At 41.5% G+C, this 133,307-nt stretch overlaps 3 protein-coding genes across 12 annotated transcripts; 1 reads left to right on the top strand and 2 right to left on the bottom strand.

Annotated features, from left to right (window-relative positions):
• Positions 1 to 268: 268 nt before the first annotated feature.
• CCT2 (chaperonin containing TCP1 subunit 2) lies at positions 269 to 16,040 on the top strand. The gene is made up of 16 exons (XM_086400017.1): positions 269 to 325; positions 1,062 to 1,136; positions 1,241 to 1,306; positions 2,038 to 2,149; positions 2,968 to 3,044; positions 3,174 to 3,286; positions 4,090 to 4,292; positions 5,899 to 5,999; positions 6,236 to 6,363; positions 6,699 to 6,802; positions 9,351 to 9,470; positions 9,909 to 10,037; positions 10,221 to 10,324; positions 10,589 to 10,688; positions 11,530 to 11,671; positions 15,761 to 16,040. Exons 1-16 carry the CDS (start codon positions 323 to 325, stop codon positions 15,789 to 15,791), a joined length of 1,608 nt encoding a protein of 535 aa, XP_086256143.1. The 5' UTR covers positions 269 to 322; the 3' UTR covers positions 15,792 to 16,040.
• Positions 16,041 to 18,734: 2,694 nt separating this feature from the next.
• LRRC10 (leucine rich repeat containing 10) lies at positions 18,735 to 21,834 on the bottom strand. The gene has a single exon (XM_086400022.1). The coding sequence runs from the start codon at positions 21,793 to 21,795 to the stop codon at positions 20,959 to 20,961; it is 837 nt and encodes a 278-aa protein (XP_086256148.1). The 5' UTR covers positions 21,796 to 21,834; the 3' UTR covers positions 18,735 to 20,958.
• A 44,681-nt stretch (positions 21,835 to 66,515) lies between these two features.
• On the bottom strand, positions 66,516 to 122,513 carry BEST3 (bestrophin 3). 10 transcript variants are annotated; one of them, XM_086400013.1, is made up of 10 exons: positions 122,308 to 122,513; positions 120,242 to 120,337; positions 116,925 to 117,019; positions 116,230 to 116,463; positions 103,591 to 103,745; positions 101,596 to 101,673; positions 101,334 to 101,486; positions 97,524 to 97,604; positions 95,684 to 95,835; positions 66,516 to 69,039 (listed from the first exon to the last, which is right to left on the bottom strand). In XM_086400013.1, the coding sequence occupies exons 2-10, from the start codon at positions 120,247 to 120,249 to the stop codon at positions 68,115 to 68,117; spliced, it is 1,881 nt and encodes a 626-aa protein (XP_086256139.1). In that variant the 5' UTR covers positions 120,250 to 120,337; positions 122,308 to 122,513; the 3' UTR covers positions 66,516 to 68,114. The 10 variants fall into 10 exon arrangements, with proteins under 10 accessions (XP_086256139.1, XP_086256132.1, XP_086256137.1 ...); XM_086400006.1 differs by having other exon boundaries at positions 120,242 to 120,423; positions 122,308 to 122,449; XM_086400011.1 differs by lacking the exon at positions 116,925 to 117,019 and having other exon boundaries at positions 122,308 to 122,493.
• Positions 122,514 to 133,307: the final 10,794 nt, after the last annotated feature.

Below are 133,307 nucleotides of genomic sequence, written 5' to 3'. Positions count from 1 at the left end.
TTCCTCTTTGCGGGTTCTACTCTCAAACCTCTGGGCCGCAGGCAAGATGTCCAGCCCTCCCCTTCCTGTTTTTCAGTAGGTGCCAAAGCAGAAAGCAAGGCCCTAGTCAAGGCCCCGCCTCTCCAGTGTGACGGGCAGGCTTTCCGACCCTCAAAATGCTGCCCCCTCCCATCCCCCTGAGGGCGGTGCCGGGACGTGAAGCGCGTCTGTCGAGGCTCCGCCCCTTGCGGCAGAGCGTGTGGCGTCACTTCCGCCCTCTCGTCCCTCCGGTCGCGGGCGCGAGCTGTGAGGGGATAACGTGTGTGCCTAACTCCTCGGAACCATGGTGAGTCTCGCCCCATAGTCCCTGCCCGAGACCTCCCGTCCCCCGCCGCCCTCTGCTGTCCCCCGCCGCCCTCTGCTGTCCTCCGCCGTCTGCTGCCCCATCTGTATCCCAGCATCGCTGTGCCTGTACCCCGGGTCCGCTGCACATGGCGCAGGCCGCGGCGTGTGGTCTGCGCCGGGCCCGCGGGTGAGGCCCTCCCTGTGAGCCAGAAGGAAGGGTGGGCCTGAAGGCTGGCATTTGTTCTGACTCGGTCTCTGGATAGGCCCAGAACCTCGAAACCTAGGACTAACCCTAAGCTAAGAAATTTCTAGTGCACCGGGCTGGTCATCGCGCTGGGCCCCTCCCTCCCTCTCAGGGCGGAGCCTGGAGCGGCCCGAAGGTGGTGATGGAAGCCAGGCTGTCGCGTTCCCTCCCCCTCCTGGCGGCATCCTTATTTTTAGTTTAAAATCATTTTTGCGGTCTTTGGTCCTGCCATACTTAGAGTCCGTGTCTTCGGTGTAGAATTTTTTTCGCGGAGCGCTTAAGATATCCAAAAAAGGAATGTCACCTAAGTCGCTCCCTTCGCTTTAAATAAATGACTGCCTAATCATGGAGTGCTTCATTTGTTTAAAAAGGAACATTTCTTCTTTAAATTCATGTTCTTTTAGGTATCTACTTCTAAGTCTAGTGAAACTCATCTAAGTATGTATGTTAAAGAATACTGGTATTCAGACTGATTCTTGGTTTTCAATTTTAGGCGTCCCTTTCCCTTGCACCTGTTAATATCTTCAAGGCTGGAGCTGATGAAGAGAGAGCAGAGACAGCTCGCCTGGTAAGCCTTTTCCTCGTTCTTACAAAGATAGAAGAGTGCTTGTTTGTTTGTTTTACGATTTTAAGACTGAAGTTTATTTTGGTCATCTCTGATTTTTATTCCAGTCTTCTTTTATTGGTGCCATTGCTATTGGAGACTTGGTAAAGAGCACGTTGGGACCCAAGGGCATGGTAAGAAAAACAGGGAATTTTAGTATTTTACTGTCGTTATAGAGCCCTTGGGAATACAAAAACTTGTGGGTGCTTTTTCATATTTAAAACTTAACTGTTAATTATAAAAATTCAGACATAGGTACATTCTCCTTACTGAAAATCAAGACCGTACCCCTAGGACTAAGGTCTCCTTCTGATCACTATCCCCAATACCACTCCCTTCCCCAGTGATAACCACTTATATCCTTTGGATATAAATCTAACGGCTGTCTTTATGTGGATGTACAGGTATCTTATGAATTATAAGACATTTGTTTATATATTCTTTTCATGACAATGTTTTGTCTCGTCAAAGATAGGATTGATGTGTACTTTTTCTGTAGCTTCTGTTTTTTTAGTTTTTTTTTCAGTATAACTAGATATACTCCCTCTGCTCTGTCAAATACTCTTCTGCATCTTGCTTATTTTATCATTTGTATTTATTATTGTATTGTGAGGTACACTTAGTTTTTCTCTTACAGTATTCAAACAGCCTTGTTAATGTCTCGCTCTTCTAGTGTCTCTAGGACTGGAGAAGGGTAGGACATCAAGGTTGGCTTTGGGAGTGGGTATATACAGTGAAACAGTTTGGAGTCTGCCATATAACCCTTCAGAGTATTTACACATTAGCAATCTGAGATTACTGATTAATCCATGCATCATTCCAGATGTACTTCTGTCTTAACCTGAAGCAAATATGTTCCTTTCAGGACAAAATATTGTTAAGCAGTGGACGAGATGCATCTCTTATGGTAACCAATGATGGTGCAACTATTTTAAAAAACATTGGTGTGGACAACCCAGCTGCTAAAGTTCTAGTTGGTGAGTCTTAGGACGGCATTTGTTAGCATTTGGAAACAGTTTTTAAACAGACTGTGTTGACTGACTGTCCTTTTGATTAATCGATGTCTACTTTTTTTACTGATAATTATCATTATTAAAATACAAACTCCTAGATGTGGTACATATACATGATGGAATATTACTCAACCATAAAAAAGAATGAAATAATGCCATTTGCAGCAACATGGATGAACCTAGAGCTTATCAAACTATGTGAAGTAGGTTAGAGAAGGACAAATACCATATGATATCATTTATTTGTGGATTATGACAGAAATGAACATATTTATGAAATAAGAACAGACTTAGATACACAGACAAACTTGTGGTTGCCAGGAGAGAAGGGAGAGGTGAAAGAAGGAAGGATTGGGAGTTTGAGATTAGCAGATGCAAACTATATTGTATATAGAATGGATAAACAACAAAGCCCTAATATATAGCCCAGGGAACTGTATTCAGTATCCTGTGATAAGCTGTAACTGAAAATAATATGAAAAAGAATATGTGTACAACTGAATCACTTTGTTGTATAATAAAAATTAACATTTTAAGTCAACTATACTTGAGCAAAATTTTTTAAATAGAGTCTTGGAGTGTGATGTACTTACTGATGGTGAAACTACTGTATTTCAGACTGAAGAGTTCCAAAGAATTTGTTAGGTGAGGACACCTAGATAAGTAAGATTTAGACTGGTAGTGAGTATGTTTGGAGAATTAGATGAGGTACCAAGAAGTATTAATAATTTCAAAAGCAGAATCACATATAAGTGAGTTATTAACTAGCTTTTTCCTGGTAGATATGTCAAGGGTTCAAGATGATGAAGTTGGTGATGGCACTACATCTGTTACTGTTCTCGCAGCAGAATTGCTAAGGGTAAGAATATCTGAGTAACTTCATCTCGCTGGATATTTTTTCCTACTCTGGTATTGAGTGTCATAAGTAATCAGATTCTTTCTTATTACAAATTTGCTATTGATGTGTGTTTCCACTATTTATTAATAGGAAGCAGAATCCTTAATTGCAAAAAAGATTCATCCACAGACCATTATTGCGGGTTGGAGAGAAGCCACAAAGGCAGCAAGACAGGCTCTATTGAATTCTGCAGTCGACCATGGGTTGGTATACCACAGTACTACTGTATTAAACATCTAATATTCTTTTCAAAATATACTTAGTTCAGGAAGTCTAGAGAGCAGTGGAAAGCACACATGGACATGGTTCTGTTACCTCATCCTGCCTCAACAGCAACCAGAAAAGCCCCACATTACCTGCTAGAGGTAGTCCCTAAGTTAAAATTTGGGGTTCTGGCTTTTTGCATATATAATCACAATAAAGTAGTATTATATAGAAGATTTTTTAGCCTCTTTAACCTAGTTGAATAGCAAGCACAATTTTTAGGTGTTGGTGTACTTTATTAATTTTAGTAGAGGTATATGCATTTGATTATGTTACTGCTGTAATTTACTTATCTGTAATTGGAGATTTTGAGTTTTGACAATTTTTTATTTTATAATGTTGTGACAAAGTCGTTACTTAAAAAAGTAGTATAATTTCTGGGTCCTTTGTTTACCTTACAAGTAGTTCTCTAGAAAAAGATCGTTAATTTACAGATCCACTGGCTGTGTAACTGTCTCTTTCCCCGTGTTCCTGAAATTTTTGTTTGCTTGTGTCTCTGCTTTGGTAGCTTGCCAGCTTGGTGGGGAAAATAGTATTAGTTTGTTTGTATTTCTTGATTACTGATAAGGTTTAATTTTTTTCTATGACTAAAGAACCCTGACTGGTTGAGGTAACAGTATCTATTGGCAAACACTATTTGGATAAGTTTTGGAAACGTAAAGCAAAGTTGATAACTTTGGAGAAGCATTTTAAGACCTGGCGTGAATTTTTTTGCTTGGTTTTTTTTTGGTTTGTATTTTAGTTCCGATGAAGTTAAGTTCCGTCAAGATTTAATGAACATTGCAGGAACAACACTATCCTCAAAACTTCTTACTCATCATAAAGACCACTTTACTAAGTTAGCTGTGGAAGCTGTTCTCAGACTAAAAGGCTCTGGTAACCTGGAGGCAATTCATGTCATCAAAAAGCTAGGAGGAAGTCTGGCAGATTCCTATTTAGATGAAGGTATGTATATATTGTATATGGGAAAAGACGTGTTGACTAGATGTTGAAAGCTAAATACTGAGTGAATCCTTATTTATTTAGTCAGGACTAGTGGCACTTTACAAAGCGAGAAAACTTGACTTTAAGGGAACAAATCATGTTGCAATGATTTTTGTCATCTTAATCCACTTGTTATATTGACAGTGTACTTGACCTACTCATACTATCCCAGCATTTCTTTGATAACCTCTAGGTTTTAGTTTATACTATGAAGTAAGTTACAGTTTCTAATAAAGAGACTTAGTTTTCTTCTACTTAAAGTCAGCTATTGTCAAATGGTATTTTTTCTGGGATTGAAAGTGTTCTCTAGGAAGGGTCTGGGTAGGTCATGTTGGTTGACACATGTTGAAGACACAGTTTCTGGTGTTCTTGAGGAGTGATAAATGTCTTAGTATTTTTATGCTATGTCCTTAATAATAGTATGTTTTGTTCTTACAGTATGTTCACAGTACATTTACTTCACAAAGGGACCTGTAGACAGTGTAGGCATTCTATAGAGAAGGGGGGAAAAAAGGAATAAATTATGTTTTATAGTTTCTGCTTTACTAGTCAGTGATTTGGAGTCGGGGTTAGTTGCAGAAATTCATGTTGTCTCTCTTTCACAGGTGTAACAATTCTGAAAATACTCTAGGTTGAATTTATAGGCAAGGACTGTATAGCATTTCTAATAGAGTTTGGTGGTAGAGAAAGAATTAAGGCAAGAATAGTGACCATTGAATGTCTGCTCTGTGCCAGGCATTCTACTGGAATTGTACTCAAAATCTCATTTCTTTATCATGATGTTGATCCATTGAATGAGAATTAAGTTCAGCTGAATAGAGCAGAAAACCCAAGGTGTGATAAATGAGTTAAAAGATAAAACATGTATCTAAAGGAAGCAGTTAAACACAAGTATTTTCAATTCGTATGAATACAGTTAACACAGTATTCAATTCGTATGATCATTTTGGGCCCCTTGGCTACTAATGACATCTCTGCTACTGTTGATATTCCTGTTTATAGATGAGTAGTTAGGGTTGGAAATTTGGTCCAAGCTTGTATACATAGCCCATAAGCAGCATGAGCATGAGGGGGACAGGTTTGTCTGACTGCTCTCCATGGTGTTTCATGTTAATCACAGCCTCAGTTTTTTAAAAAGTTCAGTAGTCTCTATCTGAATCTTAAGAGCTTGTTTTGTGTTGGTTTTAAGCTAATGAAAGTGGATTAATAAGTTTGCATTGCAACTCACACACCTGCAAACATAATATGTATCTGAGATAAAAGATTCAAAAATAACTTTTTTTTAATTAGCTCATTTTTATTGAAGTATATAAGTTGTACAAAAAAATGTCTGTTTACTTTTCATATTTCTACTGTGCCTCATATTTTCTTTTTTGCATGTTATTTTTTAAATAATCTGCTAAGTTAATTTTTATGGTCACTGGTGTGGAATGCAATTTAGGTTCTAGGAGCTTGATGAATTAGACTAGAAATGGCATTCTTTGAAAGAGTAATTTGATAAAGCATATTACTTTAAAAGATTCATTGATACAGCCTTGAAGTATTTAATAAAATTCTGTTTTAACAGGCTTTCTGTTGGATAAAAAAATTGGTGTAAATCAACCAAAACGAATTGAAAATGCTAAAATTCTTATTGCAAATACTGGTATGGATACAGACAAAATTAAGGTATATTAACTACATTTCCTGGATTTCTGATTGTTAGCTGCTGTAAACTTGGGTTGGGAATCAGTTGTACTTGATATATATATATATATGTGTGTGAATATATATGAGTGTGTATTTATGTTGTATGTGTGCGTTCACAGTGCACACAGTTTTGTTGTATTTACATTAAAAAGTTTTAAGTATGCTGTGAAACTTAAGGAAAGTGATGCTATTTTTTATGCTTTCCTTTGTTTTAGATATTTGGTTCCCGGGTGAGAGTTGATTCTACAGCAAAGGTTGCTGAAATAGAACACGCAGAAAAGGAAAAAATGAAGGAGAAAGTTGAACGTATTCTTAAGCATGGGATAAATTGCTTTATTAACAGGTCTGTTTGTATTTGCTAACAATATAATGATCCAAGAAAGGGCCTTGTGTTTCTGGAATGATTTAGAAAAATTCTTATAGAATTTAGTTGTTTATTATTTAGGAAGTGGTTTTTTCCCCAAAATATAAGTAAGATTGTACAGCAAGGCAGTTGCCTTACTAAATCATTTAATATGCTTTATGAAACCTTTTCTCTATCAATGATAGCAGTTTTCTGATTTGCATTTCTTTGATTGCTGGCAAGGTAAAAATGTTTTCATGTTTTTCTTAATCTGATGTATTTTATCTTGTGAAGTAACAATTTTGAACAATGTTTTTTCATATTTTTATTTATAGGCAACTAATTTATAATTATCCTGAACAACTCTTTGGTGCTGCTGGTGTTATGGCTATTGAGCATGCAGATTTTGTAGGCGTGGAACGCCTCGCTCTTGTCACAGGTATGGAAAAAAGACATTAACTTCTAACAAATAATCACTCTTGGATTTATTGAGAATTAGTGTATGTAACTCATTTCTAAAAGTAAAAAGAAAGTACTTCGTACCTGAAAAGGGTACCTTAAAGTGCCCTTATGGTCCCTAGAATCTAAACAGCTATTCACAATCTTTGATATCTTTAGTCACATTCATTTTTAACATATCAAATGCCAGCTTCACTGTAGGTTTAGATTTATTTTTGCTGTGTTGTTTTAAAGGTACTATATCTTTTTCTCACAAACACTCAGGACCGCTATTCTAAACATAGTCTAGATAAACTGAAGCTTAAAAAAAGGAGTCTTGAGTTTTAGTTTATTCATTTAATTCTAGTGCTAAGTGAGTAGTATTCACTTTGTGCCTGGTGTGGTACTCCCTGTTCACTGTATGTGCCTGGTGAATAGTACTCTATTGAACATTTAACTATATGCCAGACAGTGGGTCAAATACTTAAACATTGTTTTTGTTAACTTTTTTAAATTTATGAAAGTAATAAATGTTGAATAAGTGTGAAACAGTCCAGGAGTGTATGATGAAAAGTTGGTTTACTCCAGTATCGTTCAATACAGGTATGGGTTTTATAGTCACAGTGTAGACTAAAAAGTGCATTTACAGATATATCTACATCAAAATGACATACAGTGCAGTTACTCACTTTTTTAGTGGTGGTAACTGCTAAGTAGCCCTTGAAAACTAAGTATAACAACATTTATCCTGTTTCAAGAGCTTGACAATGTATAGGTTGGAAAGTTGGTTTGTGATCTGGCAGTGAGAATTCCACGAATGGGGTTTAGATGTAAAGCCACAAGGAACACCACATTCAGTTTGGAACTGCTATTTGTATTAGACGAAATTATACTAAGTAGATGGTAGGATTGGACTTACTTCAAAATAACGTCTTAAGCCATTTTCAATAATTTGAGAAGCATAGTCTTCTGACCTAAAAAGAGACGTTTTACTTGGAGGTGGGTTTACTTCCTTTAGAAGTTATTGCATATTTGATACTTAGGTGATAAATCTTATGATGTTCATTTTATTTAATTACTTCCTTAATGCAGCAAAATTAAAGATATAAGAAATGTGAATGATAGCACATTCATGGTATAAGTTATTATCACAAGGACTTGATAATGTGAAATTGCCACATACATTCAGAAGATTTACTGCTTCAAGCACACCAGCTGTTTGGCTGTGAATTAGACTCCATGGTGGCTCCCATCCTTAGTAAACTCATCTGTTGTCAAGATGTGTGAAATTGGGTCTTGCAAATGGACTTTAAATATTTTGTAAGCAGGTGTACATGAGTGAGTGAGTGTAGGATCAGTGAAAATTCTCATAAGCCAAATTGGTCTCAGTTGGGGCATATGATATCCCAAACATCTATTGTGTCTCACGTTCCAGAACTGTCTCTGGAATTTGCCAACCAAAAATAAGAGCTTCAGCTATACAAGTGAGTATAAATTAGTAGAGTTGGGAAGACCAGAGTCCTTTTTATAAAGTTAATTGTACAGTAGAAATAAAGCATGAATTATTTAGCCAATTTATCGGTAAGGTGTAGGAAAAGGGGTTGGGTTGATGATTGAGGGTATCTTATTAAGAGAGAGAGTAAAGAGCTAGAGAAAAGGGTTTTGTTTGATTTATTTATTTTATTGGCTACCTCACACAGCAAGTGAAATCTTAGTTCCCAGACCGTGAATCGAACCCATGCCCCCTCAAGTGGAAGCAGAGTCTTCATTACTGGATCACCAGGGAAGTCTGAGAAAAGGATTTTAAAATGGAAGCCTAACTTTGTCTTAATTAAGAACCAGGAAAGGAAATGTTTATAGCATGGAAGGTGGAGGGAAGATAGGAATAAAGGGAAGACCTAAGGAAGAAAATGAATTTGCTTTTTTGCCTTCTCATTAAGTTTGCTCTGGGAAATCCTCAGTATACATTTCCCCCTTCTCTAGGCCTTATATTACAGGAGCTTTCTGACACTTCAGTTATTGTAATAATTCACAGATACCAAGTGCTCACTATTTGAAGCAGTTCCTAATGTCAGTGCACCTGTTGATATAATAAGATTAGCCAAATATTTTCATGTTTGGTGATACTAGATCATAGAATACTAGTCTTCTAGACTGAATTCAGAAGAAAGTCTGAATTTGTTGATAAATTCAGCCTTAAAGGTAAATGTCAAAATCTCAGTTAAGGTGGAATTATATAACATGCATAGAGGAAGCCAGATTGCTTGTATTTGAATTTCAGTTTCATATTTGTTTGAACTATGTAACCTTAGATGAAAACAAAACATTTCCTTGCCTCAGTTTTACCATTTCTAAATGGAGTGATAAATGAAACCTGTCTTCTTATGGTTGTTGTGAAGATTAAATAATTTAGTTTGTATAAAGTGCTTCAGAGTGCTTGGCATATAGTAAGCAGTCAACTTAATATGTTTTCTGTTCATTTTTGCTTGTAAGAAAGCGTAAATTTCAAACCTATTGTGCATTTAATTAATGAATATTTTTGTTCATAGGTGGTGAAATTGCCTCTACCTTTGACCATCCAGAACTAGTGAAGCTTGGAAGTTGCAAACTTATTGAGGAGGTCATGATTGGAGAAGACAAACTCATTCACTTTTCTGGGGTAGCCCTTGGTGAGTGCTTATGTAGATTCTGGTTTAGGTTCCTAAACCTTTTGTTTAGGCTCTGTTGTTTAGGTTCCTAAACCTTTTAGGCTCTGTTGGTTTAGGTTCCTAAACCTTTTGTTTAGGCTCTGTTGAAGTGAAAGAAAGTTACTACAGTTACTAGAATATATGTCTTAATTCTTAAAAAACATGGTGTATGCTAATTTCAGTCTCTTGAGGGCAGCCTGTTAACCTTGTCTTTGTGAGCAATGCATATTCAATGTAATTGTTTCAGATAATTTAGAACTGCTAGGAATGTGGATTGTTAGCAAAGAGAATGTGCAGCAATAAAAGACATACCAGCTTTCAAAACCACATAATATAACCTAAATAATAGAAGGCAAATTTTTATGTTTTACAGCTTGAGTTCGTTGTGACATGAGAACATTATTTTCTTTTTAATTTTAGGTGAGGCTTGCACCATTGTTCTGCGTGGTGCCACTCAGCAAATTTTAGATGAAGCAGAAAGATCTTTGCATGATGCTCTTTGTGTTCTTGCCCAGACTGTGAAAGATTCTAGAACAGTTTATGGAGGAGGTAAGCATTTGAAAAATATTGAACATATTTTATTTATTGAAGTGTAGTAGTGGCTTTTGACTTTTAATGCTTCTTACTTCGTACTGCCTGTGCACTTAATTTTTAATAGATCTTGAAGTCTTATTTAGTGTCTTGGAGGCAACTGAGTGTAATGATTTATGTTCTTGGAATTTTAATCTGTAGGCTGTTCTGAGATGCTGATGGCTCATGCCGTGACACAGCTTGCCAGTAGAACACCAGGCAAAGAAGCTGTTGCAATGGAGTCTTACGCTAAAGCACTGAGAATGGTAAGTTAATGAAAAAGGGAGCCCTGAATTTATACATTCTTTTATCTTGGACAGAAAATGTTTCCTTTTTTGGCTTTAAGAAAAGAATGGTTTACACTGCTTAAATTCGATTTTGGAGTTTATAAACCTCTTCATGAGCAGTAATTAAGAGGAAACAGATTTTACATTATTTCTAAATGCACAGTTTTAGAAAGCTTTTCTTCTAGTTGGTAAATGAACTCTGTTGGTAGAGTAGATAGTTACCATGTCCTCTTCACTTTGTAGTTGCCAACCATCATAGCTGACAATGCGGGCTATGACAGTGCAGACCTGGTGGCACAGCTCCGAGCTGCCCATAGTGAAGGCAAAACAACTGCTGGACTGGGTAAGAAAGTGATTGGCATCTTGTGGGAGTTCTTAAGAGTAGCTTTTTACCAAGTTCTTTTTTTTTAATGTGAATTTTCATAACAACCATGTAAAAGATTCCTATGACCCTTGCCTTCATAACCATTATGTTGTTATTTAGTTGCTATGTTGTATCTGACTCATTTTGACCCTATAGACTGTAGCTCATTAGGCTCCTCTGTCCATGGGATTTCCTAAGCAAGAAGACTGGAGTGGGTTGCCATTCTCTTCTTCAGGGGATCTTCCAACCCATGGATCAAACCCATGTCTCCTGCATTGGCAGGCAAATTCTTTAGTACTGAGCCACCAGGGGGAAAGTGGCCTAAAAAAGACTTACTTCAGATTGAAAATTTTCCCAATAAAATGGTCTAGGACGTAAAAGGAATATTTTTAAGGGTAGGTAATCCTGGCACTGGACAAAAGAGAGTTAATGAATAACGATCTTACAGAAGATGAAGGGGGAGTCTAATAAGAAAAATAGATGATTTAAATTCTCCTTCAGTTCTTTAGATTCCATGGTGTAGTCAGTGATGAACAAATTTTCTTCAGTTTTATAGGTGATGTGTTGCATATAAATTTTCTATTATTTGACATAGTTACCCTTCATTAATACAGATAATCAGTAGTTGATCTTTTAATTTTCTAAAAGGTTTTCCTTGAGTGATAATCTGATGAGAATACTCTTAATTAAATTGAATAGTTGGCTTTGTAATTATATATATTTTTATAAGTCAGGTTTAATTTTATTAATGTGTTCTGTTATTAGATATGTTTTGATACTTTAGTTAAGACTAGTTGTTTATCTAGTGAATATTTCTCAGATATGAAGGAAGGTACCATTGGAGATATGTCGGTACTGGGTATAACAGAAAGTTTCCAGGTGAAGCGACAAGTTCTTTTAAGTGCAGCTGAAGCAGCAGAGGTGATTCTGCGTGTGGACAACATCATCAAGGCAGCACCAAGGTATTGTAACACTTTAAAAACCATCTCTTAGGAAAAATTAACATGGAAACAACAGCTGTATTTTTGTTAATTGTAGTTGATGGGAAGTGGAGCCATTTTGTCTAGATAGCAGTATTTTGCCAGTTACTTAAAATACGTGGTCACAACTCTTAGATTTAAACCAGAAAAGCTTAGTGGGGAGAAGGATATGGGTAACACAGGGTAGCCCTCAAGATTGAAAGGGCACAAAAGAGTAGGCTTCGGAAAGTCTAAAACCAGAGAGCATATAGGTAGGGAGGTAGTAGTAAGAAATGATGTCTGTTTACCAGGATGAGTTGGCTCCAGTCATTTTATGTCTGGGTATACTTTTCTATATATATAGAAAAGTATTTCTATATATTTCATATATTTCTATATATATGTATATATTCTTCGGCACATAATGTGCAGAGTTCCTTACATGTTCCTATTCCAATTCAGTCTGACTGGAATGTGTCCTATTCCAGTTCATGTCTGACTCTTTGCGACCCCATGGACTGCAGCATGCCAGGCTTCCCTGTCCCGGAGCTTGCTCAAACTTACGTCTATCGAGTTGGTGATGCTGTCCAACCATCTTTTCCTCTGTCGTCCCCTTCTCCTGGCTTCAGTCTTTCCCAGCATCAGGGTCTTTTTCAATGAGTCAGTTCTTCACGTCACGTGGCCAAAGTATTGGAGTTTTCAGCTTCAGCATCAGTCCTTCTGATGAATATTCAGGATTGATTTCCTTTAGGATTGACTGGTTTGATCTTGCAGTCCAAAGGACTCTGAAAAGTCATCTCCAATACCACAGTTCTATCATCAATTCTTCCGCACTCAGATTTCTTTAAAGTCCAACTCTCACATACATACATGACTACTGGAAAAACCGTAGCTTTGACTAGATGGACCTTTGTCAGCCAAGTAATGTCTCTTTTTTTAAGATGCTGTCTAGATTGGTCATAGCTTTTCTTCCAAGGAGCAAGCATCTTAGCAAGCATCTTTTAATTTCATGGCTGCAGTCACCATCTGCAGTGATTTTGGAACCCAAGAAAATAAGTCTGTCACTGTTTCCATTATTTCCCCGTCCTATTCCAGTACCATTTCTTTGGCCGTTACTTACGAGATTGTAGTTCCCCAGTCGGGGATTGAACCCGAGCCTCCTGCAGTGGAAATGCAGAGTCTTAACCACTGGACTGCCAGGGAAATCCCTCCAGCAGCTTTTCTCAGATGAAACTCATTCACGCAAAAATGACTAGGTGGCCAGAAAAATCTTAGCATTTGAAGATTCAGTTAATAATTTTAATTAAATTAACTGCTTGTAGCTAGTTAGTTACCAAAACCATTAATTTTTATTAGTGGGAAGTTCAGGGATATGGGAGGGGATGGTGGCTTGGACCGGCAGATAGAGGTGAAGGTGGTAAGGAGAGATTGATAATAAATCTATTTTAGGTGGTAGAGTCAGCAGGATTTGATGATGGGTTGGATATAAGGTCTGTGAGAAAAGGGAATTGATAATTCAAGGGTTATCAATCAAGGGTTTTTGAGGGGGCAGTCTTAAAGATTTTTATTCAAAGCTCCTTAATAATTGCCACATTTCTCCAATACATTAAGCATATTCCCACTTCATGGGAAGTGGGGGGAAATTCTAAATTTTGTCAGAAATATCTCAGTTATGTTTTAACATGACAGTATTAAACATTTTTAGTTCAGAAATAAAACATGTAAATTCCCAGCAACTAAAATAACAGTAACAAAACAATACTGGGCCACGTCATTCAAGGTTTTTGTTGTGGAAAATAGAAGTTTCTCTTAACTGAGGTGGAGGAAGGCTTTGGGAGGAAAGATGGGGGTTGTCAGCTTTGGACATTTGAGATAGTAATCTTTGAGAAAGCGATTAGTTGGATCATTGAGCCTGTAATTTAGGGAAGAAATTCAACTATCGTTAAAGTTTTAGGAGTTGTCAGCCTGTATGTGGTAGTATAGAAGGTCACACTACTAATTGAGTTCCCAAAAGCGTGAATGTATCTAGAGAAGGGAAAGGGTTTTTTGTGTTTTTTTTAAAGGACTGAATGCTTGAAATTCCAGTAATAAGTTTGAATTAGAACAGCCGTCAAGAGTCAGTAAGAAGGATTTTATTAAACTGGATAATGGATACATGAGGATTCATTGTACAGTCTCTACTTTTATATACTTTTGAAGTTTCCCATAATTCAAAAGTCTAAGGTTGGGTTGGGGGAGTGCCCCTGAGGTAGGAGGAATGTGTGTAGCAGCCAGGTAACGTATTTGGGGAGGAGGAGTGATCAGCTCCCAAGATGATGCAAATAGGTCAAGTAAGGACTGAAAATTGATCTTAAAAATTGGATTTAGCAACGAGGTTGTTGGTGTTCTTAATGGGCAGTTTCAGTGGAATAGAGAGGGCAAAAGCTTGAAGTAAATTCGATAGAGTCTGGGGAAAGAGGAATTGTATGTAGTCTGCTTTTTCAGGGAATGTTACTGTGAATGAGAGCAGAGAAGTGGGATGGTAGCTAGAGGAGGTGTGGTCATTTCTGTGAAAATTGAGTGTGTTCATCTGGGAGCAGTTTCATCAAGAGGAAGTGATGGATGCAGAAGAGGGGCGCAGTCCGCCAGCAGCTGCTGTTGGACCTAGGGAACAAGAGGAGGAACGGGAGGAAGTAGGAATGTTACTAGGAAATGATGTCCCACGTGGACGAAGTTCTTTGTGCCCCTGCAGCACTCCTTCCATTGGATTTCTCCTATGAATGGCAGCTGTCCTCTTTCTGTTAGAGGAAGGAAAGAGTAGAAAATAGTGATTTGGATGTGGACAGAAAAGCTAAAATGATACTCAGATCTCCCACTGTGGTGAGTGGAAAGGACTGGGCTACAAAATCTAGATTCTCTCTTCTTCTAGCATTGGGAGAATAGGGTAATGAGGAGCACTCATATTTTGAAATGGAAAGTTAACGAGGGAAGGAAAAGTTGACAAAATTTTCTTGGAAGCAGTGCCAACAAAGATGGGTAAATACTGCTACATTTTTTGTTGTCTTCAAGTAGAATGATAGCAAGGCAAAACAGTTATATAGGTAAAATTTTCTGACTTGGGGGCAAGGTTGCATAGCTGCCTCAGAAGTTTTTGTAATAACTTGGCTCCCTTAACCACATTTGAAATACAAACTATAGTACCTTGTTTGAGCTGGTATCACTGTTTTTGAAGTTCAAGTGTCTTAAAAATATTAGACAGTCTGAGTAATTTGCAGTAAAGAAATATGAATTTTTTAAAACTTGGTTGTGCTTCCCAAACATACTGGACTGTGGACTTCTCTTCATACTCATTATTAATCTCCAGGGAGTGTTTAGTGACAGATGCTTGACAACTTTTTCTTTATTGACATCCTTTGGTCATACTCCCATAAATTGGAAGGTTTATCTCTATATGATCCTAATATGTTTTAGTCTGGATCTGTTTCTATGCTTTTTCGCTTCTCTTAACTGTTGTGCTTGCCTCATGAAGTAGTGTTTCCACAGTCAGGAAGTAAGAAAATTTCACTAGTACCCCTACCATGCCCCCTTCCTGATTCACTGTATGGTTACCAGAGAATAAAAATTTAACATTAAAGATGTGGGAGGTACTGTTGACATACTTGAGTGAATTACCCAAGTCCATCACCAACTTTTTGTTTTCATTCATTTAGAATAGTGACCCAGAAGTTTTAATTTAGAAACCCCAAAGACTTGTCATTTTACAACTTCTGACTGAGAGAACCATCTTTGACTCATTTCGTAAAATTAACTAGCATAAGCTAAAAACATGAACTAACCATTTTCTGGAAAGTATATATTTGGTAAGTAGGTTGTTTGGGTGAGAAGCTGAGAACTGCTGAGTACCAACCTGCAACCCGCACACTGCAGATTTTTCCTGTTCTCTTAACAATACAATAATTAAGGGATGTTAACTGTGAGATAGAAACATCCTTTTTACACATTTAAAATTGGTTTTAATAAAAGTAGTACTCTAGCTGCGTTTGTATTTAATATAGACCTTCGGTTATAGTCATGCTTTTCATTTTCACTATTGCCCTATTTTAATTCTTACAGGAAGCGTGTCCCTGATCACCACCCCTGTTAAGCATTCCCGTATGCTGTTGAGCTCTGGACCAGTTCATAGTAAAGTTGTGTTTGAAAGACTTTGACTTCCTGAAAGAAGAATATAGAATTGAAGTTTATCTGTGGCTGTTATGTCCTTAAATTTGGACATTTAACTGACCTTCTATTTTAACATGGGTCTAATTTATTTGCTGTTTCATTTCTATAAAATTCAGTTGATTTAAGAGTTCATTCCTCATACTGTGCATCAAAATAAAAATTTGAACAATTACTTAGTTCTTAACTGACTTAGTGATTTGTACCTGGTTTACTCTAAATGGGAGTGAATTATTATATTTGGAGTGTAGAGTTGTTCTAGTTTAATTAATGATTGATATTACATATTTATGAAAAAATTATTTTGATTAATGTAAGGCCAAGTGAGACATTATAAACTTTATCATTTGATTCTTAATCATACATTTTCCAGTTGACCATTTTGTTTTGTGAAAGAAACATATAGTACTCTTAATTTTGTGTAGTCTACATACTCTCTCAAACACAGGAAAAAATTTATGGTGGTTTCTGTTACTTCAAGTGTGAAAGAGTTACATTTTAAATGTTGGCTGCTGCAAGCTTCTTCAAATTACATCTGGTAATTTTATAGGGCGTGGATATGGTTAGCATATCCATGTGTCCTCATTGTTGATTGTTTTGCTAGGGTTTCTTGGGTGGTTTTTTTTTTGGTAAATGCATTCTAGATAGATTGTAAGTATGTGCTGAATTTGATGGTTTAAAGGTGAATTTAGATTTGGAGGTTAATTCAGCAAAGTGTGCAAGAAATTAAATAAGAGCCCAGTAGTAGTCTTACATTGGGTACCTGTGCTAGAATTCTGGAGAGATGTTTTGCTCACATAGAGCATCAAAGGGTTTTCAGAGAAATACTGATAAACCAGCCTGTTTTGTTCTTGTCCAAAAGTTTATCTCAGCATTTTAGCACTACTTTGTAGAAGCTATTACAACTGGAAAATTTTGGTTTTTATTGTGATACTAGCTTATATCCTCCAAAATTCACATAAAGGAGACACTTCTGAGATCATCAAAGAGATTTATACAGGTTTTTACTTTTTTCATTTTTAGAAACAATAGTACATTTGCTGTGTCATTTTTAAAATACATTGTCACACATCATAACATCATTTTTCATCCCACAACTCAGATAGGTGGAGCAGTTGAACATATCATGGCCTAGAAAATGTGCAGAGGTTTCCATGCGAGAGGTAGGTGGATAAACATTTATCCTGAGGGACCAGGTAGCTTGGAGTAGGATTTTAATCTACACTGTATTTTGGCTCATTTTTTCCAAAGGTCCTAAAAAGACAGTAAGTGTTAAGAGGTAGAAATATAAGAGCTTAATTGTATATTCAAGAATACACCCATGTTTCTTTCCCTCTTTGATTCATATCCTTTGAAGACCTTACAGATTTTTTCATCATTGGCCTAGAACATCCCAAGTTCATGAATTACGAAGTTTTTAAGTTTCAGAGGTAAAGTACCAATTTAGGCCCCTCTAATTCCTGTAAGAGTTTTAGGATAGAGTTTCTTTTAACTCAGAAACAGTTATGGAAACAGTTTTTCAGTTTTCACAAGACTTTTGTGACATGGAGATTTTTGGAATGTATGTTAATACTAACTGCATAGAAATTAAGTGCTTAGGATTTTAAAGTCCATTTTAGTAGCCTTCTGTTTTTCTTTGAAGAAGAATACTATTTGTGCTGGGTATTTTACTCTTCTCAAGTCAGAATCCATTCTTTGCCTGCTTGGAGGCCATGGGGCTTATTACCCTTGCAGACTGCCTTACAACTCCCTGTAGTCTGGTCTTATATGGCTTAATTCAGGAGGCACTGGTGGGGAATGGGAGTTGGTATTTTCTTCCTGTTTTTGCTCTTTTTCTCTGGAATTGGTTGCAACCCTGGAGACCTGCCACTATATAGCTTACTGGGCAGCTCCTCTTTTCGTGGCTCTCAGCTCTTCCTGCATTTTGGTAACATATCTGTTCCCTGTTCATTGGGCCATATGGGTGGGGACAGCTGCTGCTGTTACTTAATGCTGAATACAATTACTTGTGTTACCCTAACATGCATTTTCTTGTCAGGACTCTGAGGCGTAAAAGTCAATAGAATACTTTGTATAAAATCCTTTACTGAAGTCTGCCTTGTTTTGTGCCTACTCTAGTGTTTTAGAACACCATTAAAACAGAAATGTAAAGAGCACTTCACCTTTTAATCATAGTATTATTATAGAACATTTTTTGATTATCAGTATGAATAAAGATTTCACATTTTAAAAATTTGAGCAGTACATATAACACCTTTCAAAGAAGTATTGACAAAACTAAGTGAATTAACTTACACAGGACCCTGAGGATAGTGCTTTGTAAGTGTCCGTGTGTTTCCCTGTCCTGTGGCCTAGGTGCGTGGTAAAATCTCCAAAATTCAGTGATAGAACTACTAAGCAGTGGGTTCAAAGACAAGTATCACCTGCTTCGTGTTCTCAGAAGTGGATGGACCAGAAGGGAGGGGAAAGCACCCTTTAAAATAGCATTTTAAAATAGCATTAGTATTCTTTCTAAGGTAGTGAGATTACAAGGGGTGTGTGTGTGTATTTTTTTTTTTTTTACAGTGATAAAAGACAGTAAATTGTCTAGCAGACACATACCCATGTCTTCAGTCTCATGTCTTTTGCTCTCATGATAGGAATGGGATTAGTGCCAAGGGAAAGTCTCACATTTTCATGTATTTTAATGATTTTGCAAATTATAGAATAACAGCAGGGTATATTCATTTAGAATCTTAAAAAAATGAATCCTTGGTAATTATACCTGTGTTTTCCTATGTAGGTAAGGCAGAAGTGTTTGATCACATTGCAGTAGTATTTCGTATATTCAAGACCAGAGATACTGTTTGTTGAAAATTTACTGAGAAAGTTTTTTGTTGTTGTTTTGCTATTTATGGTTTATTCCTTTAAACACGGAGTTACACTGGTTGTAGGGTAAAAGTGTCGTGCGGCCACGATATGACAGTAAAACAGCATATTAAGTAAACATTAGCCATAACCTGCCACACACTGTTCAGTGTACTTCGCACACAGTAATTTGTTTAAACTTGACAGTGCCCCAAGAGGCAGAAACTTACCATTTTACTGACTAGAAAACAGGCCCACAGAGAAGTAAGTGACCAGTAAATGACCAAAGTAGGATTTGATCTCAGGTAGTTTGAAGGGACATGCTCTTAACCATATTACAACTTGTGGCTTCCTTATTAGGAGAGGGAGTGAGTGAGTGAGTGAAAGTCTCTCAGTCATGTCTGACTCTTTGCAACCCTATAGGCCATACAGTCCATGGAATTCTCCAGGTCAGAATACTGGAGTGGGTAGCCTTTCCCTTCTCCATGGGATCTTCCAACCCAGGGATTGAACCCAGGTCTTGCATTGCAGGCAGATTCTTGATGTCTGAGCCACCAGGGAAGCCCCTAGGAGGGGGTAGAGAAGGTCAAAAGAAAGTCATAGCTATTATTAAGGATGAGCTGTGATGCCGCTCAGAAGGCAGTCTTCCTGGCAGAACGTTTCTAGTATCAGCTGAGTATAGTTTAATTGCAGTCATTAGGAATGAGTAAATAGACTAAATTCTAGCTTTCTAGTAGAAATCTGGACTCATTGCTAAAGGGGTTAAGTATTTGACAGTTTAGTGATTAAAAGGATGCTTTGGCCATCTAATCAATGGGTTGCAGATACTCTACAGACTGGAAGGTGGTGATAGGAAGAGATTATGTGAAAACATGAAACTTCCTCAGGTTTAGCAAGAAAAATTTGTGGAAGGAAAACAGGAAAATAGTCTGTCTAATGTCGTTTTAGAACTGAACTTTGCTGGGTTAAGATGCTTTTATGGAGAGCGTACTTTTTAAAAGCTAACGTTTTCAATGTGTTTTAGTTAAGATGACACTTTCCTGAAAGAGTTCAAGGGCAAAAGGGATTGTGTTATTAAACTACCCATTGACAGCAGTTTCTGTAAAGTTGACATATTCATGGGGAGAAGAAAAGGTCATAATTAACATATTAATACTTCAAAGAAATAGCAGCTTGAATACCTAGGTTTATACATGGACCACCAAAAGATTCTATACAAAAACGAATCAGGGAATGCAGAGATGCTGAGGCTGAAGAGGCAGACATTTCCTATGTATACACTACAACCTGCAATTCCAATTTCCAAATGCTTTTTTCAAGCGAACAGATTTTTCGCAACTTTTTACCTAATATGATTCTGGAAATGCGGTCCCTGCATGCAAAGGGATTTAATTCAACCCTGGTTCTTTACTGTTAAGTAAACAGTAGGATTCTGTTCCACTGGGGCAACCAGTTACACCTTGGCTTGATTTTAATAAGACCACCCTGCCAAAGAGGTTCTATTTTCTAGATGACTTTCAGCATTGCCAATGACAGTAAACAGGTGGGAGTGGACCTTTGGTCAAATCTTTACAAGGAAAATGAGTGAAATCAGCATGAACCACAGTCAAGTTCAAAATGACAGCTGGGAAAAAGAAAAAGTTACAGCTGGACTCTACCAGGAGGCATTCTCCAGCAGGGGTGTCAGCAGCCACTGAATTGCAGGGGAAAAGCTTCATCTCCAGCCTTTGCAACAATAAAGAGTTTCTGTGAATCCCACTAGGTAGGCATGTCATAAGTAACCTGAATATTTTAACATGAATATTTTCATGCCATTTATGGTCATTCATAATATGAAAATACACCCGGCAGAGGACTGGAGACAGGCCACCTGAATTGTTAGATGAGTCCTGTAACTTACACCTGATTTGAGAAGCGCGTGAGCCTCATGACCAGCCAGTTCTAGAGACTCGGGGAGGCCATAGTGTCCCAGCCTTTCTTTCCGGTGTTTGAAAATACCTGTTTGGAGAGGCTGATTTTCTTGCAAAGAAGTTGTCATGCTACCTATAGCACACAGTTCCCTTTGGGAGAGATGTTCTTGGCCAAGAGTATTTTCTACTTATGGGTTAGGCATTCCATCTGATGCTGTTCCGTTTGCCGCTGGCAGAGTTTCCCCACATGGCCCAGAGCAATCCTCTGCACTCTAATGGAGCGATCTCCAGAAGATGCTGGAGTTGTCCTTGGCTTTGACCTGCAACTGAAGCTTCTCAGGAGTTGGTAGGAGGAAGTGGAGGCAAGGCAGGTAGCTGTGCCTCCTGGCTTTCCTCCCTGGCCAACGCATAGCGTCTGGCTTTTCTAGGGTCAGGCTCTGGGGTCTCCTCTGCCCATCTTCCCACTCGACGCACCCCTTTGGCCACCTTGGGTGCATTCCTGCAAGGATTGTGGTCATAGATGACCAGCTTCAGGCTTGACAGGTGGGCCAGGCTGGGGAAGTAGCGGATGCTGTTCCGATCCACATCGATTATCTCCAGGAAAGGCATGTGAAGCAGCACAGGGGGGAAGTCTGTCAGCAGGTTACCTGAGAGCCAGATGGTCCTCAGCTCCCGGAGGCGCTGGAGCTGGCCTGGCAGCAGACGCAGGGCGTTGGAGCCAGCGTGCAACGTCTTAAGGAGACTCAGCTCACAGACCACCTCCGGCAACTTGGTGAGATAATTGGCCTCAACCCACAGGGTCCGGAGGTTCTGGAGCAGGCTCAGCTCCCTGGGGAGGTCACAGAGTTTGTTGTTGCCCAGGTAGAGGATGCAGAGCTGTTTCAAGGTACACACCACCTGTGGCAGAGCCTTGAAGTTGTTGAAATCCAGGGCCAGAATCTGCAGGTTCTGCAGCTGGCCCAGCTCTGGAGGCAGGCTGTTGAGGCGGTTGTCGCTCAGGTAGAGCTTAACCAGCTCCTGGAAGGAGCACACATGCACTGGGAAGCGGCGGAGCTGGCTCCCACTCAGATCCACCATCCTGTCCAGCGGCATCTCCCGGAGGTCTCTGGCCACGTAGTTCTGGCAGCGGTCAGCAGGGATGAAGGCCACAAAGGCTCTGATGGTGTTCCCCATGGCAAGCCGCAGCCCACCAACCACGGGGCTGCTGCTTCTGCTCTGAGGCCTGCCTTCCCCCTCATTATAACCTGGGGATTGCATGACAAAAGCCAGTCACTTCAACAGAGAAAAGTGCTCCTGATAGCAACTTGAGTGTCCGGTGACAGCCAGGGTCCTGGAGGCGGGGTCTCACACACTTGCTTTCTGTTGTCTAAACCCCAATTCTCTTTACGTTTGTTGCTTGTTTCAAACTGAAAATAGCTTCACTGTTTTTTGTAATGATAAAACATTGGGACATTACATAAAGGTGTAAAAGAAGAAAGTAAAAAACACGCAGTCACACCCACCAGAGATAAATACTGTAAACATTTTAGCAGATGTGCTCCAGCCTTCTTGCTATAAGTAATTTGTTTTAAAAAATTTCATATACTATTTAGGAGTCATTTTTTATCATAAAATATGGACATATTTTTATGTTTACAGGTATCCATGCAATTATTTTAAACACCTGTAAATCATTCCATTATGTGGATGCACTGTTATCAAAACAAGTTTCTTGTCGGGCATCTTGGTTGCTTACAACGTGTCGCTATTATATATATATCCTTGTACATACAGTGCGAGCAGTTATCCACTAATTTCTTTAGGAAATGTCCTTAGAAGTGTCACTGGGTCAAAGATATGTATCCTTTAGAGGCTCTTCATTGGTGCATCTGGACTAGTGTATACACTCCACAGGTGTCCATTTTCTTACTCTTCTTTCTTTGTTGTCCAGTTGCTGTGTTGTGTCTGACTCTTCTGTTACTTGATGGACTATAGCACGTCAGGCTCCTCTGTCCATGGGATTTCCCAGGTAAGAATACTGGAGTGGGTTGCCATAGTTTTCCACACTTAAACAATTTATCTTTGACAAAAGACAAATAGAAAAACAGCAGAAAGAGAAGAACCAGGCTTCTAAAGCTTAAATAAATGAGGATGTATTCCAGCAGTGCACCTGTATCTGATGTGGCTCATCAAAGGTTTGAGCTTCCTTCCATCGAATGAAGTTGTGGGAAATAGTTGTCCACTTGGGACATTTCCTAGCACTAGTCTAGGGCAGTTAGGCTAATTTTGGCCAATGGAATGACCAGAAGTGATATATTTCTAGGCCTGGTTCATTTAAAACAAACCTCAACTTTGTCTGTACTCTTTCTGCATCTAACACCCAGGGTGACCCTAGAAGCCACCAAGTATGTGGGGTTCGTACGTTAAAGTTCTGGGTGTCCTGGATCTCTGCCTCCCGCATACACTTCCACCAGTGGATTTAGGTAAATGAGAAACTTTCAATTACGTTAGGGCATCAAGAGCTAGGGGCTTGTCTCTTACATTATCCTAATGAATAGAGCAATCTATAAATCTATATATACTGATGTGCAAAGATATTTAGGATAAAGGCAAAAAAACCTTCAGAAGTTGTTTTTTTACCATCCCATCTTGCCAAAAAATATGCATATATTCTTGTTTATGCACAAAAGTATCTGTAAGACATAACAGTGATTACCTCTAGGGAATCTGAAGCTTTGGGGTGATAGGAATGCTGACTCTTCCATTTACACCCTCTTGTACTGTTTGATTTTTTAAAAACTACATACATCTACTACTACCAAAAACTGTATTATTCCGAAAGAAATGGATTGCTTCCATTTCCAAGAGGAATGAGTTGTTTCCATTTATAAGAGCCTGCTTGCTCTCTATAGAGTGTTAGGGTTTGTGGGAAGACCTGACACACCATTTTACTTCCTCCATGGGCTTCCCAGCTGGCTCAGTGGTAAAGAATCCACCTGCCAATTCAGGAGACGTGGGTTCAGTTCCTGGGTTGGGAAGATCTGCTGGAGAAGGAAATGGCTACCCACTCCAATATACTTGTCTGGGAAATCCCATAGACAGAGGAGCCTGATGAGCTACAGTCCATGGGGTCGCAAAAGAGTTGAACATGACTTCGTGACTAAACAACAGCAACAACAAATGCCTTTCCTGCTAAATTACTTATAACAGACTAAACTGAGCCATAGAGGAGCATCCCGTGGGAATGGCCATTCTACAGAGCTATTTGGTGATGTAGCATCACTACTCACCTTCTTTCTTCTCAGTTGTGACTAAAGCCAGTGTCCTTGGACTCTACACATTGAATGTCAAGAGCGATTATCTTAAGCCCTCTCCTTGCTTTGATGACTTGTCCTGTAATAACTAGACTCTCAACAGGTATTGTGCTTTGGCTCTATATTTAGCATGGTCAGTGGTGACCACAAATGGTCATAAAGCTGTTGCCCTTATATGATAGGGAAAATAATGATTGCTACCCACTATTATTTATAACTAAATGCTAAGCACCATGCTGGTTCTTCACATACATTATCTCTTCTCACAACCTCTGCCAGGTTAAGATTTTTTACCTCAATTTTCAGATGAGAAAACTGAGTCTCAGGTTTAAGAATAACAGTAAATAGTTATTGAGCACCTATTGTGTTTAGATGCAGGAAATCTAGTAGCAAATAGATAGATAAGACCCTGATCTCACAGAGTGTACAGTTCTCTCAGAGTGGAGTTGTCACACCAGCTGACAAACTGCCCTTTCATACACTTCCACTCAGCACTTCAATGCCAGCCCCTAAATATGAGCAGGTAGCTAAGGATAACCACACACGAGATAAGCCTTCTACATGAAAGATGGAGGCTGAAATAAACAGAATAAAAGAAACCAAGAAACAAAAACAATGGCGAGAGCAGAAGAAAATCTTAACTAATTTTCTGCAGTGTTTTCAGAGACTTAGCTGTAACACTTGTGTGCTGGTTACAGTATTATTGGCTCATTTAATTCTTACAGCAACCCTAAAATGTAGGCAGTGGTAAGAGAACAGAAAATATATATATATATATTGGTTTCTACCCCTGCTTTCTGGTACAGAGGTCCTAAAGCCCTTATAAATTCCCTTCCTGTGTGATAAGACCACAAGGAGCATCTTTTATTTATGTATGTCTTTATTTTTGGCCGTGCTAGGTCTTCGTTTCTGCTCAGGGTTTTCTCCGGTTGTGGCAGGGGGTGGTACTCTAGTTGCACACTGCAAGCTGCTCATTGCGGTGGTTTCTCCTGTTGTGGAGCACGGGCTTCAGTAGCAGCAGTATGAGGGCTCAGTAGTTGCAGCTCCTGGGCTCTAGAGCACAGACTCAATAGCTGTGACACACAGGCTTAGTTGCTCTGAGGCACATGGGATCTTCCCAGATCAAGGGTTGATCCTGCATTGGCAGTTGGATTCTTTACACTGAGCCACCAGGGGAGCCCACAAGGAGCACCTGTTGTTCTAATATTTGGTCTTTGAACCCATCCAGACACAGGGTTCCTAAAACTTGTGTGAATTCCTAAGTGATAAGAACACTAGGAACATAGTTGTTCTAACGAGGAACTCTGGGTGGGGTCCTGGGTGGCTGCTGGATAGGGGCTGGTCACTGGAAAAACTCAGTCATGATTGGAAGCTTAGAATGTTCATCCCCACTCCCTGACCCTCCAGAGAGAGCAGAGAAGCTGGAGATGGAGTTAATGATGGGTCATGCCTATGTGAGGAAATTGTCCATAAAATCCAGGTATTAGGGGGCTCAGGGGGCTTCCAGGTGGGTGAAAACGTCCAAACCAGTAGGATGACACACCCCAACTCCATGAGGATAGAAGATCCTGTGTTCAGGACCCTTCCAAACCTTTCCCTATGTCTGTCTTCATCTGATTATTCATTCTTTGTCATATTCTTTAACAAACTGGTAAACCTCAGTGTTTCCCAGAGTTCTGTGAGCTGCTGGCAGAAGGGTGCATTGCTGTGCCAGGGGAATGCAGTGTGGAGCGTCCTCAAAGAACCTCTGGGAAACGGCTAGCATTGAATATCTGCCATAACAGAAGGCAAGTTTCTGCCAAAGGAGAATTATTGGGTTGGCCAAAAACTTCGCTCGGGTCTTTCTGTACCATCTTCCGGAAAACCCCAATGAAATTTTTGGCCAACCCAACAAAACTGTGTATCCAGAGTGAAGGAAATCACCTCTCCCTCCTGCTGGGCCCAACCCCTAGCAGGTCAAGGGGGGAGGAGAGGGGGAGGAAAAGGGGAAGTGGAGTCAAAAGAGAGAAAGAAAAGACATGTACCTTCTACCTCCAATGCCAGCTCCTTTCTCTTTGGTGGTCCCCAAGCCACAGGCCAGGCCACAGATGGGCGGAAATAAGTGTTGAGCTGGATGAGATATTGAAGTGTTGATATAGACTTGGCTAAACATTTCAATATCTCAAAGTGTCAAGAAAGCTGTAGGATCTGCCCAAGATGCCGTCTGGAGGTTGGGATAGGAATACACACGGTGTGTGTGAAAGGAGAGGTAGGAAGAATATGGCTAATCTTCACTACACTCTACTGGATTCAGCCCCCATGATAAACTGGTATGAAATGATCAAAGTGGCCCCTAGAAAAACAGCCTGAATCAAAAAGACAATGCATTCTTGGGCAAAAATATACACATCTTGAAGAAAAGACAATCCATGTTGCCAAAGACATGTAAACAACTCTTGAAAACAGAAAACAGAAATTGCTTTGTGTTCCAGTAACTAGTTTTGAGGTGCAGCTGGTATTTCCTTTGTTAGAACTCATGGGAACCATGGTGCTGGATGCTGAGAAGTCCACACCAGGGTCCTGGGCCTTCACGAAGAGTGGCCCAGAAGCAAGCTCATCCCTTTCAAGCATGAAACCAAGTGCAAACTCCTGTCTAACCATGTGCACCTGTTGGCTTTCACTCCAGACTCCTCCACTGAGGTGTCTGCACAAAGATTTGGTCCAGAACTAACTGATGTTGGACCTTCAGATACTTCAAGTTTCAGTTCTAGTATGGGGGTTCTTAATTTCAATGCAGTAGAAACCGTCTTTGGATGATTCAGTGAACGGGAATTTACGACAAGGTGTTAGGATGTGCTCACAGGCTCCCTGAATATCCTGAGGGGCCTGGCTTGGATGCTGCAGCCGGAATCGTGTCCTAACTCAGTGCAGAACTGGCACTCCTGGGCTCAACTCTGCTTCTCCCTTTGACGCCCTGGTGCTGAATGCTACCCCTAAACATGAATGTTGCCACCTCCCTCTCCCTCCCTACCCTGCCCTGGAAGGAATTTTTCATAGGCCCTGCTGCTTTGCATCACCGGCAGTTGAATCTGATGGAGAGATTTCATTGGCCACATGCCCACACTAACCTAAGGGAACTAACCTGAGGTTTTGGATTCTGTGATGGAGAGTGGCTTTTTTCCACCACCAAGATTCATAAGGTGAGAAATCCCCCAAACACAGGAAGGTGAGTTGTATGCTGTTTGTTGTTGTTCAGTCGCCCAGTTGTGTCCAACTCTGTGACCCCATGGACTGCAGCACGCCAGGCCTCCCTTTCCCTCACCATTCCCTGGAATTTGCCCAAGTTCATGTTCATTGCATCAGTGATGCTGTCCAGCCATCTCATCATCTGACTCCCTCTTCCTCCCTCAATCTTTCCTAGCAACAGGGACTTTTCCAGTGAGTCCTCTGTTCCCATCAGATGACCAAAATATTGGAGCTTCAGCTTCAGCATCAGTCCTTCCAATGAATATTCAGGGTTGATCTCTCTTAAGATTGACTGGTTTGATTTTCTTGCTGTCCAAGAGACTTTCAGGAGTCTTCTCCAGCACCACAGTTTGAAGGCATCAATTCTTTGGCATTTGCCTTCTTTACAGTCCAGCTCTCAAAACCGTATGTGACCACTGGGAAGAGTTGTATACTGACAGCTGAAAGAAATCACAAATACCCATCACAACTAGCCTGTGGTCAGACACCCTTTAATGGCTGTTTGATCGTGTATAATTAATTTTTCTCCCTATATCTACATGACTATTTCTTGCTATATGATTAATTTTTCTTCCTGTATCTACACAAGCAGTTTCTTAAAGCAGACAATTAACATGGAATATATGTGGATTTCCCAGAGCTGGAACATGACTCATTTCCTAAACAATTGTGTAATGTTAGAAGAATTTGAATGGAAGGATTATAATCTTAAACCCTTCAAAAGAATCCAGAAACATTCAATGTGACAGCTGATCAGCAGATAACAATACTACTTACTCAGGAAAATGGATAAACGCTCTTTTCATCAGTTACTAGTGAACATTTATTGAAATGAAAACTATCTACCAAAACAGGACTGCTACTAGGTAGTATTTGGTTAGCCTGGTTCTTTTAGGTACTTAAATAAGAAAATTTTCATAGTACTATAACCTGTAATTTAGATTTATGATTCAGATTTCTGTGGTCTTATTTTAGTGTATGAAATGGCAGTAGAGAGTGGAGTTTAGAATTAAAAGCAAATATTTCATCATTAAAGAGACCTTGTACAGTTTGAAGCTGGATTCTGTTTTTTTTTCATGAGTGTGTGTGCACGTGTGTGTGTGTGCGTGTGCTGTGTTCAGTCGTGTCTGACTCTTTGCAACCCCATGGACTGCAGCCCAGCAGGCTCTTCTGTTCATGAAATTTTCTAGGCAAGAATACTGAAGTGGGTTGCCATTTCCTCCTCCAGGGGATCTTCCCGATCCAGGGATAGAACCTGTGTCTCCTGCATTGGCAGGTGGATTCTTATTTTTTTTTAAAAAATAATTGTATTTGTTTTATTTTTGGCTGGGCTGTGTCTTCCTTGCTGCACAGGCTTTTCTCTAGTTGCAGCAAGTGGGTACTACACTCTAGCTGTGGTGTGCAGGCTTCTCAGTGCTGCGCTTCTCTTGTTGCAGAACACAGGCTCTAGGCGCGAGGGCAACTTCAGTAGTTGTGACACACAGGCTCAGTAGCTGCAGCTCCGGGCTCCGGAGCACAGGCTCAGAAGTTGTTGCCCATGGGCTTAGTTGCTCCCCAGCATGTGGGATCTTCCTGGATCAAGGATTGAACCTACATCTTCTGCACTGGCAGGTAGATTCTTTACCACTGAGCCACCTGGGAAGCCCTCTGGCAATTATTTATTTCCAAAACCTTTCTTTACTTTTATTTGCCCCACAAGTCATGTGGGATCTTGGTTCCGTCACCAGAAATTGAACTGGCACCCCCTGCATTGGAAGCTCAGAGTCTTAATCACTGGACCGCCAGAGAAGTCCTTGGATTCTGTTATTTATTTGTTTGGAAGCTTTGGACAAAGTTTTCTATGCCTTGGGCTCCTCATCTGTAAAACTGAAATCATCTCAGGCTCCACCTCATTGAGTTACTGTGTAATGTACTTGATATTATAGGCATATGCTATTTGCTGTATGCAATCAAGTTCAAGGTAACCTGAGACCCCGTTTTGACTTGGTGTTGTATCAAAAAAAAGTCATAGAACATCCCCAAATAATGAAATCCAATTTAGATCTTTATCACAGGCAATCAGGAAGCTGACAGAGGAGAGATCCCTCTCGTGATGCCCAGTAAATTCTTTCTTCTTAAGACTCCCTCTGCCTATTTTTTCCTCCTACCCAGAACAGGGCCCCAAAAGCCCTCTCCTGAGCACTGCCTCTGTACCATCCCAGGGGACTCCTGGAGAATGGGGAGATGGTACAGCAGCCCTGCCCCAGCTTCCTGCCATTGTTTTCCTAGTCCTACCCCCTCACCAGCTGTCTTGTCTCCCTTTTTCTTGCTCTCTTTGTAGCCATTCTTTTTCTTGCCCCGGTAGGTATCAGCAGCCCTTGCGGGCTCTCTCCAGATTGCATTTTTCTCAACATGCACAATTAAGACCTAAAGCAGACAGGAAACCTCATGTGGGCACTTCCTGGGGGGCAGCCCAGATGGAGAAGACCAGGCAGGTCTGAACACCCCAGTGCTTGTGTGGCTCTTGTTGCTCTACGGATGCCCCATTCACCCTCCCCTCTTCTTCCACTGGATTCCAGCACCAGGGTTCACCACTTTCCAGGGCAGAAAGGATCCCATCCTTCTTACTGGCAGAGCAGACAGGCAGGCCTCTCCTCTTCCCACTGTCCGCCTCTGGGAGTTGAAACCATTTAACCCTTTCTGGTGAATTTCATCTGTCTTCCAGGTTTGTCTTGCACTTGTTATTGAACTGGACTCTGGTTGGCTTGCCCTCCACACAACAAAGCAAGTCTACCTACACTAGGGTGTGGTGAAGGAAAGTAAGTGCTGATCGCAGGGCCGAGCAAGGAGAATGGAGCCCATACTCACAAGACCCCAACTTCCTGATGGCTTTCAGGGAAGGGTTTTTAAAGATGGTGTTTGTGTTGAGGACTGCAGAGGTCATGGCTTTCTTTGGTTGGTTGGTGGTGAGGCAATAGGGTGATGTTTTGAGAATCTTAGTCATCAATCTTCTGGTTCTATGTTTGCACTCACCATGTATTCACTATCCTCCACGTGCATGGGGGGTCTTAGTTCTTGCTGCTGCTGCTGAGTCACTTCAGTCGTGTCCCATAGATGGCAGCCCACCAGGCTGCCCCATCCCTGGGATTCTCCAGGCAAGAACACTGGAGTGGGTTGCCATTTCCTTCTCCAATGCATGAAAGTGAAAAGTGAAAGTGAAGTTGCTCAGTCTTTTCCGACTTAGTGGCCCCATGGACTGCAGCCTACCAGTCTCCTCTGTCCATGGGATTTTCCAGGCAAGAGTACTGGAGTGGGGTGCCATTGCCTTCTCCTTTAGTTCTTGCAGAACAAGTCAAAGTACTCATCACATTGTTACGTATATCGGAGAGAAGGAACTAGGTCTTTGTTTAATCTTGGTTTCCCTTACTTCCCTGACAAGTAACTGTGTCTGCTCTTTGCCGCTGCTACTTCAGTCGTGTCCAACTCTGTGCGACCCTGGAAACGGCAGCCCACCAGGCTCCCGTGCCCCTGGGATTCTCCAGGCAAGAACACTGGAGTGGGTTGCCATCTCCTTCTCCAATGCATGAAAGTGAAAAGTGAAAGTGAAGTCACTCAGTTGTGTCATACTCCTAGTGACCCCATGGACTGCAGCCCACCAGGCTCCTCCATCGATGGGGTTTTCCAGGCAAGAGTACTGGAGTGGGGTGCCATAAGACTAAAACATTTTTCTGTAAACAAGAAATAGGACATGGAAGTTCTGGCTTGATTTCAATCACCCCCTTTTTTTGATACCCCTTAATCCTCACAGAAACAGGTGTGAGACAAGAGAGGGGATAAAATTTTGAATAGAGAGGTTAGTCATAAACTCATTAGGGGAACTCAGTTTTGGGGGGGACTTTATGTCACTCTCATTTTTCATGCATTTGTATCAGGTTTAAAGTGGGTAAAATGTCCCTCAGGAAGCCATGTGGAGTATGGATTAATTATTATTATTAATTATGGATTAATTATTACCATGGTTGGATTATTGACCCACCATATGTTGTTGATATGTTGACAAGCAGAGGGACAGCCTGCCGATTCAATGGCATTTCACAGATCCACAGCACACTTCCCAAAGTCACTGGGAGAACTGCAACCTCTGGCCACAGATGTCTGTGAATATCTAGAACAGGACATGTGACAATCACTGTTCGCCAATCACTCCAGAGGGCTTTGTGCAGGTTTATCTCCAAGAACTTGTGGATGTTCATGGCTCAGTTCAGCCAAGTTGATGATGAAAGTCAGAAAAAGAATGTCTGAAGTGTGGACTGAGTGTCAGAGGGCAAGTGAGAGATAGGGAGAGACATCTGCTCCCAGCTGTGCCCGTCTCCTGGGAGGTTCCCCAAGGCTCCATGCTCACATCTCCTCCATTGCTTCTGGGATTAAGAACTTGAGGCTTCCAGAAAATGGCACAGATCAATTCATCCCTGTTCTTCATCTGCTCCCCTTGTCTATTGGGCCCTCCCTGGTCCCGCCCCACCAATTTCCCACTTGTGTACAGTAGCCCGTCCTTGTGGGGTCATCCAAGTATCGCCACTCCCCACCGTCTTGCCTGGGCGCAGACTCCTCAGCCAGGATCTGGCCCCTGTGCGGTCTCTCCGGCCCCTCTGCGTCTCTCCGGCCCCTCTGTGGGGCGTATCCTCCTGTTCCGACTCCGATGTGCCAGCATCTCCCTTCCCCACCCGCTCCCGCATCCCCTCGTGAGGGCCTCCCATGCCCAGCCCCCTGGGTTAGGAATGCTCTCCCCGACCCCACCCCTACCCCTCTCTTCTCTTGATAATTCATGCTGTCCCATCATATAGGACATTTCCTGACCTTTCAGACTGGGTTGGTGATTTTATAATGTGCTGCCAGCCCTTCAGTGTGTAAATATTTGTTGACTGCCCATTTCCCTGCACACACTGGACTTTAATCACCATGAGGGCAGAGATCTGGGACTCACTGCCTGGTGGATCTGGCTGTCTCTATCTCAGTGCCTGGCAACAGGAACATCCTCAGCTAGCAGAAATCAATGAGCTAATGATAACTGCCTAGTGAAGGAGGCATTGACTTGCACACAGAAAAAAAATTTTTAATGCTAAAGTGAAAGTGAAAGTCACTCAGTTGTGTCTGACTCTTTGCAACCCCATGGACTATACAGTCCATGGAATTCTCCAGGCCAGAATACTGGAGTGGGTACCTGTTCCCTTCTCCAGGAGATCTTCCCAACCCAGGGTCTCCTGCATTGTAGGAAGATTCTTTACCAGTTGAGTTGCCAGGGAAGCCCCTAATGATAAAGATGGCACCAAAGATCAGAAAAGAGCACAGATTTAATTTACCTCATTAGTGCTGCAATAGACAGTACCTTCTGTAAAAACCTGGAGTTTTGTATATATGATTGTACTTATAATGAATTAATAACGTGATATATAGTTTGTAAACATATAATTTCAGTATAAAAGTAACTTTTATTGAGAAAAGGAGAGTAGAGGTGGAGAGTTTCAGATATAGAATAATTAGCAATAATAAAATTACTTTTCTGGTTGGCATTTTAATCACGATTTTCCCTAAAAAATAATATAAATAATAAAAAATAAATAAAAAATACTTCTAAGCCCATAGTTATAAAATCTATATATCTGGGATTACATTCAGGGTTAAACCCAGGAATGAAGATCTTTCTTTTCCTATCTCATCCAGCACCATTACTAGTTCAGTGTCTTCTTATATATGCATCACCCTGTGTTATGATCAATACCATTATTGTGAGTAATAGTATCTTTTTACCTTCTTTTCAATGAGTAATATAGACAACCAAGTCTCAGGGCCTTTGTGCTAGTCTTTTCACTCAGCCCTGAAATATTCCCTTGAACCAAAGGGTGTGTGTATGTGTATGTGTATGTGCATGTCTGCATGTGTGTGTATTTATGTGGATACATATGTGTGTATGAATGTATTGCATATGTATGTGTGTATAGGTTGTGCATATGTGCATCTCTGCATGTGTGCATGTGTATTTGTGTGTGTGTGTGCCTGTGGTTTGCATGTGTGTGCATATGTGTATGTGTGTGTCCCCTGAAAATCTTTTCAGGCCAGCTCCTCTTCTTCAGGTTTCAGCTTAATGGGCATTTCCACAAAGAGGATCTCCCTGACCACCCTATTTGTGCTGGCTGCTCCTGCTCCCGTTTCTGTCCACTTAGCTCTTACCACAATTTGTGATTGTTTTGTTTACTTCTTTGTTCTCTTGCTCTTCTTTGGCAGGAGAACTGCTTGAAGGCAGAGCTTGTACCAATCCTATTCATTGTTGAATTCTTAGCCCTAATGATAGCACCCCAAAGTGGACACTAATTTACTCAACAAATAATCAAAGAACCAACAACAGAATTCCTGGCCCTCCTGGAGCATTTGAATGAATGAATAATGTATTACTCTGTTTGATCATGTAAACTCAAATTGCTGTTAGCCAGTGACTAAATATATATTTATATTTATTTTTTCTACCATCAGTGATCATTGTGGTAAAAGAGAGTAACTCTGAGAAAGACTCAGAATTTATTGAGATAAGTTAACAAGATATACACAGAGTTGGAATAACCTGGACAAGAGCTCATATGTGCTTGGCAACTTTTTGGGTAAACTCCAATTTTGTGCTTTCCTAAAGCGCAATGCCGGGATGGAAGATGAGGGTTTCCCCTGAGATTTCAGCCTAGGATGACAAAACGTGCCCGCTTGGTGGACTTCTCCAAAGCTGGATTCCAGAGATGTCTCCCAGAGTACTCTGTGAAGCTGATTAGATCCTCACTCAATGCTGAACTGCTGGAATCTGTTCAGCAGCACTGCTGAGCTCAGACAACTGTGCTAAGAAAGGAAGCTTCAGAAGTGAGCAGTGAAATGAAACACGAGCCCCGAAGGAGCTCCATCTACGCCACTCTTGACTCCTGGGTGGAGGGCTGGGGTGGGGGGAAATGAACAGAAGTGGGGAAGGCAGCCTTTTTATAGCCCGAGTGTGAGTGAGAGGAACCAGGCCAGGAAGACGGGCCCTGAGGGGCCTCTGTCTCATTCGCCATCCCTGGGAACCAGCACCAGGGGATACGCTCTCTGAAGCTGTATTTCTCTACGGCCTGGGTAATGGACCTTCCTTGTGATTACAGCCAAGTGCTGTTTCAGTGACCCTCTGCTCCCTGCTTTATGGATAGGATTTGCTATCAGAACGCTCTGTCTTCTAGAAGGCTCAGTCCCTCTTACTTCATGGGCGTGTTTCCTGGCTCTATAAGGTTTAGTGTAGCCCTTTGAGTAAATAGAGCCTTCTAGTTTATTAGCCTTTGCTGGTGACTTTAAACTAGCGGTGGGCTTGCCCTTCGGTTGGTGATGTCTGAAGATAGTTCTGCTTGTCATAGCTGAGAGAGAAAGTGTTCCTGGCATCTGTAGGATAGAGGCCAGGGACCCTGCTAAACATTCTCCAGTGCACAGGACAGCCCTGCAACAAAGAATTATCTGGCCCAAAATGGCAACAGTGCCGAGGTTAACAAACCCTGGGCTGCCCTAATGGCGGAAGTCTTGCAGGAAATGAGGCACTGTAATTGGAAAATGCATGCAGTAGCAGTGTTTCATCTTCTTGACTAGAATACATTTCTTTTTCAGTTATAGGGAAGATTGTCTTTCAATTTAATCAAGTGAAGTAAGATTGGATAGAAATACACCATATTTAAGTATGCTTTTTGGAATACCCTTTTGGTATTTTTGGTATTCCTAGATCTTTCTATAAGTGAAGTATTAGTTGCTCAGTCATGTCCAACTCTTTGTGATTCTTTGGACTGTAGCCCACCAGGCTCCTCTGTCCATGGAATTCTCCCAGGCAAGAATGGGTAGCCATTCCCTTCTCTAGGGGACCCTCCTGACCCAGGGATCGAACCCAGGTCTCCTGCATTGCAAGCAGATTCTTTACTGTCTGAGGCACCAGGGAAGCCCAAGAAAGGGCTAGTTAATTAGAAAGTAGCTTTGGGTTTGGACCTGTAAACTCTGAATTAATTTGAACCTTAAAAAGGAATCACAAACTCTCTTTTGTTTTTTGGGTGAGTGGGGGGGTACGGAATAGCAGGTGCATAGATCTTTTAATGCATTTTTACAGAAATTATGCTGAAAATGGTGGTATCCCAGGTTAATCTGTAAGAGTTGGCTTACCCCATAGAACAGACGTGTGCTGAAAATGCAGTGATCTCTGTCTTACTGACTCTTGTGTGTAAGATGGTTTCTGAGGAAGTGAATTCTGAGCTGTCCTTCAAGCATCAGCCCAGTTGCTGGAGGTGATTTCAGAGGGTGGTAGATGCTACTAAACTCTGGGGCCACCTGAAGCTGGGCACACTGCTGCCTCAATGCAACCAGGAGCCTATCAACAAGAAAGAAAGGAGAGGTTAGGCAGGAAACCAGCATTGCCTGTCATGGGAATGTCTGGTGTGTGTGTGGGCTGGCAGTTAGGGGTGGAAGTTTAATTCTACCATTTCCTGCCTTTCTGGCCTTGGGGACCTTGCTGAGCCTCTTTGAAAGTCTTTCTACATTTATCAACTGGAGATGATATTAATCTCATGGTGGGGATTAAATGACAATAACAACCTGAAAGAAGCTTAATTCTTGTCAAATGTTCCCTCTACCACTGCAAACTTGCTTATCAATACTTGGCTGATACCACCTCACATCTTTAAGGAATGTCAGTATTTGCCGAAGTTTGTGGTCAGCTCCAGCCACATTGTTAAAACTACTGGTAACTTAGAACTTCTAGAACTTATGGAATAAACTCACAACTTTGGGAATCAATGAGCTATCAAAAAGTCTGGTGCATTGCAAGTGACCACTGAACAAGGACGATAAAGCTGGTCCTGGTGACTCTGGTGTCTTTTAGATTATCGTGGCATGGAAAGCTAAGGGGAGCTTGGCACAGCCTCTGCTGTGACATCGTCTCTCCTTGACTAACACCTACCATCCTCCACACACTGATGAGTTGAAACTGCAATGAGATGCATTGAAACAGGGTGAGACTGACACCACGAGCTCACTCATCGGTCTCTATTTTTCCAGGATTTCTTTGATCCAGGTGAAGTACAGCAGACATCATCTTGGAGAAGCAGGGACCCTGGAGTTGCTGTAGTTTCTGCTTGTAGATATCTATGATGATTCCTCAGGAAGTCTATTTATAGGAGAGAATGACAAAAGAGCAGTTATGTGATTACGAGACTAGATTATGTGAGCAGATTGGGAATCTGGAGATGTCTGGCTCTCTGAAAGACCACAGACCAACCTGGATTGCCTAGAGGCTGTGTTTTTCTCTTTGGAGAGTTTCTTCTATTCAGTTAAACAAATAAATTTTTAGTATTAAAAACATTTTTTTAATGTTTAAAAAAAATATTTTTTTGGCCTGAACAGGGGTCAAACCCAGGAAACCCAGGAAAAGCACATAGTCTGAACCACTGGACACACAAAGATGTCCCGCTCCCATTTCCTTTTGGAAGGAGCAGTGGTGTGGGTTCAGTATTACTCCATCTCAGGTGTCTGGGACAGACAGGAGGGCTCGTTCTGGATCCTGGTCAGTTAGGGTCATGTTGATGGGGTGGGGCGGATTCTGTGGGAGGGACTCCAGACTTGGACTCTGCAGATCTGTGTTTGCTTTTCTCCTCTTGCTGCGCAAGCTTGGACAAGTTGTTGAACTTCTGTCTCTCTCCTTTCCCTCATCTGGAGACAGGAGGGTTGGACCAGGTGGTCTCTAAGGTCCCCATCAAACTTGACAGCAGGGACTTCTCACTGCATCAGTTTGGGGTCATCAAATCATTCAGCTGCAAATGTAGAGTAGGGTGGGGTAAATGGGATGCAGACTGTGCTTGAGAAAACCCCTGTTGTTTTGCTTTAGTTTCAATTCGGGGACACTAAGTTACAATGGCAAAGAGCTGACCCAATCTCCTTTTGTGTAACTCACTCCAGCACCATTAGGGGGCCCAGTATGACAAATGGGAAGAGGATGCATAGAGTTTGGAGTCAGAAAAATCTGAGTTTGCATGTCAGCTCTGCCATTCACTAGGCATAAGTTAAACAACTTCTCTGAGCCTTAGTTCCCTTACCTGCAAAACTGGAATGATAACATCTACTTCAGGGGATTGCTTCCCAGGTCATGCAGTGGTAAAGAATCCACCTGCCAGTGCAGGAGACACAAGAGATGTGGGTTCGATCCCTGGGTTGGGTAGATCCCCTGGAGAAGGAAATGGAAACCCACTCCAGTATTCTTTCCTGGAAAATTCCATGGACAGAGGAACCTGGTGGGCTACAATCCATAGGGTGGCAAAGAGTCAGACACAACTGAATGATGGAGTACACACACACACACACACACACACACACATGGGTCAGTATGATAAGGTGTTTAAAATATTTTGCACACAGAGGGTGCTTGAGAAGGGTTAATATTGTTATCTTCTTGTTATTAGTGTTAATATTAGCTGTTGGGTTGCGATTATTCCAGGGAATTCTAATGGATGCAGAAGTGAGCTGAACCCTGAGCCAGCTCAGGGACTGTTTCTCTCCATCCCTGGGCCCTTTGTCAGAAGCACAGCCCTGGAAAGAATGCCTTTCTCTAAAAATAGGACAGTTGGAGGCATAGCTGCACCAGCAGATAGTCTTCTCAGAGGCTTTGGGACAGGCCAACTGATAAAGTTTCCTGCTCCTGGTGCCCCAGATTACGCACAGCTGTTTTCCAGACCAAAGGGCCCTGGGGAGGCTGGTCTCGCGCCACATCAGGTGCTCTTCATCACACACTACCCGAGAGGCACAGGCAGCTTCAGCAGCCTTGAAGCCTTGGCTGCCCTCTGGAAAGGACAAGGGAGGGCTGGCACCTGACCTGTAAGCACATTCCAAAACCCAGCAATCTCTTTGTTTTACTTTACGTGTACGTGTTTCTTTTCTTTTCTTTAATTTCTATCAAAAGTTGGTAGAAGCTGGGGAGGACTTCCCTGGCAGGTCGGTGGTTAGGACCCTGTGCTTCCACTACCGTGGGCCCAGGTTCAATCCCTGGTCAGAGAACTAAGATCCCACAAGCCTCCAGAAAAAAAAAAAAATTGTATAGTATGGTGGTTAAAGAGGTGCATTCTGGAGCCAGACTTTCTGGATGTGAAGCCTGTGTTTTGTTTGGCTTTTTTAGACTTCCCTGGTGGCTCAGATGGTAAAGCATCTGCCTACAATGCAGGAGACGTGGGTTCGATCCCTGGGTTGGGAAGATCCGCTGAAGAAGGAAATGGCAACCCACTCCAGTACTCTTGCCTGGAAAATCCCATGGACACAGTCCACAGGGTCACAAAGAGTCGGACACGACCAAGCGGCTTCACTTTCACTTTTTTTTTTTCACCTTACAGGTGAATTTTCTTTTCTTTTCTTTTTATTTTTTTGTGTGTGCATTTTTTTAAATTTTATTTTTAAACTTTACAATATCGTATTGGTTCTGCCATATATCGAAATGAATCCGCCATAGGCATACACGTGTTCCCCATCCTGAACCCTCCTCCCTCCTTCCTCCCCATACCATCCCTCTGGGTCGTCCCAGTGCACCAGCCCCAAGCATCCAGTATCATGCATCGAACCTGGACTGGAAACTCGTTTCATATATGATATTATACATATTTCAATGCCATTCTCCCAAATCATCTCACCCTCTCCCTCTCCCACAGAGTCCAAAAGACTGTTCTATACATCAGTGTCTCTTTTGCTGTCTCGTACACAGGGTTATTGTTACCATCTTTCTAAATTCCACATATATGCGTTAGTATACTGTATTGGTGTTTTTCTTTCTGGCTTACTTCACTCTGTATAATGGGCTCCAGTTTCATCCACCTCATTAGAACTGATTCAAATGTATTCTTTTTAATGGCTGAGTAATACTCCATTGTGTATATGTACCACAGCTTTCTTATCCATTCATCTGCTGAGGGACATCTAGGTTGCTTCCATGTCCTGGCTATTATAAACAGTGCTGCGATGAACATTGGGGTACACGTGTCTCTTTCAATTCTGGTTTCCTCAGTGTGTATGCCCAGCAGTGGGATTGCTGGATCATAAGGCAGTTCTATTTCCAGTTTTTTAAGGAATCTCCACACTGTTCTCCATAGTGGCTGTACTAGTTTGCATTCCCACCAACAGTGTAAGAGGGTTCCCTTTTCTCCACATCCTCTCCAGCATTTATTACTTGTAGACTTTTGGATGGCAGCCATTCTGACTGGCGTGAAATGGTACCTCATTGTGGTTTTGATTTGCATTTCTCTGATAATGAGTGATGTTGAGCATCTTTTCATGTGTTTGTTAGCCATCTGTATGTCTTCTTTGGAGAAATGCCTATTTAGTTCTTTGGTCCATTTTTTTTTTTTTTTTGGTCCATTTTTTGATTGGGTCATTTATTTTTCTGGAGTTGAGCTGTAGGAGTTGCTTGTATATTTTTGAGATTAGTTGCCTGTCAGTTGCTTCATTTGCTATTATTTTCTCCCATTCTGAAGGCTGTCTTTTCACCTTGCTTATAGTTTCCTTTGTTGTGCAGAAGCTTTTAAGTTTAATTAGGTCCCATTTGTTTATTTTTGCTTTTATTTCCAATATGCTGGGAGGTGGGTCCTAGAGGATCCTGCTGTGATGTATGTCGGAGAGTGTTTTGCCTATGTTCTCCTCTAGGAGTTTTATAGTTTCTGGTCTTCCATTGAGATCTTTAATCCATTTTGAGTTTATTTTTGTGTATGGTGTTAGAAAGTGGTCTAGTTTCATTCTTTTACAAGTGGTTGACCAGTTTTCCCAGCACCACTTGTTAAAGAGATTGTCTTTAATCCATTGTATATTCTTGCCTCCTTTGTCAAAGATAAGGTGTCCATATGTGTGTGCATTTATCTCTGGGCTTTCCATTTTGTTCCAAACCCAAGGTGAAACACCCCAAGACACATATTGATCAAATTAACAAAGATCAAACACAAAGAACAAATATTAAAAGCAGCAAGGGAAAAACAACAAATAACACACAAGGGAATTCCCATAAGGATAACAGCTGATCTTTCAATAGAAACTCTCCAAGCCAGGAGGGAATGGCAAGACATACTTAAAGTGATGAAAGAAAATAACCTACAGCCCAGATTATTGTACCCAGCAAGGATCTCATTCAAATATGAAGGAGAAATCAAAAGCTTTACAGACAAGCAAAAGCTGAGAGAATTCAGCACCACCAAACCAGCTCTCCAACAAATACTAAAGGATATTCTCTAGACAGGAAATACAAAAACGGTGTATAAATTCAAACCCAAAACAATAAAGTAAATGGCAATGGGATCATACTTATCAATAATTACCTTAAACGTAAATGGGTTGAATGCTCCAACCAAAAGACAAAGACTGGCTGAATGGATACAAAAACAAGACCCCTACATATGCTATCTACAAGAGCCCCACCTCAAAACAGGGGACACATACAGACTGAAAGTGAAGGGCTGGAAAAAGATTTTCCATGCAAATAGGGACCAAAAGAAAGCAGGAGTAGCAATACTCATATCAGACAAAATAGACTTTAAAACAAAGGCTGTGAGAAGAGACAAAGATGGTCTCTACATAATGATCAAAGGATCAATCCAAGAAGAAGATATAACAATTATAAATATATATGCACCCAACATGGGAGCACCGCAATATGTAAGGCAAATGCTAACAAGTATGAAAGGAGAAATTAACAATAACACAATAATAGTGGGACACTTTAATACCCCACTCACACCTATGGATAGATCAACTAAACAGAAAATTAACAAGGAAACACAAACTTTAAACGATACAATAGACCAGTTAGACCTATATCTATAGGACATTTCATCCCAAAACAATGAATTTCACCTTTTTCTCAAGTGCACATGGAACCTTCTCCAGGATAGATCACATCCTGGGCCATAAGTCTAGCCTTGGTAAATTCAAAAAAATTGAAATCATTCCAAGCATCTTTTCTGACCACAATGCAATAAGATTAGATCTCAATTACAAGAGAAAAACTATTAAAAATTCCAACATACGGAGGCTGAACAACACGCTGCTGAATAACCAACAAATCACAGAAGAAATCAAAATTTTCATAGAAATGAATGAAAATGAAAACACAACAACCCAAAACCTGTGGGACACTGTAAAAGCTGTCCTAAGGGGAAAGTTCATAGCAATACAGGCATACCTCAGGAAACAAGAAAAAAGTCAAATAAATAACCTAACTCTACACCTAAAGCAACTAGAAAAGGAAGAAATGAAGAACCCCAGGGTTAGTAGAAGGAAAGAAATCTTAAAAATTAGGGCAGAAATAAATGCAAAAGAAACAAAAGAGACCATAGCAAAAATCAACAAAGCCAAAAGCTGGTTCTTTGAAAGGATAAATAAAATTGACAAACCATTAGCCAGACTCATCAAGAAACAAAGGGAGAAAAATCAAATCAATAAAATTAGAAATGAAAATGGAGAGATCACAACAGACAACACAGAAATACAAAGGATCATAAGAGACTACTATCAGCAATTATATGCCAATAAAATGGACAACGTGGAAGAAACAGACAAATTCTTAGAAAAGTACAACTTTCCAAAACTGAACCAGGAAGAAATAGAAAATCTTAACAGACCCATCACAAGCACGGAAATTGAAACTGTAATCAAAAATCTTCCAGCAAACAAAAGCCCAGGTCCAGACGGCTTCACAGCTGAATTCTACCAAAAATTTAGAGAAGAGCTAACACCTATCCTACTCAAACTCTTCCAGAAAATTGCAGAGGAAGGTAAACTTCCAAACTCATTCTATGAGGCCACCATCACCCTAATACCAAAACCTGACAAAGATCCCACAAAAAAAGAAAACTACAGGCCAATATCACTGATGAACATAGATGCAAAAATCCTTAACAAAATTCTAGCAATCAGAATCCAACAACACGTTAAAAAGATCATACGCCATGACCAAGTGGGCTTTATCCCAGGGATGCAAGGATTCTTCAATATCTGCAAATCAATCAATGTAATACACCACATTAAAAATAATTGAAAAATTATTGAAAAATAATTGAAAAATTGAAAAACCAATTGAAAAATAAAAACCATATGATTATCTCAATAGATGCAGAGAAAGCCTTTGACAAAATTTAACATCCATTTATGATAAAAACTCTCCAGAAAGCAGGAATAGAAGGAACATAACCTCAACATAATAAAAGCTATATATGACAAACCCACAGCAGACATTATCCTCAATGGTGAAAAATGGAAAGCATTTCCTCTAAAGTCAGGAACAAGACAAGGGTGCCCACTTTCACCATTACTATTCAACATAGTTTTGGAAGTTTTGGCCACAGCAATCAGAGCAGAAAAAGAAATAAAAGGAATCCAAATTGGAAAAGGAGAAGTAAAACTCTCACTGTTTGCAGATGACATGATCCTCTACATAGAAAATCCTAAAGACTCCACCAGAAAATTACTAGAACTAATCAATGATTATAGTAAAGTTGCAGGATATAAAATCAACACACAGAAATCCCTTGCATTCCTATACACTAATAATGAGAAAACAGAAGAGAAATTAAGGAAACAATTCCATTCACCATTGCAATGAAAAGAATAAAATACTTAGGAATATATCTACCTAAAGAAACTAAAGACCTATATATAGAAAACTATAAAACACTGGTGAAAGAAATCAAAGAGGACACTAATAGAAGGAGAAATATACCATGTTCATGGATTGGAAGAATCAATATAGTGAAAATGAGTATACTACCCAAAGCAATTTATAGATTCAATGCAATCCCTATCAAGCTACCAACAGTATTCTTCACAGAGCTAGAACAAATAATTTCACAATTTGTATAAAAATACAAAAAACCTCGAATAGCCAAAGCTATCTTGAGAAAGAAGAATGGAACTGGAGGAATCAACCTACCTGACTTCAGGCTCTACTACAAAACCACAGTCATCAAGACAGTATGGTACTGGCACACTTTCACTTTTTAAGAGGGCTTTAAGAGTAGTTTTACATTAACAGCAAAACTGAGCAATAAGTACAGAGAGTTCCTGTGTAGCCCTGTACTCACCCACTCCTGCCTCCCACACTATGGCTATCTCACACCACAGTGTACATCTGTTACAACCAATGAACCCACATTCACACATCATTCTCTCTTAAAGTCCATTGTCTAACTGGGGTTCACTTTTGGTGCTGGGTTCATTCTTTGGGTTTGGACAAATGTATTCCCTGTGTATTCCCGGTTGTGGTATCCTACAGAATATAGTTTCACTGCCCCCCACAATCCTGCGTTCTGCCTGTTCATCTCTCCCTCTCTTGTAATAGGCAACCACTGACCTGTTTACTGTCTCCATAGTTTTGCTGCTTATGTCATATAATTTATGTCACACAATCATGCAGTGTGTCGTTTTTTCAGATTGTCTTCTTTCACTTAGTAATATGCTTTTAAGTTTCCTCCGTGCCTTTTCATGGCTTGATAACTCATTTCTCTTTAGCACTAACTAATAGTCTATTGTCTGGATATATCACAATTTACAAATTCACCTACTGAGGGATACCCTGGTTATTTCCAAGTTTGGCAATTATGTGTAAATATCTGTGTGCAGGTTTTTGTGTGGATATCGGTTTGAGTAAATGCCAAGGAACATGATTGCTGGACCATATGGGAAGAAAATGCTTAGTTTTGTCAAAAACTACCAAACTGTCTTCTAAAGTGGCAATAACATTTTGCATTCCCACTAGCCATGAGTGAGAGTCCCTGTTTCTCCACATCCTTGCCAGCATTTGGTATTGTCAGTGTTCTGGATTTTTTCATCTTTCAATGATTTGAGGCAAGTTACTAAGCTTCTCTGCTTTGGTTTCCCAGTTTGTGAAACCTGGAAAACAGTAGCACCTCCATTATTGGGTTTTCATGAGGATTAATTAAAGTAACCCATGTAAGGAGTGTAGGTCTGGGCAGGTCTATGTAAATTCTCAATAACTATTAGCTATGATGTTTGGATTAAGTTGGACTTCTAAAAAACACTTGGGATTATTGGGCACAAAATAATGTTTAAGTTAGGAGTGGATTCCACAGAAGTATTTTTAATAATGAGAATCAACTCCATACCATTCATCATGCTGAAAACTTCATATACTATTTCGTTTGAACACTACCTACTACTAGGCTACAGAGTAGATACCAATGTTATTCTGCATTTTTGAATGAGAGAATTACTGCCTAGAGAGGGTGAATTAACTTAGCCAAGGTCAGGAGTAGAGTTAAGACTTGAGCCTGAGTTCATGTGATCCACAGTTCAGGACTTAGCCCCTTGTGACACTACCCCTTAACTTGGTGTCCCTACCAACCTGCACCTTTGACTTGGACATTTTGATTTATAGGCATATAGTCTTTCCAACAGAGAAGGCAATGGCACCCCACTCCAGTACTCTTGCCTGGAAAATCCCATGGGCAGAGGAGCCTGGTGGGCTGCAGTCCATGGGGTCGCTAAGAGTCGGAGACGACTGAGTGACTTCCCTTTCACTTTTCACTTTCATGCATTGGAGAAGGAAATGGCAACCCACTCCAGTGTTCTTGCCTGGAGAATCCCAGGGACAGGGGAGCCTGGTGGGCTGCCATCTATGGGGTCACACAGAGTTGGACACCACTAAAGTGACTTAGCAGTAGCAGCAGTAGTCTTTCCAAGGGCTTCCCTGGTAGCTCAGATGGTAAAAAATCCACCTGCAATGCAGGAAACCAGAGTTTGATCCCTGGGTCGGGAAGAAGAGCTACCCACTCCAGTATTCTTGCCTGGAGAATCCCATGGACAGAGAAACCTGACAGGCTACAGTCCATGAAATTGCAAAGAATCAGACATGACTTAGTGACTAAGCAGAAGTACACACACACAAGTCTTTCCAAGCCATTCTCTGGTTAAGCAAGAAGCTAGGACCACTTGTTAGAATTAATTACATCCCAAACTTGACACAACAACATGATTATATTCAAGTTCAGTTCATCTGTTTTCTTCTACTGATGGTTCAGCCAACCTCTGGTCTTTGCACATGCTCTTCCATGCTTCCCCAACTTCTTCTTCTGGCTAGCTCCCATATCATCCTCAGGTCTTGGCTTAGACATTACTTCCTGAAGCGAGACTTCTGGGTTAGGTGCACTCCTTTGCTCCCTTAGCACCCTCTCTTTTCCCCATTGTATTACCCTGTGTTATAATTTTGTGTCTGGCTCCATGAGTACAGATATGCTGTGGGTCTTGCTCACTGTTGTAGTCCCAGCCCACAGGATAGCATCTGGCACTTAATGTAGACTTAACGAGTATTAGTGGAATGAAAGACTGAATGGGCCTAAGTGGCTGGTGTTGGGCTGCAGTTTTAGGTTTGGTATGTTCTTCCTATAGGCTCAGTCTCTGGGGTTGTCAGCACTGGTAACCCACTGCAGAAATTTGCAATGGTGTTTGACTTAGGATCATCCAACTTCTGGGTCCCTTCTTCCTACTGCATCAGCAAGGCATGACATGGATTGGGGAGTTTTAGCACTTGAGTAGTCTCTTGGGCAATGAGGTTCTTCTCCCCAACTCACTCTGCAACAGGGCATGGGCCCCAGATGGGCTTAACATAGTCTGTGGTCTCTATGTTCTTTAGGGGTTTCACCTGGGGATAAATCAGTTGGTACATGATAGTTTGGCCATATTGGTTGTTAAAATGTAAACTGATTATTTCCATATCAGTTGGTAAGGAACCCTTGCCCAGGGTCTGCTGAGTATTCTCTCCATTGGTCCAGCTTCCCAGGTGCCTCTCCTAGGACCCCTCCCTCACCTCCCCACAATCCAGGAAGCAAGGTGGTAACACCTGGTGCAATAGGAAGCTCCAAAGACTCCGTTTCAGCTCCTTGTGCTCAGTTGCTCATTTGTGTCTGACTCTTTGTGACCCCAAGGACTGTAGCCTGCCAGTTTCCTCTGTCCATGGGATTCTCCAGGCAAGAATACTGGAGTGGGTTTCCATTTCCACCTTCAGGGATCTTCCTGACCCAGGGATCAAACTGGAGTCTCCTTCGTCTCCTGCATTGGCAGGTGAATTTTTTTACCTCTGTGCCACCTGGGAAGCCCTTGGCTGGCACTATATTGCTTCAGTCTAGGTCTTTACATAATCTGAGTATTACCCCTGGTATGGTCCTTCTGTATTCTTGGGAAATGGCCCAGGAAAGAGGTGGGAGGAGAGAGGGATCAGGAGAGGACTCAGGCAGTGTCTCCGCTCCTCTGGCACTTGCATACAACTAACAGAATCAGGAATTTGGACATTCCAGATGAATGACACATACTTACATGTGGTCTCCAGCTACCCACTGCAGACAGCTGCTCTTTGCCCCCCTTCACTAGCTGTCTGCAGAAGGTTTCTAGAACAACAGCCACCATATACTGAGCTCTTTCTGTGTACTCGGTACTCAGCTAAATGTCTATTCACTTCTCTTGGCAACTCTGTGAATATGAACAATTACCCTCTTCATTTTCCACATGAGGAAACTGTTCTGAGAGGTTAAAATAGCACCCAGTTCACACAGCTAGTAAGTGACAGAGTTGGGAGTCTGAGGCAAGGAGGCCCACAGGGACTACATTTGTAGGGAGCATCTCTTTGTTGCCAGATGGAGGCACAGAGGCTTCTGGTGAGGGGAAGGTGCTTTTCAGAAAACAGTGCAGAAAAGTGAAACAAATTCATGGAGAGGGCTGCCACAGAGCCATGTCCCTATGGCGGCCAGAGGAAAACTTCCCAAGAATCCTAGGTCCTCTGGATGGCTGCCCTATTGCTCTCCATGCTCAGAGCCTCTGTGCTGACAGAAGTGAGCCAGCTACAGAAGTGAGTCCCCAGAGTTCCCTTTGGGACACCTGCTCTGAGGGCAGTGCACACAGATGGTTGACATTATGACTTATCCTGAGGTTTCATGCTACACTCAGTCTCCATAGCAACCCTGGCTCTCTGGGTAGCACCCCAGGGCAGGCTGGGATATTACAGAGCTCCTATCTGGGAGCTCTAGGTCAGAATCTTTGCTGGATGTACAAGGAACTTATCCCTATTGCTTTGAATAAAAAATGTGAAAATCACATCTAAGAACCAAAAATTCTTGGAGGAAAAAAAATCTTAAAGAATATCCTTCAGTGAAGAATTTATATTATACCTTGCTTATAATTGAGAAAAAAAAGATGGAAAGGAGAAAAAAGAAAGGAAGCATTTTAAAAGCTGACATGGTTTTTATAATGGGCAATTTATTTTTCTATTTTTTCCAAAATATGTAATATGTTTACTTTTTAAATGAAAAACATATATATTTAAATTCCCCCTTTCTTTCTAGGATGCCTTATGTCTTTCTTTAGGAGTTAGAAGGGGATAGATGACCAAGACGAGACAAGTCAATCTTCTCTGCACTTTATGACTTTGAGTAAATCATCTGATTGCTTTGATCATTTTCTCATTTTTAAAAATGGGGAAAATAGTAAAACAGTAGTACTTTATAAAGCTAGGATGAGCAGTGAATGGGTTAATCTGGATAAAATTTTTATTACAAGTCTCAGTTCAGTTCAGTCGCTCAGTTGTGTCCGACTCTTTGCGACCCCATGAATTGCAGCACACCAGGCCTCCCTGTCCATCACCAACTCCCAGAGTTCACCCAAACTCATGTCTATCGAGTCGGTCATGCCATCCAACCATCTCATCCTCTGTCGTCCCCTCTCCTCCTGCCCCCAATCCTTCCCAGCATCAGAATCTTTTCCAATGAGTCAACTCTTCGCATGAGGTGGCCAAAGTATTGCAGTTTCAGCCTCAGCATCAGTTCTTCCAATGAACACCCAGGACTGATCACCTTTAGGATGGACTGGTTGGACCTCCCTGCAGTCCAAGGGACTCTCAAGAGTGTTCTCCAGCACCACAGTTCAAAAGCATCAATTCTTCGGCGTTCAGCTTTCTTCACAGTCCAACTCTCACATGCATACGTGACCAGCTCAGAGTAAATGCTCCTGATAAGTGTTAGTTATCCTGTGTGTGTGCGTGCTAAGTCACTTTAGTCGTGTCTGACTCTTTTTGGCCCATTGGCTGTAGCCTGCCAGGCTCCTCTGTCCATGTGCTTCTCCAGGCAATGATTGACTAACTAGCTCATTGTGTTATTCTCATGATCGTCGGCCTTATTATGACCACAAGAGGGCACTCCTGGCTCTGGAGTCCTCCATGGGGATCTGGTCTTTCTTGGGACACCAGGATTCCAATGTTGTGTGCCTGTTCTTGGTGGGTAGATGTGAGAGGAAGCACATGGATGCCCCTTGCTCACTTGCTGATCTCTAAGATACCAGCCATGTTCTGGGAGAGAAACTAGCTTTAGGTTGGAAGTGACTGACTCTCTAGCAATAGTGGTAGCTGACCACGTCACTCCCAGGAATGCACTTGCGATTCAGATCTTTCCTCTGGAGTTCCCATGGACAAGCAGGGATGATGTTCCCCGTTCAGTACTGAACAGGGACCTCCCAGGGATGGTGGGGATGGAGGAGGGGCAGGTGAGCAGGCCTGAGGTTTCTACTGCTTGGGTTGAGTGCAGGGCACAGAGGACAGGCCCGTATTCTCTGTTTTAATGGTCACTGGCTCTGGAAAGCCACATAGAAAGAGCATAGAATCCTGGATTAGTCGAATTCCTAGGCAACTTCATGCAGTGATGCAGCTTCATTTTCTGTCCAATCTGTCTCCAGGCCTCACCTCTCCTCTAAGCTCCATACTTGTCTGTGTATCCAGTGTCTCCTTGATATGCCTGCTTGGATGGGGTTTAATAAACCCAAAATAAAACTGTTCCTCCTGACAATTAACAAGAAGCAACAACTATTAATATTACTACAACAAAAACAAAACAGAGAATGAGCCTGTATTCTCAAAGTGTCATTCATTTACTAAACAAGCACATCCTGAGTGTCCACCCAGTGCCGGACAGTGAACTTATCTCTGGGGTGGGAAGCAGGTACCGCAGTGAACAGAAGGGGCACAATCCCCCCATCAGGGGTTTATGTGAAGAGAAACCGAGTGACTCTTAACAAGGAAACTGGCAATGCTGCTCTGCTGTGCACTGGTGAAAAGCAAAGCACACAAAAATGAGGAGTGTTGTGCTAGCTTCTGGGTACATGTTTGAGTAGAGCCAGTGTGAAACTGACACATCTTGAGTAGAGAGAGAGCAGGTTGTAAAGGGGCTCAAGGCCATGAGATGTAAACAACAGTTTGGGTCTTGGTTTGGCAAGACTGGGCTTCCCTGATAGCTCAGTTGGTAAAGAATCTGCCTGCAATGCATGAGACCCCAGTTTGGTTCCTGGGTCAGGAGGATCCGCTGGAGAAGGGATAGGTCCCCTCCCCAGTATTCTTGGACTTCCCTTGTGACTCAGCTGGTAAAGAATCCGCCTGCAGTGTGGGAGACCTAGGTTTGATCTCTGGGTTGGGAATACCCCCTGGCGAAGGGAAAGGCTACCCACTCCATTATTCTGGTCTAGAGAATTCTATGAACTGTATAGTTCATGGGGTCGCAAAGAGTGGGACATGACTGAACAACTTTCACTTTCACTTGGCAAGATTTGGTCTCAAGAAAAGATGTGGGCAAGTGTGCACTGGGACCTTATATTGTGCTTGTGCTTAGTCGCTCAGTTGTGTCTGACTTTGCAACCCCATGGACTATAACCTGCCAGGCTCCTCTGTCCATGAGGATTCTCCAGGCAAGAATACTGCAGTGGGTTGCCATGCCCTCCTCCAGGGGATCTTCCCAACCCAGGGATTGAATCCAGGTTTCCCACATTGCAGGCGGATTCTTCACTGACTGAGCCATCAGGGAAGCCCAAGAATACTGGAGTGAGTGGGTAGCTTATCCCTTCTCCAAGGGATCTTCCCAACTTAGGAATTGAACCTGGGTCCCCTGCATTGCAGTTGGATTCTTTACCAGTTGAGCAACCAGGGAAACCCTGGGACCTTAAATAGATGCAGCATAATGGCGTTCTTCAAATGTCTGACGCTGGTCCTGAGTGTGGAGAAAGATGGACTCATTAGCTGTGGATCCAGGGGTAGACTGAGAACCAGTGGGCTCTGGCTGCCAGAAGGCAGCTTTGCCCCCAGGCTGGAGAAGGCCGTCTCCTGAGTGTGGTGTTTCAGTGCACAGCGGGTCACCAGGTGGAGGTGAATTGTCCTTCACTCGAGGGATTCGGCCAGATGAATCTTGGCAGGAGTGTTATAAGGAGGATTCTATCAAAGGTAAGGCACTGCACGAGGCAACCCCGAAGTTCTCTTTCCACCCTGAGGTTCTGGGATCAGGCAGATTAACAGCACAGAAATGCACTATGAATGCATTTACTCTCACCTGGAGCTGGGGCACCATCAGCAACCTCTGACGACTGTTCCTTGGTGTCCTGCAGGTGAAGAGACTCTCCATCCCATAATGTCCCAGTAATTCCAAAAGGCAGAAGCAGCTGGATCTTGGGGGCCCAGAGGCATGATGAGGCTGAAGCCCCAGCTCTTCTCCAACTGGGGCCCTAGGCTGCTAGTGCTATAGCCTTGCCTCTCTGTCCCCATCCTGACCTGCCTCCTCCCCGTGACTAACACCCCCAGACACCAGCTGCCCGGGAGGGGAAGGGGCTCATTCATTACCTCCTTGATCTCAGATACACAATCATCTTTCTTGCATTTTCCCTGCTCATAAGACTCTTAGATACCAATTTCTTGGTTATTCTCTTTGGTAGACAACCTATTTGGAAGAGATTTTAAATGTTAATAGAAGTTTAAGAAATGAGTATGTATGAGTGGATTACATGTTAGCCCTTGGATTACCGAGGGTGTGATGCCTGGAAAGATTGAAGGCAAAAGGAGAAAGGGGTGGCAGAGGATAAGATGGTTAGATAGAATGGCCGACTCAATGGGCATGAATTTGAGCAAACTCTGGGAGGTAGTGAAGGACAGAGGAGCCTGGCATGCTGCAGTTCATGGGGTTCACAGAGTGGGATAGAACTCAGTGACTGAACACCAACAACAAGCGGGCCTCTGCCCAGAATGGAAGGAGAGCCAGGCCAGCCAGGCACTGGGGGTACTGAGCGGGCCCTGGGAGGCTGTGTGGAGCACCCCTTCACATTTCTGCCTTTCCCCCTTACCTCTCATCCTGCCCTGTGCTTCCTTCTTTTATTTTCCTTCTTATCACATTAGACTCAGGGACCTTTGCCCCTAGCAAACTTTGCTTCCCTGGATTACTGCCTTCTAAGGTTTCTCGTGTTCAAATCCATCCCGGGGGCTGGGACTGACAGGGCCAGCAATGCCCTCCAGGCAGGGCAGCCTAAAGCTTAGAGGGGTGTCCTCAGGTCGTGGTGCCAGGGGATTGTGCTTGGGATAGGTATTGCTGTTGTTGTTGTTTCCCTTATTTTTGCATGAATTGGGCCTTCCAAAAACACACGCTGATTTGAGGTGACTCAAGTAGTTTAAAGGCTTCCCAGGTGGCACTAGTGGTAAAGAATACACCTGCCAACGCAGGGGATACTAGAGACTCGGATTTGATCCCTGGGTGAGGAAAATCCAGTGGAGAAGGAAATGGCTATCTGCTCCAGGATTCTAGCCTGGAGAATTCCATAAACAGAGTAGCCCGGTGGGGGTGAGCTACAGGCCATGGGATCACAAAGAGTCGAAGGGCATGACTGAGCATCCCAACACACACACAGATAGTTTGAAGAGACTGGAGCCCTGAAACCACAGTCCTGATTATGTCCCAAACCTTCTCCGCTGGAGGCAATTTCAAGTGCATCTCGGATCCTCCGGCAGGATTCAACATCACTGTGACCCTCGGCTTTAGAGGGATGAACTGGAGACATGATCAGGGGCTTTCCCAAGCTCAACGTGTCAAATGCTGCCATCTGGAGGCAGGCCGAGGCCTCTCTTTGGTCTTGGACTTTCCAAGTGGAGTTTGCTAAATGCTGTTTTATCAGATGGGCTTAAAGCAGGGAATTTAAGAAATCATGTACCTAGATCTTTGACTCTGCGAAGGAGTCAGTTTTATACTTCAGGGGAGAAACATTAAACATTCTCATATCTTTCATTTATTTAAAATTTTTTTTTAGCCTTGCTTCAAGGTATGTGAAGGATCTTAGTTCCCTGACCAGGGATTGAACCTGTGGCCTCTGCATTGGAAGCATGGAGTCTTAAACACTGAACCACCAAAGAAGTTGAAACACTCTCAAATCTTACTTTTGTTATGAAGTCAAGCCTATTTCATTAAATAATAATAAAAATAGTTCACAAGTACTGGGCCATAACCTTGCACAGACCCTACATTAATTGCTTTAAATCCACTATTTCGTTTAATTGTTAAAATAACCCAGTGAAGAAGGTACTGGCATTAATGTCATTTCACAGTTGATGAAATTGAGGCTAAGACACATCAGGTAACTTGACCAGGTTGTGCAGCTACTAAGTGTCTGAGCCTGAATAGAATTGGGTGCCTTGGCTTTTAATCACAATACTATTTAATAACATGATGATATAATAATGAGAGCAAACATTCATTAAGTGCTTACTATGTGACAGGTAATGTACTATGACTTTTGTAGGTACTAACTCATTTAATACTCACAATAATAGTATTACTATTATCCCTATTTTATCTGTGAGGAAAGCAAGTCACAAAATGGTTAAGTAACTTCACAAGCAGTGATGGATGTGGGACTTGAACCCATGTAAACTGAGTCCAAAAGCTAACCTTTTTGCCCTTAATGTTCTCTTCTTAATGCGGGTTGATTAGACCACGTTTGAAATTTGGTTTTATGGGTAGAACATAAAGTAAAAGCAAGTTCTTGCTCTGTTTTCTGTGTCCTTGGTATCGTGTGGACCACAAAAGACTATGGATTTGCCTTACATAACATTTTACCACTGACCAACAGAAGTGTACCCTGTCTGCTGAAAACTACATCAGAGAAGTGTGAGCCTGGTACTCAGCCAGCACCAGGCCATGGATGCACGGTGGCTGTGATGCCCACATGATCCATGTCAGATCTTTTTTATTCCAGAGGCCCTGCGGCATGGGATTGTGTGTGTCAGCAGCTTTAAAGTTCTAGATGTCACTACCAACTCTGGACAGCTCTGGATCTCAGGAGCTGTGTTTGTGTTAGAACTGTACTACACGTCTGATGGGGTAACGACAGGGTGGAGTTTGCAAAAGCTGTGTGTGGGTGGTGGCCTTGGGTAATGGATGGGGTAGTCCTGGTGGCTGTGGGGAGAGGCCTTCTGGAAGTGATGGGACAGTGGGAGAGTTCATTTCTGTTTTTAACATTGTATTTCTTTATTTGGGCTGTGCCTGGTCTTTGCTGCTGTGCGGGCTTTTCTCTAGCTGTGGGGAGTGAGAGTTACTCTCTAGGAGTGGTGCACGGGCTTCTCCCTGTGGTGGCTTCTTTGCGGCACACGGGCTCCAGGGCACATGGGCTCGGTAACCGCTGCTCCCTGGCTCTAGAGCACAGGCTCAGCCGGTGTAGTGCACGGGCTTCGTTGCTCTGTGGCATGTGGAATCTTCCCAGGCCAGGCATCGAATCCATGTCTCCTGCATTGGCAGGTGGATTCTTTATCACTGAGCCACCAGGGAAGCCCCTAGAAGTCAACTTCTAATCTGATGTTGGGCTTCCTACTCTTTGTTCTCAAACTCCCAGGGCCCTTCTCACAGGCTCTCTGAGTACCCCTGAGAAGGATTTTCTGAGGAAAGTACTCTTCTGGGAAAGCACTACACACAGGAGTGTTCGGCTCTCTTGTGTTCGGTGCTTCTCCTGACTTCCGGTCTTTCACCAGTTTCTTGTCCCTCCAAGCTTTTAGGGGTTTTATTTCCTAGGTAATGAGTGGGTTTGATCTTCTTCCCAGCCATCACTTGCCGCCACTCCAATAGGATTTACCAACTATGGCTTAGCTGTTTCTTCTTCCCCCACTTACTGACTTGCCCTTTCCCTTAAGAGAGTGAAGTCGGCTTTTAAAATTTACACCTCCCTTATCTTCCCTCTGTGTGGAGCTGCCCCTGTTATTCAGTGCTCCAGTGCAAGGTGACAAAGAGCACTGACCTCAGACTGACCGATGGGTCTGGAGGCCAATGGCTGGAAATAGCGGGAGGGCTCTGGGCTGCCTCCCTCCATAGGCAGGCAGGCAGCCTGCCAGGGACTGTGACCAGCAGCTGTCGCGAGGTGAACCCAAGTGGAGAGGCTCGGGTTTCTCTGGTGGGAATGACACAGAAATGACATGCTGTTCTTGTGTCATCTGGGATGTGACAGCCCTGCACGGCCTGCTGCCAGCGGGACCTGTCAAAGTTAATGTCACGAGTCTCCGTGTCTCGAATGATCTGCACTGTTGTTGAGCCCAGGAGAAAATGGAGACTGTACAGTTCAACCAGAGATGCAGGTCAGAAAAGAAATGAATTGGCAACATAGGGCTGCTGGAGTCTCCAGCAGTAAGTAGAAACGTGCTCTGAGATCATTAGCTTTACATCTTCTTATTCTTTCCCTCTTTGCACAGTTTGGGAACTCATAGTGGTTGAGGTCTCCCTGGAGCTGGTGATGCTTAAGTAAAAGAATCTGAACTCCTGATACCCACCGGGGCCAAACAGGCAACACCTGATTGAAGCAGGTCTAGCAGAGGGCACAGTAGGACTGTAAAACTGAATAATCCTGGCTAAGCAAGATATGAGAAAATCAGATTCAGACCACCAACCACCACTTTCCCACTGCAGACTAAAGTTGTGTGTCTAACTTTGTCTTAGACTGCTAAGTAAAGGAACTTATTAGTTAACATTTTTCAATTAAGGGGCTTCCCTGGTGGCTCAGATGGTGAAGAATCTGCCTGTAATGCAGGAGACCAGGGTTCTATCCCTGAGTTGGGAAGAGCCTCTGGAGAAGGGAATGGCTACTCACTTCATTATTCTTGCCTGGTGAATCCTATGGACAGAGGAACCTGTCAGGCTACAGTCCATGCAGGCACAAAGAGTGGACACGACTGAGGGATGAATGCACATGCACACACACACGTTCCACTTAATGTAAAAAAAAGGGACAAAATCAGATTCAATAAAATTGTTTTTAAGTGCTTCTACTGTTGCACTTTCTCTTCATGGAAATGGTTCTGGGATGCTCCAGTATAAACCTTTGGGTGATGAACAAGTCACAATGACCTTATACCGAGTTTAGGCCCTAAAGTCAGCACAGAGTGAGAACACTGGTAGAGTGAAAACTGCTACTGCAAATCTCTTAGGGAGGTTCCCTGTCAGGCATATTATTAATTACCTTTTTCAGGAAGTCCATATGGTCTGGATGTTAAAAATTGTTGGAAGTCTTTCATTTGAACAGCAGATGAAATGGTTGGCTAGTGTTTAGGAACCAAGTTGTTTGGGAAATTCTAGTGCTGTGTCTTTAAGCACCAGAATCACTCTCAGCACATTGGAATTGGGACTAATTGAGTGGGCTTTGCATCTGGCATCTCCTAGTCACGCGGGGGTCTGTGTTCCCTGTAGGGAGGGTGGAAGTGAGGGGGAGGGGACCTTTCTTTTATGTACATACGCAATGCTTCTCTCTCCTTTTTTAAAAAAGCTCTTTTTGTTCTGTATTGGAGTTTAGCTGATTAACAGTGTTGTGATAGTTTAGGGTGAACAGCAAAGGGACTCAGCCATACATGTACATGTATCTCTTCTCCCTCAAACTCCCCTCCCATCCAGGCTGCCACATAACATTGAGCAGAGTTCCATTTTAAATATAGCAGTGTTCACATATCCATCCCCAAACTCCTAACCGAAACTTCCCCCAACCTGTCCTTCCCAGAAACCACAAGATCGTCCTCTAAGTGCACAGGGCTTCTCTTTCCTTTGCCGAGCTCACTTAGATGAATACATTCAATGCGATTCCAGCATTTGGAAAGATACACCTACACACTTCATATGTGTGCAGAGAAGGAATGAGTGGTCTTGTGCTGAATCCATACACTTGTTTCAAGCTTTGACTAGTGGCAAAGTACCATCCTAGGTTACAGCCAAGAGTTGAAGTTTGTTTTAGAGAAGACAGGGATCATGAGCAGAACAGGTTTAACTGCAGGGAAGGTGTTTACAGAGACATAGGCTCTGGGGTTGGGCTGTTCTTCACAGACACAATGCATTTCCTCATAGATTGTGTGCAAAACTGATTTTGCGTCCCTCCTCTGCCCGTTATTAGCTCTATGACATGAGTACACTATCTCACTTCCCTCCATTTCCTTATCTGTAAGATGAATATAGTGATACCTCACAGTTCATTAAAAGAACTACGCATGATAATATGTGTAACAGCATTTCAGCCATAGCATTTGATGCATAATAGGTGTTCTGAAAAGGTGGCTCCCAAGGTTCCCCACCAAATTCTGGAGCTATCGTGGAGCTGCTCCAGTGGTTATGGCAATTGATTGCTCATCTGCATACAGACATTTCTATCCTAACCTATTTCATTGTTTTGTTTTTTTTTTTTTTTGTATGCAGTATAGGGTGGTGGCTCAAATGATAAAGAATCTGCCTGCAATGCAGGAGACCAGGGTTCGATTCCCAGGTTGGGAAGATTCCCTGTAGGAGGGCATGGCAACACACTTCAACATTCTTGCCTGGAGAATCCCCAGAGCAAGGAGGAGGCTGGTGGGCTACAACCCATGGGGTCGCAAAAGAGTGGGACACTACTGAGCAACTAAGCACATACAGCACGTACATAGAGTAGCAGAATCAGCAACGAGCCTAAGAGACCTGGGTTGAAACCCTAGATTGAAATTTTAACTGTTGTGAACCCCTTGACAAGTTATTTAACTTTTCTACTTCTCCCAACATAACAGGTGATAGTACCTGGGGAAGGTTGATTTAAATGACGTATGTGAAACACCAGGCACACCCCAAGCACCCAGTAGATGTTAATCCCCCCACCCCCGCCACTGCCCCCCTTCTCTTTTTGTTTTCTTTCTGCCATTTGGGTCAGTTTTCTCAATATTCATCATCACTGTCTCTTCCTTCGTCCCCGTGTATAGAATCTCCAGAACTGCAATTGAAACAAGCCTTTGAGAGAGACCTTAAATCATTTACTCTAAGCACTTATTTCACAGCTGAGCAAGGTGAAGTTCTGAGGTTCCAGTAACTTGACTGACTTCACACAGCTAAGGTCGTGGTCACCTTTGATTGAGATTTTCAAGTTTCCTAACTTTAGCTCTAGAACTAACTTGGTTTATTCATTCATTCAGTTTTTTCTTTATTTCAATCATTCATTCATCTAACTTTTTTTGAATTGTTGCAGACACTGTTCTAAGCACGGGGGTACACTGATTGAATAAGACAGCGAATGGAGGTTACAGCCCAGTGGAAAAGGCATGGCTGCCTCCGAGGACTGGTCAGCATTCTCCCCATTTCCACTGTACCTGTGAGACTCACTTCTCACAGCTAAACCTGAACATTCTTCCTTGGTAGAGTAGCAGGGGGCACATAGCCTCTAAATGGGAATCAGGAGGAGCAAACTTAGGTTGAAAAGAGGTGAATGGGTCATTCAGGAACTTGCCTGCATCCTCACAATCTTTTGTGGTGAAAGTAATCAAGTTCCAGTTTTACTGGGAAGAGTGTGACTAATCTTTGGTTTGAAGGTGTTTTCTAACCTTGAAAAGTGCTTTCCGCTTTGGAGTTTGTAGGGTCCCTGACCATGTGTATGAATAGCAAGCCTATCATTAGTATCAAGGATGCTGCCCATTGTTTCATGAGGAATGATGAGAAGGTGGGATCAGTTCTATTCTGAAGTCATCTGCAACTGTCTCAAGCACGGCAGCTGATTCCTAAGGCCAGGGCCGGGTGGCAGCGAGCACTGACACCTGCAGTCTCTGAGCACAGCCTGTTACAGAGAGTCGAGACTTGTGGGAGAGAGACTGTGCAGAAGCCTGAAGGCTCAGCACAGATCTCAGGCAGTGAGCAAGTGACACTGGCCTCCTGGCACAGTGCCTCCTCCTCTGCTAATTCTGGGCCCTAAATATAGTTTGATCATGGACTCCACCCCTCTGGCTTCAGTCCTGACTCCTTTTGAGTGTTGAAGGACCCCAGACTCTCCCTGTGACACCATCGTTGCTGCTTCTTTACCAAAGGCTCCGTATGTATCAAGCTATACCTGTGCAGCTTAGTCTCAGTCTGATCAAAGAGATGGCCGATTTTAGTGAGTTTTTGTGCAGAGCTGGGTATAATAGGAAGAGTTTAAACACTCCACACACAAAACAGGGAAGATCACCAGTTGAAAGATAACAGGAGGAGAATGCATTTTGAAGAAAGCTTGTATTTAGTGGGGAGGAGCCTGAGTTCTATGAATTAAGGCTCACCCTTCTTTTTTTCTATTTATAACACCCTATCATTAAGTTCTCTCAGATGCTATTTTGTTCCATGCTAGTGTATCTGATTTATAAGAAATACATGGAGTTTGTAATATGTGGTTATTTAGTAGAGGGTGTTGGGGGAAAAATTGGCTCATCCTGTGAAGAAAAATAAAACCAGGTCGCTACCTAATATTATAAAGAAGACAGAAGAAAATGGTGGGAGAGTATTGTGACACAGATGTGGAAAAACTTTCAAAAATATAAAACAAACAAAAAAATTAATGAACTTGATCATATCAAAGTTAAGGATATCTATTCAACAAACAACACCATGGGCACTTTTACTGGACACACAAGAAACTGGAAGAGATTATTTTAATGTCCCAAACTAACAAGGGTCTGCTATTATTCTAGAATATAAAAGGGACTCTCTGGAGCCAACAAGAAAAATATGGAATCCCCATTAGATGAAAGGGTAAAGCATTTGAAAAGGCAATTTTTCAGAAGAGGAGTTTTCCAAAGAATTAACAAGCATATGATGAGATACTTGATGTCATTAATAAATCAGAAAAATGTCATGTAATAATCAATAATGTTTAATTGGCAGGTAAACCCTGGTTAAACAGCAAGCAGGTGCCATGTTACACTTGTTAGACTGGAAAAATTAGAAATGTAGGTGATGCCAAGCGTGTGGCAGGGAAGGGGTAGTGGAGATACACTGTGTAGCTCGGGGGCGGGGGGGATGCCAACTGGCGCTGCTATTCTGGAGCACTATTTGGCGAGAGTAGTCAGGTTAAATGTATCCTGGCCCTGTGACCCAGAGACTCTGTTCATGGGCTTGCACCTCAAAGAAACTCTTCTACGGGGCCATAAGGGAACACATCTGAGGTCCTTACTGTGGAGAGGAGTGGAGGCAACCTGGGGAGTAGATAAGTAGGTTCCAAGACATCTTAGACCATATGGGAGTTAGAAACAATGAATTAGATGTTACAGGGAATGTGTGTGTGTGTGTGTGTTTGTGGCGTCCGACTCTTTGAAACCCCATGTACTGTAGCCAGCCAGATGTCCATGGGATTTTCCAGGCAAGAATACTGAGTGGGTTGCCATTTCCTGCTCCAGGGGATCTTCCTGATGTAGGGGTTGAACCTGCATCTCTTGCGTCTCCTGCCTTAGCAGGTGGAATCTTTACCACTGTTCCACCTGGGAAGCCTATACAGGGAACCTGGGAGGATCTTAAAGCATTGTGTGGAATAAATGTTTAGTAAGTAAAGGGATAGTTAGGAAGTTTGAGATCAACATGTACACACTGCTGTATTTAAAATGGATAAGCAACAAGGACCAACTGTATAGCACAGGAAACTGCTCAATATTCTTTTGTAGCCTGAATGGAAGGGGAATTTGGGGAAGAATGGATACATGTGTATGTATGGCTGAGTCCCTTTGCCATTCACCTGAAACCATCACAGCATTGTTAATTAGCTGAAGTCCAATACAAAAGAGAAAGTTAAAAAACAAAATCAACAAAGAGATGGATGAGGCCTATAGTATAAGTACGTACAGAGGTTAAGAAACCTTGCACACAAAACAGTAACGTATCTTTTGTAAGAATGTAAAGGGCTTCCCAGATGGCTCAGTGGTAACTAATCTCCCAGGTGGCTCAGGGGTAATGTAGGAGATGCGGGTTCTATTCCTGGCTTTGGGAAGATCCCCTGGAGAAGGAAATGGCAATCCACTCCAGTATTCTGCCTGGGAAATCCCATGGACAGAGGAGTCTGGTGGGCTACAGTCCATAGGGTCGCAAGAGAGTCAGGCATGACTTAGTGACTAAACAAAAACAAATGCAAACAAAGGGCTTTACATAAATAAATTAAAATGGTTGGGAAGGGGATCAAGATTGGGGGAAAGGAAGCAAACCAAGAGACATACAAAGAAGTAAGCTGGCTGAACTTCAGAGACCATTTTGATTTTTACCTAGACCTGCAGAAAAGAGTGACAGATGGGTGGGAGAGGATGGAAAGGCCAGTCTCCTACCTCCCAGCTTTAGCTAAATACCTGACAGTCTGCAGTCACTAATGTTTCATGAATGATTTGAATAAACGTCCAGCTGGTGCCATTATTCAGAACTTCACTAATCCTCTGATGTTATTCTCCTGGAAGTGCTGGAGAACGTATAAGGTAGAGAGACCTGTGAGTTTGCTTGGCCCAATGGCAGGAGGTAGACTGATCCTACCCACTGTAACTATTCTCTACTGAAAAATAAAGTGCCAGATTATCTGTGTGGTTTATTTGTTTGATCCTAAGTAAGACATATATACGGAGAAGGCAATGGCAGCCCACTCCAGTACTCTTGCCTGGAAAATCCCATGGTGGAGGAGCCTGGTAGGCTGCAGTCCATGGGGTTGCTAAGAGTCAGACACGACTGAGCGACTTCACTTTCACTTTTCACTTTCCTGCATTGGAGAAGGAAATGGCAACCCACTCCAGTGTTCTTGCCTGGAGAATCCCAGGGATGGGGGAGCCTGGTGGGCTGCCGTCTATGGGGTCGCACAGAGTTGGACACGACTGAAGTGACTTAGCAGCAGCAGCAAGACATATATAGAGACCAAAGCTGGATCAGGTGTCAATCCATGGTCTAGCAGTTTATTGGCACAAACTCCTGAATAATATTTGGCATAATATACTGTTGTCGCCCTTTATATAATATATATTCTGAGAAAATTATAGTCACACTAGCGATGGTGTTAAATAACTCTTACTGGTAAGAGCCATCCATGGAATTCTTTAAGGGTGAACCTCAGGGTTTCCATCCAGTTTTTCTGGATTTGACATATCATATTGTTTAGCATCCTGGGAGAAATGGTCATTCATTCATAGTTTATACACAGAAAAGTAATTTAGCCTGTTGCTGGGCTCATCTGTTCTCTTGTAGTTCTATTTCTTCCTTTAGCACATCTCTCTTCATGCATCTGCTTGGTGGCTGTCTCATTTTTATCTTTCTGTTGTTGTTTAGTCACTAAGTTGGGTACAACTCTTTTGTGACCCCATGGACTGTCATCCACCAGACTCCTCTGTCTATGGGATTTCTCAGGCAAGAATACTGGAGTGGGTTGCCATTTCCTTCTCCAGAGGATCTTTCCAGTTCCTAGAACAAACCTGTGTCTCCTATTGGTAGGCGGGTTCTTTATCACTGAGCCACCAGGGAAGCCCATCTTTCTATTGGCCTAAATTAACTTTCCTAACCTGAGTGTTTTGGGCTCCATGGTTGTTGTGACCATTTGTCTCGTGTATTGCAGGATGTTTAGCAATATCCCTGGCCTCTACCCACTAGATGCCAGTAACACTCCCCAGTGTGACAACACAACATGTCTCCAAACATTGCCAAATATTTCCTGGGCACAAAATCACCTCAGGTCAATAACCATTAGCTAGACAAAGAACTTGGGACACATCAGTGTTTCTGTTCAGAAGCTATTTTAGAAATGTTCTTATCTGTCTTCAGGATTCAAGATACAACATGCCTTTTGCTGCTTCTGTTAGGTAAATATTTGAACTTGTGTGTCAGTCACTAAGTCGTGTCTGACTCTTTTGTAACCCACCAGGCTCCTCTGTCCATAGGATTTCCCAGGAAAAAATATTGGAGTGGGTTGCCATTTCCTTCTTCAGGGGATATTCCCAATCTGGGGATTGAACCAGTGTCTGCTGTATTGCAGACAGATTCTTTACCATTGAGCCACCAGGGACCACAAGATGTTCCAAAAATGGTTCCAGAGACTTTCCTGGTGGTCCAGCGGTTAGGACTCCATGGTTCCCGTGCTGGGGCACAGGTTTGATCCCTAGTTGGGGAACTAAGATCCTGCATGCCACACAGCCAAAAACAAAGTGAAACAAACAGAAAAGACGGTTCTAGGTAATCATCTGGCCAAATCTACTCGTGGTGAAAGGATAACTGGGGCCCATTTTCTGAACTAATTCAGAAACAAAACAAAACACAAAAACTAAATCTCCACACAGAACTAATAGAGTAATTAAGGCCAATGTGTTTTTTGTGCCCCTGTTTTCCAGGGTAATTGCTTCAGTTTTCTTTTTGCCACAGCTGGGGTTTTCTAAGATTTGCAATATAAGAACAATCTTGGTATTCTTGAATGGCTTCTTTTGACTCAACAATCATTGCCATGAAAATACTGTCCTAAAAATTAGGGTTCATAGAACCAAGAAAAATGGAAAGCATGTGAAAGGATTGACGATCTACCTGAGATTGTTTGAAAGACAAAATGAGGAAAATCTGTGGGTATTCCTACTGATACCACAGCACAGCACATCAGAAAATGACTGAGGTTGATTGTGTAGATGATGGTTGTGAAGAGGGAAGGGAATTAGATTTTAATTTTGCTCTCATTTAGAAATTTGTTTTACAGTTGTAGTTATTATTCACTCTTAACTGATACAGGGCCAGGTTTAGGAAGATTGATGCCCTAAGAGGGTCCTCTAACTGCAAACCAGAGATGTTAAATCCTCGGACCTCCCTGGTGGTCCAGTGGTTAAGAATCTGTCTGCCAATGCAGGGATGGGTCTGATCCCTGGTTCAGGAAGACTCCACATGCAAAGGGACAACTAAGCTTGCATGCCACAACGACTGAGCTGTGTGCTCTACAGCCGGGTCTCTGCAACAGTAGAAACCACTGCAATGAGAAGCAACTACAGAGAAACTGCCACTCCCCCAAACTAGAGAATAAAAAAATCAAAGAAAGCAAAACAAAAAAGAGTGTTAAATCCTCTAGAATTATAGTGAAAAGGACAAAGGCAATTGATCATTCTCTAGTTCCACATTTTTGGTTTTTTTTTTTAGATTAGAACATCTTCATGTTCTAATTCTTTTTTTTTTCCTGGCTGCACTATATGGCTTGTGGGATCTTAGTTCCCTAACCAGAGATCAAACCCACAGCACCTGCAGTGGAAACTCAGAGTCTTAACCACTGGACAGCCAGGAAATTTTCTAGTTCCACATTTTGATTGAGAGAATTGATACATAAAATGGGTTAGGGGCAGAGTTTGTCACCATGGTGATGAGGCTGGTCTATTGTGGGGATTGAAGAAATGAGAAAAACTGGAGAAAAGGAGGATGTATGGGACATCAAGAAGCATTTGGGGGGAGAAAATGAAGCCCAAAGAGAAACTGCAAGCTTTCTGGATGAAAGAGATTAGAATCCTGGAGAATAGGGGATCCTGACGAGCAAATGACTGAGGTCTTTTATTCTGCAGTTGGTGCCGGATCCATGGAGACATCAATTCCCAGTCAGGCTCCTCACCCACACAGTGCTGCCTGGGGCTCCCTGCCTTTCACATAAACTCCCTCAATTCCTCATGATGGCCAGTGTGGTGGGGCAGAGAAGAACCCATTCCACAGATGGGAATATGAGAGATAGAAGGAGGGGGCTCACTGAGTTCACAAAGCCCCTGGGAGGGGAGTCACACACTGGGCCTCTGGTTCTCAGTCACTCACACCACATGGCTGCCTGGCCTCAGCAGATGCTCAGAGAGCAGAGTTTGTGATAGGAAGGTCTCAGAATGATACTGAGGACTGAATCAGTTTCTCCGGAGAAGCAGGAAGGTAGAGGGGGAAACACTAAAAAAGAGCGGTGTATGAAGGTTAAGTGAATTTTTTCTTTAGACTAATGATAAATTATATATTTCTCCCTTCTATTTAAAATATATTTTCCGGAGTTTAGCTGAACTGGACTGCAGTGGATGCCTGGAGGAGTGGAGGCGTGACCCAAGAAATAGGACCATTACAGAGGGGAGAGAACAGCCTTCTTTGTTTTAGAGTGGGCAGTTATCCCTAAATTCTTAGATGACAGAGAAAAAGCTCCTGGGCCTTTATCTTTACTGACCTGTGGACCCCAGGACCAGGGCAGAGTTGTCATTTCTGGAGAACAGGAGAATGCAGTAAGTAGGGCTTGGCCTCATTGCACCACTGGCTTGCGGATTACATTTAATGCAGAACAGAGCTGAGCCTGTTCTTGGAAACGATAAGCCCAAATGACTAAGCGGCTGGTTGTTGTGAGCATTCATCCAGCAAGTGGAAGTTTCCAGAATTTAGGTGAAAATGGGCTAGGCGGACAATAAAATCAGGCACAGGAGAAGAAATTATTTTGTTTTTGCCACTTCAGTCTGTCTCTATAAACTCACCTTATAGTTTATAGAGAATTTCTTCATCTGGTCTAGGCAACTGTTGGCTGGAATTTATAGCTGAATTCAACCACATGGACTCATTGAATGAGCCATTATTCAGTTTTCAGTGCAAGGAGGAAATTTTGATGAAATACTGAGGAAGTTAAATAATTCTTTGGATAAAGGTGTATAAAGGTTGGAGGGAGGCAGAAATAAACGAACCCTCCTAGTCCTCCACAAAATGTATGATTCTAGTTGTGTATAATTTATCACCTTGGATTTAGGGACAGAAATTGATTATATTTCAAAAGCAGCTAAGTAGAAGCTTATTTGAATTTGAGCAATAGATAAAGTCAAAGAGAAGAGAATAGAAGATTTAAATAGAAACATCCAAGAAAATAGCATTTAGAGATTGGAAGAGGGACATCCCTTGTGGTCCCGTGGCAAGAACCTGTCTTTCAAAGCAAGGTACTTGGGTTCCATCCGTGGTTGGAGAACTAAAATTGCATGTGCCATGGGGCATCTAAGCCCACGTGCCACAACTAGAGAGAAGCCTATGCTCTGCAACTAGAGAAGCCCGTATGCTGCACCTAAGACCGGACACAGCCAAATAAGTAAGTATTTTAAAGAAAAGAGTGTGGGAAAGGTTAGGGTTCCTGTGTTATACCCGTGTTGCATTGGGGTCTGACTTCATAGTCTGTAGATAATGCTTCAGGAATGTGGGTACTTTTCCTAGGTGTAACACTGTTTACCAATATAGAGAACCATCAATGGATACCATTTGTTCCAATATTATGACCTTTTCAGTTCAGTTCAGTCACTCAGTCGTGTCCAACTCTTTGCGACCCCATGACTCGCAGCACGCCAGGCCTCCCTGTCCATCACAAACTCCCGGAGTTCACTCAGACTCACGTCCATCGAGTCAGTGATGCCATCCAGCCATCTCATCCTCTGTCGTCCCCTTCTCCTCCTGCCCCCAACCCCTCCCAGCATCAGAGTCTTTTCCAATGAGTCAACTCTTCGCATGAGGTGGCCAAAGTACTGGAGTTTCAGCTTTAGCATCATTCCTTCCAAAGAAATCCCAGGGCTGATCTCCTTCAGAATGGACTGGTTGGATCTCCTTGCAGTCCAAGGGACTCTCAAGAGTCTTCTTATGACCTTTTAGCCCTTCGCAAAAAGTTAGTTCAAGTAAATGTCATTGCTGTCACGCAGCTGGGGTGGCCCATTGGGTGGCCATGTCTTGTCAAAACGTGCTATATATAACATTGCTTGTTGGGAGAAGCTGGGGAAGGGAGGCGAGGGTTCTGTTAATTTTCTTGTGTCCTCAGAAATGAAGAGGACCATGGCTAGGCTTCATGCTGGAACACTGCCCTCCTGTGTGCATACATAAAAAGTCAAGGTAGACTTCAATGGAGAGGACCGGGACAGGCCTCCGAGCCTGGAGAGTCTTATGCCCGGCTCCCGTGGGGCATCCTCCAGAATTCTGGACAAAGTCCTGGCAGATTCAGGGCCCTGCAGACAACGTAGCACAGGGATGAAGCATGCTGGACCAGAAGGTGAGCTCTGAGTCAGAGAAACCTGGGCTTGAATCTGAGTCCTGCCATTTCCTGGTTTGGTAATTTTAGTCAAATTATTTCTCTAAAGCCTCTGTTTTTTTCATCTTTAAAATGGAGATAGGGACTTCCCTGGTGTTCCAGTGGTTAAGACTCCATGGTTTTAACTGCAGGGGGTTGGGGGTCAATCCCTGGTCCAGGAACTAAGATCCCACATGACATGCAGTCAAAAAACAAAACAAAACAAAACAAAACAGAAAGCAAATAAGCATTGGTCTAAGGTATATTATTTCAATAAGAGAATAACAATAACAACTAACATTAAGAAATGAAAGACTCCTTTAAAAAGTAGATTAAAATAGGTAAAAAATAGAACCTATGGCTGATTCATGTTGATGTTTGACAGAAAACAAAAAAATTTTGTAAAGCAATTATCATTCAATTGAAAAATAAATAAGTTAAAAAACTAAAAAATAAATGTGACTGCCATAGCCAAGGTCCAAAAAAAAAAATAGAGATAATAGTATATCAATTCATGGGATTCCTGTGAGGATTAGTAGGATTATCTGTGAACTTTACATGCTGTTGTGAACACTCAATAAGTGGTAGCAATTAGGATTATTTTGTTTCTTAAGCTTGCAGTCGAGCTTCATCATATGACAGAAATAGAGCAGCATTCTTTAGACATGGCCTTCTGGGCAAAGTTGGGAGCCCCCAGCAGATAAGACTAAGAACTCCTTGGAGGAAGTTAGTCAGCGTCTCCTCCCATTGTGATCCTGGACTCCCTTAACCTCCCAGCTCCAATACCCTACTTCATCCCAGACAACCTGCCAGACACAGTAGCTGGTCCCGTGTTGTGACATAATGGGGATTTTTACTTAAAGAGTCTGAGTGGAACAGTTTCAAACCTTGTCATTTGCTTCTGAAGCATTTGGTTATGCAGCTTTCATGGCCTCATTGCTCCTCCAGTGTTCAGGACCTAAGAGTGCTTGTGGAAGGAGATGGCCACGGTGGAGACACAGCAAGTTCCCACGCCCCTTCCTGCGAGGCTGGGTGAAGTCAGGCTGGATTTACTGACACTTATTAATTGCTCCATTGGAAACTTTGCCAAAACCTCCTTGAAAATCATGGCAGGAAGTAAGCAACAGAGTCGGCTGAGAAAAGGTTACAACCTGAAAGCAGGGGAGGGAATAGAGTCAACTGGAGAGGGAGAAAGACTAGGGGTAAGAGAGGACAAAAGGATGAGGAAATAAAGGCAGATGAGAGGAAAATAAAGTCCTGAAAATTGAAAAGAAAATTGAAGGGAGATGGAGCTTTCTGATGCTGATGAAACTTAAGAATTAGGAAATTAAGATAGTTATAGAAAGCGGAGTGAGATGGTTAGAAGGCCTTACACAGGGAAATGAGCATTAGGAAGGGGCTTTTGAAGCATCATATGATCCATCTCCCAGTCTTTATAACTGAAGAAAAGAAGAAAGGGGGGAAAAGAAGGGAAGAGAGAATCATTCGTCTCCCTTTTGGCAAAACTAGGGGATCGGACTGTGATCTATAAAGCCTTTTTCACAGCTTAACAATCTATGAATTTATAATTTATAACAATCTATGAATTTATAATTTACAACAGTATATGAATTTGTATGATTCCTTATTTGTTTAAGGTACATCACTGTGGTCTGTGTAACTTCCATGAAAGTCACTTTGTGGTAGATAGCATGAATGTGTTTGATCTTCCCGTAATGTCAGTATTGTAATGCCCTTCAAAGTTTTAAGTAGCTTACACAGTATGATCATTTCAAAAAAAATTGACCAGCCCCCAGGTATGTTCTGGAACTACTGCTTGAACTTTTGGGGAAGTAAGAATCTAGGCTAGAACCAGGTCCTAGAACGTTCTGGCCTTCCCTTGGGAGACTCCTCCGTCTGCTCATTGTTGAACTCTACAATATCTGTTTCTTTGGTGTCCAGGTTTTCTATTAAATACAGCACATCAGGAGAGACTCGAGAATCCGCGGCAAACGTGATTCCACTGGTCTCTGAGGATGTTTCTGGGTCCAGTAAAGGAAGTGGCTCAGGGTTCATGGGATCCAGACTTAGGCCTGCCAGGGAGGTGTGGCTGGAGTCCGGGAGCCTCCACTTTTGGGGGGACTTGTCCTTCTCATGAGGGTCCTCCTCAGAGGCAGACTTGAGGCTGTTTTTCTCAGCTTTGGCTGGAACAGTCTGGGGACGAGGGTCCCTAGGAGGCATGCCTTTCTCGAAGGAGAACGGGACTGACCCCACAGGGTCCTCCTGCTGCCCAGGCCTGCTGGGCTGAAGCCCTGTAAAGTCGGAGCTCTGGATGGAGGCCGTGGAGTCACGGCGGTCGTGCTCTGCCGCAGGCGCTAGTGCTTTGGTGGCTGTGACCAACACCTCGGCGACCTGCGGCATTTTGGTGGGGGAGCCCCTCACACTGGACTGTGGACTCAGGCTGGTCTCTTGGATGGTGGACAGCTCTCCCAGGCTGGAGTGCAGCTTGGGGCTCCCCTTTGGAGACTGGGGGTGCTTCCGAGGGGCCGAGGCACGGTGAGGGCTTGTAGGAGGCACATCCAGCAGATCCCTGGTTGGGCTGAGGTCGCTCGGGGGGAAGAACATGGAGCTGTCGCTGGCCTGCCTCCCGTAGCTTCTCCTCCTGGGGCTTGAGGCGGCGTGTTCGTGAGCGCTTAGGAACCTCTTGACTCTTCTAATCACCGAACGGCGATGACCGTGCTTCTCAAAATCCCACAGCCACTCGTCACCCGGCAGATCGGACCCAGACAACCTGAAACACATGAGGACAAAAGGCAGGCAGAGCAGCTTCAGGGGGTTGACCTTGGGGGTCAAAGGCCAAGCAGAGTCTCAAAATTAAGGACCAAGTGTGATATTTGCACATTATAGATTTTGAAATGGAGGAGGGAGTAGGGTACTTTAACGTGAGATAATCTAGCAGAGGTTCTCAAACTTTTGGGTCTTCTACAAATTTTTTAAAAGTTACTGAGTACCCTGGAGAGATTGGTTTATGTGGTTATGGCTACTGCTATTTACAGTGTTGGAAACGATGACTGAGGACTATAAAAAAGCACAAGAATGTCCAAGCGCACATTTCATGAACTCAGTGATGACATCATCACATAGCATGTAGCCTCTGGAAAATTCCATTGTATACTCACAAAAAAACAAGAGTGAAAAGGGCACATAACAGTTTATTGTTATTATGAAAATAGTTTTGACCTTAAGGGCTTGGATCTCGGGGTCTTGATTCTTGGGAATTTTCCAGAGGTCCCCGCCCAGACTTGGAGAATCAAGGATCTAGAGACTTGGACATTAAAAAAAAAAGATATAATATGTGTTCTTTCTCTTTTGTTACAGGTGAACTAAAGCCATGTTTTCCCAGGGTATATATAAACCCCCAAAACAATGGATCCTAGCTAAATTCAAGACAATCCAAACAACAGCTAACATTTACTGACCATGCACCTCCCATGTACTAATTCAAGCAATTATCACAGTATGCTTGTGCCGTTTTTATTCACGTTCTGCAGGTAAGGAAACTGAGGCCCTAGAGATTCGTTAAGGCTATATACAACTAGTGAGGGCTGAACCCAGAATATCTGATTCCAAAACCTTTGTTTTTTCTCCTAATAATCCATTTGTGTATACTTTATAAAAGTTGCTGGCAGTTAATGTATGATTAGACAGAGGAAGTATATTCAGGGAATGTTTGAAATTAGACATTAAGCTTTCATTCTTAAGAGAAGTTGAGTGCTAATTCTGTATGCATCACAGACATTTTAACCCATAGTTGATGGCTGGATGGCATCACCGACTCGATGGACGTGAGTCTGAGTGAACTCTGGGAGTTGGTGATGGACGGGGAGGCCTGGCGTGCTGCCATTCATGGGGTCGCAGAGAGTCGGACACGACTGAGTGACTGAACTGAACTGAACTGGCTGTAAATACAGTATGAAGCTAACTAGAGCCTTACTTGCCAATGTGCTGCCCTCCAGCACTAAAAACAAAGACAAAATGGTAGCACAGGAACTGCCAAAGAAAACACACTCTGCCCCTCATGTGCACTCCTTTTTATTTCCACAGACAGAACCCCTTGCGTCTTGTTTTCCATCAAAAACTTCAACTATGGAATTTGAAATAAAGTTAAGGAAAAAGACATTTGCAACATGACAGCAACAAATAATTGTTAAAATGGTCCTCTCTCTCAAACATGTGTCCCCTTAAAAAAGTTGTAAATACTGTCAGCGCCAAAGCCTTTTTTCTTAATCCCTTTTATATGAAGTCTGCTACATAGGTGTCAAATGTTGAGGTAGAACCCAGGGATAAAATAATATGTACAATATATTCTTTGCACAGAGGTCTTTGATATGATTCCTTGCCCATTCTTTGTGTTTCTGTATTTGTGGAAGGAGTGCATCCCTGGAGGTGGTATGGACTTGCAATGTGGTTGGGCTCCACTGGTGATTAAGTCTGATTGATTTGGTATTTTGAAGAATACTCTGTTGAATTTTTAACCTTGAGACATAAAATAAATAATCCTGGGCTTCCCTGGAGGCGCTAGTGATCAAGAATCAGCCTGCCAATGCAGAATGCAGGAGGCACAAGAGATGCAGGTTCAAATCCCTGGGTCTGTAAGATCCCCTGGAAGAAGAAATGGAATCCCACTCCAGTATTCTGGCCTGAAGAATTCCATGGATAGAGGAGGCTGGAGGGCTACAGTCCATGGGCTCACAAAGAGTCAGACATGACTGAGTGCGTAAACGACTGATCACGCACACATGTATGCACAAATAATCCTACCATTTTTAACCTTCTCCTTCAAGGCTGAAATAAATGGATGATTGAGATAACAGTAAGGGATACTCTTTAGTAAGGTAGGCTCCTGTCTTGGATCATGCGGTTATTTGTCTCACATCACTGTGAACATGCAGTTTTAAGAAAGCTCCAAGAAGAACGGCTTAAAGACTTGCCCTTATACAGATGCTCCTGCTGACGCTGGGAGCAACAGTGACCTGGCCATCCCATTCCAGTGTTGCACTGACGTCTGCTGAGTGACAAGATGCTAAAACTGGGTGCATTTTATGAGACATGGAGGAAAAAATTGGAACAGCATAATATTGGTAACCTGAAAGGGCAAAGTGAGTGGACAAAGACAACGTCATTCCTCCGTGTTAATGAATAAAAGATGGACGATTGAGATGATTAACTGGCTAAATGTGGTGGGATGGCATCCGATTACCACCTTGTACTGTTATTCTAAAGCCGTGGCAGTGTGCTTGGCTACCAGATAGCCTTCTGGCCCAGCCTCCAGCCTGCACAGCTCAGATTCTGTTACACTGACTTGAGAAACGCCAGGTTCATGCTTCAGCAGCCTTGGTGACACTACTTGGTGCATTTCATTAGGTCAGATCTCCAGTCATACTCCAGGAACCCATTTAGTTACAGAGGACATGGGAGCAGTGGATCCCTAAGATTGCCATGCTGGACGTGCTCTGGGAACCGAGGTGTGCCTGACAACGTCTCTTTATAAGACAGGCCTCTGTCCTCCATGTGGGAGCTTGACTTTTTATTTGGGATTTGTTTTCCTTAAAGTGAAAATGTTAGTCACGCAGTCATATCTGACTGTTTGCCACCCCATGGACTGTAGCCCCCCAGGCTCCACTGTCCGTGGGATTTCCCAGGCGAGAATTCTGGAGTGGGTTTCCATTCCCTTCTCCAGGGGATCTTCCTGAGCAAAGGATTGAACTCAGGCCTCCTGCATTGCTGGCAGATTCTTTACCATCTGAGCCACCAGGGAAGCCTATCTTCTTTAACTACTTCTTCTTTTCCCCTTAACTATTTCCAAGCCACACAACCTTGTAAGAATGGCAAAATCTTCTAGGAAAAAATGTTAATATTATTATTACTTCAAAACTTCATGAACCCTATAGAAAAACCTTTCTAATTGCGCACTGATGTAGTGGATGTATATACTCAACTGAGGTAAAGGATTAAGGTCTTGGGCCATACACTGGAGAAAACCAAATCAGTTGCAAAGAGTAAATGCCAGAAAGGTCAGTGTTCTTGCTGCTGTTCCACTGATTATCCCGCTGACATTGGGCAGGATTACCCATGAGGTCCTATTGCACCTTCCTGCCTCTGAGACTGTGGTATGGACACATGAGATTCATCCACATCCCTAACTGAATGCATTGAGCATCTACCACAAACACATTTGTTGCCTTAAACTCTATATGACAAAATCTAAAAGGAGGAAGAAGACATGCTTATAAATAGCTAAATTGGGGACAAATCACATTAAAAAAATATTTATTTGGTTGTGTTGGGTCTTAGTTGCATCACTTGGCTTCTTTGCTGCGGCACACAGGCTCAGTAGTGGCGCACAGGCTTAGTTTCCCCATTGCATGTGGGATTTTAGTTCCCTGACCAGGGATCGAACCTGCATCTGCTGCATTGCAAGGCAGATTTTAAACCACTGTACTGCCAAGGAAGTTCCTAGAGTAAGTTGAGTTGGTCTTTGACACTGCACTGGAATCAGATAAACAGAGAAGGGAAAGAATATTCCAGGTGGAAAAAGTGACTTGAGCAAATGAGACAGCAGGGAACTTTAGGTGTTTGTGAATAGGAAATACTTGGATTTGTGTCAAACACAGAATAGTGTCAGGCATAAAACTGGTAGTCCTGGACTGTGTTATGAAGAGTCATATATACCAAGTAGAAGGATTAGGACTTTACCCCAGGGGCAGTGGGCAGCTGTGGGTTGTCTCTGCGAATGGAAGGCCTATCTAGAGTCGTGTCATTTGGTGGTCATGTCCCAGTGGGAAAAGCTACATGGAGAGCAGCACTGTTGAGTGTTCTCACCCAAAAATGCTTTGGATAAGAAACCTGAGGTGGGAATTTCCCATACCATTAGTCAGAAAGACCTCTTAGTGGGTCTTTGGAAGAACACTTGGTGGTCTGTGACCAGGGGGCAGTTTTACGAACCGCATGCTGGAGTGACGAAGGAAGCCCTCCTGCTTTCCATGTTATCAAAGAGCCAAAGTGAAACTCCCCTGCATAATGGGCTTAATGACCTTTCTTCCAAATGTTTTTGTGATGGAAGATTTCATTACCAACCCCCAAGGCCCATCTCCTTTCTCTGACAGTCATGGTTCCCAGTATGACAACGGAAACTGTGGTTTGAGAACAAAATGGTTTAATGATTAAAATATGCAGAATAGGGACTTGCCTGTGGCAAAGACTCTGTGCTTCCAGGGTAGGGGGCCTGGCTTCAATCCCTGGTCAGGGAACTAGATCCCACAACTGAGAGTCTGCATGCTGTAACTAAAACCCAGGGCAGCCAATCACATAAAAACAAATGCAGAATTTAATATATTAAAGATTCTTTATTCCCAAGCACCTTTTAAGTCCTTTTAGACTTTATTCTCCTCATTTGATTTTTTAAATGTACCTTTAGTACAGGATAAGTACAGTCCTGAGGCCCAGATATAAAACCACTTAAAATGCCCCAAAACAATTATAGCAGAAACATTATGTCATAGAATGTAAGCACCCTCATTATATTGCTATATGTTAGAGAAGGTCAGCTGAAAATCTAATCTTATGTTCTGGAATTCACTCGGACTGAGATAGGCAGGTAATTAGAGACCGGAGGACATTCATGAAAAGTGCCATGCAGCCATTAGTGTCCAGAGGATGGAATTTGAGAATTACCTCTGTGGTAAGGTGGATAATTTATTTCAGGAGCTTGCAGAACCAGGATGACTGCTGCCCAGGCTAATGCTAATTAGCTGTGTGAACTTTGGAGAGTCAGTTAACCTCCCTGTGGCTTAGCATCATACTTGAGAAACTAAGTATGATGTATGAGAAACTAAGCGTGACAACAATACTCAACTTGTTTTACAAGGGTGTTTGGAAGTTCAAAAGGAATAATATATGTGGAAAAGCTTTGAAGAGTAGACAATATAAAAAGGACTCTGTCAATGACTGGCAAACTTTTAGAGATGATTTCTAAAGCACCACTGACTACATATGGTTGGAAGAAATAATAGAGTCTGTCTGAAGGTCACTCCCTTCTCTCCTTTAAGAGTGTCCTTTAAAATGTTACTACACCTCCAAGCTGCCACCTAACAATTAACATGTTGGAAGGGATGACTACTATAGTCATTTAATGATGAGATGAGGATGTTGAGTAGATGGAGGGCAAATGAAAGGATAGGGGGAACTGGGTTTTTTGAGAGAAAGTTGATAAAACCAATCAGATGGTAGGACTGCCCTCACTTGCCTCCCAATATTGTTTTGGGTGCCATTTGCAGACATTGTCAAATCCCACAAAAAACCAAAAACAAACCATTTATGGCACAATATAAATTATCAGTGTAGAAAAAGAGAGAATGAGAAAGGTTGTGGCAAGTATTAGGCTATTTTTGAAAGGGAGGAGGAGTATACGTGGGGGAGAGAGAAGAGTTTGTATTAAGCTCAGCAGGCTAGTTGGTTCTGAAAGGAGGGAGAGCACGCATTATTTCTACAAGTCACATCTACATGTCAGAATTGGGATGTATTCTTAATTTAATCTCAAGGGCTAAAAAGAAACAGTTTTTAAAATACCTATTGAGGACTTCCCTGGTGGTCCAATGGTTAAGAATCTGCCTGCCAAAGCAGGGGAGATGGGTTCAATCCCTGCTCCAGGAAGATCCACATGCTGCAGAAAACTAAAGCCCGTGCTCCACAACTACTGAAGCCCACGCTCTAGAGCCTGTGCTCCACAAGAGAAGCCACTGCAATGAGAATGCAGTGAAGAGTAGCCTCCACTTGCTGCAACTAGAGAAAGCCTGCATGGCAACGAAGACCTCGTGCAGCCAAATAAATAAATAAATAAATAAATTAAAAATAAAGTGATAAAGGTTTAAAGAGTATCTTTTGGATACCTACAAAACCACCAACTCCACAGTCTCCCTGGCCAATAACTAATATCTGAGGGCTCTGATATAATTAAGGCCTCTTGAAAAGGTGCTTGGGTTGCTCAGGGGTACAGGAGAACGCTTGTCACTTCCTGTTGCTACAAAAAATAAGAGGCTGGGCACAGGATTGTAGAAGATGGCAGCTAACATCCAGACTTCTTGGGGTGTGTCTAACATGGAAAGACCAAAACGGGCCCCACGACTTGAAAGATTTAATGTAGTTTTTCAAAGCAAGCCTTTTGCAAAACAAACCCCTTCTCTTTAGTGTGATCAGGTAAATATAGAACTTCAAACAATAAAACAAGATGATGTTTCTCTTTTTTTCTTTGTGGCCACTTTTGAAGTGGTATTTTGACATTTAAATCAAAATAATAAGAGGTCATTTGAACAGAGCTGAAATGAGAAATTTAGGAAAATGATATTTAATACAATGGGCTCTACGTCTCATGTCAGATTTATTGTTTCAAATTGTGAGTGTCCTCAAAGTCAAGCAGCTGCCTTGGAGGGAGCCAGGAATTTGCCTGAGAATCTATCAGGGTAGAGACACGTGTGCAGGAGTGTTTATTCATGGGCAAAGGAAATGTACTCTTCAGACCCATTAGAGGTGCACACTGTTATTTTTAACCTTCTGCACTGCAGAATCACTGTCAAAGCTAACTAGGGATTTATCAAATGAGTAAAAACCCTCATGCTAAGTTGACAGAGGCAGGCTGACGGAGGTTGTAGTCACCCAGCAACCTGCCTGCCTGCTCCTTCCCTGATAAGAGAGAGATTTAAGCAGTGAAGCATCATGGGAGGTTGCTGAGCCCAGAGAGCTAGCCATCCTCCAGAGGCCTTTCTGTTGCCTCTCTACTAGTTTGGACCAAGGATTATGGCAATTCTGGTTAAATAACAGGCATATCCAGCCTCATGTTATCACTTTGGTTCTGCTGACCCAGTCTACACTGGCTGTCGCAAAAAGAAATTGTGGCCCAAAGTTACAGTCCCCACCTTTCAATACTGTTGTATCCGATGTGAATTTTGTTAGAAAAGGACACGAAGCTGTCTGTACCTCTCATACCACTTAGACAGTGAAAACTAAGCATCAGCGGTAACCCTGTGTCAGTATATGAAAAAATCCCTGAGCAAGTTCTACAATTACAAACTTAATGCACATTCACGTCCTTGGGAATTTCCATCTCTCCTTTTTTTGTACAGTAAGTGAAAATCAATGTTCCAAGAATACATTTTTGTTGAAGTTAGTGATTCAGATTTTGAGATACTTTTGGTTGTTTATGGCACACGCATGTAATAGTATATATGTATATATATATATATATTATATATATATATATATATATATCAGACTATGTATTTTCTTGTTAAGTTAAAATATTTGAATATAGTTGGCTAAGAAGGGATTACTGAATAAAACATCCATCTAGAAGTATATTTAACCACAATTTGACACAGTCTGCTTGCCTGAATACATATTTTGAAAATTTGAACTAATATTACTAAGAATACTTCCAAATGTACTGTACTATCCTAAATGCTTTGTGCACATTAGATACATATATGTATAATTGCAAAAAAGTAATTGTATTATTTCTAACATTTTTAGAACTTTTGGAATGATTTCTGGGTAAATGGTTGTAATTTGACAGAGCTGAATAAATCTTAAAGTCCTCAGTTCCTACCCAGAAGGAACTCTAATGGAAATTTGAATACCTCTCCTCTTCCCAGGTAGAAAGAAGCCCTCTTCCTTAGGGTTTCCCAGGTGATGCTAGGGGTAAAGAACCCACTTGCCAATGCAGGGGACATAACAGACTGGAGTTAGACAATGTATTAAAAAGCAGAGACATCACTTTGCTAACAAAGGTCCATATAGTCAAGGCTGTGGTTTTTCCAGTAGTTGTCTACTGGATGTGAGATTTGGACTATAAAGAAGGCTGAGTGCCAAAGAACTGATGCTTTCAAACTGTGGTGCTGGAGAAGACTCTTGAGAGACCCTTGGACACCAAGGATATCAAACCAGTCAATCCTAGAGGAAATCACCTCTGACTACTCATTAGAAGGACTGATGCTGAAGCTGAAGTTCCAATACTTTGGCCACCTGATGTGAAGAGACGACTCATTGGAAAAGACCCTGATGCTGGGAAAGACTGAGGGCAGGATGATTGAGGGGATGACAGAGAATGAGATGGTTGGATGGCATCACTGACTCAATGGACATGAGGCTGAACAAGCTCCGGGAGATAGTGAAGGACAGGGAAGCCTGGCGTGCTGCAATCCATGGGGTCACAAAGAGTTGGACATGACTTAGAGACTGAACAACAACCTCTTTGTTAAGGATACTTAATTGACTTCACAGACCTATTCCTTGAGAACACTACCAATGTGAGGAAGTTTTGACATATTTGAATCATGGCAGAAAGCCCAATACAGCAGTGATTTTTGAAAAGGACTTCAGTCAGCAGGTTTAAGGTTGCCAGACTGAGAGCTACTCTTAGATGAGCAGCACACTGTGAGCACAGCCCCACGTGGACGCCCCTCACAACACACTTGAGTGATTCACTTCTTAAGCAGCGCAACCTCTCTTCTCCAGAATTTCAGGTCCTTTAGCTGTTATGGATGAATATTTTGTTAGGGTTTTTTCCAATGCCTTAAAGGGGTCTTTGCTGCTTTACTCTTGGCTGCTTTGATTTCCAACACAGGATTAAAGGAAGTTATGAGACTTCAGGTCTTTAATTTCCATGTATTCCATTCCTCAGAGCCTTAAAAGTATGTGCTAACAGATAAATCCAAGTATCTAAAAAATAATAAGAATTTTGGAATGAACTCATGATGGTAAAATGTGCAGAAAGCATTCTCCCTAAAGCTAGCTTCGGTGGCCTGGGCCTGAATCTTATTTTTCATTTGCTTAAAAGAGAAATTTATTTTCAGCAAATTTGACTTGAGTTTGAATATTCTAGGTTTCATTTGGTCAGTTCAGTCACTCAACTATGTCCAACTCTTTGTGACCCCATGAACCGCAGCATACCAGGCCTCCCTGTCCATCACCAACTCCTGGAGTTTACCTGAACTCATGTCCATTGACTCAGTGATGCCATCCAATCATCTCATCCTCTGTTGTCACCTTCTCCTTCCACCCTCAATCTTTCCCAGAATCAGGGTCTTTTCAAATGAGTGAGCTCTTCCCATCAGGTGGCCGAAGTTTTGGAGTTTCACCTTCTATATCAGTCCTTCCAATGAACACCCAGGACTGATCTCCTTTAGGATGGACTGGTTGGATCTCCTGGCAGTCCAAGGGACTCTCAAGAGTCTTCTCCAACCACAGTTCAAAAGCATCAATTCTTTGGTGCTCAGCTTTCTTTATAGTCCAACTCTCACATCTAAACATAACTACTGGAAAAACCATAGCCTTGACTAGATGGAGGTTTTTTGATTTGGTTAGGTGAGGTTTATCAAGCATTAAGTGTCTGCTACTGCCTGAAGAAGATCTAATAATGTTTTCATTTAAGGGTTTGGGTATGTTTTCTTTTTTTTTTCTTTTTTTAAAAATTTTATTTTATTTTTAAACTTTACAATATTGTATTAGTTTTGCCAAATATCGAAATGAATCCGCCACAGGTATACCTTTGTTCCCCATCCTGAACCCTCCTCCCTCCTCCCTCCCCATACCATCCCTCTGGGTCGTCCCAGTGCACCAGCCCCAAGCATCCAGTATCGTGCATCGAACCTGGACTGGCGACTCGTTTCATACATGATATTATACATGTTTCAATGCCATTCTCCCAAATCTCCCCACCCTCTCCCTCTCCCACAGAGTCCATAAGACTGATCTATACATCAGTGTCTCTTTTGCTGTCTCGTACACAGGGTTATTGTTACCATCTTTCTAAATTCCATATATATGCGTTAGTATACTGTATTAGTGTTTTTCTTTCTGGCTTACTTCACTCTGTATAATAGGTTCCAGTTTCATCCATCTCATTAGAACTGATTCAAATGTATTCTTTTTAATGGCTGAGTAATACTCCATTGTGTATATGTACCAAAGCTTTCTTATCCATTCATCTGCTGAGGGACATCTAGATTGCTTCCATGACCTGGCTATTATAAACAGTGCTGCGATGAACATTGGGGTACATGTGTCTCTTTCCCTTCTGGTTTCCTCAGTGTGTATGCCCAGCAGTGGGATTGCAGGATCATAAGGCAGTTCTATTTCCAGTTTTTTAAGGAATCTCCACACTGCTCTCCATAGTGGCTGTACTAGTTTGCATTCCCACCAATAGTGTAAGAGAGTTCCCTTTTCTCCACACCCTCTCCAGCATTTATTGCTTGTAGACTTTTGGATGGCAGCCATTCTGACTGGCATGAAATGGTACCTCATAGTGGTTTTGATTTGCATTTCTCTGATAATGAGTGATGTTGAGCATCTTTTCATGTGTTTGTTAGCCATCTGTATGTCTTCTTTGGAGAAATGTCTATTTAGTTCTTTGGCCCATTTTTTGATTGGGTCATTTATTTTTCTGGAGTTGAGCTGTAGGAGTTGCTTGCATATTTTTGAGATTAGTTGTTTGTCAGTTGCTTCATTTGCTATTATTTTCTCCCATTCTGAAGGCTGCCTTTTCACCTTGCTAATAGTTTCCTTTGTTGTGCAGAAGCTTTTAAGTTTAATTAGGTCCCATTTGTTTATTTTTGCTTTTATTTCCAATATTCTGGGAGGTGGGTCATAGAGGATCCTGCTGTGATGTATGTCAGAGAGTGTTTTGCCTATGTTCTCCTCTAGGAGATTTATAGTTTCTGGTCTTACGTTGAGATCTTTAATCCATTTTGAGTTTATTTTTGTGTATCATGTTAGAAAGTGTTCTAGTTTCATTCTTTTACAAATGGTTGACCAGTTTTCCCAGCACCGCTTGTTAAAGAGATTGTCTTTAATCCATTGTATATTCTTGCCTCCTTTGTCAAAGGTAAGGTGTCCATATGTGCGTGGATTTATCTCTGGGCTTTCTATTTTGTTCCATTGATCAATATTTCTGTCTTTGTGCCAGTACCATACTATCTTGATAACTGTGGCTTTGTAATAGAGCCTGAAGTCAGGTAGGTTGATTCCTCCAGTTCCATTCTTCTTTCTCAAGTTAGCTTTGGCTATTCGAGGTTTTTTGTATTTCCATACAAATTGTGAAATTATTTGTTCTAGCTCTGTGAAGAATACCGTTGGTAGCTTGATAGGGATTGCATTGAATCTATAAATTGCTTTGGGTAGTATACTCATTTTCACTATATTGATTCTTCCAATCCATGAACATGGTATATTTCTCCATCTATTAGTGTCCTCTTTGATTTCTTTCACCAGTGTTTTATAGTTTTCTATATATAGGTCTTTAGTTTCTTTAGGTAGATATTGGGTATGTTTTCTTGATGTGCATCTTATGGACAACTCTTCTTTTGGCTGCCTGTGGGTGCTTTATTAATCTTGGTTACTAGTGTTTCCATGGTTAAGCTAATGAAACGATGCCTCAATCGAAATAGATCAGAAAGCATTCTATATTATGACAAAGAACAAAGAGCTTCAGTTGAAATCATCTTAGGTATGGTAATGGGAATGGAGTTCAAATAGGAAAGATTCTTTTTCATTGTTCAGTTATTTCATAGAATGGTTTACTAAGTGGAGATTAGAGGCTGTGCAATAAATAATGTGGTTTATTAAAAGCTCAAGACAAATGTATCTATGAAAGCATTTGTATTCTAGGTGCTATGTACAAGGATTGGGAGATGGAGCTTCAGCATTGCTTTGGTGTTAGAAATTTAAAAATGCTGTTTTAAAACAGAAGCCTTTAACAAATCTTTAAAAATGTTCAAATCAGATTCAGCAAAGAAGGAAGAGCTTTGTCAGTTACATCTTTCTTTGAATTAAGATATGATAAGGGACTTCCCTGGTGGTCCCAAGGCTAAGACTCTGCCATCCCAATGCAGGGGGCCTAGTTTGATCCCTGGTTAGGTAACTAGATTCCAAATGCCACAGCTAAGAGTTCCCATGCCACAACCAAGACTGGGGCAACCAAATAAATAAAAATAAACATTAAAAAAAGACATGATGATGGTTGGATGTGGTGGGAACACATTCCTGCTTCACTGACTGCACAGGTACCACTTCCCCTTGCCCTTTGCAACATCCATCCTCAGCCCTTCCCTCCAACTCAGGCTCTGAGGCCTCCCTCCTTGTGAGCAGCCCCAGCCCCTGCTGCCCCCCAGGTTTTCTCTAGGCCCTTCTCTGTCAATTCCCCTGGCTCCCATGTCTTCCCTCCCCTCTCCCTTCACTCTACCTGTCCTTTTTCAGTCCTTTTTCAGAGCTAGAAGAGACATTGATTTGTTTCTTTATTATATCTTACTTCATCTTATAAAGGCTTTAAGGTGGCTTATAAAGATAATAACAATGCAATAATGTCTAAAGACAGGGTTAGAATAAGGAAAAGTCTTCCCAGGTTACTCAGTAGTAAAAAGTCTGCCTGCCAATGCAGAAGATGCGGTTTAATCCCTTGGTTGGAAAGATCCTCTGGGAAAGGAAATGGCAACCCACTCCAGTATTCTTGCCAGGCAAATCCCATGGACAGAGGAGCCTGGAGGGCTGCAGTCCATGGAATCACAGAAGAGTCAAATACGACTTAGTGACTGAACCACAACAAAGAATAAGGAACACTAACAAGATGAGACCAACAGGGTGCCTAGAGATCCATGCCAAAAAGTGTTACAGACGGACTAAAGGTGGACTGTGGATTTGGTTTTCAGTAGCCAAAATGAAAAGACCATCATCAATGATAAGATCCATAGTCTGTAAGAGAAATAGTGTAAGAGTTACCCATAAGAGGCAAAGCTTTTTTTTTTCTCCCCATGGATGGCTGAGATAAATTTTCTCCATGGGTCCTTTGATGAAAGGGATGCTAAATCATACAGTGGACATACAGTGGACAGTACTCCAGTGAATACCATAGGCAGTCTTGGTGGATCTGTCCAGACAGGACCAGGGCGTAACAGCGAAGTGCAATTCCACAGGCATGGTTAAAGTAATTCCAAGGATGGGTGGTAGCATAGGGAGGGCAGATTCCCTTTTTCCTGTAAACATGCTTAAGGTGTTCCCATCCTAAAATGTTATAAAATAGTTTAAAAATATGACATTGTCCTTGACCTTATGTCTCATTGGATACTGTCTACTGTATCTCCTCTCCACAATCCAGACTTCTCAACAAAAGAGTTCATGTATAGTTAACGAGTTAAGGAATTATTTTGAGTTTTGGGTATTTTGTTTTTAAGGCATGAAAGTGGTATTGTGGTTATATTTGCTTCACAGTGGGTAAAGATGAGTGGGAAGATGTATGAAACCAGGTTGGCCATGACTTGATAACTGAAGGTGGGTGATGGCTACCTGAGATTTATTATAGTTTGTTTTCTACTTCTGTATATGTTTGAGTTTTCCTATTATAAAATTATTGGAAAAATGGGTTACATTGGCAATCTTGATCTCCTTGCCTCCCAATCACCCCTCAACCTGCTGTAATTTAGCTTCTGCCTCACACTCTCACTTAAGTCTCCAGTCGCTTTAAAATGCAAACTCCTATGGTGCTTTTCAGGTTTCATGTTGAAACTTCCACCCTTGGTCTCTAGGACAGGGCATTCTCAGGGATCTTCTCCTGCATCTGTAGTGAGGATTCCTACTCTCTTTCAAGGACCCCTTTATTCTGATCACCCTTTAAGTGACAGTGTTCTACCCTTTGTATTCTGTCCTACTCACTTGACACGGTTCCTGGGTGCTCTCCCCCACTCTTTCGGTTCTAACACACCCACGTAGTGATAACAGTTAAAAGCATCCCTCTGCTTAGTTTTGTCTCTGTGCTCCCGGCCTGTTGGACATCTCCATGTGAATTGCCCACAGATGCCTTAAATGCAACCCACGCGAAAGGAAGCTGGCTCATATTTTTCCCTTTCAGCAGCTCTTTCTCACTACTCTCTGTCATCCTTAGTTCATTACCAATCACTCCATCATTTTAAACTCCTCCTCTCTTAAATCTGTCCCTTTTGCCATCTCCACTGTCAACATACCGTGAAGCACTGCGCTACTTTGGCCCTTATGCTTTTCTGTCTAAACTATACCAATGGCCTGCTCACTGGTCTCTCTGGCTCTAGTCTTATCCCTAGGCATCCATCTTTCAGCCAGTTGCAAGGACAACTTGTTTAAAACACGAATGTGACCATGTCATTTAATAGCTTTGGAAAAAGGCTGAAACTCTTTACTCAGACTCTAAAACCCTCTGTGATCCTTCCTTACCTCTCCCTCCAGATTCATTTCTTGGCTCTTCTGCTTTGCATATCAAATTGTTATTCTAATAGAAACATGTTTCACTTGTGGCTCTGAAGTAAAGAATCTCTGCCAATGTAGAAGACTCAGATTTGATACCTGGGTTGGGAAGATACTCTGGAGAAGGAAATGAGAACCCACTCCAGTATTCTTGCCTGGAAAATCCCATGGACAGAGAAGCCTGGTGGGCTACAGTCCATGGGGTCACAAAGAGTCAGACACAACTTAAGACTAAACAACAACAACAATAGAGACACAGAGTAGAAAAATCACTGCCAGGGGCTAGGAGGTTGGGGGAAATAGGGATAAAATAGGTAAAAAGGTACAAAGTTTCAGCTGTAAGATGAATAAGGTCTGAGAATCTAATTAAAACATGGTGAATATAGTTGATAACACTGTATCATGTTATTGCAATTTGCCAAGGCAAACCATTCAATATCACTGTAATCCAAGTCTATGCCCCAACCAGTAATGCTGAAGAAGCTGAAGTTGAACGGTTCTATGAAGACCTCCAAGACCTTTTAGAACTAACACCCAAAAAAGATGTTGTTTTCATTATAGGGGACTGGAATGCAAAAGTAGGAAGTCAAGAAACACCTGGAGTAACAGGCAATTTGGCCTTGGAATACAGAATGAAGCAGGGCAAAGACTAATAGAGTTTTGCCAAGAAAATGCACTGGTCATAGCAAACACCCTCTTCCAACAACACAAGAGAAGACTCTACACATGGACATCACCAGATGGTCAACACCGAAATCAGATTGATTATATTCTTTGCAGTCAAAGATAGAGAAGCTCTATACAGTCAGCAAAAGCAAGACCAGGAGCTGACTGTGGCTGAGACCATGAACTCCTTATTGCCAAATTCAGACTTAAATTGAAGAAAGTAGGGAAAACCACTAGACCATTCAGGTATGACCTAAATCAAATCCCTTATGATTATACAGTGGAAGTGAGAAATAGATTAAAGGGCCTAGATCTGATAGATAGGGTGCCTGATGAACTATGGAATGAGGTTCATGACATTGTACAAGAGACAGGGATCAAGACCATCCCCATGGAAAAGAAATGCAAAAAAGCAAAATGGCTATCTGGGGAGTCCTTACAAATAGATGTGAAAAGAAGAGAAGCGAAAAGCAAAGGAGAAAAGGAAAGATATAAGCATTTGAATGCAGAGTTCCAAAGAATAGCAAGAAGAGATAAGAAAGCCTTCTTCAGCAATCAATGCAAAGAAATAGAGGAAAACAACAGAATGGGAAAGACTAGAGATCTCTTCAAGAAAATTAGAGATACCAAGGGAACATTTCATGCAAAGATGGGCTCCATAAAGGACAGAAATGGTATGGACCTAACAGAAGCAGAAGATATTAAGAAGAGATGGCAAGAATACACAGAAGAACTGTACAAAAAAGATCTTCACGACCCAGATAATCATGATGGTGTGATCACTGACCTAAAGCCAGACATCCTGGAATGTGAAGTCAAGTGGGCCTTAGAAAGCATCACTACGAACAAAGCTAGTGGAGGTGATGGAATTCCAGTTGAGCTATTTCAAATCCTGAAAAATGATGCTGTGAAAGTGCTGCACTCAATATGCCAGCAAATTTGGAAAACTCAGCAGTGGCCACAGGACTGGAAAAGGTCACTTTTCATTCCAATCCCAAAGAAAGGCAATGCCAAGGAATGCTCAAACTACTGCACAATTACACTCATCTCACACGCTAGTAAAGTAATACTCAAAATTCTCCAAGCCAGGCTTCAGCAATACGTGAACCATGAGCTTCCAGATGTTCAAGCTGGTTTTAGAAAAGGCAGAAGAACCAGAGATCAAATTGCCAACATCTGCTGGATCATGGACAAAGAAAGAGAGTTCCAGAAAAACATCTGTTTCTGCTTTATTGACTATGCCAAAGCCTTTGACTGTGTGGATCACAATAAACTGTGGAAAATTCTGAAAGAGATGGGAATACCAGACCACCTGACTTGCCTCTTGAGAAATCTGTATGCAGGTCAGGAAGCAACAGTTAGAACTGGACGTGGAACAACAGACTGGTTCCAAATAGGAAAAGGAGTACATCAAGGCTGTATATTGTCACCCTGCTTATTTAACTTCTATGCAGAATACATCATGAGAAACGCTGGACTGGAAGAAGCACAAGCTGGAATCAAGATTGCCGGGAGAAATATCAACCTCAGATACACAGATGACACCACCCTTATGGCAGAAAGTGAAGAGGAACTCAAAAGCCTCTTGATGAAAGTGAAAGAGGAGAGTGAAAAATTTGGCTTAAAGCTCAACATTCAGAAAACAAAGATCATGGCATCCAGTACCACCACTTCATGGGAAATAGATGGGGAAACAGTGGAAACAGTGTCAGACTTTATTTTTCTGGGCTCCAAAATCACTGCAGATGGTGACTGCAGCCATGAAATTAAAAGACGCTTACTCCTTGGAAGGAAAGTTATGACCAACCTAGATAGCATATTCAAAAGCAGAGACATTCCTTTGCCAACAAAGGTCCGTCTAGTCAAGGCTATGGTTTTTCCTGTGGTCATGTATGGATGTGAGAGTTGGACTGTGAAGAAGGCTGAGCGCCGAAGAATTGATGCTTTTGAACTGTGGTGCTGGAGAAGACTCTTGAGAGTCCCTTGGACTGCATGAGATCCAACCAGTCCATTCTGAAGGAGATCAGCCCTGGGATTTCTTCGGATGGAATGATGCTAAAGCTGAAACTCCAGTACTTTGGCCACCTCATGCGAAGAGTTGACTCATTGGAAAAGACTCTGATGCTGGGAGGGATTGGGGGCAGGAGGAGAAGGGGACGACAGAAGATGAGATGGCTGGATGGCATCACTGACTCGATGGACGTGAGTCTGAGTGAACTCTGGGAGTTGGTGATAGACAGGGAGGCCTGGTGTGCTGCCACTCATGGGGTCGCAAAGAGTCGGACACGACTGAGCGACTGAACTGAACTGAAGACAGTAGAACTTAAAATATTCTTACAAACAAAAAAAAGAGCGATAAATATGTGAGGTGAAGGATTTGTTAATTAATGAGATGGGGGAATCCTTTCACAATGTATACATATATCAAATCACCACAACGTACACTGTATCTTATAATTTTATATGTCAACTCCATTGCAATAAAGCTGAAATGTTAAAAAATTTTGCTTTGAATACACTATCATTCCTTTCTGTCTTTGCCTATACCTAGAATGTACTCTCTGCTGCATCCCCTCCTTCTGTCTATATGCTATATGCAAATTCATTCCTTTTTTTGGCTGATTTTCTTTTCTTTTTTTTTTGACTGTGCTTTGTGGCTTGCAAGATCTTAGTTTCCCAACCAGGATCAAACCTGGGCCCTGGCAGTGAAAGCACCAAGTCCTAACCACTGGACCACCGTGGAAATCCTTCCAAATTCATTTTTTTTTAATCTTATTTTAATTTTTAAAATTAGACTGTAGTTGATTTGCAATGTTGTGTTAGTTTCAGGTCTACAGCAAAGTGAATCAGCTATATCTACCTATCTATACATCTCCACTCTTTTTTTAAGATTCTTTTCCCATATAGGCCACTACAGAGCACTGAGTAGAGTTCCCTGTGCGATGCACTAGGTCCTTAATAGTTTTCTATTTTATATATAGTGAAAGCGTTAGTCACTCAGTCATGTCTGACTCTTTGCGGCCCCATGGACTACATATAGCCTGCCAGGCTTCTCTGTCCATGGAATACTCCAGGCAAGAATACTGGAGTGGGTAACCATTTCCCTTCTCCAGGGGATCTTCCTCACCCAGGGACTGAAGTTGGGTCTCCTGCTTTGCAGACAGATTCTCTACCATCTGAGCTACCAAGGAAGCCCATATAGTAGTGTCCAAATTCATTCTTAAAGATGCATATTAGGGACTTCTCTGGTATTCAGTGATTAGCTCTGTGTTCCAATATAGGGAATGCAGGTGTGATTCCTGGATGGAGAATTAAGATCCCACATGCCACATCTTGCAGTCTAAAGAATAAAAATTTTAAAAATGAGATGCATACTATATTCCCCAACTGAAAGGGGCTTGCTTTATCAGACCCCATGAAGAGTACCTTCAGTGTTCCCATAAAACTCTCAACATTTCTCTATCACTGCATTTACCACATAGTTTTATAACTAGTCTCATTATGTTTGAGGGCTTAAAAGACATGTTTTTTTTTTTTTTTTTTTTTTAATTTGTCTTTGTTTTTGCCTATTCCTAACATCTGGCATAGAACCTACCATATACTAGACCCTAAAAGAAAATTTTGCTTGAATAAATGAACATGTGTACAAGGAAAATGATAATTTAAATTTGCACTTGAGATAAAAATGAGAAGAGGAATTACTTTATTTCAGTAATGTATATTTTGAAAAATGTGTAGAAAATAGAGCAATATTTTGAACATGTTCCTGAATATAGAGAACAAAGAAATTGTCTCCAAGGAGTTTCCTTTTTTTGTGGAAATGCGTAGTGTGCTAAATGTGAAAAAATGTATGAGGCAGAGTAATTTCTCAGGTTGCCCTTGGATAGTCATATTGTTATTCAGTTACTGAAAGACATTGCCTCCATTTTGGAATTTCTGAATTGTGGGAATTGTGATTACAAACCTGAAACATTGATAGGAAAAGATGAGGGAAATCTGATTTCTGAATTAAATATGCTGGGAACATATATCTTAAAAAGAATAAGAAAATTTAAAAAAATATTCAGGAAGGGATTTTAAATGCCCATTGAGATGTTTGCATCCATACCATGCCGGCACCTAGTCTTCATCCAAATGAGAGAAAAACGTATTGGCTCAGTCATCATCAACCACCTGTGCTACAATGATCCTTACCTTTACTGCCTTTTCCCTGAACCTCACTCAGATGATTTACTTGGTATTGATGTTGTATTTGGTGAGTGAATAATTCAATGCTTAGCAAATTATCTTTTAAGATTTTAGAGGACACCTATTGTCTTCGCCAGCCCAGCAGACCATTCACCCTTCTCCTGTAATAGCACCTTCATCTTTCTTGCCAGCATCACTTGCTCCATATTGTTGGTTGGAGCTGACCATACCCTTTGGTCCAAAGATGGATGCATGAAACAGCATTAGCTAATCAAAATATCATGTTTTCTTGTTGATAGTTATTGGTTCAGAAACAGACACATTTGCCAAACCTAGCCAATCGTAATGAATCCGGTACTCTAGTTTTCGGAGTTGGAAAAGAGATGTAGTTTTCCCACAGCATTTATTGAGAAGACAGGTTGTACACCTGGAGCTGCTGGCTACCATCTTGTCTGTCTGCCATCAGGAAGGGAGAGCTTGGCCGGAAGCTGAGCCAATGGAGAGAAAAGCAGAACTAAGAGACAGAAAGGGCAGTGCAGGTCTTGGTGACACACGTGAGCCTCTGCACCCAGCCACATCCAAAGCTAGGCCACTTCCTGGATGTGAACCAAGAAATCCCTTTTTGCTTACGCTATCTTGAGTTGGTTCTCTGTCACTGGCAACCAGAAACATCTTGTCTAATAACATACTCATGGGAAAAAGCAACGCTAATGGATTGAAGAAAACATTCTTGCTGACTTCCAAAACCCTGAATTCCTGCAGTGACCTTTCCTGGATTGTGAGGCTGACTTTAGAGTTCTCATTCGTGCAGAAAGTCAAGACCAAGTAACTTTTGCCTAGTTGTTTCTTGAACAGTTAGTTCTAGTGGAGTCCAGTTAAACTCACAAAAACCTCCCCTAAAAGACTCTAGCTTTTGCCTGTGCCTACGAGTAAATAGGCAATAGTAACTAGTAGTAAATATGCCATCTTAATTACTAGTAAATAGGCCATTATAACTAACAGTAAACAGATTAGATCTGATAGACAGAGTGCCTGATGAACTATGGACAGAGGTTTGTGGCATTGTATAGGAGACAGGGATCAAGACCATCCCCAAGAAAAGGAAATGCAAAAAAGCAAAATGGCTGTCTGAGGAGGCCTTACAAATAGCTGTGAAAAGAAGAGACGCAAAAAGCAAAAGAGAAAAGGAAAGATATACCCATTTGAATTCAGAGTTCCAAAGAATAGCAAGGAGAGATAAGAAAGCCTTCCTCAGCGATCAATGCAAATAAAGGAAAACAATAGGATGGGAAAGACTAGAGATCTCATCAAGAAAATTAGAGATACTAAGGGGACATTTCATGCAAAGATGGGCACAATAAAGGACAGAAACGGTATGGACCTAACAGAAGCAGAAGATATCAAGAAGAGGTGGCAAGAATACACAGAAGAACTGTACAAAAAAGAGCTTCATGACCCAGATAATCATGATTGTGTGATCACTCACCTAGAGCCAGACATCCTGGAATGTGAAGTCAAGTGGGCCTTAGAAGGATCACTACGAACAAAGCTAGTGGAGGTGATGGAATCCCAGTTGAGCTATTTCAAATCCTGAAATATGATGCTGTGAAAGTGCTGCACTCAATATGCCAGCAAATTTGGAAAACTCAGCAGTGGCCACAGGACTGGAAAAGGTCACTTTTCATTCCAATCCCAAAGAAAGGCAATGCCAAAGAATGCTCAAACTACCGCACAATTGTCCTCATCTCACACGCTAGTAAAGTAATGCTCAAAATTCTCCAAGCCAGGCTTCAACAATACGTGAACCGTGAACTTCCAGATGTTCAAGCTGGCTTTAGAAAAGGCAGAGGAACCAGAGATCAAATTGCCAACATCCGCTGGATCATCGAAAAAGCAAGAGAGTTCCAGAAAAACATCTATTTCTGCTTTATTGACTATGCCAAAGCCTTTGACTGTGTGGATCACAGTGAACTGTGGAAAATTCTGACAAAGATGGGAATACCAGACCACCTGACCTACCTCTTGAGAAACCTGTATGCAGGTCAGGAAGCAACAGTTAGAACTGGACATGGAACAACAGACTGGTTCCAAATAGGAAAAGGAGTACGTCAAGGCTATATATGGTCACCCTGCTTATTTAACTTATATGCAGAGTACACCATGAGAAACGCGGGGCTGGAGGAAGCACAAGCTGGAATCAAGATTGCCAGGAGAAATATCAATAACCTCAGATATGCAGATGACACCAACCTTATGGCAGAAAGTGAGGAAGAATTAAAGAGCCTCTTGATAAAAGTGAAAGCGTAGAATGAAAAAGTTGGCTTAAAGCTCAACATTCAGAAAACGAAGATCGTGGCACTGGGTCCCATGACTTTATGGCAAGTAGATGGGGAAACAGTGGAAACAGTGTCAGACTTTATCTTTGGGGGGCTCCAAAATCACTGCAGATGGTGACTGCAGCCATGAAATTAAAAGACGCTTACTCCTTGGAAGGAAAGTTATGACCAACTTAGATAGCACATTCAAAAGCAGAGACATTACTTTGCCAACAAAGGTCCATCTAGTCAAGGCTATAGTTTTCCAGTGGTAATGTATGGATGTGAGAGCTGGACTATAAAGAAAGCTGAGTGCCGAAGAATTGATGCTTTTGAACTGTGGTGTTGGAGAAGGCTCTTGAGAGTCCCTTGGACTACAAGGAGATCCAATTAGTCATCCTAAAGGAGATTAGTCCTGGGTGTTCATTGGAAGGACTGATGTTGAAGCTGAAACTCCAAAACTTTGGCCACCTGATGCGAAGAGCTGACTCATCTGAAACGATCCTGATGGTGGGAAAGATTGAGGGCAGGAGGAAAAGGGGACGACAGAGGATAAGATGGTTGGATGGCATCACCGACTCAATGGACATGAGTTTGGGTGGTCTCCAGGAGTTGGTTATGGACAGGGAGATCTGGCGCGCTAAAGTTCATGGGGTTGCAAAGAGTCAGACACGACTGAGCGACTGAACTGAAGTGAACTGAAATAGGCCATCATAACTAGTAGTTCAGTTCAGTTCAGTTCAGTCACTCAGTCATGTCTGACTGCGACCCCATGAATCACAGCACGCCAGGCCTCCCTGTCCATCACCAACTCCCAGAGTTCACTCAGACTTACGTCCATCGAGTCAGTGATGCCATCCAGTCATCTCATCCTCTGTCATCCCCTTCTCCTCCTGCCCCCAATCCCTCCCAGCATCAGAGTCTTTTCCAATGAGTCAACTCTTTGCATGAGGTGGCCAAAGTACTGGAGTTTCAGCTTTAACATCATTCCTTCCAAAGAAATCCCAGGGCTGATCTCCTTCAGAATGGACTGGTTGGATCTCATGCAGTCCAAGGGACTCTCAAGAGTCTTCTCCAACACCACAGTTCAAAAGCATCAATTCTTGGGCGCTCAGCCTTCTTCACAGTCCAATTCTCACATCCATACATGACCACAGGAAAAACCATAGCCTTGACTAGACGAACCTTTGTTGGCAAAGGAATGTCTCTGCTTTTAATATGCTATCTAGGTTGGTCATAACTTTCCTTCCAAGGAGTAAGCGTCTTTTAATTTCATGGCTGCAGTCACCATCTGCAGTGATTTTGGAGTCCAAAAAGATAAAGTCTGACACTGTTTCCACTGTTTCCCCATCTATTTCCCATGAAGTGGTGGTACTGGATGCCATGATCTTTGTTTTCTGAATGTTGAGCTTTAAGCCAACTTTTTCACTTTCCTCTTTCACTTTCATCAAGAGGCTTTTTAGTTCCTCTTCACTTTCTGCCATAAGGGTGGTGTCATCTGCATATCTGAGGTAAGTAGGTCATCTTATCTAGTAGTGAATATGCCAACTTAACCACAGGATCTCTCTGACAACTGGTAACTGTTTGCTTCATTTTTACCTCCTGGTTTGCTTTCAAGCATTTTATTTTCTGTGACAGATATCCAGGCTTAGTTAAATATGAAAAATAGTTTAGACTTGTTCAATCTTTCTGTGCCAAAGTTTGACATCCACAAAAGAGATCTGTACTAGTTGACAATTATAATGCTCTTCAATTATTTATAGAGTGTTTTTATGCTTACCATTTTGTTTAATTGTCCCAATAATCATTTGGATTATGTATTTTCTCCAAGGCCTTATAAATTCCTAATACTATGTTTCTATATTCAGAAATACGAGGAACACATATTTTTGTTTTATTATTAATTTTTTTTGGCTGCGCCACACAGCTTGTGGGATCTTAGTTCCCTGGCCATGGAGTGAACCTGGGCCCATGACAGTGACATCGTGGAGTCCTGACCACTGGATCACCAGGGAGTTCCCAAATACATAGCTTAATACTTTCTAAAGAATACAGACACTTGCATAGGAATGTGAAATTATGATGATTAGGATGAATATGTAGATCAAGATTAAATCTTGAGACCAAAAAAAAAAATCTTCATTTTACGGAGTCATACTCAATTGTGTCTGACCCTTTGTGACCCCATGGAATGTAGCCCACTAGGCTCCTCTGTCCATGGGATTCTCCAGGCAAGAATATTGGAGTGGGTTGCCATTTCCTTCGCCAGGGGATCTTCCTGACCCAGGGATCGACCCAGGATTGAAGCCACATCACCTGTGTCTCCTGCACTGGTAGGCAGATTCTTTACCACTGAGCCACCGGGAATGGACGCAAGTGGCACTTGCAGTCCAGACAGAGTCCTCATGACTCCCCAGCCCTACCAGTGGTGCTGCTGTCCTTTCTTTTACAAGTCAGATCTTCAAATACTTTGCATTAATCAATGACGGGAGAGAAGGGGAAGGTTAAAGCTTATAGAGTGATCTAAAAACAAACTGACAGAAAAACATCTATTAGTTTTCAAAACTGAGAAGGTTGCCAGATATCTGTGAAACTACCACTGCAGAATATATTACAAAAGACTGAGAAGTGCAGACAGCAGGGAATTACTATTTATAGAGACTGAGCAATCTGCTGGAGTAGGGATGAGTACCTTGGTCAGGAGGAGGCCCTGGACAGGAGGGCCCAGGTTTAGCAGGCATCTAGAAGCAGAAACAAGGCCAGCCTGGAGTAGCCACCTTTACCAAGCTGTGCTTGGAGAGCAGCAAGGCGAGTTTCCTGACTCCTTCATTGTCTTGTTATTTGCCACAACGCCTGAAATTATACTTTCAGTCATGTATTTCTTTGAGTCTTCAAGGGATTTCAGCCTCAGAGGTTCTAGGAGCCCTAGGAGACATTCAGGGCTTCCCTGGTGGCTCAGTGATAAAGAATCCACTTGCAATGCTGGAGATGCAGGAGACATGGGTTTGATCCCTGGGTCAGGAAGATCCCCTGGAGGAGGGCATGGCAACCAACAACAGTATTCTTGCCTGGAGAATCCCATGGACAGAGGAGCCTGGCAGCTTACAGTCCATGGGGTTGCAAAGAGTTGGACATGACTGAAGTGAATTAGCAGCAACAGCAGGCAGCAGGCAGGAAACATTCAGCTAAGAGTAAAGCATTATATGGCCTGGATTGAAGCTAAATATTCTCATATTAGCATTAAACACAAGATAACAGGCCCCAAATGGAGTCACCTTGCTAAGCACCATGTCACGAAACCAAGACTTAATTACAGTTTCGGTTTTCCCAGAAATGGAATCTTAAGCCAGTCAATCAGGAATTGCCTGATCAGCACTGGTTAGGTATTCTGCCTGTTAGACCCCTGCCATCTCCTATAGGAAAGTGACCTTGCAATAAACAGCCCAGTTTTTTTGCCATGTGTAACTTCCTTATTCCTGCTCCTTTCTGCCTATGAAAGGCTTTCATTTGTATAGTTCTGTGGAGCTCCTTTGTGTTCGAGAGATTGGATGCTGCCCAATTCAAGAATCGGTGACTGAAGCAATAAGACCTTTAAAATTTACTCAGTTGAATGCAAACATAGAAAACAGACTTGTGGACACAGAGGATGGGATGAACTGACAGAGTAGCATGGAAACATATGCATTATCATATGTAAGACAGATCACTAATGGGAAATTGCTGTAAAACGCAGGGAGCTCAGTGTAGTACTCTGTGGCAACCCAGAGGGGTGGATGGGGTGGGGAGGAGAGGGAGATGCAAGAGGGAGCGGACATATGATACCTGTGGCTGATTCATGTTGGTGTGCGGCAGAAACCAACACAATATTGTAAAGCAACTTTCCTCCAATTAAAAATAAATACATTTAAAAAAAGCTTAAGGAGGGAATTTCAAAAAAATTTATCCAGTTGAATTTTGCTTTTTAACAGTAGCAAAAGGGAAGGGCTGAACAGTGTGAGAGGGAGAGAAAGAGGGTCACAGGTGGCAACTTTAGACATGATCTCACTTCATAAATCTGCCTAGAGCGGGTCTCAGGGAAAAATGAACTACAGTTTTGCCAAAAATTATAAGAAAAATTCTGTAAAAGTTTTTCCTTTTTCTATAATTTTTTGGAGGGGTTCTTTTTACTTTTCTAAATTTGTCCACACTCCTCTTTTTAAGTTACTTGGAAACCGTGGCATCTGCCTTCAGCAAATATACTTAAACTTCCTCCACATTCACACATCTCTGCAAAATCAAATACAGGATCAGATTTAATAAAATTATTCAAGAACTGTGCATGATTTACTGAAGGCCTCAGCCCATTTATTTAAAGCTCACAGTACGTATGGACAGATTGTTATGTTCAAACCACTGAACAGAGACTGGCATGTACACTAAACAAGTCAGTTTGATCAAAGCATAATCTTGGAGGAAACTTTTTTGATAAAATTTACCTTAAGGCTTATTTGTCTCAAAATAGTCTAGCACAGTGCCTACACATGGTATATGCTCAATAAATACTTTTTAAATGCATTTCATTATGATGGTCATAATTAAATAATAAATAACAATATAATTAAATAACTACTCCAAGTTAGAAGGAAAAGAAAAAAAAGATAGTTTCACAACTATTAGAAAAATTTGCTGTGGTATAAAAGCAAGATGAAATGCAAATTACCCTCAAATACACACACACACACACACACACACACACACACTCCATATTTAAACCAGAAACTACAGTCATTTTAATTTCTCACACTCTTGGACATATTAATTATGTCTGAAAATTTGAAAAGGCTACCATTATGGGATATTAATAATTGAGAGTTCTTATGAAAGTAACTTCAGGACCACAGTATAAAAAGATCAGAACAGTGACTTACTTATTTTCTAAATGTTGGTGAGTTTTAGAAATGCACTTACCCCATTTGGACGGTTGACCCCAGAAATGAGGGTATGCAGTAGTCAGCAGCTGCCAGTGTGTATGGTGGACGAGCAGCAGAATCATTCCAGTAAATATCTTTCTTCATCTTGGGTAAGCTCATGTGCATTTCATCCACAGCCAAAAGAGAGACCTAAAATCATCAGTACAGTGTTAGAATAATTCTGATGTGAATTGCATTAAGAAAGAATAAGTTCCAGTGGGTGAATGAAGTTTGGAATGGGATAGAACACAGTGTGAATGAGTGAATATATAAAGGTCCGCAGTTTATATTTGCTACAACTAAAGCTGCTACAGAAAGTTGTACATGTGGTTCATGAGAGCACTTGGCAGTGGGGGTAAGTGGGGCCGTAAAGCTACCCAGACCAGATTCATCAAGCCACGTACCCCAGTGGAGCACACTTATCTGGAGGCAGGAGAGACACCTTTTTATTCTTTGCTCAAAATTATCTAATTGTCTAGTGGGTATCCTGACAGCAACCACATAATCCCAGATATACGGTGAGTGGTGTAGGCATTACAATTCCTCCTTAACAGGCTGACAATGTGATTGTTGGGGGTCATACAGAGGTCATGATCTGTGAGCTGAACCAGGGTAATGGGATATGGGCTTCTCTCCCGTGTCCTTGGAATATACATTCTGCCCATTGTCCCCATAGTGGGAGATGTTTCAAGGATACAGTCTTGAGAGATCAATGTGTTGTTAAGGCCATCTGGACTGACTACATGACTGAACCCCAGTAAGGTTTCTATATCAAATTTTAGGATTCTGGCAGGTAGATATGGAGGTCTATTCACCTTGTATCTACCCAAGACAAGCCTCTTGAGTAAGTTCCCTAGCTGTTAAAACTGTCATATACCAACCTAACTTGGTCTGCCTTTTCCTTTGGTCTCCCCTTTCCCTCTGTGTACGGGGGCTAGCTTGTGAACCAACAGTAAAATGTTTGATACTGTTTAAGAACCAAGTAAGGACTTGAAACAAATGGACAAGCTGAAGGCCTTTTCTTAGTTAGGTTTTCAGGAAAGAGAATGGTTGGAGGAGAATCTTGCCTAAAATAAAAGTTCTCTCATGCTACCTCTTCATAAATAACTTCTCTGGAATAATGCTTCAGCGTAAAAGCCCTGGGGTCCATCTGGTGCCAGTAAGGGAGATTTTGAGACACAGGCTGGCCTGGCTCCACATTCTCAGTGTCCAGCTGCTGGACATCTGACTGTAGGATCTAATGATATGCATTTTGGAACTCACATTGTATTATGGCTGCCACGTTATGTCACTGTTAATCTTTTTAGGTGGCAATTGGAAACAGATTAAAAATGTATTAAAATATTGGTCTGTACTGAGATGGAAAAGTGAAAGTGAAAGTGAAGTTGCTCAGTCGTGTCCGACTCTGTGATCCCATGGACTGTAGTCTACCAGGCTTCTCTGTCCATGGGATTTTCTAGGCAAGAGTACTGGAGTGGGTTGCCATTTCCTTCTCCGGGGGATCTTCCTGACCCAGGGATTGAACCTGGGTCTCCTGCATTACAGGCAGATGCTTTACCCTCTGCACCACTAGGGAAGCCCACTGAGATGGAAGAGGCTATGTAAAGCTAATAAAGAAACCTACAAAGAAAACTGGCTTAAAGTTCTATTGAAAAAGGATGGAATTTCACTGGAATTGAGATCCATTGAGGTTTATAAAGTTCCAAAAGAACCTGTAAGCAACATACTGAACAGCCAAACCTCTTTTGTTTGTGGCTAAAGCTCTTAACTTCAGAGGCCTGTGTTCAGAGTCTGTTTAGATAATTAATGTTTGTAAAGGGAAGAAAAGCTTCTCTAACCTGCAGATTTCTGTCAATGCACCAGTTAGTTTCAAAATCATCATCATCTTCTCCAAAAGGATTGATAAGCTGCTCAGCTACCTGCAATTGAGAAGATAGAATGAGTCCGCCACGATGCTTGTGAAGACTAAGAGTGGAGGTTGGAGAGGATTCCTGTTTCACTCTCTGATTTTGTCACCTTTCACAGTAGGAAGCCTAGAGTGGAGTGGGAGTTGGTTGATAAATACACAGGTATTTATCAGTCAGCAAGACTGAACTCTCAGACCATCAATCGTGCACCTGCATGGGTCTGCTCTTCAAAGACTCTGTCTATTCAGCTGGTGACAATGCAGGTCCCATCAGGAGAAGCCATGGGATGTTTAGGAACCAAAAGACTTATTCTCAAGTACAAATCAGCCAGCAAATATCAAAGGAATTCTGACAATATGCTAGGCACTTCAAGGGGTGCAGAGCCTGTGCTCTGAAAGAATTTACAAAAGCCCAGGTAATGAGAGAAAATGTAACTGTGCGCAAGGTTAAAGAGCAAAGAAAGACTTAAATCACAATTAAAGAAAATATTACAAGGAAATTTCACAGTAACTGGACATAACTACTAAGTGAATGAGTCAGAGAGCTAGTAAGTCATAAAGCTGGACTTTTTCTTACTTAGTTTTAACTTAAAGGATTTACTGCAAGTTACTTAGAAGTTACATAGGTTTTTATCATATATCTTCTAATAGTCGGTCAGTATTAGATGTTCTTACCATGCTCCTGAATTGAACAGCCTTCTTTTAAAAACAACTTTTTTTGTGACCACACTGCATGCTGTGGGATCCTAGTTCTCGACCAGGGATCAATCCCATTCCATGCTCTGCAGTGGAAAGGCAGAGTCTTAACTACTGGACTGCCAGGGAAGCCCCTGAATAGCCTTCTTGATGAGAGATTTATATGCCAAATGAGACTCACCTGTTCTTCTTTTTGATTCATTCCCTTTGATTTTTTTATTATTTGGATCTGTGTGTGTGTGCATATGTGTGGTTTTACATTGGGCTTAAATGTGAAAAACTTACAAGTGTATAAAATAAAAGCACCATTGATTAGTTGAGTTCCTAGATTCTGAGACTTCTTGGTAAAAAAGATCTATCTATATATTTTTTAGGATTTAGGTCTAATCACTTACAGCTGTTCTCGACATTGAGTGAACATCAAAATTATCTGAAAAGCTTTTAAAGAAAATTGATGGCTAGGTCCTTCCCTCAGAGATTCTGATTTAATGGATGTGAAGCTGAGCCAGGCATCAGTAGTGAGCAGAGCTCCCAAGAGATTTGATTGTGTGGCCATTGTTGAGAACCACGGGTAGGGAAGGATAGCCCCCTGTTCTAAGGGACAGCCTGGCAGGGCTGGTGCCTGGATCAGTCAGCTGCACAGCAATATCCATGAAAGAGTCTGTGAATGCAAGTTCCAAGGGGTTATCTACCCTTTCTTGCCTGGTGCGAGCATGCGTGCTAAGTCGCTTCAGTTATGTCTGACACTTTGTGATCCTATGGACTTTAGCCCTCCAGGTTCCTCTGCCCATGGGATTCTCTAGGCACGAATACAGGAGTAGGTTGCCATGCCCTTCTCCAGGGGAATCTTCCTAACCCAGGGATTCCAACCTGGGAAGCCTATTTTTGCCTGGGGTTTTCTTTAAATAAAATGGGCCACTGGATGGATCCTGAAAATACTTTTGTTACATCCAGAATTTCACTTTTTTGATATCAGTCCTACATATAGTATTACAGTCTACATTTAACTACCAAAATGATATCCATGATTTTGATAGCCTGTCACAACGATAGCCTTTACTCACTTTGAGGCTCCGTTTCTAGCAAATAACTGAGTAATAGACTGTTCATAAGGTTAAGCTGGGTTTTCTACACTTCAGTATTTATAACTATTAGAATGGTCAAGACAAAACAGCTTAGAAATTGACTTACAATCCACTGGATGGGAAAACTCCCTTCTCTTAGAGTCGCCTGTCAATAGAGCTAAGATATTCTTTTCATATTTTGCCTTCAAAAATATTTTATAAAGGAAAAGAATGTTAATATTTTATTTTTGGGGGGCCACTCTGCACAGCATGCAGGATCTTAGTTCCCTGGCCAGGGATCGAACCCATGTCCCTTGCAGTGTAGGCAGGAGTCTTAACCACTGAACCACCAGGGAAGTCCCAAGAAGGTTAATATATTAGAGAGCACTTCAGAAGGCAGGAACTGCTGACTGTTCCTTCCAGCCTGGCTGAACACTTCACATGGGCACAAAATGAAGAATAAAAAGCTCAGCACAACTCAGGCAAAAGGACAATAGAAGACCAGAATGATTGAGGATCAAGTGTTGGGCCAGTAGTGGCGATTTTCTGGAGAAGGAAATGGCAACCCACTCCAGTGTTCTTGCCTGGAGAATCCCAGGGACGGGGGAGCCTGGTGGGCTGCCGTCTATGAGGTCGCACAGAGTCGGACACGACTGAAGTGACTTAGCATCTGTTTATAAAGATAGAGTGTACTTTTTCTCTAATGAGAAATGAGAGCTGTTAGTCTCTCTTGCTCTTTGTCTTAAATGGGTAAAAATAATCCACTCACTGTCATCTGGTTAAAAATGTTTTTGCCATTTGTAAAGGAAATGCCTTTACTCTTTGGAGGGTAACTTGAAATGCCAACATATTTATTTTTTTCCTGGTTAAGATTCAAACCAATGAAAGTAAAGGCGTCTGCAGGGAAAAGGCTGCGACAGCATGGAAGGCCTGGATGTGCATGTCGACATGTGGCTGTTTGGAAGGTCAGACATTTGAAATTCTACTTTATTAAAGTTATCTTCAAACTGTCCTTAGATTTCAGTTACCTTAAAGAAGTCATAATCTTTGACCTTTTTCTGTCACATACTAAAGAGAAGGAAGAATCAGGTTTCTGATGTTGTTACATACATTGGGGTGGAAGAGAGATGGTGGTGGGAACAAATAAAATTTAATGCTGATGATTGGACTAGTTCTTTTCATTGCTCTGACCTGCTTTTAATTTCCTGGCAAACCACATGTTGTCATTAATCTTGGTGTTTCTGGTTTTGATTCCGATGAATTCCTTCGAGTCTCAGTTCTGGTTTTGAAAATGGAATGCGTTTAATGTCGTGGGGCAGCTAGTGGGATTTCAGGGAATAGAAGCTAACTATTTAGAGTTGAGCAGAGCCAAGATTGTTTAGTCGCTCAATTGTGTCTGATTCTTTTCAAGCCATGGACTGTAGCCCGTCAGGCTCCTCTGTCCATGGGATTTTCCAGGCAAGAATACTGGAGTGGGGTGACAATTCCCTTCTCCAGGGGATCTTCCTGACCCAGAGATTGAACCCACATCTCCTGCATTGCAGGTTGATTCTTTATCACTGGGCCACCTGGGAAGCCCAGAACCAAGATAAAAATATAATAATCATGCTTAAGTCTGAGATACAAGACTTCTTATTTACTTTCTTTTACTCTGCCTAGTCACTTGTGGTATAAAATATCAATGCAGGTATACTTAATACTTTAATTACATTATCATAATCCTAGTGAGAGCACACAAAGACTTAACACAATCAATGCCATAAAAGAGTAACGTCTTTGCATAAATGAGCTCTGCAGTACAATACTCACCACATCCCTGCCACTTGAACTCCCAGTTGAAAAATAGTAACATCTCAGCTATTAAATGTTAAATCTACCTTGGAGTCACTCATGAATGAGTGATTCAGTAAGGGATCAGTGTGCAGAGTTTGGAACAGGACCTAGACTGTAGGAGGGTCTCAGGCATGGAGACTGTTGGCTACCTTGAGCCATCCTGCGTAGAAGAAGAATTGTAGGAGAGTGAAGACTGGAATGTAAAGATCTAAGTCATGTCCCGCATAGCCTTTGGTGGGATCCAAAAACTGGCGTCCAATCAGGCAAGCAAAGAAGAAGGTGTAGACAGCCAGCGTGACCACCTGAAACAGAGAGAAACCCTACTGAGAGCACAGCCCTGGCTGCCCCGAGAGAGCCAGCATGCCAAAGTGGGCAATGGAAAGAAAAAATCACATGCCAAGGATTTGATACCTGGGTGTAAACCAGCGGAATCCCAACCCAGTCATAACCAAATAAGAGGCTGCACCAGGAGCGAAATCGGTTCATTTCCTAAGCCAGAAATAGATAAAGCACGATTTACTAAGATGATAGGTGTGGTAAATAACATTTACTAGGATTCAGAATATGGCTGTGGCTTTTAGAAATACACCTATAAAATAATGATCATGACTTCGAAAGACTAGAAATTGGTTTTGAAGGCCACTCCAAAAGGAAAATTTTGAAAATGACAAGCTAATGACATCATTCAATGATGTGCAAAAGGGATAAGTACAGTTTAAAAAAATATAAAGATAAATCAGGATGGTATAGAAATATCCCCTACTCTATTGAATTCATAATTTCCCACTATATATTTATAGTCCCAAAGGGGTGGTGAAAGAGCAGGTTATTTTTTGTTTCCTCTTTTTTGAAAACATGCTTACTGAAGATCTTAGAAAAAAGCCTAAATACATCTATGCCTTTTCCCCCAACAAAGGACCACTTTAGAATACTTCTATTGATAGAAAATCTATCTCTGTTAAAGCAGAAAGGATTGAGACCCATTGATTTCTTTTTTCTCTACTGAACACAAGTTATTATTTAAGACTGAGAAAGAGTATATGTAATTTGGGAGCTATTTTAAAATCATTCACTCCTTTTAGCCTAATGAAGGCAGGAGACTGTCATGGCACAAATCTATCTAGCCCATCTATAAATTTGTTTCTCAAATGCATTCAGTATTATTTCATTTAATGAAAACACAGCTTTGTTTCCTGGGTCATCTGGAAAGCTGATTAACTTTGCTAAGTCACTTCAGTCATGTCCGACTCTTAGTGAACTGGCAGACTGTAGCCCGCCAGGCTCCTCTGTCCATGGGATTCTCCAGGCAAAAATATTGGAGTGGGTTGCCATTTCCTCCTCCAGGGGATTAACTTTGGGATATTACAATTTGGGGGAACTGACTGGGGATTTAGGTCCAGGATCCTGGAGTTAGGGATGGCAAATATGCCTCTTGGGTGCCAGGACCTTCCGAGCCCTTTGCAGACATTGCTGATCAATCAAGGAACATTTTCTTGTAGAGCCTATTACAAAGCCTGTGTGTGTTAGTGGCTCAGTTCTGTCCAGTTCTTTTTGACCCCATGGACTGAAGCCCACTAGACTCCTCCATCCATGGAATTCTTCAGGTAAGAATATTTGAGTGGTTTCCACTTTCTTACTCCAGGGGATCATCCTGACCCAGGGATTGAACCTGAATCTCCTGCATTGCAGGTGGATTCTTTACTGTCTGAGCCACCAGGAAAGCCTATTATAAAGCCTTCAATTCAGTTCAGTTCAGTTGCTCAGTCGAGTCCAACTTTTTGCGACCCCATGGACTGCAGCATGCCAGGCCTCCCTGTCCATCGCCAACTCCCAGAATTTACTCAAACTCAAGTCCATTGACTCAGTGATGCCATCCAACCATCTCATCCTCTGTTGTCCCCTTCTCTTCCCATCTTCAATCTTTCCCAGCATCAGGGTCTTTTCAAATGAGTCAGTTCTTTGCATCAGGTGCCCAAAGTACTGGAGTTTCAGCTTAAGCATCAGTCCTTCCAATGTATATTCAGGACTGATTTCCTTTAGGATGGACTGATTGGATCTCCTTGCAGTCCAAGGGACTCTCAAGAGTCTTCTCCAAAACCATAGTTCAAAGTAGGCTTTATAATGAATGATGAAAAAGTTGGCTTAAAACTCAACATTCATTACAAAGTCTACTTCTGCTTAAAACAGCCTCTAAGCAACCACCTCCAATCAACTTCATTAACTGATATTCATATAACTGTGTTATATTCTCCTCCTGCATTTGAGGTTCTAATCCTAGCCCAGTCTTTCTGGTTCCTTTGGAACCAGGATTGAACAAAGCAGACTCGTCCAGGTCCAGCCTTTTACATCCAAGTCCCTGTTGGTGTCTGAGTCGTATCTTTTAACTGATGTTTGCAATATACTTACAGTCATCAGTGATTGAAGATCAACACTGTCTCTGATTCTACCTTCCTTCCGGGCTTTAGCTGCGAGATTTCCAAACCAAATGAATGGAACCCAGTATTTCAGATGAGGAGATTTGAGGTGGTCGAATAATTTTCTTTCATCTGCTGTCATAAAACCTTTACACAAAGTAAAAAGAGATAGGTTATACAGACTTGATTAAACATTAATGTTTGTCTTAGTTGCTCAGTTGTGTCCTACTCTTTGTGACCCCATAGATTGTAGCCTGCCAGGCTCCTCTGTCCATGGGATTCTCCAGGCAAGAATACTGGAGTGGGTTGCCGTTTCCTTCTCCAGGGGATCCTCCTGACCCAGGGATTGAAGTGGCATCTCTTATGTCTCCTGCATCGCAGGTGTATTCTTTACTATCTAAGCTACCAGGGAAGCCCCATAGCGTTAATGCTGCTGCTGCTGCTGCTAAATCGCTTCAGTCCTGTCCAACTCTGTGCGACCCCATAGACGGCAGCCCACCAGGCTCCGCCTTCCCTGGGATTCTCCAGGTAAGAACACTGGAGTGGGTTGTTATTTCCTTCTCCAATGCATGAAAGTGAAAAGTGAAAGTGAAGTCGCTCAGTCGTGTCCGACTCTTAGCGACCCCATGGACTGCAGCCTACCAGGCTCCTCCGTCCATGGGATTTTCCAGGCAAGAGTACTGGAGTGGGGCGCCATTGCCTTCTCCGTTAGCATTAATATCTTACCCTAAATATTTCAGCGTCTACTATGTGAGCATAGAATGGGGGATATTCAAGAAATAAAAAATAATGCGGTACCTGTCTCAAGTAGTTTTTACTTGTATTAGAGAAAAGGACTATTTACCTCTGTATAAGGACTGCTTACAAACATTGCCTTATATACCGATATATAACTCTGTGTGTGTGTGTGTGTGTGTGTGTGTGTGTGTGTGATCGTAGTGCCAATAGGAAGCAAGGTGACATTAAATGTGGACTAGGACATCAAGGGAATGTCTCTTCTTTAGGGTTTGGTAAAATTGAGAACAGGAATACTTAGAATTGTTCAGATTTAAAGAATAAAAGTTGATAATGTATACAAAGCACTTATAGTTTTGCCCAACAGGTGAGTCGCATGACTTTTCCTTCTGATGCTTCTTTTCAAACACCTAATTAACCAGGTTCTCTTCTGAGAAGCCTTCCTTGATTCCTTCTGCCTTTCCCCTTCAAATCACCATGGGGCTCTCTCTTGCCTCATGTTATGGTCGTGTTAGACACAAATGTTTCCCCTGCTAAGACCCTTTGGGAGGGCAAAAGGCATATTATCTTCACAGTCCCTACAGCATTTTGCATATACTTTAAAAGCTTTTCTTTGATTTTGTGTGTCTCCATGTGTGTATGTGTGTATGTACGTGTGTGTGTGCATAACACAATTTGCTTCAGCTTTCAGTGACTTCTCTGAGCCTGTTTTCTCATGTGTAAATGAGATAATAATGTCTACTTCACAAGGATGTTGTAGAAGTACCTGAGATGGGGAACATATGCCAAGAGGTTAACATAACACTTTGCACATAAATAACACTCAGGAAGTGCTAACACGTAACATATTATGTGAAACTTTACTCATCCTCCACTGCCTGCACACCGAAAGAAGAGACTTGAATAATAAGAGAGGAATAATAAGGTAGCAGGTTTATTTATTAACAAATATTTATGGAATGTCTACTATGTAAAAAGGTTTGTTCATATAAATATGTGCTTCAAAAGCTTACTGTTTACACTTGACCTTTTTTTTTTTTAATTCGATTGCATAGTTCAGTGGGCACAAAAATCCTAACAGGCTAAAGAAATATTAATGGGGAAAGTAAGTCTCATTTTCCCAACCAACCAGTTTCCCTCCCTGAAGGAAATCACTACAACCAGGTTATTTTGTATATTTCTGGAGAAGTGTCACAGATTTCATACAGGCCAAATTTTTAAAAACACAAATGACTTTATACTCCATACATGTCTGCCATTTGCTTCTTTTTTTCAAGTTATATCTTGGAGATTTTTTTTGTTAAGATCTGGAGTGCAGAATCATTCTTTTTAATGGCTGCATTCTAGTTAGCGTTGTACAATATCTTACACAACTAGTCTTCTTCTGAACAGAGTTTCAAGTTGTTGTCACAAAGCACCGAGCTGAGCTCCCTGCGCTGCAGAGCAGCTTTCCACTCCCTAGCTATTATACATGTGCAGTATACAAATGTCAATGCTGCCCTCTCAATTCATCCCACCCTCTCCTTCCTTCCTGTGTCCTTGAGACCTTTAGGGCAAGATCCCTGACCCAGTGTTGCACCTTACAGTCTCATGTGCCTGTGTCTTAGCCCAAATGCCTTTTAGAAAATACCAGTGCCTTTGCCTTATCCCCAGAGGTGTTGATTCAATTGGTCTAGAGTAAGGTCCAGGGGTAAGCATACTTTTAAATCTTCCTGAGTGATCTAATGAATTGGGTCCAGGCAGTTGCATGTTTATAAATCTCTGCAGGAAATTCTGAACGATAGCGATGCTTGAAAAATCACTTTCTCACTGAATGAAGATTCTGTTAACTCAGTTTGAAATAAACAGAGTAACAATTACAAGATGAGTATTTACCAACAAAAGACTAGTTTTAGATAATACTCAGGTTATTTACATTAGCTTTGAAAAGTCTGCCCAGGCCAGGGGAACTGAACTCTCTCTGGTGGTCAAAAATAAGAATGAGCCTGAGAATTCTTGTCTTGTTTCTCAGTGCATTTCAAAGTTGTTGCATGAGCTAGATAATCCATTTGGGTTTTTGTTTTAAAAGACTTACAGAGTATGATTAAATCTAATGATAAGAAGTCAATAGACGACCTGTCTTGGCTCTGTGCTTAAAGACCTACCGCAACCTTTCACCCTTTCCCTGGAAGCCTATTCTCAGACATTTCTTATCAATTGTCTAACAGTTACAGTCTTGGGATTTATACTGCAGTTTTCAAAAATGACCGCATGTGTATACTTGGCTGAAATCTCTGTCATTTGACCTCTGGTTATTTTTTATTCGGGAATATGGATCAAATTGTGCTGGCAAGTCCTTTCTGGCTTCTTAGCAGAAAGAAAATATGCAGAGTGAGGAATTATTTAATGCAAACGCTAAAGCAAGAGTTAGGTACCACCCTCCCCCCATCCCTGTCGTGTAGCAAACCCATCGGTTGAAAAGCGACATGTAGAGTTAGGAAAGCAGGGGGTTTAAATGTTCAGTCCAAATGTACTGAGCACTTTGCTAGGTGCTGTGAAAAACGAACCAGACACTAATGTGTCCTCCAAGAGTATACAGGCAGAATAATTTTTATTATTTCCTGCAGGGTTATACATCTTACACAAAGTAACCCTATCTTTGGAAATTGAGTTACTGGTCCCTTGAAAGAAAAGTCTAGATCGTTAGTGAAATCAATTCAGAGAGCATTTGTTATTAAATGGAATGCTATCCTCATCAGTGCTTCAGACCATTTTAACCAGAGATCAATGATATTTTCAGAATGTGGTCATTATCCTCGTCTCTAAGGTTATGTTCACCACAGGTACGGATTTGCTGCAGTTTGGCAATACCATCAGTTGGGTGATCCTCACGTTACCCTGTCTCCTTCACATATCTATCTTCATGCCACATCTCCTCAGACCCTATCCACACTCCTAACATTGCTATTTTATCTTGCTATTGCATCTGGCTTGAATTTCTCTTTCTATCTCTTTTCCTTCTGGTTTTTTGGCTAGTTCAGCTCTGCTCAGCAATTTTCATATTGCTTATCCCAAAGAACACTTTTTAATATTTCAAATCAGAGTAAAAAAAAATATATATATAGATATAGATATAGATATACAATTATGCACACACACAGTGGCTTCCCAGGGGCACTAGTGGTAAAGAACCCGCCTGCCAATGCAGGTAGACATAAGAGACATGGGTTTGATCTCTGGATGGGGAAGATCCCCTGGAGGAGGGCATGGCAACCCACTCCAGTATTTTTGCTTGAACAATCCCTTGAAAAGAGGAGCCTGGCGGGCTATAGTCTATAGGACACAACTGAAGTGACTTAGCACGCATGCACACACACACACACACACACACACACACACGTTCGTATTTTCTTGTGACTTGAATTGTGGCTCGATGGAGAAGGATCTGCTGCTGCTGCTGCTGCTAAGTTGCTTCAGTCGTGTCCAACTCTGTGCGACCCCACAGACAGCAGCTCACCAGGCTCCCCCGTCCCTGGGATTCTCCAGGCAAGAACACTGGAGTGGATTGCCATTTCCTTCAATGCATGAAAGTGAAAAGTGAAAGTGAAGTCGCTTGGTCGTGTCTGACTATTCGCGACCCCATGGACTACAGCCTACCAGGCTCTTCCATCCATGGGATTTTCCAGGCAAGAGTACTGGAGTGGGGTGCCGTCGCCTTTTCTGAGGATCTGCTACTTTAAGGCAAAATTTTATTGCTTTCAAACCAAAGGACCAATTAAGTCCATAAATCAACAGTATTCCAGCAGTTGCAGATTTGGTTGCAGCTGAGGCAGATGTCTTTTGCCTTTAAAGCAGAGCATGCCCGTCAGGCTCTATTAAGAGAAGAGCTAAGAGCTCTGCTTCTCAAAACTTTTAGCAGGGTTTATTGCCAATTCTTTCTGAAAGAGTAACTTGTGCATTCAGCATCTCAGCTGTTCTCAGAGAGGTGACTTCTTCGGAAGCATTGCAATGAGCCTGATTCATTTTCCTCTCTGTGCTTTCCAAATGAATGGAATGAAGCCACCAGATTCAGCTGCAGCTGTTCTTTAAATTCAATGGTAGAAGTTCAGAAATCCCTGTCAACTGGGAAAACCAAAAGAAGGCAAAATGCGACTGAGAGAGAGATGTAATCACAGTGTGAAGGCATTGTGGAAGGCAGTATTCAGACATTTTTTTTCTCTATGAACCACAGAAAGAAAGATATCCCAAAACAATTCTTGGCTTTTCTGGATGAGGTGCCCCTTGATTTTTCTGCTCTGTTCCATTCCATTCCATAAAAATGCTGGCTGCAAGCCATTAAAATGATTTAAGAACCCAAGAATAAGTTACAACCCACAATTTGAAAAGCCTGAGATAGGATATGGTTGAGTAAAGTCAGTTTCTGGGGTAGCAATGCTGAACACAGACAGAAACTCCTCTATTTTCCTAATGTGAGCAAAACATCTCTAGTCTGCCATATTCCTGTCTCTAAATTAGTATCCTATTTGGTAGCTCACTGCCTTCTACACATGACTCACTGGAAATACCATTCACAAAATCAGTGCTCTTAACTCCTAGCCTCTCCATGTGGCCCAGAATTCCATTTGCGTTGGGTAAATTGATCTGAGACAATTTGCAGATAAAGTTGGAGGAATTAATATATGTGCTCTGGTGCAAGACTTTGCTGCACAGTAGAATGTTCTAGGGAGCTTTAAAAACTCCCAATGCCCAGGTTACACCATATAACTATTGAATGTTAAAATCTGGGGATGTGAGCCAGGCATCAGTATTTTTAAAAGATCCCTAGTGATTCTATCTTATAACAAAGTTTGAGAACAACTCCATCTAGTGCAGAATCACACAGCAAGCTGGACATTTTGGCTTCCTTGGTCTGGGTCAAACACAGTGCTTCTGGGGAGCCTGTTTAGAAGTGGATTTCTGGCTCCCAAACCCCAGAGAGTCAGATTCATAGGCTGTCTGAGAAGCTGTAATTTAAATAAGCACCCTTGATAATTCACTGAATGTCGTGATCTATGGTCATCCTTTGAGAGGTACATGATTGACGAGCCTTGATTTAACTCCTAAAACAGAGCTGTGAAAAGTGAAAGTCGCTCAGTCGTGTCTGACTGTTTGCAACCCCATGGACTATACAGTCCACGGAACTCTTCAGGCCAGAAAACTGGAGTGGGTAGCCTTTCCCTTCTCCAGGGGATCTTCCCACCCAGGTCTCCCACATTGCAGGCCAATTCTTTACCAGCTGAGCCACAAAGGAAGCCCAAATAGAGCTGTGAGAGCCTTCGAACACTGAGCCGAGACTGCCCATCCATGGTGTTAATTCAAGGACGTGTGCTCTTTCTGTCTCATGTAGATCCAGTGTGCATAGGTGAGTCAAGTTTCACTCACAAGATGACATTCAGTCTGTTCTGGGCTCATCATGTGAGACTATAGCGTAACTGACTCAGACTGTTAAAATTCAGCCAACAGAGTAAAACTGGCACAGCCGTGAATACCACTGTCCCTTGATCATGTCTCCTGTAGCACAGAACAATGGGAAATTTCAGAGAGACCAGGGAGCCCCAGCACCACAGAATGCATCCAGATAAATGCGAACAGCAGACCACAGGGCAGAAAGTCAATACTACACAAAATCTATTCTATTTTACTTAGTGGGAGAAGATCACAGATTAAATGATCTAAGTGTGGGGCTAGGCTTCCAGTCAGTGCATCTAGAGTTAGAATTTTTATCTCAACAATCATTTGATAATTGAGAGCTTACTCGATTGTATTTATGCCTGTTAACCATACATGTCACTAAAAATTTTGATGGGATGTTCACGGGCTCTCTCTCATCAGAGCAGAAGCTCAAGGAACTTCATGTTAAGATTCCAGGCCTTTGAGAAAACAGAAGTGTCCTTTCCCTAAATTTTATTGTCTTTTAACCACTCTTACAGGCTACCATGCACAGAAGGAAACTTTTTCAGAGAAACCTAAATTCAATGCAGTGATGTGAATTTCAACTGTAAATGTATTTGTGCTTCTTTCCGAAAATGATTCATAGAAGAAAAGATTTGTAGTAATCTTTACTGACAGTTGAGGACAGGGGCCATACCCACACTTGCTTTCAGCTGTGCTCCAGTGCTCAGCACAAGGCCTGGCACACTATCTGTGTGCGTGCTAAGAAGCTTCAGCTGTGGCTGACTCTTTGTGACCCTTTGGACAGTAGCCTGCCAGGCTGCTCAGTCCATGGAATTCTCCAGGCAAGAATGCTGGAGTGGGTTTCCATGCCCTTCGCCAGGGGATCTTCCTGACCCAGGATTGAATCTGCATCTCCTACTTGCATTGGCAGGCGGCTTCTTTACCAATAGTGCCACCTGGGAAGCCCCAGTGTACTGTAGCCACTCAATAAATCTTTGTTAAATGAGCAAACGCATGACAGATTTAGCAAACGGATTTAGTACTGTTTCTTTTAGAGGAATGTATACCATTTCCCTTTACCTATTTTTGTACTTCTGGTAAGGAATTATGAAGGGAAATGTTTTCTTCTCCTGATCACTGCGAAACTCCAGATAAAATGTTTTGATTCAGTCTCACCGTAACATAAACCCAATTAAGGCCATCACTTAAATTGGCAAAGATCTGGAATTGAGCCACTGACTTGACTCGGAATGAATGACATCTTCCAGGGCAGGTGATTGAAATGACTGGAATTTTCCAGGGTAGGTTTGTAGCCAAGAGGGAAAATAACAGAGGCTCCTGGGTTGCAGCTCCTCTGGCAAATAAATGTTTGAAAATGGACCAGTGCAGGGAACTTTTGGCATAATAAACAGTTTTTTTGCATTCGATTGCTATGTTTCTATTTTCATGGGAGCATAAAGAACTTTTAATTTATGATTTGGGAAATGTAACATCAAAGTTTATGTACTTCCCAGAATAATGATTCTTCTAATTTCCTGGAATAATGTAACTTGAGTGTCCAACTTAATGGCAAGGAATATTCAGGGACCAGCAGGTGAATGACCTAGTCCACAGGTGTGGAGCCCCTGGCTGGGGTCTTAGGGCAATATTTCCAGAACTGGCCAAGTTCCACGGCAACCACTGGCATGGGCCATCCTGTTTGTCGTGAGTTATGCCATCCTGTTTGTCGTGAGCCATTCTGTCCCTAACTGGCCAGCTCCCAGCTCCATATGAGGCAAGGTGGAGACCCAAAAGACCCTCAACCAATGACCACCCCTTTCCATAGGAATTTTCTTTGTCCCGAGGCCATAAAAACTTGCCACAAGCCCATGTAAGAGGTCTGCTCTCCCTCAAGCTGGTGCGCTGTCCTAACAGCATGTCTCACTCTGCTCTCCCTGTGTCAGCTCTTCCTGGTCTGTCAGGAAGGCAGCCTGCTGTCTTTGCAGGGCTCCTTACTACCCCAGTCCTTTGTTCTCAGTAAATTCTGTCTTCTAAAATACTCTGTCTGGAAATTCTTTTCCAACCTGTGCTTAGACTGCTTCAACAATCAGCACTAGTGAAGCCAAATGCTTCAGAAGAAAATGCTGATCTTCATTCTCTCCACCCTCTCCCTCTTTTTCTCCTGCTAGTCCTGAATCTTTGTGACAGGGACCCTCCCTGAAGCAATACAAAGAGGATGGAAGGAAACTGCCATTGCCCTGAAGTCCACTGTTTCTCAGAGTGTGATCCAGAGACCCCCTCTTGCCTCAAAGTCTCCAGAAGCTTGTTAAATATGCTCATTCCTAGATCCCACCCTAGACCTACTGAATTGCTAGGGGTATTATCTTAGGATCTGCAGTTTTAGCAATACTGATTTAAGTTTGAGAACATTTACTTCCCTGACAGGTGGCTTTATGTGGGGAAGTCCACTGAGGCTTTTGTGCCCCCCTGCTTTGTCACCTCTCCTTAGGGGGCCCTGTTTCTACTACCAGCCCTCTCTGCCCTCAGGCGGAGCAGGTGTCCTGGCTCTGTGCTCAGGGAGTCTGCCAAACATTTTCTGCCATGCTTGAACTTCCTGTTCTTCCCAGAAATGTTGGCACAGGCCAAGGACAGACAGAGAAGAGGAGACGTGCCCGGTTGGGAGAGCCTGGAAGCCAACTCCACGCGCAGACTGAGTCAGCCCTCTCTGTTAGGGAAAGGAGCAGGAGGTCTGGGAAGTCTGTTCCACCAACTGACAGAGAGGCTGCCCCCCACGTGGGTGGCAGTGGGGCAGCCAGGAGGGACCCTATCTCCGAAGCATCTGCCCCAGCTTGGAAGGCAGTGGCTCGAACCTTTGCCCGACCACATAATATGTAAACCTGGTGTTCCTGTGGGCACGTGCTGATCCACCACCCCTTTTCTGCCTTTTGAGAAAACACTTGTGAGTGAAAAAGAGTAGTAGAGACCTTTACACTGAGAGAATTAGTTATGACCCCAGAGTGCATTGCAAAGGCTTTAGCCCCCCTCCTATCTCCCTCACTTCTCTTCCTCCTTTAGACTCTTCACACAAACTAACCAAAAACCCAAAGTGAGAATGATGCTTGCTGTGTCCAGGCACGTCAATTTCAGGTCCCCTAGATCAGGGGTCCCCAACCTCCGAGTGATGGACTGGTACTGGCCTGTAGCCTGTTAGGAACCGGACTGCACAGCAGGAGCTGAGCGGCAAGGGAGTGAGTGAAGCTTCATCTGTATAGCGCCCCCATCGCTCGTGTTAATGCCTAAGCTCTGCCTCCTGTCAGTTTCTGCAAAATGGTGAGCTGTATAATTATTTCATTATATATCACAATGTAATAATCATAGAAATAAAGTGAGCAATAAATGTAATGAGCTTGAATCACCTCGAAGCACCCCCCACCCCATCAGTCCATAGAAAAATTATCTTCCATGAAACCAGTCCCTGGTTCCAAAAAGGTTGGGGACTGCTGCCCTAGATGATGGCCTCTGAGCAAACTGCTGCCCAAAGCCACCCTACAATCCTGAAGCCTCTAGCATGGTCGAAACCTTGAATTCACCCTTTTATTAACTGTTACAGCTTTGTTTTTAGTAATGAATTCGTTGGTGAATGCCAAAGCTTTTTACCCCAGGGGTGAGAAAAAGGATTAAAACATAAGCATCTCAGAAAAGACTCAGAACTTCTCAAACTCCAGTGTATAAACAAAGCAGCACCAGAGCATGTTTAAATGCAGATTTCCCAGGCCTTCCATAGTTCTGATTCACTAGGTCTGAGGCAGGGGCCAGGAGTTTGCATTTTAAATAAACAACTCAAGTTATTCAAGGTGCAAAGGGCCCATGGGTCTGCAGATCATACCTTGAGACATACTTGTTTAAATGCACATCAAGGAGCAAATGATTTCATATGCCCTTGGAATGGTTGGGGTCCTGGCGGTTGGAGAGAAAGAAGTATTGGAGTATTCTGAATGTCTTGGAAAGGGGGAGAGGGTGGATGCAAGTAACCAAAACAGGCATTTGTGTAAGTCTGATAATGAGTAAGCATTGGTGTTATGAACAGTGCACCTAAAAGAAATGAATTCACATCGTTAAACATCATTCTCCCACTCATCTCACAATTTCTACTTGCCCCTCAGACCTGAGAACAGCTCAGGCCTCGTTGAGCTCATGTCTGACTTGGGGTCCCAAAAGGGGCTCCTTTGCCAGCTGCCCTGCCACCTCCCCACTTGCTGTTAATATGAAGGTGACGTTGAGAGGAGGAGATCTGCTCTGAGAATTGGGCCTGGAGTCCCGATTCCTGGCAGAATGTGCCCTCTTCTTTCCAAGGATGCGTCAGAACTAGAGACACCTTTATCCATCCGAGTAAACTTTAGCTCTCACTCGTCCTTTTGGAATGAGCCAAATCTTTCTCATTTGTTTTAGAACTTTTTCCAGAGGTTGAAATTCTTATCTCATTCTATCCTTTAGATATTAGAGTAAGAAAATTAACCTATCAAGTGGCATTTTCAACCTGGTCATTCTGAAGCAGTGTTCCACTTTTAAATTTGGAGGACGGGTGGCAGTTAATTTTTCTTTAAATTCTGACTGGTTTTACATTGTAATATACCTGTATGTTTGCCAGGCCATTTATACCCTTCATCTGACTCTGTAACTGACTCCTTGTGACTCATTGCTGCTGCTGCTAAGTTGCTTCAGTCGTGTCCGACTCTGTGCAACCCCATCGACGGCAGCCCACCAGGCTCCCCTGTCCCTGGGATTCTCCAGGCAAGAACACTGGAATGGGTTGCCATTTCCTTCTCCAATGCATGAAAGTGAAAAGTGAAAATTGAAAGTGAAGTCGCTCAGTCGTGTCCGACTCTTCACGACCCCATGGACTGCAGCCCACCAGGCTCCTCCATCCATGGGATTTGCCGGCAAGAGTACTGGAGTGGGGTGCCATTGCCTTCTCCCTGTGACTCATTACTTTCTCACAACTTGCTCTGTACCCCTCACAACAGTCTCTACGTTCCTTCCTTATTTCCATCTTGACTTTCACAGCCTCCTGGTCATAGATAAGGAAGACCTGGGATGTCACATCAAATGATTCTTCCTTCTAAAATGATCAAAGGCCTGTGTTATGACTTTGCACTAGATGATTTCATTATTAAAAGCAAGAATGCATGTCATACCATGTGCCAAGTAAGCTTCTAGACACTGCAAATATTACCTTATTTAATCCTCACAACAAGCTAGGAGGTATATGAGAGCAGAGGGTTGTACAACATCACTATAACCTCATTTTATAGATGAGGAAACTGAAGCATTAGAAAGGTAAAGTAACTTAGACAAGGTCACGAAGCTGGTAAAGGGTAGAGGAGTTGAACTCTCACTCTGTGTTCTTGGTCACTATCTATATTGTCATCTGAGAAGACAAAACCAAACAAAAATTTCCCAAACCTCCAAAAACAAGCAAAAATGCTACTCTTAAAATATATATACATATCACTATGTATTTTCAAGGACATTTCAGAAAAAGAGACTGGATAATGAAAGCTAATTTGAGACTGTACTCAACATAAAGGCAAAATCATCTCATGGTTCCTATGTTTACTATATATTCATTTATACATTCCAACATACTCTCAGATCGATCAAAGACAACTCAGCACAACAACCCATTTTTATTCTGTACTTGCCAACAATGATCTCATTTAATCCTTATCCCCTTGAAGGCTGATTAACAGCTTATCACTTTCACTTTTGCTAAATATTAACCGCAAAGAGAACCATCCTTCAATATGATTTGTTCTCAGCATCCTGTGTCCAGGAGCCCAGGTGCAAAACTACGTCTGCTCTGAGGAACAGAAGAGACAACAGACCTCCACTGAAGCAGCCTTTTACTGCCACTTATCAGAGTCTGTGTAGATGAAAACCCACATTGCTATTTCCTTTCAGAGTCTGCTATGTTTGGGGAAAAGTATTAAGTTAGGAGTTCTGAGTCTTAATTGAAAATTTGACTCTCCCATTAATGAGCAATGTGATCCAGGGAAGGTCATATCCTCTCTGAACCTCTCATGGTTTTATTGAGGTCCAAATGAAATAATGTTTGTGAAAGTGCATAAGCTGTAGAGTACTAGACAATGTAAGATAATATTACAGATGGTTTATATTTCTTTAAAAATGATATATGATGAAATATGAAAATGTAATAGGATAATTATCATATTATAGATTGTAAGATAATATTACTATATTATGACTGTTGGCAACTTAATATGAGGTTGACTGTTTGCTGTTTCCTTTGCTCTGCCCCCTAAGTAAACTTCTTGAGGGCAAGAACGATGGCTTATTCATTTTTTGCCTCTTAGGACTGTTTCTGGCACAGGATAGGTATTTAGTAAATGTTTCTTGAATGAATGAATGGATGAATAAAAGATATTTTCAGAGGAAATTTGAAGGTTGAGAGGAGCCCCATGGAAGGAAGAGTAATTCACAATACCTGCTTCAACCACGTGGTCCATCGTTGGAAACCTTTTGTACACAGCTGTGCTCACTGAGCGGAAAATGAGCAGGGAGGTGAGATTGACATAGCGCATCAGTGTCCTCCTGAGCAGGCGCCCATGCTCGTCACTTCCATGAACACTGCTGGAGATGAGAAACATCAGCCTGTCTGGCCAGGGCAGATTCACAAACTGGTTCCACCATCGATTCACTACTAGAGTAACATAAAAGCCTGTAGAATAACAGGAAACTGTAAAGTAATTTCTTACTGAAGACACGTTGTTGACACTGATGCTTTTAGCAGAATTTTAGCCTTTTTTAGAGATCAGGGTGTAAAAACATTTAGTTATCCATATCTTATGATTTTTCCCTCCAGAAAAAAAAAAGTAATTTGTGCCTGGCAATGGCATAACACTAAGTGGATATTAGAACTCACATATTGATGGCAAAAAATGGAGAGTTAGTAAAGAGAAAGCTTAATTGTCCAAGAGCAGATCATTACCTCAAACTTGTTGGGTGTTAATTTAGCAAAAGCAGTCTTGAAGGTAAACCTTATGGATGATTCTGGTTCTATTGCAAGCAGTGGCTTTTCAGGCATGCCTCTCAGCTTGGAAACACTCCCATGCAGAGTCACTGGTATCACCATCGCGGAGACAGCTGTGTGGCTGCATGCTGCGTGTGACCTATACTTACCAAGCACAAAGGTTACTGGAATTTGTTCAGCATATCTGTCACAGTAAATTGATAATTTTTCAAAGAAACGTTTTTGGGCTCCTGTAAGTAACAATCTGGAGCAAAAATAAAATGCACAGCCCTTTATGATATTATACTTCTGCACCTGCTTTGCAAGTGACATTCACTGCAAACAAGCAAAAATAATCTCAGTTTTTTTAAAAGGAGCAGTAGCTTTTCCTTTTATACCTAAGCTGATGTATCTCAAAAGCTTTTTAACTGATGAACATTTTAAGTACTAATGTTTTTAGAACATAAATGTTATTGGTCATTAGACAGTGGGACATAGTAATCCATTTTATTTTGAATGTTTTATATTTTTAAATTTTTATATGATTAATGCATGGGATTTGGAGCAAAATACTTCATAAATGAGTACATTATCCAATTATTAAACATATGCACTTAAAAAAGAATGTCTTAATTATGTTTATTATTGGAATATGCTTATTAAGTAATTATTGAATAATAACCCTGAATTTGACATCTTGATCTTACTTTCTCATGAATATTCTACTCAGTACATTCTTAGTTATGTGTGTTATACCTCAAGGGATGTTATAACTGTTTATTTTAAAGCCTAGAGTTATTTAAAATATAAAACAACAACACAGATTCAACAGTTAGAAGTGAAATTTTTATTATTATATGTGGTGAGTTTTTATTTCTATAGTATAAAAATATCAAAATTTATATTATAGATCTGACAGAAACCCACTTTTGGTATTGTTAAACATGAATCCATTTAATAGAGCTATTATTGATATTTATGTTTCAAGGGGGAGATTCAGAATCAGAAGAGATATCTCAAGGCAGGTTAATAATAATGATCGAAATCCGGAAAGAAGGCAGATGAATTTTAATAAATGAGTGAATGCAGCTGTTCGAAAAGAATCAGGACTCCCTTGGAAACACCCACTATGGCATATGTCAGAGGCCTATTTGGGTCAGTAGAGCTTTGAGGAAGGAAGCAAAGGGATAATGAGGTGACAGTGAGCCACAATCAGACTGCTGGTGAAGACCTGGAAGCTGGCGCTAAGGATGTGTGTGGGATTCAGGGTGGGCTTGGAGTGCCCAATGCAGCCTTAGCTTTGGAGGGGGTGTCAGAAATTCTACAGTCAAGAAAAGATGACAGGCAAGGCGTCACCTGGTGGATAGGCCTCTCAAGATGAGGCTGATGACAAGTTACAGCCAGATTGGTTTCTGGGACTCGAATTGGTCAGAGAGAATTAAATGTGAAGAGCACAGACCATAGAGCCTTACAGAGCCATGTTTGAGTCCCAGATCTGCCACTTACAGATTTGGATTTTGAGCATATTTTTAACTCTCTCTGAGTCTCAGTTTTCTCATTTGTAAATGAGGATAATAATAATAATACCTGTGTATCAGGGATGTTAGGAGGATTAAAGAATACATGATATATAAAACCACTTAGTATATAATGTCAGTCAATAATAAAGTGGTTGTTACTATTAATAATTGGCCAAAGGAAAAAATATTAAGCTAATAGACACATAGAAATTTTACTAGCTAGAAGGTACTACAGCAAGTATTTTGTCAAATGTATCCCAAAATACAAAGAGAGATAATCAAGCTAGTGAATTCGGGTTCTATCTTATGATTTTTTGACAAGCATAACTATTTGCTTATAATGGGATTAAAAAACTTTAGCATTGTTAGTGGATATGAGAATGAAACTCATTTTTTTTATTTGTCTATATTTGTCTACGGGCATGTCTGACTTTCTCAACAGATTCAGCCTAGTTCTTGGTAGAGCTGTGATCAAGATAAAAGGATCTATTTTAATAAGATTTTACATTCGAAATTTAAAGAATGAAAAATGGCTTGAAATAATGATGATCGTTAAAAACACAAGCACATTTTGGTCTTTAGAAAAAATATGTTCATACAGTTTTGTGGGAAATAAACAAGACATTGGAGCCAAAATTAAGGCCCAGTGGAGCATCTCTGGCTACGATGCAACTGCTCTAAGAGCTGTTCTATTCTAACCAGCAGTAGCAGCAATAAATACACACTAGTAAAAATAAACAAATGAGACAATTATCCTGAAACGTCATGTGTCTTCCACCATTTGATATTGTGAAGGATTGAATGACATACAAATAAATTGTCAAAATAATACTGTATTTAGAGGATTTATTCAAAAAATCATCAGAGGTTTTTAATAAAACTTCCCTTTTAAAGATATTTTGCCAAAATGTATACCAATATATACATTTTTGGGGAACAGTAGTTTTGATATATAGCAAAATAACTGTTCACTTTTGGTCATTATCAACCAGTCAAATTAACTTCCCTCTTCTTCACATGGGGTCCTGTCACTGCAAGGAGGAATACATGTGGGAGCAATGACATGCAAATTTGTTCATGGTATGCAGAAGGGAAAGAACAAACTGATAAGCACAGAAAAGGTGGAAATACAGCCTCAAAAACCTTTAACTTTTCTATTTTAAGTTTTAACTTCTCCCTGAGAAGAAATTGTGCAATCAATATTAATTAAAAGAACTCATGGAGCTTCCCATTTATAATACTGATAAAATTTTATTAAGACTATAATTGTTAGTCATAAAAGTATTTCATGGAAGTAATGTTGCTCAAATTACCTGTCAATCTGACAGGCAAAGTTTGTGATGTTATAAAGAATAAACATCTTTTGTGAATATAATGTGCCTTCAACTTTGAAGATATGACGAAAATAAATTCGTTTTTAGCCTTTTTCTTTAATTGAGATATTGGTAAGTTTGGGGGCACCATCTTAGATAAGATTTTGTCATTCCAGGAAAAAGGAAGGAAAGTTGCCTGGTATACACTATTTATGAAAGTGTTAATTATGTAAGTAGTCGCTGCAAGCAGTCAAATCATAAACTCAAACTTCGAACGATATCATTCAGAGAGGCAAAAATAATGATTTTGAGTGGTAAAAATCATCACTTAGTGAGGATCTAAGTATAAATCTTTCATTTTTTGCCTGGAGCAAAATTCCTGAAGCACAAATAATACTTCATCACGACCAGTTCAAGTGGGGCTGGAATGGGAACCACCTAAACATGATGGGTTAGAGTCCATTTAACATCCCAAAAATGGTTAGGTGTGGATTAAGATACTCAGTCCCAGGGACAAGAGGGTGACAGAGAATCATGCAAAGGAGGAGATTACATAATGCAAAAGTCAGAGGCAACCAAAGGACTTGGATTTTTGAGACTGTATTCATATATGCTATTTGATGGCCATTTAAGAACACATGCAAAGGAAAGTACCTGTACATCAAGCTTATTGCCGTGTAAAGTACAGCAAAAACAATAAATTCCCTGTACAATAGTTTGTAGATGCTGCCTCTCCACTTGAGGAGTAACCTATGAAATCCAAAAAAAGTTGCATTTGCTACTTTACTGGAGTAAGTGACAGTCATCTTGGACAGTTTGTTTGTTTGTTTGTTTTTCTAGAAGAGCAAGAAGACAAAACACAAGTAAAAAGTGATGTTTAAGACAGAGCATAAATCTATATCTCAAAGAAATCCTAGACAGCAACGAGTTAGTCTTCTTTACTAATTTGCCTTTCTTAGCTTGAAACAATTTGGAATTTGGAGATAACCACAACCTCAGTGCTAAATCTTTTAGTAGAAAAGGGGAGGAGAGTAGTTCTGGAAAAAGTAATATTAGACATCTTAAGCTTGCCTTCATGTCTAAATATTATTTAGAGATTATATGACTATCACTCAATAAATATTTGAATGACTAAATAAGATATATGAAATACATTGTAATATCATCTATCATATATTTTCTGCATCCATGGGAAGATTTAAGGTATTGATACATGTTACATTTACTGATATTTTCTTTTTTTGCTGTTTTTTTAAGTTTAATTATTTTAAATTAGAGGGTAATTGCTTTACAACATTTGTGTTGTATCAGCATGAATCAGCCACAGATATACATATGTCCTCTCCATCTTGAACCTCCCTCCCACCTCCACCCCATCCCACCCCTCTAGGTTGTCACAAAGCACTGGATTTGAGCACTCCCTGCACCATACAGTAAATTTCCACTGGCTATCCAATTCTACATATGGTAATGCATATGTTTCGAAACTACTCTCTCAGTTTGTCATTGACATTTTCAAAATCAGTAGTCAAACCCAAATCAGTTTGGGTCTTTATTTGCTAAAGTATGTAAATAGGCATTTATTTCGCCTTTGAATTTCCTTGAAGGAAGTTACAGCTCTCTCAGAAATCAGGAGAAGCAAGCCCCTTTTGGGAATTTAATTGATGGGTTACTTTTGGTGGTTTTAATTTAATTGTCTCTTTAGTGGAGCTCGGAGTGCACTCTGTGTACTTCAAAAGGTAGAAAAAACATCAGGCCCCAGTGATTCTAAGAAAGGTGCATTTTCCCACTGAAAAGTCTCATGTAAAATGCTTAGGTCACTTTCTCTTTGGAACTGAAAAAAATGAGGCTATTGTTTAGGACTCTTTCCACCTGGATCTGTTCCATGGATGTAGGTAGGATGAGAACTGGGCCCCAAATCCTAGCTTTCAGTGAGTTCTCTGGAATTCCATTGCTTTTCACCACGACACTAAATATTCAGGCTTTGAGAAGATGCCCTGAAGCTGGTCTTTATTTGGAAATCCTGCTCTACAGCTTTCTGACATGTAGCACATAGAAAATGAAATTTCTTTGAAACCTTTTGCTTTGGAAAGGATCTATGTGGAGGATTCTACAGAGCTATTTAGGCTGAAATTATGACATTTTTAGGTAGAACTGTATTAGACATAACTGATAAATCCTATAGCAGATTTCTTATATACATAGTACCTTATGGCACACATTTTACCATCAACAAGGACATCTTCTGTCTTTATTCAGATGTAAAGAAACAATCTAATTCCCATTTACCTAATTTCCCTAAAAACAAACAAACAAACAAAAAAAAACGTGAAAATTTTAAACTATATTCTGAAGCTGTAGTTTTTGTAATCACCAACCTAAGCCTTCAACATGACTGATTTTTAACAAAGAAAACAGGACTTTTTGGCAAAAGTTAAGTGCCATTACTTTTTTTGTGGGACTCAGGTTACAAAAGCAGTTCCATTGTTCCATCTTCATCTCTTCTATTTGTTTAATATGAGTACAGCAAAGTTGGGAGAGGAACATAATAAATTAAGCCCAATTTCATAATTTGTTATCATGGGCACCGGAGTTTTAAATGAGTCCTCAAATAACTCTCAATTAACAGTCACCCTTCCATTACAGCTCTGTCAGAAAAACCCAGATCACATCGACAAGAGGTCAGAGCTAAAATGCATAGGTTTACTCTGCGCACTAACCTATTTGTTTGGGTTGGAGTGTCCGGCGTCTCCGACAGGGAAGACAGTCTCCAGGCTCCCCCTGCAGAGGTGCATTCGGGTTGGGGCTGTACTCTCGGCTCACCCTCCGCGCATGCACAGTCAGATTTTCCTTCTGTTCTCTGGCCACTGAGAGGACTTGGAGTGTGACAAGGACAGGGGTTAAATGACTTTCCACTTGCGAAGGCCTATTTATGCCAGTTTGCCCACTGGTGACAGCCACAGCCGGGAACAAACAGGAGCAACAGCTGCTGATGTGGCTTTTTTTTTTTTTCTAATCTCTAATTATAACTCCACCTGCCACCCAAAGCACTCCTTTGAATGAGTTGGAGGTAGCGTGAAGGAGCTGGGGTCATTTAAGACTGTTATTTTCATTCTGACCTTATCCTGGGATCAAGGAAGAAAGTCCTTTGCCCCTAACATGCTCTGAAGAGGCTCCACCAACCAAAAACGGGAATTAGTACAGTCTGTGTGTGCTTAAAAGGAGAATAAATTCTCGTGAAGCCATAAACTGGGGCAGACAAGAACGTAAACAGGATTTTCACTCATTTGAGGAATGTTGAGGACACTCTTCTATTAAAAACAAAACGCATGTATGTTTGAGAGTGATGTGTTTGTATATTTTAGAATAGCATAGACAATTATTACACATGATGGCATTCAGTAATGGAAACTGATAACACACTGATTCACTACATGTGTTATCCTTCCGTGACGGCTTCCCTGGTAGCCCAGATGGTAAAGACTGCCTGCAATGCGGAAGACTCAGGCTCGATCCCTGGGTCGGGAAGATCCCTTGGAATAAGGGAATGGCTATCCACTCTGTATTCTTGCCTGGAGAATCCCATGGACAGAGGAGCCTGGAGGGCTACAGTCCATGGGGTTGCAAAGAATCGGACACAACTGAGCGACCGACACTTCCTTTCACTTCATCTGTCTGTGGTCCGCTAGAAACACGTTTTAATTATTCAAAATGCCTTCTCTCAGGTTGATTATGCTTCTATGCTTCCCTTCTGGAAAGACAGTGTTCATCAGCATTCTTTAAATCATGAAATACATAATTTCAGGGTCAATTCTTGGGAGTTTTCCAACCTTCTAAAGTAACATGTGCACTAAACACCATGCCTTAAGCTTAAATCAGATGACTGTAAAAAAAACAAAACAAAACATGTGTTTTTGTGGAGAAAGATGTAGAAAAAAAGATGCTTATTTAAAAATTTTAAGTAAATACAATTGAAAATTTTCCTACAGTGTTCATTTGCACTTGACTAGTTTCTTTAGCAAACTATAAGTATCTTAGAGCAAAAATAGACTTGTGAATGTCTGATTTCTTGCCCCCATCCCTGTACATAGCTCCAGCACGGAGTCCAGTGCATACTGGATTTTGAATATGTATCTGTCGTCTGATTATCACCTTGTCACTCTGATACTACTGTTAGTACATTTGGGGGAGTTTGTGAACATTTTAAAAGTACAGCTACACTGCCGCATATTTTATATTTGGATTGCTGTGAAAAGTGGTTGGATAGACCCATGTTGCTTTCAAGGCTGATCATCGTAGAATTTGAGCAAATCTAAATCCAAGTGCTTATGAAATAGAAACATTGGAGCTATTTTTTTTTTTTTGAATCGCACTTTGGGGTGTCTTACTGGATATGTGGTGGCCCTGAAATGTGGCTTAATTCCCGGCAGTCATGACTGAATAACAGGGGAACTGGCCTCCTCTATGGACCACTGTTGGCTGGTCTCACTTTTAAGCAGGGGAAATTATCTTTCTAATCAGGCTGTTTTCAGGAATGACCAAGTAATGGTTGAGTTAGCATTCTAAATGCAAATTAGTCAGTAATGACTGGATTGAATGAACAAACTGCCATTGTTGAACTCTGAGTCTGGTGGCTGTTTCTAACAGGTACCATGCCATTCAGAAATTAATTCATTAGACAGGACCAACTCCTACAGCAAATTTCAAACATCTGGCAAACCCCAAATTGCAAAGCTAACTATGCATATGACTTAAAAAAATTTTTTTTGATGTGGACCATTTTTAAAGTCTTTGTTGAATTTTTTACAATATTGCTTCGGTTTTTTGGCCATGAGGCGTGTGGGATCTTAGCTTCCTAGCAAGGAATTGAACTCTCACCCCTGCATTGGAAGATGAAGTCTTAACTACTGGACTGCCAGGGAAGTCCCTGTATGAATTTTTCAAGAAACTTTAAAGTTTCTTGTTTAAACAGGCATACTATTTTTTCCCCTCTGGATTCTAAAGTTAACGTGTGTATTAAAAATAAAATGTAAAACAACATATAAAGAATAGAGTGGTACTCTATCATGCTTCCTTAGGGGGGTGGTAATCATTTAGTTATAAAGTTAATCTTTTTAGACTTCTGCAGAAGGCACTTTAAATTCTCTAATAAATAGCAAACAATGTGGTAGACACTTAGGCGATGTCAGGGCTCTATGAAATAACCATACCAGCCATATTTTCTATTGACAGCAAGCATCAAGTTTTGCCATCCTGACCACTCTGGTTTTCAGCAGTCCTGATAAATACATTTGTCTTTAATTCCAGTAAACCTCCAGTGACAGGACAATTCATAAAAAAAGAATAACTGATCATTTCTAAGTGATGGAAATGCTGATATTCATCCATAGATGTCAAGATAAATCATCCTTTATTCCTTAAGGGAACAAAACCCAGCAAGTTTAGATAGACCACGCCACTTCCTAAAAGGGAACCAGCTATTCATTTTCACTGGTGTGAAAAATCTTTTATCAAATTTCTTTTGAGCACTAGGTTGAACATAGTCGTATGTATGTGAAACTTTGCATTCAGATATTAACCAAAGGCTAGAAATGGTTGTATTTTGTAATTTTTTATTCTGACTCTAAGATTTTTGAACATTATTAAATGGGGAATAAGGAATTGAATTAGTAAACATTTCTGAACAGGAAAAGGGCCTGACAAAAATCTATGTTGCAAAAAGATGAGTCTATGAGATGAGAATGTGCTGCATTTGAGTGGGCAGGGACTAAGGAAGGGAATCAGTCTGAAAGTTATTATGGTTGTTCTAGCATTACCTGGGGTGGTGAGTGAGTGGAATGCAGAGGAAGGATGGTGAGAGAGAGCCCAGAGCAAACTACCACTGGAGGAGAAAGAAAGGAGGGAGCTGTGGGGAGGGAGAGGAGAAGGAGGAAGGAGAAGTCTGATATGACCCTTGCTTCATCCTTTGAGCCTGTTTGCACATGAAGAGAAGGCAATGGCACCCCACTCCAGTACTCTTGCCTGGAAAATCCCACGGACGGAGGAGCCTGGTAGGCTGCCGTCCATGGGGTTGCTAAGAGTCAGACATGACTGAGCGACTTCACTTTCACTTTTCACTTTCATGCATTGGAGAAGGAAATGGCAACCCACTCCAGTGTTCTTGCCTGAGAATCCCAGGGACGGGGGAGCCTGGTGGGCTGCTGTCTATGGGGTCACGCAGAGTCGGACACGACTGAAGCGACTCAGCAGTAGCAGCAGCACAAGAACAAATTTGTTCAGGTGACACAGTTCTTTGCAGGGTGCCATGTAATTTTGACATGTTTTATTTGATCTTGCAAATAGAAACATTTTATCAGAAAACAAATGGTTGCAAAGTAAAATCACAAGTAGGAATTCGTGTGTTTGTAAAAATCAAGTTATTGAATTAAATATAATTGGCTGAGCTTCAGTTTCTGTTACTGCTTCTGGCACTTATTCACTTTGTTATGTGCTGGATCTCCCTAGAAAAAGATAGCAGTTAGCGCTAAAGTTGCAAGAAAAATTCATAGAGTAAACTTTGAATTGAGAACAGTCAGACATTACTGTTTTTGTCAGCAGGATACCTGATTCAGTTGGTCTGAGAATCATTCACAGTGATATTTTTTCCCTAAAGGTAAATTTTTATTGGCTTAATGGAACTGTAAGTTTCTTGAGAACTTATGCCTTACTCTTTGTTGTTTTTTTTTTTCTCTCCCTATTTATTGACTACCATGGTGGATGCAATAGTTGTGTAACCAATAACTGACTGGGATAAACCGTGTGTCTATCCAGATGTACCGAGCCTTCTGATACATGGGCTTGGAGTGAACTCTGTCAAAAATCAAACTAAAGTGGATTTGATTTGTTTTTCTTTTTCAATTACTTTTTTTCTCTTTATTCCAGGGAAGAAACAGTGAAAGACTATTGAGTTTTATTACAGATGAAGGTCTAAACTTGTAAGACTGGCTATTTGAGAAGTCATCATTACTTTCCTTACAAGAGTAATTGCCAACTCAACAGAACAGAAATGCATTAGTTCACATTCTGAAGGTCACCTTTTTCTAATGGAAGGTACGGAAACTTTGTTCTATTTTAGGGATGAAAGCCTAGAGTCTAGAGAATTATTACTATAGTGCTTAAAGTGTATCCTGTACTCTATAATCAATGATATTTCTCAAATCAATGGTACCGCTTAGCTCAGGCACATTCCAGATGGCTAAAGAAAAAAATTGCAACATAGGGCCAATTAAAAATCAGTTTAATTTCATAAGAAAAGATATGCAAAGCCAAGTATAATGTTTATTCCAAACAGCTGTGAAATTCTGTTACTTCAGTACCTTAATGGTAGAAGATGGCCATTCTGGAAATTATATTACAGTGTAGATAAGGGGAAGATATAGGGCTTCCTAGGTGGCACAGTGGTAAAGAATCCGCTTGGCAATGATGCTTCTCTTAAAGCAAGAGATGAGAGTTTGATCCCTGAGTTGGGATGATCCCTTGGAATAGGCAATGGCAACTCCAGTATTCTTGTCTGAAAAATCCCATGGACAGAGGAGCCTGATGGGCTGTAGTTCATGGGATTGCAAAGAGTCAGAGGCGACTGAGCACATACGCACAAAGGGAAGATACAGATAAATGGGAAAAAAAATATGCGCGTAGATCCTAGAACAAGGATTGTTTCTGGATCTCTGAAATGGCAGATTGCATATTCTGAAGACATTTTTAGTTTCTTAACACTTACATACTAGCTCCCTAATAATGTTACTACTGAAAAGGGTCATGGGTTTGGAGTAATACAGTGAAGGAGAAACTCAAATTTTTGCTTCATAAAATTTTGTATTTTTAGAACCACATTCATATTTTCATATTTAATCATATGCAGTTAACATCTTACATGATGCTTCTTCCAAGTTTATACATCCAGCCCAGATTTTCACCCAACTCCAGAGCTAGGCTTGATAATTTCCTAAATATCTTAAGCCCAACATGCTCCAAACTGAACTCCTGGTCTTTCCCCTAAAACATGCTCCTCCTGCCACCTTTCATCTCAGTTGGTGAAAATTCCTTTCTTCCAAAAGGTCAAAAGCCTTAGAGTTGTTCTCAGCAGCTTCCCTTTCTCTCATATCACAGTCCAATCTTTGAGCAAATCCTGTTGGCTCCACCTTCAAATCTACTCAGAATCTGTCACCTCACTGTCTCATCTCACATCGCTGTCTCAGCTCCTCCCACCTCATCAGAGCCCCCTCATCTTTCTCCCAGCTTATTCTAACAGGAGGTCTCCCCGCTTCTCTACTGCTGCCTCCAGTCTCCTCTGACAAGAAGGTGGTGTGGAAGGCAAGTCAGGTGTCTCATGCCATTCTGCTAAAGCCCTCCCTGGCTTCTTTCATCTCTTAGAGTTAAAGCCCAAGTTCTTTTTTTTTTTTTAATTTTTAATTTATTATTTACTTGTGTACAGTAGTTCCTTGTTGGTTGTCTGTTTTAAATATAGCAGTGTATACATGTCAATCCCAAATACCCAGTCTATCCTGTTCCCCCAACACTTCCCCCCATAACCATAAGTTCATTTTCTAAGTCTGTGAGTCTATTTCTACTTTGTAAATGAGGTCATTTGCATCATTATTTTTAGATTCCCACATATAAGTGATATCATATGATATGTGTCTTTCTACATCAGACTTATTTCACTTAGTATGATAACCTCTAGATCCACCCATGTTGTTGCAAGTGACATTTCATTCTTTTTAATGACTGAGTAATATTCCACCTTCAGATACGCCAGCAACAAAACAGCAACAACAAACAACATTCCACTGTATATACGTACCCCATCTTCTTTATCCATTCATCTGTCAGTGGACATTTGTTTATTTATTTATATTTATTTATTTGTAGTTCCAGCTCACAGGATCTTCCATCTTCATTGTAGCATGTCAGATTTTTAGTTGAGGCATGAGAACTCTTAGTGGGGGCATGTGGAATCTAGTTCCCTGACTAGGGGTCGAACTCAGGCCCCCAGCATTGGGAGCACTGAGTCTTAGCCCTTGCACCACCAGGGAAGTCCCGTAATGAACATTTGGGTTGCTTCCATGTCTTGCCTACTATAAACAGTGTTTCAGTGAACATCGGGATGCATGTATCCTCTTGAACCCTGTCCTTAAATAGTCCTAGGTCTGTCACGGTTTGCTCCCATTTCTCCTGATCTCATTTCCTCTTACTGTCACCTCTCCTGTAGACCCTCTCCAGCCACACTAGCCTCCTCTCCTTCCTTGAACACATCAGGTCCCATCTTAAAGCCTTAGGGATGGCTCGTCTTTCTCCAGGTATCTGAGGGACTGTCACCCTCACCTTTCAAGTCTTTGCTCAAATATCTTCTCAGTGAGCTGACTGCCCTACTTCAAGTTGCCTGCTGACTCTGCACACCTCCCTCCCCTTGGCACACCTGATCCCCCTTCTTACCCTGCTCTATTTTTGCCTTTTATCCACCCCACTTATCTCCCTTGACTCTACCATATAATTCACACATTTATTGTGTTTATTGCTTATGTACCCCTACTAAACTGGAGATTTCACGAGGGCACGAATGTCTCAGTTTTGTTTACTGAAGAAGACAAAGTGCCACCAGTAGTCCTATTTCATTTAATATTTTTTGAATGAATAAATTTTAAAAGAGGCTAGACAGGATTCCACTTTTTCTCACAATTGTAAATATCATGAGATCAGTTTCCATGACTATTTTTTAAAATGTTTTAATTGAAGTATAATTAATTTACAGTGTTGTGTTAGTTTCTGATGTATAATCAAGTGGCTCAGTTTTATTTCCCACTATGTTTTATTATAGGATATTGAATATATTTCCATGTGGTGTACAGTATGGTTGTCTATTTTATATACAACCCGTTTTTACCTGCTAATCCCAAGCTCCTAATTTATCCTTCTCCCACTCCTTTTCCCTTTTGGTAACTATAAGTTTGTTTTCTATATCTATGAGCCTGTTTCTGTTTTGTAAATAAGTTCATTTGTATCATACTAGAGACTCCATATCTAAGTGATATCATGTGGTATTTGTCCTATTATTTCTGACTGACTTCATTTAATATGATAATCTCTAGGTCCATCCATGTTGTTTCAAATGGTATTATTTCATTCTTTTTAATGGATGAGTAATATTCCATTGAATATATATATACACCACATTTTCTTTATCGATTCATCTATCGATGGACATTTAGGTTGCTTCCATGTCTTGCCTACTCTAAATAACACTGCTCTGAACATTGGGGCGCATGTATTTTTTTAGTTTTTTAAAGAAACTCCATACTGTTTTTCATTAGTGGCTATGCCAATTTACATTCCCACAGAAGTGTAAGAGGGTTCCTTTTTGTTCACACCCTCTCCAGCATTTACTATCTGTTGATTTTTAAATGATGTCCATTCTGCTCAGTGTGCCTTCCCTCATGGCTCAGTGGTAAACAATCTGCCTGCCAAGGCAGGAACCACAAGAGACGCAGGTTCAATCCCTGCATTGGGAAGATCCCTTGGAGGAGAAAATGGCAACCCACTCCAGTATTCTTGCCTGGATAATCCCATGGACAGAGGAGCCTGGCAGGCTACAGTCCATGGGGTCACAGAGTCAGACACGACTGAGTAACCAAGCACACACGCACATTCTGCCTGGTTTGAGGTGATACCTCATTGCAGTTCAATTTCTATTTCTCTAGTAATTAGCAATGTTGAGCATCTTTTCATTTTCCTGTTGGCCATCTGTATGTCTTCTTTGTAGAAATATCTATTCAGTTCTTCTGCCCATTTTTTGATTAGTTAGTTTTTCTTGTTGTTATTCAGTTGTTCCAGCTGTTTGTATATTTTGGAAAATAAGCCCTGTAGGTTGCATCGTTCACAAATATTTTCTCCCAGTCCATAGGTTGCCATGATTCTTTGTTAATTGCTTTAGATCCAGTACCCAGAAAAGTGTCTGGCATCTAGTAGGCACTCAATAAATATTTGTGGAGTAAATAAGTGAACATATATTTTTATTCAGATATTTAGATCATATTTTTTGTATGCATGGTTTTTATAGAATTTTTTAAAAAGACAGTTTTTCCTGCAGAGGTATACGTTTTACAGTACTCCAGAAAGCTAAAGTCAGATATCATTCAAGACCCCTGAGAACTGACTTTGCATTCTCTCTGTACTGTGGAATGCTACTTCTCTGCATTTCTGTCTCCTGAGTTTCTGTATCCTTAGCTAACTAATCACAGAGTAGGGGTGTCAATGGTGTCTTCCAGGCAACCCATCTGGAACAGTGCCTCTCAGTTTCTTTGTTTTAAACTGACCTCAAGGAGATACCACTGTACATTAAAGAGCTATACGGGTAGAGGCAGCAATAAATTGATTCCTTTACTTCTTTTGACTACTTCATAGCATCATTTGGTCCAGGCATGGACTGAATGCTCACTTGGCTAGTGACAAATACATTGAACATCCCTTGCTGCTGCTGCTGCTGCTAAGTTGCTTCAGTCGTGTCCGACTCCGTGCGACCCCAAAGACAGCAGCCCACCAGGCTCCTCTGTCCCTGGGATTCTCCAGGCAAGAACACTGGAGTGGGTTGCCATTTCCTTCTCCAGTGCATGAAAGTGAAAAGTGAAAGTGAAGTCGCTCAGTCGTGTCCGACTCTTAGTGACCCCATGGACTGCAGCCCACCAGGCTCCTCCGTCCCTGGGATTTTCCAGGCAGGAGTACTGGAGTGGGGTGCCATTGCCTTCTAATAACACTAAAATGAAAGGATGACTACAGTAAATGTTCTCTGATGATAATCTAGGTGGTGGTGATATCATTCTTGTGGCTCTTGAGGTTCTTGATCTTGAAGGCCTTTCTGGACTGGGAGGTATGATTCTTGGTAAAGATTAAACTGTAGAAGTCCCTCAGTAGAATTTTAATGACTAAATCCCAATGGCAGAGTAATAGTATATGAGAGATGTGGCTATTCAGATCCACTGTTAAAGTGGTATCTCAGAACTCATTCTGATATGTTTCAATATTTCTGTGACTTGAAAATTGAAGTAAACTGAGAATTGAGTGTATCTTCTCTTTTAACTCCTTACCACTCCCACATACCCTGATAATTTTGGAATGATTCATGATTCTTCTAATCCTGTTTTTCACACAGTGTGAAAATCAAATTAAATTAAAAACACAAAAATGAGTTGCATAAAAGCATACTCAGGACTCAGCTTCTATTAGACCTCATGGAATTCTATAAAAATGTAAATCCTAACCTTAGGAAAATGAGGTATGTTTGTGTGCTAACAAGACTATTTTCCCTTAGCATAGAATTATCTTATTATAAGATAAGATTGACTGGAAAATCACATGGACAGAGGAGCCTGGCAGGCTGCAGTCCATAGGGTTGCACAGAGTTGGACATGACTGAGCAAATGAGCATGCACACAAGATTATCTTTAAAAAGTAACTTTTATACAAGTTTCCTTTCTCTCATGATAAACAGCTAGCTGAGTTTTTTCTTCCTCTTGAGCTTCAATCCTTGTATTTATCATTAAACTATTTAAGAGAAACAGTATTGTTCCTTGCTAACTTCATTCATGTCTAACAAAAATACATTCAAACTTACCTTTTGAGCCAGCAATCCCATTTCCACATGAAGTATGAAGAATTTACCCTAAAGAATGCCTCTAGTAATATGAAAATACATATGTACCAAGTTATTCAATGCAGAATTATTTTTGTATGAAAAATGTTGGAAAAAACCTAAATGCCCATGTTTAGGCAACTGGTTGAATAAACTATGGTAATTCACAAAATTCACCTACTATGCAGGTACAAAAGGAATATGAACAATCTTTGTGAATTGATATGGAGTGATTTCCAGCATTTACTGGGTGAAAAAAAAACAACATATCTATAGAAAATTAAGCACCTGAAAAGATGCTTAACATCATTCATCATTCAGATCAGATCAGATCAGATCAGTTGCTCAGTCATGTCCGACTCTTTGCGACCCCATGAATCGCAGCACGCCAGGCCTCCCTGTCCATCACCAACTCCCGGAGTTCACTGAGACTCATGTCCATCAAGTCAGTGATGCCATCCAGCCATTAGGAAAATGCAAATCAAAGCCACAGTGAGATACTACATTACACCCACTAGGGTGGGTGTAATTTAAAAACAAACACACACAATAACAAATGCTGGTGAGCATGTGGAGATCTTAGAACACTCATATGCTGCTGGGGAGAGGTAAAGTGATGCAGCTACTGTGGAAAATATTTTAGTATTTCCTCAAAAAGTTAAAAATACCATATGATCCAGAAATTCTACTCCTAGACCTATATTCTGACATATTAAATATATATTAAAATACTTGTACATAAATATTCATAGCACCACTATTCACAATAACCAAAAGATGATAACAGCCCAAATGTCCTCAACTGATGGACAGATAAAGAAAATGTGGTATGTCTAAACAATGGAATATTATTCAGCCATAAAAAGAGATGAAATACTGATATATGCTACAATGTGGACGGGCATCAGAATGTTATGCTGTGTGAAAGAAGCCAGATACCAAAGTTCACACATATTGTGATTCCATTTATAGTAAATATTCAGAATAGGTAAATCTATAGTGATGGAAAACAGATTAGTCATTGCAGGGGCTAGAGGGAGGGGAAAATGAGGAGTA

Source organism: Bos grunniens, chromosome 5 (genome assembly GCF_055505025.1).
Source record: "Bos grunniens cultivar Pamir isolate PY7600 chromosome 5, Bosgru_T2T1.0, whole genome shotgun sequence".
NCBI lineage: Eukaryota > Metazoa > Chordata > Mammalia > Artiodactyla > Bovidae > Bos > Bos grunniens.
The sequence above is the reverse complement of the archived record's forward strand: the minus strand, read 5'-3'. Positions and strand labels throughout refer to the sequence as shown.

Excerpts from the sequence above, each read along its gene's own strand:
- CCT2 (XM_086400017.1), top strand. Across the intron at positions 1,137-1,240 it reads GAGCAGAGACAGCTCGCCTG|TCTTCTTTTATTGGTGCCAT; the intron begins GTAAGCCTTTTC and ends TTTTTATTCCAG. Across the intron at positions 4,293-5,898 it reads AGATTCCTATTTAGATGAAG|GCTTTCTGTTGGATAAAAAA; the intron begins GTATGTATATAT and ends CTGTTTTAACAG.
- BEST3 (XM_086400006.1), bottom strand. The coding sequence starts at position 120,393 with ATGACTGTCACTTACTCCAGTAAAGTAGCAAATGCAACTTTTTTTGGA. Across the intron at positions 103,746-116,229 it reads GGACCACGTGGTTGAAGCAG|GTTTTATGACAGCAGATGAA; the intron begins GTATTGTGAATT and ends CTTTGTGTAAAG. Across the intron at positions 95,836-97,523 it reads GCATTGACAGAAATCTGCAG|GTCTCTCTTTTGGCTGTGGA; the intron begins GTTAGAGAAGCT and ends TGATGATTTTAG.
- LRRC10 (XM_086400022.1), bottom strand. The coding sequence starts at position 21,795 with ATGGGGAACACCATCAGAGCCTTTGTGGCCTTCATCCCTGCTGACCGC.